This window comes from Microcaecilia unicolor, chromosome 12 (assembly GCF_901765095.1).
Source record: "Microcaecilia unicolor chromosome 12, aMicUni1.1, whole genome shotgun sequence".
Lineage (NCBI taxonomy): Eukaryota > Metazoa > Chordata > Amphibia > Gymnophiona > Siphonopidae > Microcaecilia > Microcaecilia unicolor.
In genome coordinates, this window is record NC_044042.1 from 12,126,377 (window position 1) to 12,252,110 (window position 125,734).

The 125,734-nt window shown below is 46.0% G+C and overlaps 1 protein-coding gene across 1 annotated transcript; it reads right to left on the bottom strand.

Moving 5' to 3' along the window:
* Positions 1-10,087: 10,087 nt before the first annotated feature.
* Positions 10,088-62,566, bottom strand: PPM1J (protein phosphatase, Mg2+/Mn2+ dependent 1J). Its single transcript, XM_030220964.1, has 10 exons — positions 62,183-62,566; positions 41,980-42,133; positions 35,991-36,317; positions 30,762-30,874; positions 28,473-28,557; positions 22,358-22,476; positions 19,771-19,834; positions 15,129-15,236; positions 12,767-12,918; positions 10,088-11,079 (listed from the first exon to the last, which is right to left on the bottom strand). The coding sequence occupies exons 1-10, from the start codon at positions 62,431-62,433 to the stop codon at positions 10,932-10,934; spliced, it is 1,521 nt and encodes a 506-aa protein (XP_030076824.1). The 5' UTR covers positions 62,434-62,566; the 3' UTR covers positions 10,088-10,931.
* Positions 62,567-125,734: the final 63,168 nt, after the last annotated feature.

Below are 125,734 nucleotides of genomic sequence, written 5' to 3' on the forward strand. Positions count from 1 at the left end.
CCCTAGTGCTTAAGTGGTGTTTTTAATGAAAGTAAGGCTGCTTGTATCACCTCCCAAATTAGTACTCGCCAACCACCTGCAATTTAGAGAGAGATAAAAGACGGACCAGCATATGAGAAAGGCAATTCTTTATTATTCTTACCAAGAGAAAGTACATTACAAATGCTAGTTTCTCATGGGGAGCGCAGGGGACCCAAACGTGGTCTAACTCTGCATCTCCCAAAATATTCTTCTGAGGACAGTTTAAATACCTGTTTCAGACAATAGTTCCTTCTCCTGCAAGACTGTCTTTCTCAGGGCTTATCTGATTTCCAAGGTCTGGCAACATCTTACTGTTTACACTAGTCTCCTTTCCCAGGCCTGTTTGTAGGGGTCCCATAAATAAAAAACAACAAAGCAGTGGAATCAAATGCATTTATTGGAACAATACCCGACGTGGCCACGTTTCGCCCTCAGGCTGCGTCAGGGGTATAAACTATCAAAAGTGTATGTAAATATATCATACACACTAGTAGTTCCAAAAATCTAGTTCCATTTATCTGCTACTTCCAACTGAACTGATATGCATTAGCGGCTAAACGTGGCCACGTCGGGTATTGTTCCAATAAATGCATTTGATTCCACTGCTTTGTTGTTTTTTATCTACTGTTTTGTAAGCAGTTGTGTGCCTTTTTGTTTTTTTTGTTTTGGGGTCCCATAAATTCCAGGGACCATAAATCCCAGAGATCATGTAAGCGCTGTTAATGTGATAATTTCCAGAGCTGTACAGACTTTATCAATCTGTAACCTTTTTAACCCTATTCCATAATGCATAACTTGTGCTCATAATTTCTTCAGTGGATCTGATGCACCTCTGGCTGAGCTGTTCACTGGCTGAGGTAGTGGTTTGTATAGTTAGGGGCAGTAATGTTGCCCATCGGAGATAACTATGCAATCTACTGCCTTGCCAGTGCTGCTCGCTCACTGCGGAGGCGCTGGCCCCTCTCCCTGCTTCTGAACATTAAAGACAAAGTATGTGCTAGAAAAATGGAAGGTTGTTCTGCCTCTTTCTTTCAGTGGCCCAGGTCTAGTGCAGTGTTCGGCACCTCTTATGTTCTGATGAGCTCAGATAACTCTGGATAGATTCCCACCGGGTGACCTTGAGCAACTCGTTTAACCTCGTTGGGTACAACGATGGCCAGTTGTGGTATGGAACAGCGCAGAACCATATGCCCCAGTGCCCTGCAAATGGTAATGGATTTGCATTCAGAAAACTCTTCCAGTGTGATAAAAACCGTGGAGGTTGGAAAAGAACGCTGTACATCCTTAGAAACTAAACACATTATTGATGAGGGGAATTCTTGTCTGCACTTTGGGGGATTTCTTGGTGGTGGTGGTGGTGGGGCTATAGAACCACTATAACCCAGCAGCGAGGGCTTTGGAGTGATGCTTCAGAAAGAACAGGCGTCATCTTGGGATGCATCACGCCCCCAAAACGGAGGAAGAAATCATTATCGAAGGAAAAGACATACAGGATGCAGAAGATGAAATGGCTACAGAAAAGATGTTTTTAACTACTAAATAAAATAGAAGCTAAGGGGCCCTTTTACTAAGGTGTGCCGAAAAGTGGACTGCACTGGTGTAGGCGCGTGTTTTGGATGCGCGCAGGTCTATTTTTCAGCGCACCTGGAAAAAAATAAGCCTTTTTTTTTTTGTTGTGGCTGAAAATGGACGTGCGTCAAAATGAAGTCCATTTTCGGCCTGAGACCTTACCGCCACCCATTGACTTATCGGTAAGGTCTCGCCTGCTAACTGGGCGGTAAGCATCAGCACGCGTAAACTGCCGATTACCGCTGGGTAAGCGCCAGGCGGTAGAAAGTAGAAAATGTTTTCTACCGCGTGTCTCGGACGCGCATCAAGAATGGAATTACCGCCGGGGCACGCAGCAGCCGGGTGGCAGTTCCAATTTGACGCGCGTCGGCCGCTCGTAGGTGCCTACGCGCCTTAGTGAAAGGGCCCCTAAACCATGGAATATTCTGCAAACGGTCCTTGATATGCGAAACCCCCAAGGGGAGGGGGCAATTCTGGAAAGTTAGGCGCCAAAATGCTGGACGCCAAGCACAAATTCTACATTGGCATTTGGGTGCCCAGCTTTCATTAAAGAAATGCAGGAGTGAATTGACAATTATGTGTCAGCAGTTAGATGTGTTCACTTATGCCGTGGCAGGTGAAATGTGGCACTTTAGCGTGTAAATAATGCTTTTCTAATGCCTCAAGAAGTAATTCCCCCTATAAATAAGATTTATTAGTTGCCTAAAAACCTGGTGAATGAAGGAGAAAATAGAGGTGGAGCAGACATGAACATTGATGAGAACAATATATCTGCCATTTTGGAACAATCGATAGAAAACTCTACGGAGAGAGCCACTCTTTTGGTAAAATTCGTTTTTGAACAAGATCTCAATACCATTCTAAGACTTCACTTTAGACAGTCAAAAACTCCTTTCGGTGGAAATAGGATTTGGATTTATCCAGATGTTACAAAATCGACCCAAGAAAGGAGAAAAAAATTTTTTGACGGTGAAACAGGAAGTTTTGAAACTTGGGGGGGGACTTTCTTCCTTGCTTATCCATGTAAATGGAGGAGTGGCCTAGTGGTTAGGGTGGTGGACTTTGGTGCTGGGGAACTGAGTTTGATTCCCACTTCAGGCACAGGCAGCTCCTTGTGACTGGGCAAATCACTTAACCCTCCATTGCCCCATGTAAGCCACATTGAGCCTGCCATGAGTGGGAAAGCGCGGGGTACAAATGTAACAAAATAAAATAGATACTATTGGAGATTCTACATGGAATGTTGCTATTCCACTAGCCTGAAACCACTTGAAATCTCCAAAATCACAAAATCCTTGGAAGAATCAAACACGCAAATCACAATACCAAAGATTAGAACTAGGTGTGTGCAAACAATTCACAAGCCAACTGTTAAGTTAAAGTTATTATAGGGAGCCCTCGGAAAATACTACTTTACGGCAATTTCACATTATTTGCCTAGTAGCATAGTCTCTCTTCATCGGGTCATCCCTTAATAAACTATTGGTGAATGCTGTGATTGTTGCAAACACACTGCCGAAAGTGCTCAAAAAATATATATAATGTGTGCATTAAATATAAAAAATGAAAAAACTTTAACTTAACTTGCATGCCACTGCATGTCTCACGTTGTTGGAGTCCACTTAGGCTTCCCCTAAATTACGCCCGACGCCGCGGGTTTCAATGTTTTCATCAGGGACTCGGGTTAACATAGTCCGCCTTAAATCCTTAGGGTGGTGGACTTTGGTCCTGAGGAACTGAGTTCGATTCCCACTTCAGGCACAGGCAGCTCCTTGTGACTCTGGGCAAGTCACTTAACCCTCCATTGCCCCATGTAAGCCGCCTTGAGCCTGCCATGAGTGGGAAAGCGCAGGGTACAAATGTAACAAAAATAAAAAAATGTAAATGTGTGATTCGATATGCTGATGTAAAGTATATATTTTATACACCTGAACAATTAAGAGCATTTTTGGATTTGAAAAAGTTATAATAATGTTGGATTATAAATTTGGTGAGGTAAATCACATGTAGTCTTTCCTAGGTTTGAATTCTACTTAATATCTCCTATTGATTCTGTCTCGTCCCCACAATTATTGTGGTCTAAGAAAGCTGATTATAATTTGCTAAAGGTTAATTTTCTATTATATGTTAATACAAGCTGTGTTTCTGTTTCACAAGTGTATAACTTGTAAAAAAAATTATAAATAACAATAAATAAAGAATTAAAAAAAAAGCTTTTCTATAACAAGGTCACGTAATTGTGGGAGATGCCCATGTGAACACCCCTTCCACTTGTGCGCTATGCAACTTGTGCAATGAGGGGCCAGTTTACCAAGCGGCAGTAGCCGCATCTGCTGTTTTGGCCGCGGACCAGGGCCCTTTTTATTGCAGTGGGTAAAAGGCCAAAAATCGGCATGGCCATGTGGTAAAATTGCATTTACTGTGTGGGGGGGGGGGGTGTACTTACGATAAGGGCTTCTGTGGTAACTGAGTAGCACATGGCACTGCCCGATACCGCCAGGTTAGTGCCGCGCTAATAATTACGGAAAAAATGTCCATAGTGCTGGAAATGGCATGCGCTCAAGGTGGAACTACCACAAGCAGCCGCGTTGAGCCGGCAGTAGTTCTGGGTTGCCGCGTGGCAGCCCTTTATTAAAAATGGCTCCTGAGATTCTAGAAAATTCCTTAGGGCTACATTCTATATATGGCACCTGAAAATTCTGCATGGAAAAAAATTACACCTAGGTGTATTCTGTAAAGTACGCGTAAATTTTATAGAATAGGCTTAAATTTCCGCATGGTATATAGAATAACGCTAAGCTCCTCTCCACGCGGCCATTTATGCCACGTTTTACTTGGCATAAATCCCAACGCCTAAATTAGTCACAGAGCGGGTGTATTCTATAACAATGTGCATAGATTTTAGAAACGCCCACACTCCGCCCATGGCCACGCCCTCTTTCAACTGTGCGATTTAGAATTTATGCGCACCATGTTACAGAATAAGCTTAGCAAGTTGTGTGTGTAAATCTTAATGCCAATTAGTGCTAATTGCTTGTTAACGTCCAATTAACAGTTCTGATTAGCTAGTTAACCAATTAATTACGTGCTTTGTTACAGAATACGCTTCAATTTCCACACGGAAATTAAGGTGGCATATATAGAATCCCGGGGTTAGAGCTCAACTAGCACTTGTGCGTGAATCTGTAACATTTGCACGCTAACCCAGGGATTCTGTATAGCATTACCGAAATCTTGTGCGCAAATCCCGGTCGTATTCTGGATTTGCGTGTGCAATTTAATTAACAAGCCAGTCAGCACCGATAATTGCCACTTAACCAGCAATTATTGATACTAATTGGCATTAACTAGGATTTACACGCACAACTTGCTAGGCGTAATTAGTAAAGTGGTGGACGTAAATTCTTATGCGTGCTGCCAAAAAGGGGGTGTGGAATGGGCAGGTCATGGGAGTTTCTAAAATCTATGCACATTGTTATAGAATACACCCAGTCTCTGCCTAATTTAGGCGTCAGTATTTTCACCAAGTTGTACTTGATGTAACTGCCCGTGACTTAATTTAGCTATGCGTATTCTATAAACCACATGGAAATAAATACATAAGTATTGCCATACTGGGAAAGATCAAAGATCCATAAAGCCCAGCATCCTGTTTCCAACAGTGGCCAATCCAGGTCACAGATACCCGGCAAGATCCCAGAAATGTACAAAACATTGTATATTGCTTATCCCAGAAATAGTGGATTTTCCCCAAGTCCATTTAATAACGGTCTATGGACTTTTCCTTTAGGAAGCCGTCCAAACCTTTTTTAAAACTCCGCTAAGCTAACCACCTTTACCACATTCTCTAGCAACGAATTCCAGAGTTTAATTACATGTTAAGTGAAGAATAATTTTCTCCGATTCGTTTTAAATTTACTACATTGTAGCTTCATCGCATGCCCCCTAGTCCTAGTATTTTTGGAAAGCGTAAACAGACGCTTCACATCTACCCGTTCAACTCCACTCATTATTTTATAGACCTCTATCATATCTCCCCTCAGCCACCTTTTCTCCAAACTGAAGACCCCTAGCCGCTTTAGCCTTTCCTCATAGGTGTATTCTATATTTAGACGTACTTTACAGAATACGCCTAGGTGTAATTTTTTTCTTGGCGCAGGTTTCTTTTTTTTAGGCGTGATTATATAGAATCTAGTCCTAAGTGCTGGTATTCTGTAATCTGAGGTCGCAAAGGGCGTTTACATTTAGACACTCATGTTATAGAATGAGGTGAGCAAATAATTTCTCCTGAGGGAATTGTGCAAAAATTTTGAAAATGCTGCAAAAATTTGTATTCTTTATTTCTAATTAGTATAGAATTCCTCCATCATAAAGGCCTGATGCCCCCAGCTTTCTCCCTGTTCATGCTGGGCCAGCCCACAGTAGTCTCACTTCAGCTGCATTCTATCATTATCACTAAAGCTCCTTCCCCCAGCCTGAGAAAATCAAGACCCTTTTGCACAGCATTTGTCTTGGGACAGGTTTAAGTAGACTCTGCCCCAGTGAAGTTTCCTGTAAGATGCTGATCATCCACAGTGCTTTGAAAAGAACCAGGAGTTGAAAACAGTATCCTACCTAATTAGCCTATTGAGAAAGTCACAGAGAAGGGAAGACATGTGGCATTTTATTTATAGTGTGCGTAGTAAATTTAAAACAAATCGGAGAAATTGTTTCTTCACCCAACGCATAATTAAACTCTGGAATTTGTTGCCGGAGAACGTGGTGAAAACGATTAGCTTAGCAGGGTTTAAAAAGGGGTTAGACGGTTTCCTAAAGGACAAGTCCATAAACCACTACTAAATGGACTTGGGAAAAATCCACAATTCCAGGAATAACATGTATAGAATGTTTGTACGTTTGGGAAGCTCGCCAGGTGCCCTTGGCCTGGATTGGCCGCTGTCGTGGACAGGATGCTGGGCTCAATGGACCCTTGGTCTTTTCCCAGTGTGGCATTACTTACGTACTTATGTGATATAACCTAAATCGCTGTGGAGACATGCATAACAATAGAGTGTATTGGTGCCGTTAAACATTTTTTTTTTCTCATTGTGGCCAAAACTGAATCTGTGGTTGAAATTTGCTGCTTGGTTTTGACTGAAACTGAAGCTGAAACTGGCCCAACCCCTGAATGGTAGGAGCCTTCGCTCCCTCTCTCTTCCTCCGCTGCTGCTTCCCCCCCCCCCCCAAAAAAAAGAAGTTCTCCCAGACTTAGTGTACCGTCCTGGTGGTCTAGTGGCTAGTCGGAACAGGAGCGAGCCCCACTTACTCCTGTTCATGCTGTCTCCACAGTTAAAATGGCTGCCGGGACTTCCAGTGGTAGTTTCGCAAGATTGCCGCTGGAGTTCACGGCAGCCGTTTTGAGATTGAAGTCAACATGGGTAGGAGGGCATTTTCTGTTTGGGAGACGAGGAGGAGCATCATGGGATGTAGCAAAAAAGGTTTTTTTTTCACATGAAAGTTCCCTGACATTTTTGGCCAAAACCAAATTTCAGACTGATTTTGGCATTGAAGCTGAAATTCAGGTGGCCTCTGTCATGATGGTCTAGCCAGAGGGCTTTAGAGGGAGGGTTGCAAAATTGGGGCTAAAGGTTCCCCAAAAATCCTGCTTGGAGCCATTATGCCCGACACCAGGTGCCCTTGGCCTGGATTGGCCGCTGTCGTGGACAGGATGCTGGGCTCGGTGGACCCTTGGTCTTTTCCCAGTGTGGCATTACTTATGTACTTATGTCCTCTACTTGGCTCACTTTTATTACATAGAGCAGTGATTTAACCTATTGTGATGTCATAGTGGCTCATTCCACCAATAAGAGCCAACCTCATTAGTGATGTCACAATGGCTTGATTGTATAGAATGTTTGTACGTTTGGGAAGCTCGCCAGGTGCCCTTGGCCTGGATTGGCTGCTGTCGGGGACAGGATGCTGGGCTCGATGGACCCTTGGTCTTTTCCCAGTGTGGCATTACTTATGTACTTATGTACCTATCCTGTTTATTTCTCACATACGTGTCACGTGTGAAGCATTACGGCAACCTTAAGCTGCATTGAATGCTGTGTTAAGGTTAGGTAACTCCTAAATCTACAAAGTAACATAGAGGTCACCCCCTATGGTTATAGCTAACCCCCAAAACTTAAAATTTGCAGCAGTTTAAAATTTCTGTTAATTTCTCACCCTTTATTTTATTTTGTGAAATTTGGTGTGAGAATATTTCCTGCCTATTTGTACTATGCTCACAATTTTTTTTTGTTACATTTGTAGCCCGCGCTTTCCCACTCATGGCAGGCTCAATGCGGCTTACATGGGGGCAATGGAGGGTTAAGTGACTTGCCCAGAGTCCCACTAGCAACATTCCATGTAGAAGTCGGCCCTTGCAGATCACCAATGTGGCCGTGCAGGCTTCTGCTTCTGTGAGTCTGACGTCCTGCACATGCAGGACGTCAGACTCACAGAAACAGAAGCCTGCGCAGCCTTCTACATGGAATGTTGCTAGTGGAATAGCAACATTCCATGTAGAATCTCCAATAGTATCTATTTTATTTTTTGTTACATTTGTAGCCCGCGCTTTCCCACTCATGGCAGGCTCAATGCGGCTTACATGGGGCAATGGAGGGTTAAGTGACTTGCCCAGAGTCACAAGGAGCTGCCTGTGCCTGAAGTGGGAATCGAACTCAGTTCCTCAGTTCCCCAGGACCAAAGTCCACCACCCTGACCACAAATTTTGCATCATAGCAGCTCGTCATCTCAATAAAAATTTTGTGCGTGGAAAACTTAAACACACAGTTTTATTCACTGCGACTGTAAAATCTTCACAGATGGCCCTTGGCGTACTAACATCCATTATTCTGTGATAGCGAATGATGTTTTGGATTTAGCGCATGAGAAGCCGGTATGCTCAGACCTAGTTCATTTACCTAAGCTGTCAAGGCCCCTTTCAATAGCGGTCTGTTTCTTAAAAACCGGAACATTCTCTAGCTTACAAGCTTGCATTACACTCCTCGAAACTGAATGTGTGCTTTGAGCTCTAGTAAGAAGTGCAAAGGTCCAAGCGGGGGCGTAGCTAGGTGGGGCCACGGTGGCATGGGCCCCACAGATTTAGCCCTGGCCCCCTCTACTTTCAACCCCCCCCGCCGCCGACCCTCCCCTGCAACTTTCGATCCCCCCTCCTGCCGCCACCGCCACTCCCCCGCTGCCGCTAGGTACCTTTGCTGGTGGGGGTCCCCAATCCCCGCCAGTCAAAGTCTTCTTCAGTGGTGGTCTCCAGCGCCTTCGCTGTTTCTTTCAGTCCTGACTCCTGATGTCCTGCATGCATGTCCATACAGGTCAAAAGTGGCTGGGGGGGGGGGGTCGAAAGTGGCGGGGGGTTGGCGGCAGCAGGGGGAGGTGGGCTAAACTGTGTCCCCCCCCACCTTGGGCTCCGGACCACCTCCCGGCGAGGTCTGGCTACGCCCCTGGCAGGGGCGTATCTGCATGGGGCCACAGGGGACCCCCCTACCGCTGTCAACTCTCCCCCGCCTACCGCCGTCACCTACCCCCGCCGAGGTCCGCTTCCTCCGGTCCGGTGCCTTTAAAAGTATTACTTCAGCTGGCGGGGGACCCCCAACCCCCGCCAGCCCAGCCGAGGTCTTGTTTTAAGAAGTTCTTCCATCCTCGTGCTATTGAAAACTGCCTGCCTGCATCCCTTCCAGTTTCGGACTGAGTCTGACGTTGCAGCACGTTGTACGTGCAGGACGTCAATGTGCTGCGACGTCAGACTCAGTCCGAAACTGGAAGGGATGCAGGCAGGCAGTTTTCAATGGAAAAACTTCTTAAAACAAGACCTCGGCTGGGCTGGCAGGGGTTGGGGGTCCCCCGCCAGCTGAAGTAATACTTTTAAAGGCACCGGACCGGAGGAAGCGGACCTCGGCGGGGGTAGGTGACGGCGGTAGGGGGGGGCGGCGGCCAGGGGGGCTATAATGTGCCCCCTCACTCTAGCCCCTGCCCCCCCCTACCGCCGAACCTCAGATACGCCCCTGGCCCCTGGGTCCAAGTTGTGTCTCCTACGTGGCCATGCTCGGATTTGCCTGTCCTTTTAAATAAAGACTGGCAAGAAAATGGTTCCGGTTGGTTTGGGCGGCCTTTTTATATAGCATCTCTCTCCTGGAGCCCGCGGCCTGCTCCTTAAAACCTTACCTCTGTGACATTTGAGGTGGTGCTCTGCCTCCTTATTTTATCCTCTTGGAGGAGGGGGTGGGAAGTGTATGGGGTGGGGGAGGGTTTTGGGTTGATTCTGTTGGGTGGGGTGCAGCTGCGAATGTTCCTTTTCTCATATCGCTGGATTTGTTTACTTTGACTTGTCATCAGTACAAATGGTTGAATCATAAATAAAGGCTGACAGTATAATAGTTGATATAAAAATACTTATTTTCTAGAAATGTACTATAAAGATATTTGTATTTCTTTCTAAAAATTGAACCTAGCTGCAGTCTTCATTTTCAGCATCAACCCTGTCTAAAGCTTCATATGGCATGAACGTAAGTCCACGAGGTCGCCCATGTAGCTGCTGAAGAGTTGTTTGTACCCTCTCTGGAAAAAAAGATCAATTTTGTGACATTCTTTCTCCTTACAACATCTGATAATTAGCCAACTGCACCAGGAACTCAGGGATACCATGGCCCGGAAGCCAGCTGAACGGGTTAGTCTTTGGACCTAGTCGGCCAGTGTAACGGACTGAACTAAAATCCTTTGCATAGCCTTACCTGCTTTCTAAAGAGAACCCTACACAAGTGATATGGACAGGATGATTCCCGTCTGCCATCTTTGATGATACATCATGCGTCACTAGGCATTTTCTAGAACAGGAGTAAACAGCTTGAACGTTGCAAGCTGCATTCACTCAGCAGTGATCAGGTACACAAGTGTTCTTTAACTTGCAAATACATTTATAGAACCATAAAGTTGCCCAAAGGATATTATTGGCCCCATTTTGCAACTTTCATTAGTGCAATACAAAGATTTCTAGTATATACAGCAACTGCACCTTAACACAAGAACAACCCTTAACAGTGCTTTCACTTTGTTAAATAGAGGGACCATTTGCTTTTCACAATTCCTGGTTACATTTGAGTCAGCTCGTAACTGCAAAGCAGTGGTCTATTAGGTGTGGAGTTGAAGAACTTCCAGTGAAGGGGGATGGGTGAGGCATGAGGAGAACTTGCCTGCTTTTCACCGGCTTACAATATCCATTGTTGTACATAGAGCTGTTACCTTCCCCTCTTGGTCAAGAACGCAGTAAGTGAGCAGAGATGGCTTCCTTCTGGAGAATCCTCTCACGTGCCTTTCCTCTGATTGCCAAGAGGGATCACAAAAACACTGATGTCATCCCCTGAGCCCAGTTTGTCGTTGGCCATTCTCCACCCTCTCTCCTTCAGGACACCTCTAGACCTGGAGACCAGCTCTTGGGCTACTTTGGTAAACCTACAGCACCAAAATGACATGACAGAATTTAGCAAGACATGTTTCACCAATGGGTGGTGGAGTCCATACTCTCAGGGGTAAATTCTATAAGTTGCGCCTAAAAATTGGTGCAAAATATTTAACACGCGAAGAGGCATATTTTCAAAGCACTTAGCCTCCCAAAGTTCCATAGAAACCTATGGAACTTAGCCTCCCAAGTGCTTTGAAAATATGCCTCTTAGTGTAATTCAATAAGGAGTATACATCACGTCTAGAATCACGCTTAGGGCATAAAACTGTGTGCAGTTAGGACTTCTATATCAGGCTTAAACGCTGGTGCCTACATTAGGCATGGTTTGGTCATATTCTATATCTACGTGTGTAAATTTAGGAACGCCCCTAGAACACCCCCTAGCCACACCCCCAAATATTTGCATGCATGTCATTATAGAATATGATATGCATGCAAATCCTAATTATTGCTAATTGTAATTGGTTGCTAACACCCAGTGATCGACACTGATTGGCTTATCACTCAAGTTACGTGTGTAAATTGGGTGTGCGTAACTTGCTTTGCCATATATAGACCTTAGTAACATTGGCATAAGAACATAAGAATAGCCATGCTGGGTCAGACCAATGGTCTATCTAGCCCAGTATCCTGCTTCTAACAGTGGCCAATCCAGGTCACAAGTATCTGGCAGAAACCCAATTAGTAGCAACATTCCATGTAGAACCCTAAAGAATATATCGGGGTAGGCTATCCACCTAAGTGGATGAACACAAACTCCCATGAGGTAATGATACAGATAAAAAAAAAAAGTGGGAAGTGGACCAATGACTCCAGGACGCTGAGACAGTGGTGGTATATAAAGGAGAAAACTTTATTGTAGACTCGACACAGTACTGTGTTTCGGCCACAGGCCTGCCTCAGGAGTTTGTCGCTGGCCAAATAGAAGCAGGAGATTCTACAGCTTGTTGACCAATGCATGATAACCGCTCGTCCTATTGAAATACTACGATTAGACGGATTTGAGTGTGTAAGCTGTTGAGGTATTTCAATAGGATGGGCGGTTATGCATCGGTAAACAAGCTGTAGAATCTCCTGTTTCTATTTGGCCAGCGACAAACTCCTGAGGCAGGCCTGTGGCCGAAACACAGTACTGTGTCGAGTCTACAATAAAGTTTGCTCCTTTATATACCACCACAGTCTCAGTGTCCTGGAGTCATTGGTCCACTTCCCACTTTTTTTTATCTGAACCCTAAAGAATAGCAAGATTCTGGAATCCTAAAGAGTAACAAGATTCCATGCAGAATCTCAACGAGTAGCAACATTGCACCTGCAGAAACCCAAATAATGCCATCCATGTCCAGTAGCAAAGCCCTGGCCTTCTCTGTCTCCTCCCCCGAGCCATATTGCCCAATTCAAAATGAAACCCAACTGTGCCAATCGATTAACTGGCTATTGGACTGAGATCCATCAATTGTTTCATTTTGAGGTCATCAAAGGATTTTCAGTTGCTGCTGACCTGGTCAGATTTGATCCAACGAAAGGCTCAGTGTGGTGTTGCCAGTTCAATGAGATATCTGGTTCCCTTAATAATTCCACTTTTGAATGCTTTTCTAGCTGCTGGACATGGCATTGTTATAGGGTGATGCATACTCGCTACACATCAGTTTGCGACATTTTATTTCTTTTTGGACGTACCTGCTTGGGTGATTTGGTTTATAATCCGAGAGGATGGTTCTGACAATGTCCGCTACTTCCTGATCGTTAACCATGTCCCAGAGTCCGTCAGTGCCCATGACCATCACATCGTCAGGCTGGTGTTTGTACTGCATGAGGTCATAAACTCTGACCTGAAGGAGGAAGGAAGTCATAGCTATGCATCTCTCGTGAGAAAACTGGCCAGTCATCAGATAACATCATCCATCATTTCAATGCATCTTAAACAAGCATGGGAAAACCAACCTGAATTAAGACCGAATTCGGACAGTGACAGTGACCAGCTGGATAAATCTAGACCGGTCACTGCCAAATTCAACCAACAACACGTCTCAAAATTCACAACTATGCACTACTGCACCTAGTACTTGAAAACTGAAGCTATTTGGGCACAGTGAAGATCTCCAAATGTTCACACAGAGTATGGGATACCATTTTGTTGTGGTGGTGGTAGGGGAGGGGAGACCAACCCCAACTGCCCAGGTACATTCTATAAATGATTTCAAATTAAACCAGTTTGGAGGAGGGTCACCCAACCAACGCTTTGTCTAAGGGACACTTTGTAAGTCAGGTTTTCAGGATTACCGCAATCAGTATGCACGAGTTTCCATGCAAATTTATCTTGTGCATACTCATTGTGGATATCCTGAAAACCTGCCTGGCTGTGTGTGTCACATTTGTGACCGTTTCCTTGTCTGTGCTCACTTCACCCTTTGGTGGCCAGACCTGGTGGCTGCAATGGACTGTCTGTTTACTGTCACCTGTTCCAGTCTTCAGCCCAGTTCAGTCCAGGTCTTCCAGGCTGCCAGAATTGCTTTCCTTGTTTGTACCTGAACAGCACCCGTAGTTGCCTTGTGATTGCTGCAGCTGATGGGCTTTATTAATCACCTAGAAACTTCTGTGTTTGCCTTTGCATCGTCTAAGGTCCCTGGTAAGTGGGTGTGCTCTGTGCATTCTGCCTAGTCCAGTTTTATTCTGAGTTCTTTCCTGGTTCTTGTTTGTTTGTGTGTAGTTAGCTTTGGTTTTATTGTTTAGTTCCTATTCTTGTTTCTGGGCAGCATTTCCTTGTCTTGTGCCTGTGTTATTTATTAGTGGCTGCTTGGCAGCTTTTAGTCCTGACTCCCTCCTGAGTTTCTGTCTTAGTGGCTGCCTGGCAGCTTGTAGTCTTGACTCTGTTATGTGTTTCCTGCTGGTATCCAGTTCCTGCCCAGTCCGGTAAGTCCTGCCGCCCGCCTGCACCCAGAGGCTCAACTCCTGGGGAAGGGTGGTCAAGTGCAGGTGAAGCCTTGCTCCAGTCCTCTGTTCCAGTCCAAGTGTTCTTGTCCAGTGGGTTCCTGCTTTGCTTATCCCTGTCTGCAGTCCCTGCTTTGTGTGTGTGTTAGCCCAGTGCTGGTTGGGGTGGTTTTGCCTGCCACTGCTGCTCCTTGGCTGCGGCCCAAGGGCTCACAAACCTAGTTGCTGCTTTGTGACCTGACAGTGTGTGTCTCCCAAGGACTGGATTGAGAACCGCTGCTCTGACTGATGGCTTGTGTGCAAATTTTCACTGACTAGACTTGTGAGCAACCGTGTGCAATGGAAATTATTGATTAAAAATCAGAGTCATATCAAGGCAACCCAAATGAAGGAAATTATTACATTAATATCATTTATGTCTTAACACGAATGAAAAACAAACAAGGAAGGCATTTCAGATTTGTGATGGACAGTTTTTGCATTGCTGTTTTTTCAGTCTTCTCCTCCTTTGCTGTCACACCACAGTCACAAACCTTTAGGAGTTACACATTCAGGTGCTATCCATGAATCTCAGGGTGCCATGGAATCTAAAGCAAGCACGCGGCAAGTAACTTCATAAAAGGAAAAGTTTACTGGACTGTAGCCAGAATAATTAACATGGTAAAAGAAATGGTTGACAGTACGACTGATCCAAAAAGAGAGTTTGAGTGCAGAAAACATTTTACCCACCTGTATAGTGCTATTGCCTAATATTTGGTGCCAAGGAGACTGTATGAAGCCTTTAAAAGGGCTTGTGACTTCAGGATCAAGTATGGGAGGATACGTACATAAGTATTGCCACACTGGGACAGACCGAAGGTCCATCAAGCCCAGCATCCTGTTTCCAACAGTGGCCAAGCCAGGTCACAAGTACCTGGCAAGATCCCCAAATAGTACAATACATTTTATGCTGCTTATTCTAAAAATAAGCGGTAGATTTTCCCCAAGTCCATTTTAATAATGGCCTATAGACTTTTCCTTTAGGAAGCAATCAAATCTTCTTTAAACCCCGCTAAGCTAACCGCTTTTACTACATTCTCTGGCAATGAATTCCAGAGTTTAATTTACTTACTTCAGGAAAGCAGGACAGGAAGGGTTTAATGTGGATGGAAGAGTTGTACACCTTGAGGTCGTGATCCCCGAAACCACGAGTAACTCCAATGGTTGCCATAACCCTTGCCTGCCAAAAGGGAAAGAAAAATCTTAGAATCCAATCCCTACAGACTCAGGGCGTACCTTGATAGCACCTCAATGCTATCTGCCATTGATCTTGGCCACATCCAGGAACCTGCTTAATCTACTATGTTAATCATGATCTTTAATGTAATACTACTTGTATCTCTCAATCTGGAAATGGCGATCGCCATGACGGCACAATGTAAGCCACATTGAGCCTGCAAATAGGTGGGAAAATGTGGGATACAAATGCAACAAACAAATAAATAAATAAATAAATAAATAAATAAATAAATAAATAAATAAATAAAGACACAGACTAGGATGTGGTCAAACTGACCAAAGTAGCCAGATTCAAAAGAGGGTTGGACAAGTTCCCATAAAATTTATTAGTATGGTCGTTGAGCCATTGTTCATCCCTGGAAATAAACTATAGTATTATTTATAAATGGTCTTACTTGATGTTTTGGCGTCTTCATTGAGGAGTGCCATATTCTGAGAAGCTTGGTCTCGTCTGGACAGAGTGGCTGTTTGGTCACTTGAGGAAGCATTAAATGAAACATGGCCAGTGTTGGGACCGAAAGAGAACGAGACACAGGAAGATTGTGAAAATTTCCGCGAAGGCTGCGTGACTCTGTGTATGGAGGTGAGGGGTTTTATAACCTGGATGGGAGTTTTTTTTTTTTTTTTGAGCAAGTGCCGATTAAAGGATTTGTGGAGCGGTAACTTCAAATTGAAGACTGGTACATCTGGATTACATATGAACCATTATTTTGTTTTTCATTGCTCCAGGATTGTAGGATGGAGGGGTTTTTCTTGGAGATTTGTTAAGAATTTGGACCGGCCCGTGTGAAGTTTTATACTTGGAACAAGAATATTTGAAAAATCTAAGGGGGGAGCTTACAGCAATTTGATTCATCGTCAGTTACGTTAAGTAAAAATTGCTTGAACATTCTATTATTATAGTTGCTGCAGGTGTTATGATTTTCATCTGATGACCATCCTGTTTCACTTTTCGAATGATGGGGGAATCCTGAGCACTATTTACATATATTTTGAAGAGGTGTTTAGTTTTTTTTATAACTTTAATGGTGGGGATGTTAAGGTAAATTGTTTATCAACAAAAGTAATAAACATTGGAGTGGAGGAGTGGCCTAGTGGTTAGGGTGGTGGACTTTGGTCCTGGGGAACTGAGGAACTGAGTTTGATTCCCACTTCAGGCACAGGCAGCTCCTTGTGACTCTGGGCAAGTCACTTAACCCTCCATTGCCCCATGTAAGCCGCATTGAGCCTGCCATGAGTGGGAAAGCGCAGGGTACAAATGTAACAAAAAAAAAAAACATTGGAAATAAACTATGGGAACTAGATCTACTTTTTGGGAGCTGCAACACCTTTCCATATCTTTCCCCCTTTTTTTTCTTCTACTTCTGATAGTTATGTGTTCTATTGCCTTTTCCTATAAGAACATAAGAGTAGCCATAGTGGGTCAGACCAATGGTCCATCTAGCCCAGTATCCCGTTTTCCAAACAGTGCTCAAGCCAGGTCACAAGTACCTGGCAGAAACCCAAATCGTGGCAACACGCCATACTACAAATCTCAGGGCAAGCAGTTGCTTCCCATGTCTGAAGACTATGGACTTTTCCTCCAGGAATTTGTCCAAACCTTTCTTAAACCCAGACACTCTAACCACCATTACCACTTCCTCCGGCAAAGAGTGCCAGAGCTTAACTATTCGTTGAGTGAAAAAGTATTTCCTCCTATTTGTTTTAAATATATTTCCATGTAACTTCCTCGAGTGTCCCCTAGTCTTCCTAGGTTCATTTTCTACTTTGACCTCTCCTAGTTTATGTTATTGTATTAAGGTAAACCGTCATGATGGCAGTATATCAAGAAATAAACTTGAAACCTGGACTAGCCACTGTTGGAGACAGGAAGCCTGACTCAATGGACCTTAGTCTCACCCGGCATGGCTCCCCTTAAGTCTGTTGGCTACCATACCCAGAGCCTTTTTTTTACTGGCCAACATGATGGGTTCCACCAGTCACCATGGCCGCCTGTGTTCACCAGATCTCCCATCTCACTCTCAGGCGTTTTATGGGAGGTCAGTCTCCTGCTGGCCCTCTCTGCCTCCTCTGCTTATTTTCACTATTAAAAGAACTTTGAGATTTTCTCATTTGGAACTTTTTTAACCACAAATTTCCTCAGGAGAAAAACAATAAGGAAAAGTCAATTGAAGGAAAACTGCAACCAGTCTAGCATCCCACCACTCAGGGACCTAAGTTAGGACAGATAACGGGAGAAGTTGGGTATCTGGACACTAATTAGTACAGAATAAATAAATGATAGGTACCGGAGTCAGAAAGAAGGGAAAAAACAAGGCCAAGTGAAGGTTGGAATATTTTTCTAAAGAAACCGCTTAAAAACACCATAAGAACCAGGAAGAACAGCCAGTGGTATACCAAGGGGGGGGGGGGGCGGTGGGGGCGGTCCGCCTCGGGTGCACGCCGCTGGGGTGTGCTGCGGCACGCGCCTGTGGGCTCCGACTTCGCTAACTTCGCTCGTTCGCTGCAGCTCCCTCTGCCCCGGAACAGGTTGCTTCCTGTTCCGGGGCGGAGGGAGCTGCAGCGAACGAGCGACGTTAGCGAAGTCGGAGCCCACAGGCGTGCGCCGGGCACCCCCTCCCCCCAGCGGTGTGCACCCGGGGGGGGGGTGTCATTTTGCCGGGGGGGTGGGGAAGGTGTAATTTTGCAGGCGGGGGGGGGGGGGGGGGTGGGCGCATCGGCGATCCGCCCCGGGTGCAATCCAAGCTAGGAACGCCACTGCAGCCTCCCTCACTCTTATCCTGTGGAGAACTATTTGGACTTACTTTCAAGTCACTTTACCCTGTCAGAAGCATCTAAAAGCAGTAACAGGTCTGAGGAGCTGACCAGCGCAAGGTTGGCGTGCAGGCTGACTGAGCTCACCAAGGCCCCAACATAACTAATCCTGGACTTTCTGACCCCAGGACATCAGCCACCAGAACTATTTAACTGGGTACAAACAGTGGTCAGATAATGTGCCTGTCATTACTGAAAGTCACAGGAATTCATCAAACCTACTACTTAACATTTCTAGAGCGCTACTAGGGTTACGCAGCGCTGTACAATTTAACATAAAAGGACAGTCCCTGCTCAAAGAGCTTACAATCTAATAGATAAGAGTGAGACAAATATAGGACAATCAAGCCATTGTGACATCACTGATGAGGTTGGCTCTTAGGCATTGGTGGAATGAGGCATTATGACATCACAATCTCAGCTCTGGATACCAGAGACTGAAACTCTTCACACTAAGGGGGGGAAGTGGGCCAAGTATAGGACAGTCGAGCCATTGTGACATCACTGATGAGGTTGGCTCTTAGGCATTGGTGGAATGAGGCATTATGACATCACAATCTCAGCTCTGGTTAAATCACTGCTATATGTAATACTACTACTACTACTTAACATTTCTAGAGCGCTACTAGGGTTACGCAGCGCTGTACAGTTTAACAAAGAAGGACAGTCCCTGCTCAAACGAGCTTACAATCTAATGGACAAAATGTGCAGTCAATCAAATTGGGGCAGTCTAGATTTCCTGAGTAGAGGTGTAGTGGTTAGGTGCCAAAGGCGACATTGAAGAGGTGGGCTTTCAGCAAGGATTTGAAGATGGGCAGGGAGGGGGCCTGGCGTATGGGATCAGGGAGTTTATTCCAAGCATGGGGTGAGGCGAGGCAGAAAGGGCGGAGCCTGGAGTTGGCGGTGGTGGAGAAGGGTACTGAGAGGAGGGATTTGTCTTGAGAGCAGAGGTTACAGGTAGGAACGTAAGGGGAGATGAGGGTAGAGAGGTAAGGAGGGGCTGCAGATTGAATACATTTGTAGGTTAGTAGGAGAAGCTTGAACTCTATGCGGTACCTGATCGGAAGCCAGTGAAGTGACTTGAGGAGAGGGGTGATATGAGCATATCGGTCCAGGCGGAAGATAAGACGTGCAGCAGAGTTCTGAACGGATTGAAGGGGGGATAGATGGCTAAGTGGGAGGCCAGTGAGGAGTAGGTTGCAGTAGTCAAGGCGAGAAGTAATGAGAGAGTGGATGAGAGTTCGGGTGGTGTGCTCAGAGAGGAAAGGGCGAATTTTGCTGATGTTAAACCTACAGAGCTTAGACTCATGCTAAGTACCTATAGCTAGATAAACATTTCGATTTGTACTAACCAGGGGTGTAGCTACGTGGGGCCACGGGGGCCTGGGCACCCGTAGATTTGGCCCTGGACCCCCCTGCCTACGACCCTCTCGACCCCCATACAACGTGCAGGACGTCAGACTCAGAAACAGAACGAAGGAAGAAGAGGACCTTGGCTGGCATGGGTTGGGGTCCCCCGCCAGCAAAGGTAAGCGACGGCGGGAGGGGGGGGGGGTTGAGAGGGTTGTCGGCAGGGGGGGGGGGCTAAAATGTGCCCCCTTCCGCCGAGCTCTGGATCCTCCTTCCGCCGAAGTCTGGCTACGCCCCTGGTACTAACCTACCTTTTTTCCTTCTCCATAGATCAGTGGGAATTTCAGGTCGTCTTCCTGGATGGTTTTATATGCCCTGGTAGAATAGAAAGCACTTGTTACTGCTAGAGAAAGGACCTCGGCTGGCAGAGGTTGGGGTCCCCCGTTACCAAAGGTAGGCAACGGTGGGTTGGCGGCGGGAGTGGGGGTCGAGAGGGTCGTCGGCAGGGGGGTGTAAAGCTGGTGGTGGTGGTGGTGGCGGCGGCGGCGGCGGTGGGTTCGGCAATGGCGGGGGGGGGGGTCGGCACTGCCGGAGGGGGGGCTAAAATGTGCCCCATCGAGCTCTGGCCCCCCCCCTCCCGCCGAAGTCTGGCTATGCCCCTGCTTTGAATTGCATTTGCTATGTTGTCCATTAGAGCACAGCCACTGAAAAACAAAATGGCGTGTGAGCATTTATCGATACCTATTTTGTAGGCAGTAAGGCCTCACACGCTAATCCTGCACTAATCAGTTAGTGCAAGGGTAATGTAGCCGCCCTAACTAATTAGTGCAGAAAAGCCCACTGTCCTTCGCACATAGTTAAGCAGAAGAGTAGAGAATGCAACACGAGCTCCAATGTAGGGAATGCTGAACAAAACTGCACTGGCTTCCTGTTCAGGACCAGATCACTTTTAAAATTTGCGCTCTGGTGCATAAAATCATCTACGGTGAAGCCCCAGCTTATATGGCCACCCTTATCAACTTGCCACCTAGGAATTCTCACAGATCAGCTCGTTCGTACCTAAATCTCCATTACCCAGTATATAGTGGACTCAAGTATAAGACCACCTACGTATCCACCTTCCCCTATATTAGCGCTCATTTGTGGAATGGGCTGCTTAAATTGGTGAAACTTACTCCTGATCACCCGACCTTCAAAAAACACCTCAAGACCTTTCTATTTGGAAAAGCTTACGCTCAAATCCTGCCTAACATCTCTTACTTCTGAACTGTACCTGTCAAAGTGAAATATTGATCACCGCTGCTCTTTCTCCTTTTCCCTTCTTTGCTATTACCCTTTCTCTCTTTAACTTCTGTGAAATTGACAGTTTGTTTGCTGAATTGATGTATGTTTTTACAGACTGTTGTAAGCCACATTGAGCCTGCCAGTGGGTGGGAAATTGTGGGATATAAATGCTATAAATAAAACAACTTTATTGGCACCAAACAAAGACCTGACACAGGGCCGTGTTTCAGCAGGACAAATCCAACTGCCTCAGGGGTCAAGGATTACACTGCTAGTGAGAAAAGAAAATTGACGGTGCCTGTGGTGAAGCTGGCCTGGTATAATTGCGTGTAGTTGGAAAACGCAGGGCCGCCGAAAGGGGGGGGGGGGGGGGACAAAATTCCCTGGGCCCGGCGGCGCCGCCGCAGTACGGCCCCGCCCGCCCTCCGTTGCTCCCTGGCATTGAAATTAGCACCTCACCTTCAAAAGCGCAGCAAGCAGCGGCAGACCACGCCTTTCTTCCGTGTCCCGCCCTTGCCTGATGTAACTTCCATGAGGGCGGGACACGAAAGGAAGGAGTTGTCTGCTGCTGCTTGCTGCACTTTTGAAGGTGAGGCGCTTAAGGTCAGTGCAGAGGGCCCAGTGGTGGAGAGAGGGCCCAGTGACGGGTGGAAGGGGGGGCCCGGTGACTTCGGGTGGGGGGGAGCCCAGGGGTAGCCTTCTCCCGGGCCTGGCATAGTCTCTCGGCGGCCCTGGGAAAACGCTAGTGAAAAGACGCCTTAGCGCCAAAAATGCCACTGCATCGATGTCAGGTTTTGGCGTCAAGGCGTCTTTTTGCTAGCGCTTTCCGATCTGGGTGTTCCAACTGCACGCAATTACAGCAGGATAGCTTCACCATAGACACCAGAAATGTTCTTGTCTCACTAGCAGTGTAATCCTTGACCCCTAAGGCAGACAGGTTTCTCCCGCCGAAACACGGCCCCGTGTCGGGTCTCTGGTTGGTGCCAATAAAGTTGTTTTGTTCAACATTCCCTGCGCTGGAGCTCATGCTGCATTCACTACACTTCGGCCTAACTTTGGCACCATTTATTTGCTGTAGCTCTATGCAGGGGTGTAGCCAGACTTCGGCGGGAGGGGGGTCCAGAGCCCGAGGTGAGGGGGCACATTCTAGCCCTCCTGCCCGCCAGCCATTGTTGACCCCCCTCCCCAATGACCCGCTCGACCCCCCCCCCGCCGCCGCCAACCCGCCTACCTTTGATGGCGGGGGACCCCAACCCCCCACCAGCCGAGGTCCTCCTCAGAAAAGGCTTCCTATTCCTTCTGTTTCTGACGTCCTGCACGTTAGGAATAGGAAGCCTTTTGTGAGGAGGACCTCGGCTGGCAGGGAGTTGGGGTCCCCCGCCAGCAAAGGTAGGTGGGTTGGCGGTGGGAGGAGGGGGGTCGAGTGGGTCGCCGGCAGGGGGTCCAGGGCCCAATCTACAGGGGCCCAGGCCCCCCAGGCCCCACGTAGTTACGCCACTTGCTCTATGTGTCCTGTCCTTGCTGACCCCCCAGGGAAAGTAGTATTTGAGAAAGTGCATTGTGAAACACCTTATTCTTCAGGATCCTGGGAGGTTCACAAGTGTTTAGATTTACCAGCCTGTCATGTTATGGTCTCGGTACAGCATCCTCTTTCCCAGTTCCTTGTGTTGAATCCTCCGGGGAAATTCCAGATGTGTGAAGTCATCGCCGAGCAACTCTGGTTTCAGGAAACCCTAAAGGTAAAAATAAACAAACAAAACCAATATCAATACATTTTTCCCCTAGAAAAAATGGTTCCGTATTCACAGGGCTTTTTTTGAGGGGGTACTTGGGGGTACTGAGTAACGGCACCTTTTCCATTGTCTGCTAAAATTGATCCATGGACCCCAAGTTTTAATGAAAGAGCTCAGGCTCTACACACCGATTCTGCCTTGTCATAGATTCTGTGACTAGTAGCAGGGGGCCTGGCTATTGTGGGGTGGGTCCCTCAGTGATCATCCCACCCCCTGAAGGGTGGCCTAGCATTTGAGTACCGGCACCTTTTTTGCTAGACAAAATGCACTGCGTATTCACAAAGTCAATTTAAAAGGGGGGTGGGGGGTGGCTAACTGTGACTCTGTTTCCACAATAGCTACACTCTCAAAGTGGTCACCTGTAACCAGCCGCAGAGCATATGAAAAAGCAGCAATGCAAATATTACACTAGCACACCTCTTCACTGGAAAGCAGAACCACATTCTCTCCACAAACCCCCAAACTCTATAAATGGCACACAAAAATATTGTAATCCTGTTTTATGATGACACAGAGTTTCAGGGCAAGACTGGCTTCTCAGCAGATCAGGACAGTTCCTAGTGAGCTAAAACAGAAATCACACCGTGACCCTGAACAGACATCTCTGTATGATTCCTATAAGGTGAGAACAACGCACAGCATTTCTGTCCAGTGGCGTAACTACGGGGGGGCCTGGGCCCCCACAAATTTCATCCGGGCCCCTGGTTTGGCTGGTGGGGGTTGGGTACCCCTGTCAGTAAAGGTATTTGTTTTTGCAGGGGGAGCGACGAAGTGGTGAGGCGAAGCAGCAAGGAGGCGAGGGGGAGCGATGAGGAGAGGAGGCGAGGTGGGGGGGGGGGGGGCGAGGCGGTGTGGGAGAGCGAAGAGGCGTGGCGGAACTCAAAATGTGCCCCCAACATCGGGCGCTGGCCCTTACCACTGTGAGGTCTGGCTACGCCCCTGTTTCCCTCATATGTGAGAACTGTCCAAGCTGACAGCGGTTTATTTCTGAATGGGTTTCCCCCCCACCACCACGGCCAATCCTTTTTAATACCTGGATTATGTGACAATCTTCGCTACCATTGGAAAGGCAAGTCTCTTTCTATGGGGAATCCCTAGGGTGCACAAACTTTATTCTTGTATTAAGGCACTCCTCTACTTAGAAACGTTAACAGAGAAATATAGAATATGATGATGGCAGCCATGTGGAGGGGCCTGGGTCTGATTCCCAGCTCCTGCACTCCCCCCCTGGTCAATGGGAATTGAGAATGCCCTGAAGCAAGTCTTAGTCACTGTGCAATGGTGACACCTAGTGGCCATGCTTACAGCCTTTGTTTTCAGGGTTCTAGGAGGAGTCCTGGCACACGGACTGCAGCTGAGGATTCCAGCCGTAGTTTCAACTGAGTGGGAAGCCCAAAGAACCACGAGTGAACTGTAGGGACAACAAAAAGATGCTGGTGACCATGGGGCTTCGACGTTAACTTCAGAAATTTTAGAACAAGGACAGTGCTGGGCAGATTTCTACAGTCTGTGCCCTGAAAACTCAAGAATAAATCAAGACCAGGTATACATATGAAGTATCACATACCATATGTAATGAGTTTATCTTGTTGGGCAGACTGGATGGACAATACAGGTCTTTATCTGCCGTCATCTACTATGTAAGTGTTTATGGAACTATAACCAGCCCAGTTTACTTCCTAGTGCAGTACTGTGGACCCAGGCTGACCTCTGGTTTTCCTTTCACTTCCTCACAGCTGGGAACCCTTCCCCTTCCCCTTCTGTGCTTATCCCAGGCTTTCTTTAATTTTGTTGGTGTTTTTGTCTCCACCAACTCCCCTGGAAGGCCGTTCTCTTCCTCCAACCATGTCCGTCTAGATAGGGCACAGAAAGGCCGGGAGGTCAACCAACCAAGACACTTTTAAATCTTGACAGTTAACAACTAAATTAAAATTAAAAAAAAACAAGTCACTGATTTCTGCTTTAAATTTGGTGGTTGTCGGAAGGACGGCATCGGTGGAGTTGGGAAGAGATTCTGGCAGATTATAGAAAGGACGTTGGCCCCGATATTCAGACTGTGGGCTGCCTCCTGTGGCCCACCCGAATATTCAATGCTGGACTGTTTCCGGTGACCGGCATTGAATATCTGGGATTTTTTTGGGGCGATTTGAAGATAACCGGCTATGTTGATATTCAGACATAACCGGTTATCTTTAAACCAGCCAAAGATATACCCTTATATTGTAGTTAAGCCCCACCCAGCGCATCCCAGGATGCAGTGGGCAGGATGCCGCCATTTTAAGACAGAGCTTGCAGGAGGAGGGAGTGCTAGTCCCTCCTGCTTTAAGGTAGGAGGGGGTTTGGGAGGGGCGGGCCTACCTCTAGACCACCAGGCTAGCCCTCGGGTGGGTGGATGGTCGGGTCTGGCCTGCTAAGGGTCCCACTAATCTAAAACACCTTACTGGGCATACTGGATGTACTCTGCAAGCCTTTATCTGCTGTCAATTACTGTGTTACCATGTTAATATGATTCTCGCAGGGATAACAACCCAGCCCAAAGCTGAAAGGATCAGTCTCTTGTGTTTCTATAGCAGTACGGAAATAATCTATTGCTTAAGAGAGGACTTGATAGTTTATAGGTTATGTGATCCGATATACCACCTATCTCTAGAGAAATCTTTGGCAGTTTACAATGAAAAATATAAATATACATAAAATATATCTATTTTAGACACCTTCAGTACAGAACGGGGAATGTAGACCTAGGTTACAATGTATACACAAAGAGTATAGTGGGGAACATAGAACCACTGATGTTTGATGGAAAACAGGCGAGGGAAAAATCTATATATATAAAAGGCACCACCAACGTTCTAAATTAAGCCTCCAGCCGGAAGTGTGAAGGGGGAGAGATATCCGTTTTCCCCATGAGTGTCTGCCCCCCCCCCTCGCTCTCTCTGTAACACAAACAATGAAGGAAAACACAGCAAAGCACGAAATCAAATCGCTCTTTCTGTAACAGTGAAGGACTCAGAGTGGGGAGGGGAGAGAGGGCAGAAGCCCTCACTATCTCTCTAACACAAACAGCTCAGCAAGAAACTTAACACTGAAGGACTCGACTCTGAGGGGGGAGGGGACACACAGCACAGGGGAAGGGAGAGAGGGCAGAGGGCAGGGACACACACACTCCCACATGCACACAGAAGAAAACCTTGCTAGCCCCCGTTTCATTTGCATCAGAAACGGGGCTTTTTTACTAGTTATCAATAAAATAATTGTAAACACAAGGAATCCATTCTTGATCGTTTTGTGATCTAGGTGTATGTTATCCATTGGATTAGTATCATAATCCACTTCCCTTCTCACTTCTGGCCCTCTTGTGTTGAGTTAAAACATTGTTGACAGACTTATAACATGTTGGGTAGTATTAATTTTGCTGTGTGGATGTTTACCCCTCCCTGTGGCTTGTTTTCCCTCCCTTCTACAGTCTATACATTGTCTGTGCTCTCCCTGAAGCAGTTTTAAATTTGTATTGGCCACTGCCTCAATGTCTTTATATAAACTTTAAGACTTTAATCAAATAAATAAGTAAAAACAAGACAGTCTATTACCAGTGTGATGAGATTTCCTTCATTTGTAGATTAAAGATTATGGCATGCAAAAGATGAATTTGGAAAAGCTGTACCACGTATGATGGATCTCCCAACAGAACAGAACCCTCAACATGTCCTTAAGCATTGGCTAGTGCTGGCTTGGAGGGAAATAATGTCTTCTCTGAAGCCACCAGAGATATCATGGCACTTGGTCGTCCTCAAAGGTCTCTTCTAAGCATTGACTGGGCTCTACTCTGGTTAGTATCTGCAGAACAACAGGCCTCTTTCTGATCATAAATATTTTAGAACAATCCCAACCTTTAGACTTCATCTCAGAACAATCCATCTTGTCCAACGATAGTGTAGTCCCCCACCCCCAATCCCATCCCTTGAATTGTTTGTACCTGAAAACCAGGGACATGAGGAAAACCAGCTGCAATCTGTAACCCAACAATCAGTAGCGTTCCTAGGGGGGCTGACACCCGGGGTGGATCGCCGTTGTGCCCCGCCCCCCGGGTGCAGCGCCCCCCCCCCCCCCGAACAGCGTGACGCCCCCCCCGGCAAAAGAACCCCCAATCCTCCAGCGAAAGAACCCCCCCAGGTGCACGCTGCTGAGGGGGGGTGCCGCGCACCTGCCGGCTCTTCGTTTTCATGCTCCCTCTGCCCCGGAACAGGAAGTAACCTGTTCCGGGGCAAAGGGAGCATGAAAACGAAGAGCAGACAGGCGCGCGGCACCCACCCCCAGCGGCGTGCACCCGGGGCGGACCGCCCCCACCTTGGTACGCCACTGCCAACAATGGTGGCCATGCTGTGGAACAAAATGCCTCCTGAATTGGACTCTTATGGGCCTTTTCATAACTGGGCTTTACCCATCTCAGAATAATGGATATACTGGGGTAGGTGTTGGGTTTTCGTGTAATTTTTATTTGATAGTAATAAGGGGTTAGGTCAAGATAGGTGAAGAATTAGAGAAATTGTAACTAAGAAATGTTAAAAGTTTATTAAGGATGGTGGGACAGGGAAGGTTATTTGTTAACCGCTTCGATTGTTTTCATTAGCATGTAGATGGTATATAAAAACTTGCATAAATAAATACAAAATGCCTGTCAGGTATGTCTATAAAGTTTTCCTCTAATATTAAAAAAAACTAGTGGAAGCCAGCCCGTTTTCTCAACAATGAAACGGACCCTAGAAAGGCTCTCGTAAGCGATTTTTTTTGTCTCTCCCCTCCATGTCCAGCGATTCTTCCCTGCCCTCCCCTCCATGTCCAGCAATTCTCCTCTTTCCTCTTCTCCTATCCTATCCATGTCCATCGATTCTGCTCTGCCCTGCCTTCCCCTCGCTATGCTGCGATTCTCTCTTCCTTTGTACCTCATCATTTTCTGGCTGGCCTGGCTGGCTTCCCTTCTGTTGGTAACATCTTGACGTCAGCTCGCCTCCAGCGTTCCCTTCCCTCTCACTGTTCCGCCCTCTGACGTCATTACGTTTTGACGTGAGGGGAATGGAACGCTGGAGGCTGGCTGACGTCATGAGATGTTACGAACCCTGGCAGCCAGACAGCGATGGAACGTTGGAGGTGCAAATTATTATACAGGATGTCTCTTACTGTGAAATATTGTACAGTTTTTCTGTATAAGAGATCTGCAGAGTTTTCAAAGTACCTGTATAATATCCTATATAATAAAACTCACCCTCAACGTTCTGAAGACACTGACGTCAGTGAAGCCAAGCCACTGACGTCACTTCCTTCAAGACGGGTTCGAAGGGTTCGTGGTGGTGAAGCCACCGAAATCGCCAAGTCTCGGGGCCCCGCCCTCGCGTCAAACGTGATGACGTCGAGGGAGGAGCAATGGCGTCACACACCGAGGGCGGAGCAATGGCGTACGGTGCGTTCAGGAGGTGCGGAGCAATGGCGTCAGAACGACGAAGGGGTCGGCAGGTAGGTAGGTAGGTAGGGAGGGAGGGAGGGAGGGAGAAGGGGGGTGTTGGGGAGGAAAACCTTGCTAGCGCCCGTTTCATTTGCACTTTGAAAACTCTGCAGATCTCTTATACAATAAACCACTTTGGTTGTACCACAGAAAGGCGATATGTCAAATCCATGAGCCCTTTGACCCTTCAACTGGAGAACAGCATAAAGCTCTTTTGATTAGGTAATCTGTATGGACTGCTCGACTTGTGAAGCCGTGGTGTTCAGTAGCCCAGCACTATAATTCATATATAATTCATTGGTCTAGCATGACCCAGGCGACTAAATGCACCATCCAACTGAAAAAGAAGGCGGTGCACGTGATGTTTGCTAGAGTTGACTGATCAGAAGAGATCCAGTAATAAAATAGAATAAAATAAAATAAAATTCGTTCTTACTAAGAACTGAAGCCTCTGCCTCTCTGTTTCTGGAGTAAATTCCCTGGACATTGGAATGATTTCCCCATTGCGAATGATAATAGCCCTGTAATAAGACATGGAACGATGAGGTTAGAAATAAATATGGTCAAAAGAACTCACCTTTTAGCCGTGGCAAAGGGAAAGAGACTTTTGGGGATCTGCTTTGGTCCTTTTTTGGAAAAGCTGCCTCATAATTCCACTCTGAACCTACTAATATGGCTAACTCAATTTCAATTAGAATCCACTAGAATGACTAAAATACAGGAATGGAATTATAAAATTGTTAGAATAATGATACAACATAGAAAATCCACAGTATGAAAATGGTAGAGAACTGTTGGTGAGTATTCAAAATTGCTTATGAATATGCATAAAGGGGAAGGAAAAAGACTGAAAGAGCTCAAAATCTTACCATTTGCACTGTGGCAGTAACCATATGTTCAAATGTTTATCTTTATTCAAATTCAATAGCTTAATCCAAATATCTCTATTATATATAAAACCTAATATCACATGGAGTAGACGACTGGCCTAACGGTTAGTGCAGCAGGCTTTGATCCTGGATCAATTCTCAGTGCAGCTCCTTGTGACCTTGGGCAATTCACTTTCCCCTCCATTGCCCCAAGTACAAAGACTTGGGGCAATGGAGGGGAGATATGATAGAGGTCTATAAAATAATGAATGGAGTTGAATGGGTAGACGTGAAGTGCCTGTTCACGCTTTCCAAAAATACTAGGACTAGGGGGCATGCGATGAAGCTACAATGTAGTCAATTGAAAACGAATTGGAGAAAATGTTTCTTCACTCAACGTGTAATTAAACTCTGGAATTCGTTGCCAGAGAATGTGGTAAAGGTGGTTAGCTTAGCGGAGTTTAAAAAAGGTTTGGACGGCTTCCTAAAGGAAAAGTCCATAGACCGCTATTCAATGGACTTGGAGAAAATCCACTATTTCTGGGATAAGCAGTATAAAATGTTTTGTACATTTTTGGGATCTTGTCGGGTATTTGTGACCTGGATTGGCCACTGTTGAAAACAGGATGCTGGGCTTGATGGACCTTTGGTCTTTCCCAGTATGGCAATACTTATGTACTTAAGATTGTGAGCTCTCTAGGGACAGAGAAAGTACTTGCATGTAATGTGTACAGCACTATGTACATCTAGTAGCATTATAGAAATGATGAGTAATAGTTGTAGTCAACATACTTCCTTTAATTCCACCCTAACCTAAAAACATACTCTTCCACAACTCAAAACCACACTAGGATACTTCTATTGGCTACAGTAAAATGTCTTACTAAATATTCCAGGGAACTTAAGAAACATCATGATATATCTTATAACAAACTCCAATAATTTGTAGTTGTTCATCCTTTGATCCAAAATTCACTGGTAGTAAACAGATCCTACTGATCTTATTGTCCTTATGTTCCAACAATTTTTTTTATTAATGATTCAACAGACCCAGCAACAAAAACAACCGAGTCTGATTTAGATAATATCTCAGCATCACAGTTGAACCCTTTTTTTCTCCCCCCCCTCAACTCGCCCAACCCATATAATTAAATGAAATTTACTACATTGTTATTAACATAGTATGATGTCTGCTCTTACCATGATCCGACAACGTAGACCATGAATCTAACCATATCTAGGAGCCACCTCCAATTCTTTAATAACCCAACTTAATAACATGGAATATAACATCACAAATTGTACCTTGTTATATTATCTAGTTACAGAATCTTACCGGCGGCCTTGTTTCTTATAGCCACCTGCCTCTAATTAAGTCTATCATGTAACTACGTTACCAAGCAAAATATCCATTGATCCCCTAACCCACAACTCCTCCTTCCAAAAATCTTATTGTCCTTAATGTATGGACTTTCTTTTTAATACTTCTTCAATGATCACTCTCCATTACAGTGTTGTGAAGATCAACTTTTCAAATTCAATGAATATAATGCCTGCAGCTCTTTGCTGTCTTAGGGGGTCTTTTACTAAGCAGTGGTAGCGTTTTTAGTTCGCGGTAGAAAGCAGCTGTTGGTAAACACCAAGATGGCCATTATATTCCTCTGGGCATCGTGGCATTTACTGCCAGCTGATTTCTACCGCAACCTAAAACCACTACTGTGGCTTAGTAAAGACCCCCTTAGAGCTTCCTTTCTTACTGCATGTAGATATCTCCTTCCGTTAACCCTATTCTGGGAAAAGATTACACAGTATTTAGACGATGAGCACTACTGGAAGAATCAATAGAGTTGACTTACCTACTGTCACCTGCATTGGCCACGTAGAGTTTTCCCATTACGTAAACCACAACCAGAGCGCAGCAACCTCCCAAAATACTGTATGTCAACCTCTCTCGCTCTATCTGTTCATCCTACAGGTTGCAAAATGCAAAGAACACCCAATCATGAATCTTTTTCGGACAACTGCTTGTTGACGATTTTGACTAGAGGACAGCACTGTCTACTAAACTGGCACATACCCATCTATGTACGAATGTGTAGGTGTACAACATGGGAAGAAACAGATGGGTAACAAGCAGGCAAGAGGTAGATTAGTGCCCTCTGTCTGTGGACTGTGGATTCTCTATGGCAGCCAGTAGAGAATGCGTTTGTTAGTTTGTATTGGGTCCATTCATGCACCATAAAAAAAATTGAGGGGTCCTTTTACAAAGGCGCATTGAAAAATGGCTTGCGGTAGTGTAGGCACTGTTTTGGGTGTGCGCCAATCCATTTTTCAGCGCACCTGTAAAAAAGGCCTCTTTTTTTTTTTGCCAAAAATGGATGTGCAGCAAAATCAAAATTGCCGTGTGTTCATTTTGCGTCTGAGACCTTACCACAAGCCATTGACCTAGCGGTAAAGAATCCAGGCGGTAATGACCTACATGTGTCAAATGCCACTTGGCGCGCGTCCGGTACGCACGTCCAAAAATAAAAAATATTTTTTCAGACAGGCGTATTGGATGCACGCCAAAAATGAAATTACCTCAAGAGCCACATGGTAGTTGGGCGGTAACTCCATTTTGGCATGAGTTGGGCACGCGTAGATGCTTACGCGGCTTAGTATAAAGGGCCCTTACTGCACGCAAAACTTATTTAACAAAGTAAAGAGCTCTTTTACTAAGCTGTACTAAGAAATGGCCTTTCCTGAGCGCCGTGCCCATTTCTAGTGTGACCGTCAAAAAGGGCTATTTTCTATTTGTTTTATTTCTGGTCCTGCGCTAATGTCAGCATTAGTGCGTGGACATTTAAAAAAAAACCTACTGCAGGGGCACTTACCGCTTACTTTTTAGGATGCACTAAAGGCTCCTGCATTATGGACGCACTAACCAGTTAGCAAGGCGATAATGTCAGCACGCTAGCTGATTAGCGCATCCATGCCCATTCTCCACCCCTGACGCACCTCCTCCCCCCAAAATATGAAAAAATACATATTACATGCTTAGAATGTGCAGATGGCAAAATTAACGCAGAATGCTTTAGCACATCCGGCGTTAGGCTGTTTTTGCTGCATAAAGCACCCGATAATGCCTAATGCAACTTAGCAGGTCCTCTAATCAGGGGTGTAGCTACATGGGGGCATGGGCCCCTGTAGATTTGGCCCTGGCCCCCCTGCCTGCCACCAACCTTCCCCTGCCACCGTCAGGTACCTTTGCTGGCGGGGGTCCCCAACCCCCGCCAGCCGAAGTCCTCTTCTCCAGTGCTTGCAGGACATCAGACTCACAGAAACAGAAGCCTGCCCTTCCAGATCAGCAATGCAGCTGCGCTGGAGAAGAGGACTTTGGCTGGTGGGGGCTGGGGACCCCCGCCAGCAAAGGTACCCAGCGGCAGGGGAGGGTTGGTGGCGGCGGGGAGGTCAAAAATGGGGGGGGGGGGGGGTCATCAGCGGTGCCAGGGGGGGCTAAAATGTGCCCCCTCACCTATGGCTCTGGACTCCCCTCCCGCCGAAGTATGGCTATACCCCTGCCTCTAATTATTAATTAATCTGCACTCATTGAAAAGTTCTAATGTCTACCCTTTCTGGAATCCTACTGGGGAAAGGAATTTAATTTTAACCCCTCTGATTTGGCCTGGCCAACCTTTTGGACCAAAACCCTCAGACCTACTAAATCTGCGGCAATAGTAACATAGTAGATGACGGCAGAAAAAGACCTGCATGATCCATCCAGTCTGCCCAAGACAAACTCATATGTGTATACCTTACCTTGAATTTGTACCTGTCCTTTTCAGGGCACAGACCATATAAGTCTGCCCAGCAGTATTTCCCGCCTCCCAACCACCAGTCCTGCCTCCCATCACCGGCTCTGTTACAGACCGTATAAGTCTGCCCTCCCCTATCCTCGCCTCCCAACCACCACCCCCTCTTCCCCCCAACTGCTCCGCCACCCAATTTCAGCTAAGCTTCTGAGGATCCATTCCTTCTGCACAGGATTCCTCTATGCATATCCCACGCATGTTTGAACTCCGTTACCGTTTTCAACTCCACCACCTCCCACGGGAGGGCATTCCAAGCGTCCACCACCCTCTCCGTCCCACTCTGTCAATAACCCAATCCTCTTTTTTAACGTTACATAAGGCTTACTGGACGACTTCTCATCTGGCTAAAATACGTAAAAAGGGCAATGCTGATGTCCTGGTCTTATTCCTCGGAGCAAGGTTCTTTATCCCACGTGATTTTTTTTTACTGCAAGGACGTCAAAGCACACTGGGAACTTATCTGGAACGAAACCCTATTTATTTTCAAATTAGCATCAGACTTAAAAATATCCTATAAAGCTGTTATTTTACATTCATTCAATCCAGAAACGACTCTACCAATAGCGACCAAACCACAGAAGCGGAAAGAACAACAATGTCCCACGAGAAGTCACAGGAGGAGGAAAAGAGTGGGAACAGAATCAGGCTCTTCAAAAAACAGACCAAAGACGTCCATCACAAACTTTTCAACCTCATGCTTGCTGTTGCACTGCAACATATATGCAATTGGAAGGACAAGTCAAATTGAACTTCACGGAATGGTGGAGCCATTTAAGTGTAATTAGAAAATATGAATCTGCTTTGGATCTCAAACAGAACCATACTCAGTCATCACTAAAGACTTGGGCACCCACACAGCTACTTTATTTCATGCTATATACCTAATGGAAGTCTTAATGGTTCTGTTAAATGCTGTTTACATTATTACTTACTAGTAAAAAAGGCCCATTTCTGACACAAATGAAACAGGTGCTAGCAAAGTTATCCTCAGAGTGTGTATGTTTGAGAGAGTGTGTGTGAGAGTGACTCTGTGCGAGAGAGAGAGAGAGTGAATGTGCGAGAGTGTGTGTGTGTGTGTGTGTGTGACAGAGAGAGTGGGACTGGGTGCGAGTGTGTCTGTGAGAGAGAGTGTGTGTGTGAGAATGAGAGTGTCTGCCAGGGCCCCCCCTCCCTCTCAGTTCCAGGGTCCCTTCCCTCCCAGTTCCAGGTTCCCCCCTCCCTCTCTTCGAGTGCCCCCTCTGAGTTTCAGGGGCGGGCCTGTTGGCTACCAGGCTGTAATCTAGGGCTGCAGCTGAACTTGTCTGACCTTTATCCACTTTTACTTTCTGCTGGGTGAGCCTAGATTGAGAACTGACAAATGATGCCTCGTAAAACCTTATGCTAGCGATCCAAGTTTGATGCACTGAGGGGGGGGGGCTTGGGTGATGCGCCGAGGGGTGGGGCTCCTGCTCCTGTTCGCCACGGCCTTGCTGCTGCACGGCCACCCTGCTCTTTCCCATTGCCATCCCCGGCGGCGCCATGATCCATGTCCACATCACATGACCCGCCCCCTCCCAGGTCAGCCCTGCTTCCCAGGGGTGTGGCCACAATGGCAACGGTGACGTCAGCGTGGGCTTCGGAGCCTAGCAGACCAACTCTGAAGAAGTCACGGACACAGGCAGCAAGACGCATAGAATTATAGAAAAAAAAGTTCCAATGTATGTTAATTTTTTAAAACACTTTAAATAAAAATTAGAGAAAAAAAAGTTCCAATGTATGTTAATTAAAAAAAAAAATCTTTATTACAACCATGCAATATAATAAAAAGTACCAAAAAGACAATACAAAGTGGTAATTTGCAGTTTTCACCCCTCCCACCACCATCTTCCCAATCAAAGAATACAAAACAAATGGATTAGACCGCACATGTTGATTCTTCATGGCATTCTGAACCCACAATCATAACAAATCCAAACAGTGTCACCCTCCCCCAAAAAAGTCAAGTACTTCATGTTACAAGTTCAACAGATAACTATGAGTGCAATGTGGCAAACGATCCCACACTGGGGACCAAATTTGTTGAGAAGTTTTCCAAGAGGAAATTTATGAAAAATCTGTAAACAAACCAAAAAAGGTTTGGACTTGCACATCCCTAGCAACTAGCACCTACCATGTAGGAAGTCAATTAAAACCAATCAGTCTGGTGTGTTTCTCGGGCTGTGGCAAGGCATCTTCTGAGAAACAGGTTAACCTCAACACATCACTGCAGAGAAGTCACTATCAGGCTTATTTTCGAAAGAGAAGGGTGCCCATCTTTCGACACAAATCAGGAGATGGGCGTCCTTCTCTCAGGGTCGCCCAAATCGGCATAATTGAAAGCTGATTTTGGACGTGCCCAACTGCTTCCCGTCGCAGGGACGACCAAAGTTCCCTGGGGCGTGTTGGAGGCATAGTGAAAGCAGGACTGAGGCGTGCCTAACAGATGGGCATCCTCGAGTGATAATGGAAAAAAGAAAGGCGTCCCTGACGAGCACTTGGCTGACTTTACTTGGTCCATTTTTTCTTACAACCAAGCCTCAAAAAGGTGCCTGAACTGACCAGATGACCACCGGAGGGAATTGGGGATGACCTCCCCTGACTCCCCCAGTGGTCACTAACCCCCATCCCACCCTCAGAAAAACAACTTTAAAAACTTTTTTTGCCAGCCTGAAATGTCATACTCAGGTCCCTGGAGCAGTATGCAGGTCCCTGGGAGGGAAGGTATGTGTGTGTCAGCGGAGGCATAGCGAATGATCAAATATTTTGACACCCACCAGACAGGACTTAACAAAGATCTGGGTTTTCTAGCCCATTATAAAGCATAAATTGTATTGCTTTGTAAATTGTATTACTCTGTCACCTTCCTGTCTCCCTGACTCTCACCTATCCACCCCCATCCTGTTAGACTGTCACTGAAATGCTTTGATGTTTCACTCATCTACCAACATTTGCTTATTTCCGATCTGACGAAGAAGGGCAACCTTCGAAAACTAATCAAGAAATGTATTAAGTTATGTCCAATAAAAAAGGTATTACAGTATTGTTGGTGAGGAACCAGTGTTATTAACTAATATCAACACTAAACTTATAGAGAATGTAACTGTAAAAGAATAGTCTTATCTTAGAGGGTTAGGGGGAGAAGGAAACATCTGAACAGAGTTGTCTTTCAGGTTGGCCATGTTAACATACCATTTCGTATTCTTGTTGTGAACCTACCATCTCTTTGAATGCATTCTCAACAGCACCCACAATCAGATTTTGGTGAGACACTTCCTTCTCTAGGTGAAATCGTGTTATGGGTTCACTGTGGGGTTTGGCATCTTCTTCTGATGGAGATCCCGAGGCTGGCTCTGCTGCTGATGTCTTTACAGCATTGATAAGGCATATGGGAACAGTGGTGGAAGGATCCTGGAGGATATGGACAATGTCTCTCAACTGGTCACAGATATGTAGATGTAAAAGTTTAGATACCATAATGGCAGCTCCTGGTCCAGCATGCCCATCAAGCAGTCCCCAGTGAAGGAAGGTGATCCCATTTTCCCCCTGAGATAGGAAACATTTTGTTAGGAGACTTTCAGGGTTGGCCAACCTTAGCAAACAAAGACACATACTTTCAACAACCTTACCAAACACACATAGCCCCTGATTCTACATAGTACACCACAAGTAAGGATCTCTTGAAGAAGCTTGTATATAGTCAAATGGAGATCCCAGTTGGGATGGTGCATTAAAAGCTTAGGACTAGATTCTATATATAGCACCTAAAAATTGGCGCCAAAAAATATGCCTAGGTGTATTCTATAAAGTATGCCTAAATTTCCACGTGGTTTATAGAATACGCCGAGTGTCCATCTGAGTGACTAAGTTTAGTCGTTGGTAGTTACGCCAAGTAAAACTTGGTGTAAATGCCGATGCCTAAATTAGGCGTGGACAGGGTGTATTCTGTAACAATGCGCATAGATTTTAGAAATGCCCATTCCATGCCCCCTTTTCAACTATGCAACTTAGAATTTATGAGCATCGCATTACAGAATATGCTTAGCCTGTTGTGTGAATCAATTCTAATTAATGCCAATTAATGTCAATAGCTTAAGTGGCAATTATCGGCACTGGCTGGCTCGTTAACTAATTAAGCTGCATGCGCAAATTGAGAATATGACTGGATTTGAACGTGCAACTTAAGTCGCACTATATAGAATCCAGGGCTAAGTGCTTGCTTATATTTGACATTACCTATGCTGCAAATGATTCATTAAATAAGGGCATATTAAAAATTATATTCACAATTGTAAAAGAATAAAGATTTAAAGGAAGTTTTTTATGACCAATGATTGGAACAGAGTCCAGTGAATCTGACACCAAGTTGTATTAAGGGTGTTATGCTGGAGATTACTGGGGTCTTTTTCGATTAATTTTTTGGATCAGTTGTAGAGACAGAATACAATAGTCTATTGCTTGAGAGTTCCTTCACTCTGTTGATAGTTGCTCTCTGCATATGCGCAGCCAATAATAAATCCAATTTATTACAAATGTATAAGCCTACTAGGGTTAATTTGAGATCTCCCACATATGAAGGTGACCAAATCAGGTGGACTTATCCCATTTAAAATACTTATAGCAATATATAATATTTTAAACTCAATGTCAGCATAAGCCAGTAGCCAATTTAATAAGATCAATAATGGAGTAATCCTATAATATTTAGGGCTCTTTTTTTAAGGTGCGCTAAATGCTAAGAAGTCCATTTTATTTCTATGGGCAGTGTGAGCTAAATCCATTAGCGCACCTTAGGGAAAAGAGCCCTAAATATGATAGGATTACTCCATTATTTAAACAGAATCACCCTTGCTGCTGTATTCTGAATCAACTGCAAGCGAGACAGCAACTTCTTTGTAATTTCTGAGCATAAAATATTACAATAATCCAGATGGCGGGGTGGGGAGGAAGTACGGGCTAATTTCTGTAAAACTTCTAGAGAGAAGTAAGAATGAATTTAATATATATAACATAACTTTAAAAAAAACTTGTAACATGATGAATCTGAGTTTCCCCCACTCAAAACTGAATCTAGCAACACTCCCAAGCTGTAGATATATCCCCAGATATTCAGTGCATAGCTGGCTATTTTAAAAAGCCACATCGGGCCGCCTAAATAGATGCAATGTCCTTGGCCAGTTTAAACTTAACTGGCTATCCTATATAATAATTCTCACCTCCAACGTTCTGACTTGCTGCCTGGGACTGTGGCTCATTCCGAGTTGGTCTGCTAGGCTCCGTAGATCAGGCTGACATCACCGTAGCCATTATGATGTCAACTTCAGAACCCGGGGGAAAAACAAAACCCATGCCTCACAGCTGATTCATGTCCAGAGGAGGGTCGCTGGACATGGGTGGCTGGAGGGGGGGCAGGGGAGAGAGGAGGGTCGCTGGACATGGGTGGCTGGAGGGGGGGTAGGGGAGAGAGGAGGGTCGCTGGACATGGGTGGCTAGAGGAGGGGGCAGGGGGGTTGCTGGACATGGGTGGCTGGAGGGGGGGCAGGGGAGAGAGGAGGGTCACTGGACAAGGGTGGCAGGAGGGGGGCAGGGGAGAGAGGAGGGTCACTGGACATGGGTGGCTACAATGGGCGCAGGGGGAGAGGAGGGTCGCTGGACATGGGTGGCTGCAGGGGGGGCAGGGGGTCACTGGACATGGGTGGCTGAAGGGGGGGCAGGGGAGAGAGGAGGGTCGCTGGACATGGGTGGCTAGAGGGGGGCAGGGGAGAGAGGAGGGTCACTGGACATGGGTGGCTGCAGGGGGGCAGGGGGTCACTGGACATGGGTGGCTAGAGGAGGGGGCAGGGGGTTGCTGGACATGGGTGGCTGGAGGGGGGCAGGGGAGAGAGGAGGGTCACTGGACAAGGGTGGCAGGAGGGGGGCAGGGGAGAGAGGAGAGTCACTGGACATGGGTGGCTACAATGGGCGCAGGGGGAGAGGAGGGTCGCTGGACATGGGTGGCTGAAGGGGGGGCAGGGGAGAGAGGAGGGTCACTGGACATGGGTGGCAGGAGGGGAGCAGGGGAGAGAGGAGGTTCACTGGACATGGGTGGCTGCAGTGGGCGCAGGGGTAGAGGAGGGTTGCTGGACATGGGTGGCTGAAGGGGGGGCAGGGGGAGAGGAGGGTCACTGGACATGGGTGGCAGGAGGGGGGCAGGGGAGAGAGGAGGGTCGCTGGACATGGGTGGCTGCAGTGGGCGCAGGGGTAGAGGAGGGTCGCTGGACATGGGTGGCTGCAGGGGGGGCAGGGGGTCACTGGACATGGGTGGCAAGGGGGGCAGGGGAGAGAGGAGGGTCGCTGGACATGGGTGGCTAGAGGGGGGGCAGGGGAGAGAGGAGGGTCGCTGGACATGGGTGGCTGCAGTGGGCGCAGGGGTAGAGGAGGGTCGCTGGACATGGGTGGCTGCAGGGGGGGCAGGGGGTCACTGGACATGGGTGGCTGAAGGGGGGCAGGGGAGAGAGGAGGGTCGCTGGACATGGGTGGCTAGAGGGGGGGCAGGGGAGAGAGGAGGGTCGCTGGACATGGGTGGCTGCAGTGGGCGCAGGGGTAGAGGAGGGTCGCTGGACATGGGTGGCTGCAGGGGGGGCAGGGGGTCACTGGGGTGGCTGAAGGGGGGCAGGGGAGAGAGGAGGGTCACTGGACATGGGTGGCTAGAGGGGGGGCAGGGGAGAGAGGAGGGTCGCTGGACATGGGTGGCTGCAGGGGGGCAGGGGGTCGCTGGACATGGGTGGCTGCAGGGGAGCCGAGGGAAACCTTGCTAGCGCCTGTTTCATTTTTGCCAGAAACGGGCCTTTTTTACTAGTCTCCTAATATTAACCGGTTAGGTTTAAACCAGTCAGAAATAAACTGGATATTTAGTGCTGGTCACCAGGCTGATTGCCAACTGCAGGGTTCCCTCCTGCAGTCTGAACATCGGCCCCTTGGACTTTTATAAAATAAAGATGAGGTGATTGAGATCTCCACGATAAATATTCCTGTGGATCACTTTTGGGATTGGGTTTTCCATAGTTGAATCTGACCAGTTAATTCAATTGGTTAATAAGTTTGGAAAAGGTTTCTGTGATTAAATACCTTGTCCAATGACGTTGCTTAAGCATTTGCCTTTCGAATCAATTGTCTGGTTAATCTCTCTTTTAAGTTTGATGTTGAACAAGGAGTGTTCCCTCAAGACACTAGGGGCCCTGTTTACTAAGGTGCACTAGCATTTTTAGCGCGTGCTAAAACTTAGAACACACTGTGTAGACGCCCATAAGAATATTATGGGCATCTACACGATTAACGCACGCTAAGAAAATGCGAATGCGCCTCTAGCATGGCTTAGTAAACAAGGCCCTAGAATTGTTATGCTCACTCCATCATTGAAAGATTCTTATAAGTCTCCTGATCTTTGTACAAATATGTTTCTGTGAGTCTGACGTCCTGCACGTACAACTTGCAGGACGTCAGAAACAGAATGAAGCCTTCGGAGGAAGAAGAGGACCTAATCGGCTGGCGGGGATTTGGGTCCCCCGCCAGCAAAGGTAGCCCACGGTGTCGGCGGGGGAGGCTTGGCGGCGGGAGGGGGGGTCATGAGACTCGTCGGCAGGGGGGTTCAGACCCCCCCTGGCCACACGTAGCTACACCACTGATTTAGAGTGCACTAAAAACGCTAGTGTACCTTAGTAAACTGGGCCCTTGGTATGTTACCCTCCTCTGAATCGTGTTGTCTTTTTATGTCCCCTAGGGCCCTGTTTACTAAGCAGCGTTATAGGTGCATTAACATTTTTAACGAATGTTAACCATGTACGTGCCTACAATATCCCTATAGGCGCCTACATGGTTAGAATGAACGCCAAGTGTTGGCATACTAAAAACACTAATGCACCTTAGTAACGCAGTCTTTCCCGATCCTATTTAATTTTACATTATCCAGATTGCAATGGCCTCAAATACAAATCTACCTACGCATCAAGCTTCTCCTTCATAGGAACTCAGCTATGGAATGCATTGCCTAAACTCTTAAAATCAACTCAGAATCATCTAAACTTCAAGAAATTATTGAAAGCCACCCTGTTCAAGAAGGCGTACCATCCAGACATTACTTGGTTTATTTCTTATCTGTTCAGCTAAATTTATGGACCCTAATGTTCTTCCATTATCTTTTATTATCTTTGTTGTCTTAGACGATACGTTTACGATTACTTTTTTTACTATGACATCCTCAGAGTGGAGGAGTGGCCTAGTGGTTAGGGTGGTGGACTTTGGTCCTGGGGAACTGAGTTGGATTCCCACTTCAGGCACAGGCAGCTCCTTGTGACTCTGGGCAAGTCACTTAACCCTCCATTGCCCCATGTAAGCCGCATTGAGCCTGCCATGCGTGGGAAAGCGCAGGGTACAAATGTAACAAAAATAAAAATAGATACTATTGGAGATTCTACATGGAATGTTGCTACTATTGGAGATTCTACATGGAATGTTGCTATTCCACTAGTAACATTCCATGTAGAAGGCTGCGCAGGCTTCTGTTTCTGTGAGTCTGACGTCCTGTACGTACGTGCAGGACGTCAGACTCACAGAAGCAGAAGCCTGCGCGGCCACATTGGTGATCTGCAAGGGCCGACTTCTACATGGAATGTTGCTACTGGAATAGCAACATTCCATGTAGAATCTCAAATAGTAGCAACAGTGGAGGAGTGGCCTAGTGGTTAGGGTGGTGGACTTTGGTCCTGGGGAACTGAGTTGGATTCCCACTTCAGGCACAGGCAGCTCCTTGTGACTCTGGGCAAGTCACTTAACCCTCCATTGCTCCATGTAAGCCGCATTGAGCCTGCCATGAGTGGGAAAGCGCGGGGTACAAATGTAACAAAAACAAAACTGTAGCCTACCCATGTTATTGTGTAAGCCACATTGAGCCTGCAACTAGTGGGAAAATGTGGGGTATAAATGTGTTAAATAAATAAAATAAAAATAAATAAACAGGGTCCTTAGTAATACATGGCCTCCAAAATTGAACACAAACCTCCAGTTGGGGCCTCAACAATGACAGGGACAGGTAACGTGAACTGTGAAAATCGCAAGGTCCACTATTCTTAACATGAAGCTGTATCAAGCAAGAGACAGAGATATCCGAAGAGCTTTAGAAACCAAAACTTCACTTGCCATGGAAAATTAAGTAGCTGCTACTGTCACCCACCTTATTTCCATTCTCACACATGCTGTCTGTTTCCTCGTAGACCCCGGCAGATTCTTTCCACGCTGGGTCACATTTTCCGTTCCTGCGTGCCACAAACACAACCTCACAGCAGGCCTGGTCCTCATTGTGTTGGCTTTTGCCTGCATTGATCACCCTTAAAATGAAACAAAAGACATATTTATTGCTTTGTTTTTTTTTTTTTCTTTTCCGGGTTTTTAAAATTGCATGATGTACCACGTACTGTTAGAATATCCTTCTGAAAATCGCCAATATTAAATCAAATTCCTTGTTGCTTGGAGGATGTTGTATGGAATTTAAATCTTTCACATTACAGCCATAGCTTATAAATCTTAAATCTACAGGGCTGTACATTTAGGGGTAGATATTCAGCCCCCGGTGGTCAGTGGTTTTTAGGCCACTTATAGCTGTGGGCTGAATTATCTCCAGATATTCAATGCTGGGGGCCATGTCACAAGTGTCTGGCAGAATCCCAAGAAGTAGCAAGATTCTGGAATTCCAAAGAGTAGCAAGATTCCGGAATCTCAAAGAGTAGCAAGATTCCGGAATCCCAAAGAGTAGCAAGTTTCCGGAATCTCAAAGAGTAGCAAGATTCCGGAATCCCAAAGGGTAACACGATTCCAGAGTCCCAAAGGGTAACACGATTCCGGAATCCCAAAGAGTAGCAAGTTTCTGGAATCCCAAAAGGATGCGAGATTCCATGCTATTCACCTTAGGGATAAGCAGTGGCTTTCCCCAGGTCTATCTTAATAATGGTTTATGGACTTTTCCTCCAGGAAGTTCTCCAAACCTCTTTTAAACCCAGATACACTAACTGCTTTTATTACATCCTGTCAATGAGTTGCAGAGCTTCATGGTGGTAGCTAATTATGCAGGAGAAGGAACAGTCATCAGCTGCTTCTGTCATCTTTGAATTTATTTAATTTTTTTGGACTAGAGCCTTGTAAACACTACTAAAATGATACACATCTGAGGCAGCCTCCAGAGAAGAGCAAACATAGCTGCAATTTAGGGATATGTAGGTGTTATTACCTGGTCATTAAAACGCTACTGGTGCTGTTACTTATCATGGGCACTGCCTCCTCTGACTCGGAATAATTCTAGGGTCTGGAAACAATGTGATTCTGCCAACCACAGTGACTGTTAGACTGGGATTAGGGATCATGTGTTACACTGGTCAGCGGGTTGCAGATACAGTTGTAATGGAGCTTTTTGGTCTCTCATATGGAGAGGGAAGAATTCTGTTACCTCGTGTCTGGCATGTGTAAGGTCTTCAGCACAGGAACCACAGGGGGATTTGTTTTGTTTTTGTGCCTCAAGGATAACTTGGAGTTTCTTCTGCCTCTGAGCACTGTGTATACTGATCGAGGCTCCTTTAACTACTGAAAATGTAGTTACCCTGCTCCAGCAATTACGTGGCTGACCAGTGCATTGCGTCTGTTCATACCTGCGTACTGCTGGGAGCTCGGCTTGGGCCCTCCTGCAGCTCCCGAATCAGCCTTTTATCAAGATTTTCTGTTTCCTCTCACTCACTCTCAGAAAGGCTCAAGACGGCAGAGCTGTTCCTTTAAGAGGGTTATTATTCTAACCCGGGGTTCTCAACTCAGTCCTCAGGAAACATCCAGCCAGTCGGGTTTTCAGGATACCCACAATGGATATGTAGAAGGTAATGCAATCTCATACATATTTTATTTTTGTTACATTTGTACCCCGCGCTTTCCCACTCATGGCAGGCTCAATACAGCTTACATGGGGCTATGGAGGGTTAAGTGACTTGCCCAGAGTCCACCACCCTAACCACTAGGCCACTCCTCCACTGTTGCTACTATTTGAGATTCTACATGGAATGTTGCTATTCCACTAGCAACATTCCATGTAGAAGCCTGCCCTTGCAGATCACCAATGTGGCCGCGCAGGCTTCTGCGAGTCTGACGTCCTGCACGTACGTGCAGGACGTCAGACTCACAGAAACAGAAGCCTGCGCAGCCTTCTACATGGAATGTTGCTAGTGGAATAGCAACATTCCATGTAGAATCTCCAGTAGTAGCAACATTCCATGTAGAATCTCCAATAGTATCTATTTAATTTTTGTTACATTTGTACCCTGCGCTTTCCCACTCATGGCAGGCTCAATGCGGCTTACAAGGGGCAATGGAGGGTTAAGTGACTTGCCTAGAGTCACAAGGAGCTGCCTGTGCCTGAAGTGGGAATCGAACTGAGTTCCTCAGTTCCCCAGGACCAAAGTCCACCACCCTAACCACTAGGCCACTCCTCCACCATTCATTGTGGATATCCTGAAAACCTGTCTGGCTGGGTGCCAAGTTACCCTGTTCTCTAGACTGGAGATTTTGGGACAGTCCTGGATTACTGACCACCCCATCCTGTGTATTTCGGAACTTGCCGCACGGATTTCAATGGGCAGAACCAGGCACTACAAATCCCTAAGCTTTGGAATGCAAGTTCAAAACCATGACTAGCCAAAAACCATGACTAGCCAAGAAGTCTCCAGCCTGGAATCGGGTAACTTGGCATCTATATGGGTGTATCTCAAGGACGGGGTTAAGATCTTCTGTTGTAACCTCTTCAGCACCTCTTACTGAGTCCACTTGCCCCTGAATGTATTTAACAGGATTTCCTTCAAAGCCTATGCGTTGAGTCACAGAGAACGTATCCCTCTCCAAGAGGCAAGGGGATTTTTTTTTTGGTAGAGGAAGTTCTGGCGCAAGAGTTGTGATATGAGAGACCAGAGTTGAAGGGGGAGGGGTAGACTCGGGAGTAAATCAGGATCAGTTTTTTTTTTTTTTTTTACAGAATGAGTAACGGATGCATGAACAGCCCCTTTCACTCCTTCCTCGAGGGGATCCTCTGTAATGCAGAAACAAGGTTAATGCTGGAGCTTGAATAAGGTTTGTGGTATAGCAGTAGGAAGGAAAAAATGGACAGACAGAATAGACCATGAGGCGTTTATTGACCCTTACATTTTGTTTCCATCTCATTTAACCAGTGCATTTTTTTCTAGCAAAAAAGGTGCCAGTACTCAAATGCCAGGTCACCCTTCAGGGGTGGGGTGATCACTGAGGGACTCACCCCACAATAACCAGGTCCCCTGCAACCAGTCACAGAATCTATGACAAGGCAGAATTGGTGTGTAGAGCCTGAGCTCTTTCATTAAAACTTGGGGACCATGGGTCAATTTTAGCAGACAATGGAAAAGGTGCCAGTACCCCCTCAAAAAAAGCCCTGCTAAAGAGAGACAAGATTCCACACAGAATTTCAAAGAGTAGCAACATTCCATGTAGAACCCCGAAGAATAGCAAGATTCTGGAATCCTAAAGAGTGACAAGATTCTATGCAGAATCTCAGAGAGTAGCAACATTCCATGTAGAACCCCAAAGAATAGCAAGATTCTGGAATCCTAAAGAGCAGTGTGTTTTTTCTAGTGAAAAAGGTGCCGGTACTCAAATGCCAGGCCACCCTTCAGGGGTGGGGTGATCACTGAGGGACCCACCCCATAATAGCCAGGCCCCCTGCAACCAGTCACAGAATCTATGACAAGGCAGAATTGGTGTGTAGAGCCTGAGCTCTTTCATTAAAACTTGGGGACCATGGATCAATTTTAGCAGACAATGGAAAAGGTGCCGGTACTCAGTACCCTAAAAAAAAAGCCTTGCACGTAACCCTAGATTCTGGATCATCGCTGCCTCCCTCCCTCCCTCCCCCCATCTGCTGCTGTTGGCAGCCCTGAGTCCCTGTACAGTAGAGATGATGCAGGGCCTGTATGTAACATGAAAGCCTGCTCTCTGATTCCACATTAGACACAGACTCTTAAATTTCAGACAGGTTAAGCAGCCTAAGTAGCTATTTATCACTGCCAAGATCACAGATGTAGCCCCTCTTCCCCCACCAGTGTGGTTAACATACTGCTCTTCCCTCGGTAATATGTAGCTGTGCAAATGTAAACATTAAAATTATCTGTAAAATCAACATGGGGAAAATAACACTTAGGAGTCTGTTTCCTGTACCTTGAAGAAAATAAGGTAACATTGAAAAAACGTCCACCTTGTTCATTCTGATTATAGAGTTTTATACTATACATTATAGAGATTACTTTACGATTACGTGGTCAACCGTCCAACACTGCCACTCTGGAAGAGAAAAACAAATGTTTGCTTCAGCAAAGATGCATTGCCCTTCCGGAGCTGACAAAAGCTGGTTTGAATATAACCATCCATGATACAAGCTCACTGCTCATTGGCATGTTGGCTTGAGTCTTGGAATGGACGCCAAGGATGTTTCAGTTGAATTCAACACAACACACTTCTCCTTAGTTAATGTCAATGTTGTACTTATTAATCGCTGTTTCCCCTAAAACAAGGTTTCAACACGATGTACAGTTACAGTTGCCCTAAGGTTATACATAATGCAATCATAGCACAGTAGTTAGCTTAATAACAGCGTTCAAAAAAATATGTTTTTTCAACAGTTTACAAAATTTTAAATAATTCTTCTCAACTCCAATAATTAATGGAAGAGAATTCCATGAAGGTTCGGCAATAACAGCAAAGATAGTATTAAGTATCCTAAAAAGATTGTGGGGCTCTTTTACTATGCCAATTTGGAACTACCGTCTGGCTACTGCGTGGCCCGGATGGTAATTTAATTTTTTACACATGCCCACTATGTGTGCCGGAAAATATATTTTATTTTCTGGCACGTGGCGCTAACCAGGCAGCAATCGGCATTGTACACGCGCTGACAATTACTGCCCAGTTAACGTGTGGGAGCTTACTGCTAAGTCAACGGGTGGTGGTAAGGTCTCAGGCCCAAAATGGACACGTGCCAATTTTCATTTTGCCGCACGTCCATTTTTGGCCCAAAAAGAAGACCTTTTTTGCAGGTGCGCCGAAAAATGGACCTGCATGCATCCAATAAGCCATGTACTAAGCCATTTAGATTACTGCAATGGTATCTATGCAGGTTGCAAAGAACAACCAACAAAGAAACTTCAGACCACACAGAATACAGCAGCCAGATTGATATTCGGAAAACCAAAATTTGAAAGTGCCAAACCCATTCGCAAAAAACTGCATTGGCTTCCCACTAAGGATCATATTGCCTTCAAGGTCTGCACTCTTGTCCACAGGATTATTTATGGTGAAGTTCCTGGATACATGTTGGACCTCATAAAATTATCACCTAGAAATAGTACCAGCCTATCCCGAACTTATTTAAATCTGCATTATCCAGACTGCAATGGACTTAGATACAAATCAACTTATGCATCCAGCTTTTCTTACATAAGTACACAACTGTGGAACGCTTTGCCAGTGGCATACCAAGGGGGGGGGGGGGGCGGTGGGGGCGGTCCGCCCCAGGTGCACGCCGCTGGGGGGGGGGGGGTGCCACGTGCCTGTCGGCTCTTCGTTTTCATGCTCCCTTTGCCCCGGAACAGGTTGCTTCCTGTTCCGGGGCAGAGGGAGCATGAAAACGAAGAGCCAGCAGGCACGCGGCAACCCCCACCCCCAGCGGCGTGCACCCGGGGGGGGGGGGGTTCTTTCGCCGGGGAGGCGTCGCGCTGTTCCGGGGGGGCGCTGCAACCGGGGGGCGGGGCGCATCGAGGAATCCTGTGCAGAAGGAATGGATCCTCAGAAGCTTAGCTGAAATTGGGTGGTGGAGCAGTTGGGGGGAAGAGGGTAGGGGAGGGCAGACTTATACGGTCTGTAACAGAGCCGGTGATGGGAGGCGGGACTGGTGGTTGGGAGGCGGGAAATACTGCTGGGCAGACTTATATGGTCTGTGCCCTGAAAAGGACAGGTACAAATTCAAGGTAAGGTATACACATATGAGTTTGTCTTGGGCAGACTGGATGGACCATACAGGTCTTTTTCTGCCGTCATCTACTATGTTACTATGTCAGCCCCCCTAGGAACGCCACTGCGCTTTGCCCAAAACCATGAGATCTATTCATAACCACCTTAACTTCAGGAAACTACCAAAAACCATCTTGTTTAAGAAGGCCTACCCCCCTGACCCAAATTAACTTCCTACTTCCTGCGGCACAGCAAAATATGGACCGTACTAGACTTCTATCACCACCCCCTCTTAATTTCCTTGTTGCTTTATACTGATATCTCTTACATGCTTACTACTGTACTATGTATTTGTATTATTGAACCGGAGCCTGCCTCTACGGTATAGTGTAAGCCACATTGAGCCTGCAACTAAGTGGGAAAATGTGGGATATAAATGTGTTAAATAAATAAATAAAAACATGCATCTGCACCAGCGCAGGCCACTTTTCAGCGCACCTTACAAAAGGACACCTGTGTTTTACCAAAAGACAAAGGGCAGAGAATAAGCTGTTTAAACCATGCAAACAGAGCTCATAAAGCAAACCCAGAAATCTTTATTCTTTGCTAGACTGAGAAATAAAAGTTTTAGGATCTCTGCTAAGACAATTCTGATAATAATGGACTTGTAGGCCAACAGGAGATGCCTGGATGCATCAGATACCTGGCAAAATGTTGTCGGTCTTCTGCTCATTTCTGCAGCTCTGCCACTGCCCTGGAACAGCTGACACCATTCTGCAATAGGAAGTTGTACATATTCAAAGCAGGAAGTCCCACGATTGGGTCAGCAGCAGAGCGGTAATGCGGTGAAGCTAATTTCTTACCGGCATGGAGGGGGGGGGGGGGGGGGGGAGGAGACTGATCTTGTGACACTGTGTAGCAAGACCTCGAGTTTATTTACATTCCAGTTCCTCAAACTCTTTTAGCAAGCATCCAGCTTAAGGGCTGGCACAACCAGCAGGCAGAACTAGGCAGTTGCCTAGGGCCACAGTTCCGGTGGGAAGGGCAGCAAAGAGCAGTTTACCACATTAATTTGTGCTGCTAAGGCATAGTAAGTGCAAAAACGCTAACACACTTCAGTAAAACATTTCCATAGACGTGAAGTTCTGACTTCCATTAGAATATATGGGAATAACATCTCCACAACCACTGGGGCCCTTTTACTGAGCCGCGTAAGCGTCTACGTGCGCCCAACACACGCCAAAATGGACTTATCGCACGGCTACCGCGTAGCTCTTGTGGTAATTCTATTTTTGCCACGCATCCGATATGCACGGCTGAAAAATAATTTTTCTGCCGCACGCCAAGTGGCCTGCAAAAAAAAAAAAGCCTCTTTTTTTTTGCTAAAAATGGACATGCAGCAAAATCAAAGCTGCCGCACATCTATTTTGGGTCGGAGACCTTACCTCCAGCCATAGACTTAGAAGTAAAGAATTTGGGCGGTAATGACCTGCGTGTGTCCGTTGCCAGAAAATTAAAAAATATGTTTCAGACGCACGTAGCGGACGCGTGCCAAAATTGAAATTACCCGCAAGGGCCGCGCAGTAACTGGGCGGCAACTCCAATCTGGCGCACGTAGGCACCTACGCGGTTTAGTAAAAAGGGCCATGAGTCTGGCTACGCCTCTGGACAGAGCCCAAAACATTTGAGAAACACAGGAAGGTCAAGTCATATTAGCAATCAGAACAGGAAAAGTGGTAAAGTATAGGCTGACAGCAGGGGCGTAGCCAGACTTCGACGGGAGGGGGGTCCAGAGCCCGAGGTGAGGGGGCACATTTTAGCCGCTGCCGACTCCCCCCCCCCGCCGCCGCCAACTTTCACCCCCCCCCCGCCGCAGCAACCCTCTCAACCCCCCCTTCCCGCCGTCAACCCTCTCCAGCCGCGTACCTTTGTTGGCGGGGGACCCCAACCCCCGCCAGCCGAAGTTCTCTCCTCGGCCGCGCGGCGTTGGTTGCTGAATGATCTGATCAAGTTTCTGTGCGTGCGTCTGACACACGCATAGAAACTTGATCAGATCATTCAGCAAGCAACGCCCTGCGGCCGAGGAGAGAACTTCAGCTGCCAGGGGGTTGGGGTCCCCCGCCAGCAAAGGTATGCGACGGCAGTGGGGGAGGGTTGGTGGCGGGAAGGGGGGGTCGAGAGGGTTGCGGCAGGGGGGGTTCAGGGCCAAATCTATGGGGGCCCAGGCCCCCGTGGCCCCATAGTAGCTACGCATCTGTGGCTGTTTGAATCTACTGCTTTGCCTTGAATGCAGCCTATTCTTTGCCACCCCAACAAGCTGCCGCCCTGGTCAGCCACCTACTCCGCGTAGTGCTTAAGCCAAGCCCTGTGGGTTTGTACAGTCAGCCCAAAGAAACCAGCCTACAAAATCCAAGCTAGAACCAGCAGACTGCTAGCGAGTGCTTCCCTGCCCTGTGCTAAACACAGTCACTTCCTCCTCCGTGAGAGCTGCAAAACCCAGCTTCAAGAAGCCTTGTTTGAAAGCACTGCTGGCATCCTTTCCTTCAAATTCTATTTTCCCACATAGGCGAAATGTTCTTTGCTTCTGCAATTCAGTGCATCTTTTGTTTTTAATGAAAACATTATGTTTAATAATACACTGGTATCAGTGGAATCACACTCCCCAGGCTACGACACACTAAATACATAAGCTAGTTCTCAAACGCGGGGAGATGACCTTCAACTGACCTGCTTCACACAGTCCCACAGTCTGTACACACATCCTCAGGTGCACACCCTGCTGTGGGTTGTGCTCTGGCTACTGTGGTGTACTCAGCACACTGCTTTCAGTTTTAATTCCCAGGCTTTTTAGTTTCAAGACTTTAAAAAAAACCCAACAACCCAGTCAGAGCAGACGGCAGCAAAACTAATTTCTTTCATTATAAGATCAATCAATGCAGATACTCACATCCTCCTAAATGCAAGTAAGACATAAGACATAAGCATCGCCACACTGGGACAGGCCAAAGGTCCAACTAGCCCAGCACCCTGTCTCCGACAGCGGCCAATCCAGGTCACAATCACCTGACAAGATCCACGGAGCAAAGCATTTTGTACTGCTTGTCCCAGGAATAGTGGATTTTTCCCTACGTCCATTTAATAACATTCTATGGCCTTTTCCTTCAGGAAGCCGTCCAAACCTTTCTTAAACTCTGCTAAGCTAACCGCCTTAACCACATTCTCCAGCAACGAATTCCAGAGTCGAATTACACGCTGAGTAAAGAAACATTTTCTCTTATTTGTTTTAAACTTACTGCACTCCAGCTTCATCGCATGCCCCCCTTGTCCTAGTATTTTTGGAAAGCGTGAACAGACGCTTCACATCTACCCGTTCAACTCCACTCATTATTTTATAGACCTCTATCATATCACCCCTCAGCCGCCTTTTCTCCAAGCTGAAGAGCCATAGCTGCTTTAGCCTTTCCTCATAGGGAAGTCGTCCCATCCCCTTAATCATCTTTGTCGCCCTTCTCTGCACTTTTTCTAATTCCACTATATGTTTTTTGAGGTGCGGCGACCAGAATTGAACACAATACTCTAGGTGCAGTCGCACCATGGACCGATACAGTGGCATTATAATATCTTATGTCTATTCCACTAGGAGAGCATGGCACAATGCAGCATGGCAACCCTCTGTGTTAGGGCCGCCGAGAGACTGAGCCGCTAAGACAGTGGGTGGCGTTTAAAGTCTCAGGCCGAACAAGGACGCGCGCTGGTTTTCATTTTGCCGCACGTCCATTTTCTGGCACATCAAACAAAAAAAATCCCCTTTTTTCCAGGCGCGCTCAGGAAATGGACCAGCTTGCGTCGAAAACACGCGCCTACACCAGGGCAGGACACTTTTGGGCACTCCTTAGTAAAAAGGCACCTCAACGATCTGCTTGGGATCAAAAAACAAAAACAAATACCCACCCACAACATTACAACACATAAATGAGGAAATTTCAACAAAAACACTAGCTCAAAGGCACATGGCCCACGATTTAAACCAGACGCGTAGCCAGGTTGTGACGCCAGGGGTAGCGGAAAGGCGCACGCACGGTGTAGTGCGGTGGACTGCCTGAAAAATAGGTGCCGGGACTGTCTGAAGTCCGTTTGGGGGCGCAGTTACTCCCCTGGTACCCCACCTAGCTACGCCACTGATTTAAACACCAAAAGGTCCTGTCGCTTTTTCTGCATATCTCTTGAAAGATCAGGAAATATATGTATCTTAGATCCCAAAGCAGATCATTCAAATGTTTGAAATATAAACTTACAAGTGCATTCACTCAGCAGCTCTTCAGTACCTCTCCACTCTTACCTCTCCCTAAACTCCTTCCCGGGAATTCCGTTCATCAGGTAAATCTCTCTTATCTGTACCCTTCTCCATACACCTGGAGTAGGCTTCCTGAGTCAGTACATCACTCTCCAGCTCTGGCCGTCTTCAAATCTAGGTTAAAAGCCCACCCTTTTGAGGCTGCTTTTAACTCCTAACTCCTATTCACTTGTTCAGTACCCATGTCTGTTTTATCATTCCCACCTTAAGTAATAATTCCCTTATCCCTTATTTGTCCTGTTTGTCTGTCCTGATTAACCTGTAAGCTCTGTCGAGCAGGGGCTGTCTCTTACAGGTTCAATGAACAGCACTGCATACATCTAGTAGTGCTATAGAAATGATAAGTAGTAGTAGTGTTTGGGAACCGGAATCTTGATAATCTTAGGGATTCCGGAATCTTGCAACTCTTTGGGATTCTGGAATCTTGCTACTCTTTGTCCTTATCCCTTATTTGTCCCGTTTGTCTGTCTTGATTAGATTGCAAGCTCTGTGGAGCAGGGACTGTCTCTTCATGTTCAAGTGTACAGCGCTGCGTACATCTAGTAGTGCTATAGAAATGATAAGTAGTAGTAGTGTTTGGGATTCTGGAATCTTGCTACTCTTTGGGACTCAGCACAGAATGTTGTTACTCTTTGAGATTCCAGAATCTTGCTACTTTTTGGGATTCTGCAATCTTGCTACTCTTTGTCCTTATCCCTTAGTTGTCCTGTTTGTGTGTCCTGATTAGATTGTAAGCTCTATCAAGCAGGGACTGTCTCTTCATGTTAAAGTGTACAGTGCTGCGTACGTCTAGTAGCTCTATAGAAATGCTAAGTAGTAGTAGTAAATGAAGAACCAGTTGCAATCAGGCTCCAATTCAAACATCATCCCCAGGGTTGTCCTTAGTGTCACAACGTCCACTGATGATTCTAGAAAGCCAGTCAGATATAAAGATTGCTGGTCACCCCTACAGAAGCCAGAATTTCAGGCTTCATCTTCCCAGTAATAGTTATATAATATGTTCTCACCAATGGCGGAAGAATTTCCAGTGCTATTCCCAAAACTTCCATAACATATTAACCATATCCACCAGAACAACTACTGGGGCTTAAGAAACCTTAGATTGTTCCTTCTCCACTGGTACTCCATAAATTCTGTTTTATGATGTACAAATTCTTTTTTTTTTTAATGTACATTTTCATAATACATCAAAAACAATTTCAAATTAGGATAAAGGACCAATACAGAAATGATTCCCAAAAAGAAACCAAAACACAGTACGAAACAATTGGCGTTATATAGTCCACAACAGAGGGTGACAAGAATCCCAACACTCCTGAGGAAAAAGGATATAATAAATGGGAAAAAAGTAAAAAATAGCAAATTGAGTGCCAATTACTACTAAAGGGTCAGCATTGCAAAGGTGGCTCATTCTCCACTGATAGCAGAACCTTTACCTTCCAAGAAATCTGGGAAGCGTTATAAAAGATATATAAGTATGATTATTTTGGATAACACATTCGGAGGGATACCTTAATTGAAACTTAGCACCTAAATCAATAACTCATTCACGAAGGTTCAGGAATTGCCTACATCTGGACTGAGTAGACTTGGCCACGTCAAAAAAGATCAAAACTTTCCCCCCAAGAAAGCTTAAATCTTTAGTCTCAAAGTAAAGCTGCAATAACGCTTCCTTATTTTGGTAGAAAACAAAATGTCACTAACAAGTTAGTCCTTATAACAACTTCTTCATGGGACTTCTCTAAAATGCCCCGAGAACTGAAAAACAGCCAAACACAATCCAAAAGGGTTGTGTGGAATGAATGTAAAGAAATGAGGAAAGTGGGAAATACCCTCAGGAACCGAGGCTTCTGCCAAGGTCTAATCAACAAGACACTATTATCAAGTTTCTTTCATGGGGTAAATATTCCCTACTCCACTCATTCAAAAATGCCCATATAAGAGCACAAATATTAAAGATAACTGAGTAACAAAAATTGTTCAAGCTACCTCTCGAGCACTTCTCTAAAATGCCAGTCAAGTCCAGACTATCTGATGAAACATCCATCACAGACGAATCTCTTTCAGGAGTCCATTGCATCTTAGGGACTGGTAGATAATAAACCCTATGCAGTGATGGGAGACCTTCTGAGGAGTATTTAAATACCTCCTGCAGGTATTTATAAAACATTTCTTTACTCATACTACCCCTCTCCTCAAGTCGCTTCACTGGCTCCCTATCCGTTTTCGCATCCTGTTCAAACTTCTTCTACTAACCTATAAATGTACTCACTCTGCTGCTCCCCAGTATCTCTCCACACTCGTCCTTCCCTACACCCTTTCCCGTTCACTCCGTTCCCTGGATAAATCCAACTGCCAACTCCAGACTTCGCTCCTTCTGTCTTGCTGCGCCCTATGCCTGGAATAGACTTCCTGAGCCCCTACGTCTTGCCCCATCCTTGACCATTTTTAAATCTAGATTGAAAGCCCACCTCTTTAACATTGCTTTTGACTTGTATCCACTCGCCTCCACCTACCCTCCTCTCCTCTTTCCTCTACACATTAATTGATTTGTTTGCTTTATTTTTTTTATTTTTTGTCTACTAGATTGTAAGCTCTTTGAGCAGGGACTGTCTTTCTTCTCTGTTTGTGCAGCGCTGCATACACTTTGTAGCGCTATAGAAATGCTAAATAGTAGTAGTAGTAGTCATTAGTTGAGGAAAATATAACAGGCGCAAGTTCATCATTTATCATTTACTAGCAGTTGAGCCCGTAAAAACGGGCTGGTATTGGGGTTTTTCCTTCCTTCCCCCTCCCTCTCTCCCTCCCCGCGAGGTCGCCACCGCTACCGTTTCCCCCCCCCCCCCGGAGTCGCCGCCATTCCTCTACCCGGCCTGGGCCCTCTCTCTCTCCGCTACTAAACTTACACATCCATTCGCCGGAACGCAGCACGCACATCAGCTGAGCTGCCGTCGGCCCTTCCTTCTCTGCCTGTGTCCCGCCCTCCTGTGACGTAACGTCAGCGAGGGCGGGACACAGGCAGGGAAGGAAGGCCGACGGCAGCTCAGCTGATGTGCGTGCTGCGTTCCGGCGAATGGATGTGTAAGTTTAGTAGCGGAGAGAGGGCCCGGGCCGGGGGGGGGGGGGGTAACGGTAGCGGCGACCTCGGGTGGGTGGGTGGTGGGGGGGAGCGGTATCAACTTCGGCGGCGCAGTTTCCCTCTCTGTCCCGCCCTCGTCATCACGTATTGACGCGGGGGCAGGACAGAGAGGGAAGTCTCTACTGCGCATTTGCGAGTGAGTCGGTCACTCGCCGTTTATATGTTTGATTCATTGTATATACCGTTTCTTATTGCAACTGCAAAACAGAACGGTTTACATTAAAAAAATACAACTCATACATACATACAAACAAACAAACAAACAAACATACAAACATACAAATAACTAAGAACTCCAATCATTAACAGAAAAGCACAGCAAGCCAAAAATGACAAAGAGGGACATAACTAGTACGATCTACAGATTAAAAATACAGTTAAACCTAACCTTCTACACCTTCTCTACTATCATAAGTTCTGTTCATTACAGTTCAAGTGCTTTGTATAATTCTCAAAGTTCTCCAAATTTCTCTAAAAGCATCTGATCTGGCAAGAAAACAGCTCAAGACTGTTTAATCTATAAATTTTCCGAAGGTTAAAATGGTGAAACCAATAGATACGTTGAAGAGATGTCTTCAAGAAGTTTTAGAAATTCCTCAAGCAAGTTTGCCACCCTTTAATCAAGTTTATTACGTACCACAAAAAGAATTGGTTCGGCAACAACAAAATGAGTCTTTGGATGTGTCAGCAATTTTGGAAACTTCTGAAACGGAACAAGCTAAACCAGCAACCTCGATAGCCACATTAGCTTTAACGCCAGATAAAGCACGGCTCTTCAGACTGTTCTTCAAAAATAGAGATAAATTATTTCTCGGATTAAAAATGAATTTGCTTCCTGACGTCTCGAAAGAGACTCCAAGAAGGAGAAAACAATTTTTACTCCTAAAACCGGCTGTTCTCCAATTAGGAGGAGTATTTGATTTAGGATTTCCTTGCAAATGCATCATTCGACTTAATTTGACAAAATATGTTTTCTCGGACCCTTCACATTTGACATCATTCATTGCCTCCAGAAGTTCAACAGGAGTTTAATATAATAATTTGCTGTCCTGCTCTAGGTATAATTACTTATAATAAGTTCTTTTTTTTTTCTTCTTGTATACCTCTTGAAATTTGGACTTCTTGGATCCAGCTTATGTGGACTTGAGTGTTAACACTTCACTGTTATATAATTATAATGTATTATAATCTTCTGCTTTTCTTTTCTTTTGGAAGTTTGTAATGCTTTTCTGACTCAAGTGTTTAACCTTGAAATTTGAATGTGATGTAAAATTAAAAATCCTATATAATAAAAACCAACCTCAACGTTCTGAAGCTGACTCCGTGGCTTCAGTGAAGGGTTTGAAGCTTCTGAAGCTCAGGCTCCATCTCTGTAAGCTCCGCCCTCGAGTACTTCCAGGTTCGTCACAAGCAGAAGTGACCAACCATATGAGGTTTCTCGGCTTCAGAATGTTGGAGGTGCATTCTATTAAATAGGATTGGTCAGTTCCTTGAAGCACAGCCAGAGCTCAGTGTCCTGCACAGTAACAGTCAGACACCAGAGAGAGAGAGAGGGGGGGGGGGGGGGGGCTGACACCAGAGAGAGGGAGGGAGGGGGGGGGCCTGACACCAGAGAGGGGGGGGGGGGGGAGGTATCTCTGTCACACACACACACTCTCTCTCACAGTCAATGTCTTTCTCTCTCTCACTCTCACACACTGTCTCTCACACACTCTATTCAAAGCACTTAGCCTTCCAAAGTTCCTTAGAAACCTATGGAACTTTGGAAGGCTAAGTGCTTTGAAAATATGCCTCTATGTCTCACACTGTATCACATTCACTCTCTATGTGTCACAGTCACTCACACACTCTCTTGGTCTTATACACTCAGTCTCACAGAGAGTCTGTGTCTCACACACTCTCTCTCGCACACATTGTATCTGTGTGAAACACACTCTCTCTCTCACACACTGTGAGTCACATATGCACTTGCACACACTCTCATTCTCTCACAGACACACTTGCACCCAGACTCACTCTTTCTCTTTCACACACACACTCGCACATACACTTTCTCAAACATACACACTCCGAGGAAAACCTTGCTAGTGCCCGTTTCATTTGTGTCAGAAATGGGCCTTTTTTACTAGTATAATAATTAAAAAAAAGAGACTGTTTAATCTGTTGCACTTGGCCTGAAAGTTCTTCAATCTGCCCTCCAAGCACATTCACTATTTCCTCGAGTACCTTTTCATCAATAGATGATACAGATAAGGCACATACCTTGTAAACTGAGTCTAAAGCACTCCAGATGAAGTCAAAGGTCACCTCCATCAGTTTTACAAGGGATGGAATAACCAACCTTTTCCCTGGATCATGCATAGCTCCTCCTGGTGCAGTCGGGACATTGGCCCAAGTTCCAGGTTTAATAATTCTTGGGGTAGAGGGTAAAGCCTTCCCCCCAACAGAGGCCGTAGACGGTGGTGGAGTTCCAACCGCTGTCAGCATCTCAGGCATTGCCATATCTCGGAGTGCCGAAGGAAGTGCCGGAGGAACAGCTGGGCCAGCCAGGCTGAGCGAAGCGTCGCTGTCCAATTCAGGGCTCTTCCTCACGCTCTGTTGAGTAAATACACCCGAAATGATACTCTGGTATGTGCAGGATGTCAGACTCACAGAAACAGAACGAAGCCTTGCGCCGGAAGAAGAGGACCTCGGCTGGCGGGGGTTGGGGTCCCCCGCCAGCAAAGGTAGCCTATGGCGATGGTGACTGACCCAGAAAACTCACATCCTTAAAGCAAAACTACGATTGAAGAATCCAATCACAGTTATGCTGCAAGGCAAAGGGGGTTATCAAGGTTGCTTTGGTAACAATAGAAAACCAGAAAGATCAAAACTACCATCAGCCCCTACCCTAGCAGCCTTCGTTGGACCTGGAGTCCCTGATTCAATATAGAAAGCTTTTGTGATAGGTGGCATTGCGTCACTAGAGATTTGCAATGTCTCCTTCAAATATTTCTTCACCATCTCCCTCGGAGAGAGAACAGGGGACTTTTGGCAATTCTAAAATCTCACATTCAATCTAAGATCACGGGTTTCGAAAGCTTCCCGTTTCCGACGAATGTTCGTACTGTCCTTCATCAGAGCTGTTTGAGCAGACTGCAGTTTCTCCATCTGAGACTCCATAATCCTCACCCTCTTTTCTTGTTTCCCAGCAATATCCCCACATTGCTTAATATGAGATTGAGCAGATTCAGGGATCTTCAAAACATTAACCAAACAATTCAGCAAGGAATGTTCCAAATCTCCCAAAGCCTGAAAGACTCAGTAAGTTTCTCAGGTCTCTTCTTCAACCTCATTAAAGGGGTCTTCTAAAAGGGAGCGCTAGCGTTTTTAGCTCGTGCGAAAAATCAGCTGGCGCTAAACGCTCAGACACCCATAATGGGCACTCTCGAACAGCAGCTTGCAGGGGGTGGGGTCTGTCGGATATACTGGATGGTCGGATCAGCGAAGGTTGGATAATCGAGACTCATTTCCATAGGCCAGTGGTCCGCTCAGGTCCACTGATTTACAGTATGAGTCGCCCCTGTGGAAAAACTTCATCGGAGAAAACCGAGTTCCAAAATTAGACTGGGTTTTGGTTTTAGATACTTCACAGGGGCTGTGGTATTATTTAATGCATTTGATATGTAATATCACAGTCACTCAGCAGGTCTGGGAAGAGGAATATCTACAGGGGCTGAGCTAATCCCACCACGGTTTAACTCCTGTAATTTCTAATGCAGAGCCGAACATAGAAACAGAGAACAATGAAGGCTGATAAAGACCATCCAGTCTGCCCATCCATGCTATCTACTGTCCCTTCCGTAGAGATCCCTATCTGCTTCTCTCAAGCTTTCTTGAATTCCACCACCTCCAGTAGGAGGCCGTTCCGCACATCCATCACCCTTTTCATAATGAAGTATTTTCTCAGGCTACTCCTGGATCTGTCCCCTTTCACCTTCATCGTATGCCCCCTCATTCCAGAGTTTCCCTTCAGACGTGCCTTTTGTGCATTTATGCCACAGAGGTATTTCAGTGTCTCTATCATATCTCCCAGGGCTTCTGACTTTCAGTGCACATGAGCAGCAGGTAGAACATAAGAATAAAAGCCTTGCAATACTGGGATAGACCAAAGGTCCATCGCGCTCAGTTTCCAGCAGTGGCCAATCCAGATCACAAGTACCAAGCAAAAGAAAACAGATTTTACGCTGCTTATCCTAGGAAAAAAAGTTGTGGATGTTCCCAAGCCCATCTTAATAATGGCTTATGGACTTTTCTTTTAGGAAATTAGCCAAATGCTTTTTAAACCCTGCTAAGCTAACTGCTTTTACAGCATTCTCTGGCAACGAATTCCAGAGTTTAATTACATGTTAAGTGAAAAATCATATTCCACAATTTGTTCTAAATTTACTACTTAGTATCTTCATTGTGTGTCCCCTAGTCCTAGTATTTTTGAAAAGAGTAAACAAACAATTCACGTCTACCATTTCCACTTCACTCAATATTTTATAGACTTGTATTATATGTCCCCTCAGTCATCTCTTCTCCAAGCTGAAGATCCCTGGGCTCTTTACCTTTCCTCATAGGCTGTGTATGAGTTTGGTTAGCTGCTCGCTCCTGCTCCATAGCTGGCTAGTTGACCCATTCCAGCCCGTATATGCCCTTGAAAAGGAGACATAAAAGGGAGGTGGAGGGAGGAAAAACCTATAGCCAAGTTCTTTGGTTGGGGAAGCAGGACATGATGGACAGATGACAATGTAAAATTACTATTTTCCGGAAGGGAAGGGTGTTGCACTCTCTCTGGAAATAGCAGCTGTATATCAAACTGTTCCCTAGAAATCTAAGGACACCAGAGGTCAGGGTGCCCCAGAGTTGGAGACGTAGGACAGGCTCATATCTTAGGTTTTTATTCTTTGTCATGAGGTGTCCATTTTTCTGTTGTGCCCTACAAAACAGATTCATGCCCAACCTGGTCAATGCATTTGCAAGGGGCCTTATGACATGCCGATCAGTCCCACCGCACACCACCCAACACAGGCCACAACAGACGACAGGAGAGGAAACCCACCAGTGAGGCAACATCTGGGAATATCTGGCTCTCAGTCTCCTTGGAGAACAGGGTGCATCATGGTTTGGATTTGAGCCTCCTGAAGAATTCAAGCATAATATCGAATTTCCCCACTCCATAATGAGAAACTCAGGTGCTCACCTCCCCATCCCAAGAAGATGTATTTAATATTCATAAAAAGGATTCCCAGCTTTGCAAGTTTTTATAGTACAGTAAAGTCCTGATTATCTGACCTAAACAGGACCGACAGTTGTCAGATAAATGAAAAGTCGGATAATACGGAAAACAATGGTAACCCCTCAAACAATGCAGAACAAAGTCTGTAAAAGCAGGTGTCCCGGGCTCACAGCAGTGGTAAAAGTAGGATCCCGAGGTCGGAAAACGGAAAGAGAAGCCGCGTGATGTCACTGGGGGGGGGGGGGGGGGGGTGTCTGTCAGATATGCCAGTCGGATCAGCGCAGGTCAGATAATCGAGACTTTACTGTATGTCCATGAATGGCAATTTTGGTGCCCCCTCCTCCACCCATCCTTCTGATTCAATCCCCTCCTCCCCCCACCTACTACTACTACTATTTAACATTTCTAAAGACTACTAGGGTTATGCAGCGCTGTACAATTTAACATAAAGGACAGTCCCTGCTCAAAGAGCTTACAATCTAAAGACAGTCAGTCCGATAGGGGTAGTAAATTGGAGCAGTCTGGATTTCCTGAGAGGTGAGAGTTAGGTGCCGAAGGCAGCATTGAAGAGGTGGGCTTTGAGCAAAGACTTGAAGATGGGCAGGGAGGGGACTTGGCGTAAGGGCTCAGGAAGGTTGTTCCAGGCATAGGGTGAGGCGAGGCAGAATGAGCGGAGCCTGGAGTTGGCGGTGGTGGAGAAGGGTACCGAGAGGAGGGATTTGTCCTGTGAACGGAGGTTACGGGTAGGGACGTAAGGGGAGATGAGGGTAGAGAGGTAAGGAGGGGCTGCAGATCGAGTGCATTTGTAGGTGAGTAGGAGAAGCTTGAACTGTATTCGGTATCTGATCGGAAGCCAGTGAAGTGACCTGAGGAGAGGGGTGATACGAGTATATCGGTTCTGGCGGAATATAAGACGTGCAGCAGAGTTCTGGACAGATTGAAGGGGGGATAGATGGCTAAGGGGAAAAATCTGGTACAATACTTTGTGTAGCCTGAAGAAAGCCCAGTTTAATCTAGTGAATGATCTGGGCCAGTCAGGGCTGCAGGAGAGGGGGAGTCCTGGGCATCCAGGGGTGCAGGGAAGGCCAGGCATTAATAACAGGCTCATTGTGTAATAGCAGTAGATCAGGCACAAAAGAGTGAATTCCAGGTCTATGGTTTATCCTTTTCATTAAAGCTGATTAGTCCACTTTAATGTTGGATGGCCTGAAATCAGCAAATAAGTGGTTTTGAAGCATACTGAAAAGTGCTTCCCTCCCCCCCCCCCCCAAAAAAAAAACACCTTACAAGTGTTAACGTGACCTTAAAAAACCTGAAATGGGTCGACCAATCCTCAAGGTCTACAAAGGTCAGCCCCCCTGATTCATATCCTGCTTTAGATCTGAAGTGGCTGGTGTACAGGACAGGTGTATAATGCTAAGGAAACAGTCTCAGCGTGGCAGGGAGGGCAACCAGGAAGGAGTCTCTGGGCTCCTGGAAAGGCTCTTTGCATGGGCTACCGGATGGCACGGGCCAACCCAGTCCCTGTTGGTGCAGCAGCTGCACAGGGACCACAGTCACTCACTTCTGCAATGCAGACACAACGGGGAGCGATCGGGGAGGGGGAGGGTGTTACTCACTCGGCATAGCCCGTGTCCCAGGGTAGGCGCTTGCACCCCTGGGGGGTCTGCACGGCTCTGACCGTGTGGTCGGCAGCTTGCTGCTCCTGGTCCGGAATCAGCTGGAGGAAGGCGGGTCTGCAGACAGGGTACCTCGGGGGCAAGGGGGCCGGTTCCGGGGGGAGATCATGGGGTTCCTGCTCCGAGGAGCTGCTGCCGCCGGCCAAGCCGCTCACCACACTGGCCACGGCCGTCCTGAGTCTGCTGATCATCCTCCCTCCCCGGTGGCGCCGGCTGTGCACTGAGGAGTCCGGGAAGCTGCTGCACGACCGAGCACAGCTCCACTCCCGTCACGTGAGCTGAGACCGGACACACTCAGTAGTGCAGTGCCAAAGGAGACACCCCCCCAGCCCTCACACTTCCCTGCAGGAGGTTCCCCCCCCCCTCAACCTTTAAACGTTCACGCAGGAGACACCTACACCTCTCTCCCGTCACACCTATCTCCCCCCCCCCCCCCCCCCCCCCCCCGCCATTACAGTTCTCTGCAGGAGACCCTTCCAGCCATTAAACCTTCCCGCAGGAGGAAACACCTCCTCTCATCACACCTCCCTGCAAGAGAGATCCCCCCCCCCACAAGTCATCACACCCGTCCTGAAAGAGACCTGCCTCACCATCACACCTCGTCTCGATCATACTTTCTTGCAAAATACCATTCTGCTCCTCCCCCACCATACACATGAGACCTTCCCTCACATAATCCCCCCCCCCCATCCAGTCCTTCATCAAACTTCAGAGTCTCCCTTCCTCGCATCGCAGTTTCCTGCAGGAGACAACCGAGGACCAACTTTTCAAAATGATTGTGTGTGCTAAATTCAACACAAATCCCCGGACACAGGGCCAGATGCACTAAACTTAACGAGCCAGCAACCTGGGTTTTAAACTGCTTCTAGCCAGTTTAGCGCGCAAGTAGTAAACCGGGATATGCACGAAAGGGTTCTCCGAGCCATTTTCCTGTCACGGTAACAGCTAATGAAAACGGAATGCAGATGAGCTAATTACTATTATAATGTGAATGCGAAGTGATGCACTACCGTTTCCGACCCCATGCACCGTGGAAAACCTAACGGGAGGTCTGCACCTCTCGGAGCTGCTGTGAGCGGGACCCATGCAGAGGAGGACGCCCATCGCAAAAATGGGAAGAAAAAAAACGTCCAAGTGCTCGTCAGGGACGTCCTTTCAAGCACCTAACACTTGGACGCCCTTCACTCAAAAAAAAAAAAAGGACGTCCCTAACGAACACTTGGACATTTTTCCCCTCGGATTTTGTGATGGGCGTCCTTCTCTTGGACGTGTTTTTCATACATGCCCAAAAACTGCCGGAGAGGATCGGGGTGCGAGGACGTCCAAATCAAAACTATTTGGATGTCCCTTTCGATTATGCCCCTCCAGGTCTCTCTCAGCCAATCACAGCGCGTTTGATGTGTAAGAAGCCGTCTTTTGCATGCGCAGAGCAGCCAGCATAACGTTTGGCTGCTCTGCGCATGCTCAGCTGGCCGACTGGCTTCCCCTCCTTATGAAGGAAATCGCGTGCAAATGAGCTAACAGCGAGCAGCTCATTTGCATGCGATTTCCTTCATGCATGCCCGGTAAGGGAAGGGCTCTTTCCATGGAGTTAGTGCATCGGCTCACAGGATTTTACTCCATACTGGGAGCACCCACAGTCTGGCATCTATGCCTATGCCCCTCCCCCAGCCTCTTATCTCACTTGGAAAAATTCACTGCTTATTTCTAGGATAAGCAGCATAAGAGCTTGTTTTACTCTTTGGGGATCTTGAGGTACTTGGAAACAGGATATTGAGCTTGATGGACCTTCGGTCTGTCCCAGTGTGGTCTAAGGGGATCTCTGGTGGGCGGAGTTCTTGATTATGACTCTTATCACATGGGTTATGTTCTCCTGGTCCATCTCATGTCAAACCTCAGAATGAAAGGAGGAAGCTAAAATAGAAATCTGCTGCCATCTGCTGGCAAGCTGTATCACTGCACAGCCAAAGGGCATCGGTGTGGGTACTCTTAGGGGCTAATGCTCAAAAGTCGTCGCTAATAGCCACCTGTGTTTAGGGCTGCAGCTCAACTTACCGAACAAGGAATAGCAATTGACGTGGAAAGGAAATTGCATTCCAATGAGATGCACAGAAAATCTGCCTGCAGTTTGGGAGGGAAAGCACCCGGCACATGTGCAAAACGGTCTTGCGGTAAGTGTGATATTCTGAGCATGGCCAGAGGAATGGGAGGCAGGTGTGTGTACTCCTAGATGTGGTGGTTCAGTCCATCCACCATCACGCTTATTTTTGAAAGAGAAGGATGCCCATCTTTTGACATAAATCGGGAGATGGGCGTCCTTCTCGCAAGGCCGGCCAAATCGGCATAATTGAAAGCCGATTTTGGCCGTCCTCAACTGCTTTCCGTTGTGGGGATGGCCAAAATTCACGGGGGCTTGTCGGCATGGTAGCGAAGGTGGGACTGGGGCGTGCCTAACACATGGGCGTCCTCGGCCGATAATGGAAAAAAGAAGGGCGTCCCTGACGAGCACTTGGCCGACTTGGTCCAGTTTTTTCTTGCGACCAAGACTCAAAAAGGTGCCTGAACTGACCAGATGACCACCAGAGGGAATCGGGGATGACCTTCCCTTACTCCCCCAGTGGTCACTAACCCCCTCCCACCAGAAAAAACAAGTTTAAAAATACTTTTTTGCCAGCCTCAAATGCCGTACTCAAGTCCATAGCAGCAATATACAGGTCCCTGGAACAGTTGTAGTGGGTGCAGTGTACTTCAGACAGGCGGACCTGGGGGGGGGGAGGTTTGGGGGGCTCAGCACCCAAGGTAAGGGAGCTACGCACCTGGGAGCAATTTGTGAAGTCCACTGCAGTGCCCCCTAGGGTGCCCGGTTGGTGTCCTGGCATGTGAGGGGGACCGGTGCACTACAAATGCTGGATCCTCCCATGACCAAAGGGCTTGGATTTGGCTGTTTTTGAGATAGATGTCTTTGGTTTCCATTATTGGCGAAAGCCACGGTCGCCCATCTCTAAGGTTGGCGATCTCAACATTTAGGTTGACCATCTCTAAGGTTGACCCAAATGTCGAGATTTGGCCGTCCCCAACCGTATTATTGAAACGAAAGATGGATGTCCATCTTGTTCCGATAATGCGGGTTTCTCCGCCCTTTCGCGGCGCCATCCTTATAGATGGGCCGCCCCCATTCGATTATACCCCTCCATGTTACCCATCCAGTTCAGATTTCATGTGGAAGGCCAGCCTTTACCCCATTGAACTATTCCAGAACCAGGGGGGTGGAGAGCTTAACATTAGGTGGCATTGAAACATACAATGAAACATTGATCCAAAAGAATATCAAAGCACACCTGGATGGGTTGGCTACATCTTACCAACTCCAGAGGGAAGCTCTTTTTGGTGGGATGCAAGTTCTAAGGAGAGTGATGGGAGTACATTTGTTTCACATATGTGCCATCACACAAGCCCTTTAAGTGTAATGTACTTCAGTCCCTGCACATTTTTCCAGAGTAGCTTCAACAGTGCAAGACAACCTCCTTGAGGATCATTTTCACAGCTGCTGCGGAACTTCATTACTCGGCGATATGTCTGTTGCCATATAGAAGAAGAAGAAGACGACTGCTTTTATAACCTTTTTGGCTTTATCTTTCAGTCTGCCGTAGGATATAAACCACTTTGCTGTACATGGAAGAGAGGAGGGAGAGAGGAGATATGACAGAGATGTTTAAATACCTCAGTGGCATTAATGAGCCCTTTTCAACTGAAGGAAAACGATGAAATTAAGAGGGTATAAGCTTAGGAGTAATGTAAGAAAATATTATTTCACAGAAAGGGTGGTGGAAGCGTGGAATGGCCTCCTGGTGGAGGTCGTGGAGTCGAGGACTGGGTCAGAATTTAAGAAGGCATGGGATCAGCGCGTGGGATCGCTTAGGAAAAGGAAGAGTTAAGGGTTACAGAGGACGGGCAGACTGGATGGGCTATATGGCCTTTATCTGCCGTCATGTTTCTGTGTTTCTATGTTTCTGTCACCTTCATTGGTTGATTACTGGACTCCTGATGAAGGCCAGTATGCCAAAACATGGCCCATGCCAAGTCCGTACCTCCCAACCACTGTACATCATAAGGTGTTTTACAACAAAAGTTTTTATCATGGAGATTCTTGCCCCACTGTGTTGCTCTGCAGCTTTTTAAAAATACCTTTCCAAGACTTTGATCAGGGTGCATCTTTTGGCCGTATGGACTAGGGAAAATACCCTGTATTCCTAGAGATTCTAGCAAGCTAAGAAGCGTCATTTGCAGAGGACATGGTTGCTACAGGTGTTTGAGCTCTACAGTGGCATTGGACAAGCCATTGTTCCTTAATGCCATTCCTGTATCAGACAGGACCACGTTCAGTTCCAGCCTCACTGGGTTACCATGGCTCCAGGCCATGGAGGACAGATTAAGCCAGTCCGGGTTTATTTCCATTGAAAGCACTGGAAGAAAAACCTGGACCACCTCAATCTGTCCTCCATGACCTGGAGCCATCTGGTAACCCTAGGGAAACCTCCTACCTTCACACAAGACTATCCACGAAAGAAATACAATACGCTAGGAGCGAAGGGTCTGATTATTGGGACATTAGGAGATGAGAGAACCCTGCAGGGTTGATGCTGAATCCTGAGTGCAAAGGAAACCAGGAGAAGAAATCACATGCGTCCAGTAAGCCAACTCATGTGGCTATTCCAGTACAGAACCCAAGAAAGATTGAACAAAGAGATCTAAATTCAATTGTTGCTTTCCTTTGGATGCATGCTTCTTTTACTAAAACTGAAGCATATTGAGTGACATTTTCCAAACCATTTACTGTATTTTACTCCACATTACTGCAATTCATTCTGGGAAAGTTTTGTAACTTTTGGAGTATGGGAAGTAGACACGCTGAAGGCACCCTCTGTTGATGTAATCATAAGGATCAATGACAAACTATTGGCCACTAGAGGGAGACAAAGTCCACAGCAACCAACTAGAGCTAACCTTGAAAAAATGCACCTGAAATTGTTAGGATGCTGTTGTCACTTTGTCTTCAATTTTTGTAATTTTGGTTAAATAACCTGGTTTAGGTTAATCAGCAAATCCCGAAGCTGGGAACTGCACGAGGCTAATTATTATTACTACCGGTATTTTTGAAAACTTCTAAGGCTGTTAGTGGAAATAGCAAAGAGAAGCATGCATGCAGCTGCCTCTAGGGTACATAGCATAGTACTACTGTACTTTTCTAGCAGCTGAAATGCAAGACAGACTATTTCCACCGAGGCCACAGATCACAGCAATATTAATCCTACACTCTAGGAGAAACACAATATTCCATCACTTCATATAAACTATAAGAAATTGAATAAGATTTACAAACATTCTTGCAAAAATTCTGCTTAAAAAGAGCTTTCCTAAATGAAAAATATATCCTAATTTGTTAAATGGTCAAAGTCAATGCATTCCAGACATTTACTCCCTGGTACAAATATGAAGATTTTAAATAGATTTGCACCCCCCTCCGAAGGGACACCACCTTGTAGTGGTGGAGGGGCTTCTGTGTTTCAATGACTCAGAGGGCTATGCTGAAGGGTTACCCATATCAGACAGGCCTCTGAGGAGAAACCAGACAAAGAGTGTCCCAAACTGGGAGAGTGGTAAGATGGTGACCTGAAGTTCATATGCCCAGCGGCCCAGCTGCCCTCTGAAGTTTTGTCTTCTTTATGTAAATTCCCTCTCTGCAATTGCACTTTCCTTAACTGAAAGGAAAGGAACAGCCGGCGGTCAGCCGCTGATGGCCAGCGTTTTGTCCCCTGAGCAGCAAGTGCGGGACCGCTGTGCGTCGAACTGCCCACAGATGAAAGGGTTGGTGAGTCCTTTGATTAGCACCGGCGAAGGAGCGTCGACGCTCTTGGACCTGGAAAAACAACTCCATCGCTCCCGAATTATTCAACCACCATGTCCAAAGGAGTGGAGGAGTGAGTTAGAGGCATAAGCTGAAACGGAGGACGTTTACAGCAGAACCCGAATCGGCGGAACCACTCCTAAACACCTCAAGAGAAATCACCTTAGAGTTTTTGGCTTCCTTGGAGGTTACATTGAATACCATCTGGAAGGCACTTCGGGACCTAACGGCGGAAGTAAATAACTTTGTTTCAGATATAATCTTATTGGAGAGTTACATGGACAATTTGACTGAACCATTTGAGAGTGAAAAATTGATATAACAAATGTAGTTCTACACATGCAAGAAGTGGTTATGATCCTGAAAATGATAATGGACCAGAAACTTTGAATAATAAGGTGGATGTTATTGTGGATGATTAATGTCGAGATTATTGTTTTTCCCAGAGTTCCAGGTATGACTCCTAAAGTTTTCCTCAGAAATATTTCCTTAATTATTACTTCAAAAGGAGTGAAGCCTGTGAAAACTGGGATTGCTTTAATCAGTGGGATTTGAATTAGAGATTTAAGTATATGTATTGTTAAATAATTTTTGGTTTTTAAAAGAGAGAGAATGTAAGTAGATCTATTATTTCTAACTAAAACCTGGACAATAAGTATGTTCTCAATGAAATGAATTGACTATACGCCGTATTTGGTCTTGAGGAAGCCAACCAGATGATCAATGTGGAATAATGAATTAGATGAGTAATATCTGGGGATAATCAGGTTAATACCATGTTTTCTTTTTACAGTTTAATTGATCTCCTTGTCTTATCTCACTCTCCCTATTTTTCTTCACTTTGTGGTCTAAGAAAGAGAAAGACTGTATATAATCCATATATCTAGTTGGGATTGTTTTCTTCTTATATTGTATTAATGTACAGTCATCTCTGTATTACTGTTTGCAAGTGACCCTTGTAAAATGAAAAATTATAAATAAATGATTAAAAAAAATAGATTTGCACCATACATTCTTTGCAGATGGATAATCTAATTTCCAACACCCTTCTTTACGCACTGTGCAAAATGCAGATGGAAAATCCAGACAATGAACTAAACCACTGGAATTCTCGCCATAAAGAGATTTAAAAATCAAACAAGCCAATTTAAACTTTATCCCTAAAGTAATAGGTAACCAATATAAATCTTGCAACAGTGGTATAGCCCCCTCGAACCTTCCCAATCCAAAAATCAATCTTGCCACCGTATTCTGCAAAAACTGTAACCTATTAGTCAATTTACACGAAATACCTCCATATAAAGAATTACAGTAATGTAAATAAGGAGTTAACTGTGAGGAGATACTGCTTTTAATTGTCTTAATCTGAATTTTTTTTAACCAAGGCGTTTACATGTAGTTCAAATGATCATTTTGAGTCTAAAATGACCCCCAATATCTTGGAATGGTCTTCAGTTAATAATTTCTCACCCGACTCAAGGTCTAGATGTCTCTTAGGCAGCTGATCATATGCTCCAAACCACACAATCTTCGTTTTTAATTTTTTAAATTTCAAATAATTGTTCTTCACCCAACCATCCATTTTAACAATCACAGGGTCTTTTTACTAAGGTGCGCTGAAAAATGGCGTGGGTTTTGGGTGCACGCCAATCCGTTTTTCAGCGCGCCTGAAGAAAAGGCCTTTTTGAAATTTTTGCAGAAAATGGACGTGTGGCAAAATCAAAATTACCGCGCATCCATTTGGGGTCTGCGACCTTACCGCCAGCCATTGACCTAGTGGCAAAGTCTCACGCGGTAACCGGGCGGTAATGACCTACACGCACCAAATGCCACTTGGCGCGTGTCCGATACGCGTGTCTGAAAATTTTTTCAGATGCGCGTATCGGACACACGGCAACAATGAAATTACCACAAGAGCCACGCAGTAGCCATGTGGTAACTCCATTTCGGCATGCATTGGGCCTGCGTAGATGCTTACGCAGCTTAGTGTAATGGAAGTGAATTTTAAAGATTGTTTTTCAACTCTGTCTTTGACCGAAAGTAACTTTTCTTGTAAATACAAAAATAAGTAGGAATGCAGAAGATAAGACACAGCTCTAGCTAATTTGGCATGTGAAGGGGAGGATGGCATTTGTTTTCGGAAATCCAGCTTGGCCACCTGGGCTTGGGAAAGCATGTGACCACGTTCCCACAGACCTAAGCAGAGAAGCATTCTGTAATTTCCTTACCTCTAGGCATGGGCTCGGAGCCTAATAAAAAGGAAGGGCTTGTCACAGCAGAGTGGGAGCTCATCTGTGAGTAACGTACGGACTGCGCAGAGGATTTGTTCCTGGTCTAAAGCTCCTGGCTCTTGTTGTGAACTGGGCCCCCCCCAGCTGATGATAAGAGCCTGGATGATGGAGACCAGTGATGTTGTATGTTTAGTGTAATTATTGCTTCTTTTCTTGGTCTAAGAACTCTTGGCATTGCTTAGATGTAGAGACCAGTGATGTAATGATTGTTTTTACAGCTAATCGTGTGTATATATCCTAATCATTGTAGAATTTAGCTCCTCTAATAAAGGTTTTCATTTACTTATTACAAATCCAAAAGAATCCACAGTAGTCTGTGTCAGCGAGACAGGCTGTAAATCCATAGCAGTTCACTTAGTAAAAGGGGCCCCACATCTTTTATCAGTTCTAAGGTGTCGTCAAATTTTTCAAATGCTGTACATAATAAGAAATGAATATGTCTGAATATGAAAAGACCAATGCTCCTACTTTTGACAAAACTCCTCCCATCTTCCTCAAATCCATGTTAAACAAAGTTGGTGAGATAGGGGAGCCTTGCGGGACCTCGCAAACTGCCTGCCACTTCGATGCAATAGTATTTCCCGTCTTAACCCTATATTGTTTGCAAAAAAAAAAAACCAACTCAAGACTAATCCATCAATTCCCAGTTCCTCCAATCTACTCAATAACAGCCCGTGATCTAGTGCATCGAAGGCCGCTGGGATATCAAACTATAACAGAATCATTTGTTTCCCTTTGCTCAAAGATAGTTTTAGTTCTGTTGTCATCTATAATAATAGGGTTTCTGTACTATAAAATGATCTAAGGCCATGTTGTGAAACATGTAAGATATCAAACTGCAGTAGAAAACCAATAATTTGTATACCCACTACAAATTCTAGTAATTTTGCAAGCCAAGAAATGCCTGCAACTGGTCTATAATTCTCTTCTTTAGAAAGGTCAGCTCCCATTGTCTTTAGAATTGGTGTTGACAAAATTTGCATCAGATCAGAAGGATAGATCCTATTACCTAAAACAGAGTTTACGAATCCCTTCAACCGGATAACTATATTCAGAGCTACATAAGAACATAAGAGTAGTCATAGAGGCATATTTTCAAAGCACTTTGGGAGGCTAAGTTCCATAGGTTTCTATGGAACTTTGGGAGGCTAAGTGCTTTGAAAATGAGCTTGATAGTGGGTCAGACCAATGGCCCATCTAGCCCAGCATCCTGTTTTCCAAACAGTGGCCAAGCCAGGTCATAAGTACCTGGCAGAAACCCAAATCGTGGTAACATTCCATGTAGAATCTCAAATAGCAGCGACATTCCATGTAGAACCCCAAAGAGTAGCAAGATTTCATATAGAATCTCAAATAGCAGCAACATTCCATGTAGAACCCCAAAGAGTAGCAACAATCCACTCATAAGAACATAAGAGTAGCCATACTGGGTCAGACCAATGGCCCATCTAGCCCAGTATCCTGTTTTCCGAACAGTGGCCAAGCCAAGTCACAAGTACCTGGCAGAAACCCAAATCGTGGCAACACCCCATACTACAAATCCCAGGGCAAGCAGTTGCTTCCCATGTCTGTCTCAATAGCAGACTATGGACTTTTCCTCCAGGAATTTGTCCAAACCTTTTTTTAAACCCAGATAAGCTAACTGCTGTTACCACATCATCTGGCAAAGAGTTCCAGAGTTTAACTATTCGTTGAGTGAAAAAATATTTCCTCCTACATCCTTTAATAGGTATGAAGGGCGGATATGTAAAAAACGTGTTTTCTTTGATAACCTCTTCAAATACACAGCTAAAGTATTTACTGATACTGTTAAAAACTGGCACCAATATAGATCTCTCTATATAGGTACAACCTCCTTCTCTTCTGTCTTTTTAAGCAATGGCTGTGGACTCAGCTTATCTATCAAAAGACCCTGCTTTATGTTCTCAATTTTAGTCGCAAAAAGTTAGGCACTGCATTTGCATTAGGCTGTATATCTGGTGGACTTACCCCAAAGGTTTATGAGATTGAATGGTAAAGATGGGATTAGAACTCATATTTCCATATATATTATCTATAACTTTAGGACTCTATGCCAGAGATTTCCCTTTCCAGGTGTGGGAGCCACTTGTCACAATTTGGGAACCAGGCCACTTTCTATATGCAGGATTTGAACTTTTATTAAAATGGGGTTTAACCCCTAAAGGAATACATTGGAGTCAGTCACAGCATACTTAAACACAGTTTAAGCTTAGCCAACTCAGTTAGCCCCACAATACTCTGATAGGGTACATGCAATCTTAATTCTACAACACAGCTTAGTCTTAGGAAACCTGATTAGCCCTGCAGTAATCTATAGTACTACCAAGTAAGCTTTTTCTCTACTCCTTTTGTAGAACAGGGAGAATCACTGAGAGGACTGGAAACAAATCTCCAAGTCTTATCCTCTTCTCCCAAGGACACACTTCTATAGGAGAAATCCACATGCTCCTACATTCTTCCTCCAATAATGCCTTTGTGCAACAATACTCCCCAGCACAGGGAGGATTCCTCCCTCTGGCCTAGGCTAGGCTTCTCAAGGACCTACCCCCTAAGGTTGGCCCTCTGTTTCTCAGCCTTATTAGGCTATCCATCCTTGGTTGGGAGGTTTCCAAGGGTACTTGCTTGTTTCCCCTTCCTACTTCCCTAGCACTTTTTTCCCTGAGACTTGGGAAGTTAATGCTAGGGTTTAAAATCTTCAGATTAATGCAGCAGGTTAGCTGCTGGACCAAATGGCTTTCTCCAGGTTTTCCTCAAGCCTGGCTCTGCTGATCTCATGGGACTTGTAATTTTCCCTTTCCAAAAGTCCAACCTACCATTCCCAGGTTGTTTAGCAAAGCTGGGGGATTAATACCATGGCACTGGACTCTCCTTCTCCACCATGACAAGGTCAGGGCAGTGTCTTGTAAGTATGTGTATGTCTATAACAGTGGTTCCCAAGCCTGTCCTGGGGGAACCCCAGTGAGACAGATTTTCAGGATATCCACAATGGATATTCATGAGTTAGATTTGCATGCAATGGAGCCAGTTCCCCCAGGCCAGGTTTGGGAACCACTGGTCTATAAGGTGCCACCTGTCTGCAAAATTTCCTCTATTCAGTTGCTTTTCTCTCCCCTCTCACCAGGTGTCAACATACTTCAACTTCCTACTGAGAGCCGATGCAGAAAGCTACCACGAGCCTCACTGTGTGGTGATCACCAGATCAGGAGTTGAGTGTGAATGGAAGACAAAGTTGCAAAGTATATCGAAATGGCCGCTAATGGCCATTAAGCATTTTTTTTTTGTTTTGTTGTTACATTTGTACCCCACGCTTTCTCACTCATGGCAGGCTCAATGCGGCTTACATGGGGCAATGGAGGGTTAAGTGACTTGCCCAGAGTCACAAGGAGCTGCCTGCGCCTGAAGTGGGAATCAAACTCAGTTCCTCAGGACCAAAGTCCACCACCCTAACCACTAGGCCACTCCTCCACTGTTGCTACTATTTGAGATTCTACATGGAATGTTGCTATTCCACTAGCAACATTCCATGTAGAAGTCGGCCCTTGCAGATCACCAATGTGGCCGCGCAGGCTTCTGCTTCTGTGAGTCTGACGTCCTGCACGTACGTGCAGGACGTCAGACTCACAGAAACAGAAGCCTGCACAGCCTTCTACATGGAATGTTGCTAGTGGAATAGCAACATTCCATGTAGAATCTCCAACAGTAGCAACATTCCATGTAGAATCTCCAATAGTATCTATTTTATTTTTGTTACATTTGTACCCTGCGCTTTCCCACTCATGGCAGGCTCAATGCAGCTTACATGGGGCAATGGAGGGTTAAGTGACTTGCCCAGAGTCACAAGGAGCTGCCTGTGCCTGAAGTGGGAATCCAACTCAGTTCCTCAGGACCAAAGTCCACCACCCTAACCACTAGGCCACTCCTTCACTGTTGCTACTATTTGAGATTCTACATGGAATGTTGCTAGTGGAATAGCAACATTCCATGTAGAATCTCCAATAGTAGCAACATTCCATGTAGAATCTCCAATAGTATCTATTTTATTTTTGTTACATTTGTACCCTGCGCTTTCCCACTCATGGCAGGCTCAATGCGGCTTACTTGGGGCAATGGAGGGTTAAGTGACTTGCCCAAGGTTAAGTGACTTGCCCAGAGTCACAAGGAGCTGCCTGTGCCTGAAGTGGGAATCGAACTCAGTTCCTCAGGACCAAAGTCCACCACCCTAGCCACTAGGCCACTCCTCCACTCCATTCCATTCCAATGCACAAAGAAAGGAGACTGCACTGGAGTTTAGGATTGGATGGCGGTTGGTCTGAATCAGGTACTTACGCAGAGCTACCAAGTGACCCAGTTCAAGGCTGAAGATTTTTTTTAACAATCCAGATTTTGAACTTACATCCCAAAGCAGTGTGGGATTTGTTGTGCCTGATCTTATCCGTTGAAATCAGGGCTGAAGTCCCATAATGCACCAGGATGATGGGGCGGTGTCAGAAATCCAGGACTGTCCCAAAATCTCCAGTCTGGAACTGGGTAACTTGGCATCTCTGAGTTATGTATTTCAACTCCACTCACCCCCTCCGATGACAGCCACGCGCAAGGTTTTCATACATAGAGTTGTTCATGGTATTTTCATGTTTTTTTTTAAGAAGGAGATACTGAGGACAGGAGAGTCAGGTACCAAATGCCAGGAAAGTTCAAATGTTATGCAGTTAGCATAAATTAGCATAGATGATAAGCAAGATTCTTGGATGTGAATTATTTAACACTGAAACTTGAAAAATACATATTTTATAAGGTTTTTTTTTTTTTTAAATAGGCTGATGCAAGCATTCTGAGGACCCAAATGAACAATTACCCTGGATTATAGCAGTAGAAAAAAAATTCTTTGCGGTGTGAGTTTCCTTAAAATATGCTATGAAGATGCTGTTTCATGTGACCTGATACCATTTCATCCCTCCTAATGCTTCACGGTTGTTAATTGTGACAGATTTGCATTTATAGCTTAACTGTCTCCCTTTCGAAAATACTACTGGCCATGCTGTACACAGCATGCTAATTATTCTATCTGGGGAAGGGGTGGGGGGGCTGGTAAAGATTTATTTGACACCCGGACTTTGTAGTCTAGAATGTTCTTTTACCTGGTGGTGGCTAAATAAAAAGTCGGAAGATCTTGAATCTGTGAAGAAAATTATAGCAAAAATGACATCTGATTTTTTTTTTTTTAGCGTTAATTTTCAACAGCTTTACCTACGTCATCGAGGGGCCCTTTTACCAAGGCGCATCGAAAATGGCCTGCGCTGGTGTAGGAGCTTGTTTCGGACGCGCTCAGGTCCATTTTTCAGCGCGCCTGCAAAAAAAGGCCTTTTTTTGTGTGTCCGAATATGGATGTGTGGCAAAATTAAAACCAGTGCTTGTCCATTTTCGGCATGAGACCTTACCACCACCCACTGACTTAGCGGTAAGGTCTCACATATTAACCGGGCGGTAATCATCGGCTCGCGTACACTGCTGATGACTGTTGGGTAAGTGCCCTGCGGTAGAAAATTTCTACCGCGTGTTTAGGATGTGTTTCAAAAATGGAATTATCGCCCGGGGCTTGCAGGTGCTGGGTGGTAGTTCCATTTTGACACGCATTGTACGCGCATAGGCGCCTACGCGGCTTAGTAAAAAGGGACCCTAAAAGAGCCTTTCAGGCTTATTTTCGAAAGAGAAGGGTGCCCATCTTCCGACACAAATCGGGAGATGGGCGTCCTTCTCTCAGGGTTGCCCAAATCGGCATAATCGAAAGCCGATTTTGGGAGCCCTCAACTGCTTTCCGTTGCGGGGATGACCAACGTTCATGGGGGCGTGTCGGCAGCGTAGTGAAGGCGAGACTGGGGCGTGTGTAACACATAGGTGTCCTCGGCCGATAATGGAAAAAAGAAGGGCGTCCCTGACGAGCACTTGGCTGACTTTACCTGGTCCATTTTTTTCTTGTGACCAAGCCTCAAAAAGGTGCCCGAACTGACCAGATGACCACCGGAGAGAATCGGGGATGACCTCCCCTTACTCCCCCAGTGGTCACCAACCCCCTCCCACCCTAAAAAAAAACTTAAATTTTTTTTTTGCCAGCCTCAAATGTTATACCCAGCTCCATGACAGCAGTATGCAGGTCCCTGGAGCAGTTTTAGTGGGTGCAGTGCACTTCAGGCAGGCGGACCCAGGCCCATTCCCCTCCTACCTATTACACTTGTGGTGGTAAACGTGAGCCCTTCAAAACCCACCAGAAACCCACTGTACATACATGTAGGTGCCCCCTTTCACCCCTAAGGGCTATGGTAGTGGTGTACAGTTGTGGGGAGTGGGTGTTTGGGGGGCTCAGCACCCAAGGTAAGGGAGCTATGCACCTGGGAGCAATTTGTGAAGTCCACTGCAGTGCCCCCTAGGGTGCCCGGTTGGTGTCCTGTCATATGAGGGGGACCAGTGCACTACGAATGCTGGCTCCTCCCATGACCAAGTGGCTTCGATTTGGTCGTTTTTGAGATGGGAATCCTCAGTTTCCATTATCGCCGAAAATCGGGGATGACCATCTCTAAGGACGACCATCTCTAAGGTCGACCTAAATGTGGAGATTTGGGCGTCCCCGACCGTATTTTCGAAATGAAAGATGGCCGCCCATCTTGTTTCGATAATACGGGTTTCCCCGCCCCTTCGCTGGGACGTCCTGTGAGGATGGCACCAGGAAAACTTGGGCGCCCCATTCGATTATGCCCCTCGGCACGATTCCCAAACCTGTCCAGGGGGAACCCCAGCCAGTCAGGTTTTCAGGATATTCATAAGATTGATTTGCATACACTGTCTCCTTGTATGCAAATCTCTCTCACGCTTATACATTACGGATATCAGATTCTTTACGGTTGTACATTGGAACTATTGATTATAACATTTTCTAAATCATTGTTTGGCTGCTCATCTAGATTACGTAGTTAGTTAACACCGCGTCCTGCATTTTTAAAGATTTAATAAAATTGTTAGCACTATATTTTCAACTATGTATTTTCATTTAAAGGACTGTGGAATTCTTTTCCATCATTAATTAGATCCGAAAGGCAATATTTGACTTTTTGATAAAAAGTGAAAACTTCTGTTTCTTCATAACATTATTGATGAGTATTGATTGTGTAATCTTTAGCTTGTATTGGACACTGCGTTGAACCCTGAAAGGGGAGTTGAGCAGTTTATAAAAAGTGTTTTGATATCGGTATTGATATTGAAAACCTGACTGGCTGGGGTTCCCCCAGGACGGGTTTGGGAACCCCCTCATCTCACCATCAAACCTTATTCCTGTTTTTATTCTAATGTTTTTTTTTTAAGGCAGGAAGTTATCGGTGGCTTCAATTTTTCCTCCAGCAGGCTCATCTGTTTGATCATGGGTGGGGGTGGGGAAGATGTGGTTCCGTCTTAAGTGCAGAGATGCAATGTGGTAAAAGCGGACTGGATCTGACTGTCAGGTGGGAAGTACACAGCCCTCCATGGACCCTGCTGTCTATCCTGCTGAATTTGGGATTAAATGGAGAAAGAGGTGATTTTGTTTCAATGATTTTTATTGACAACAATTGTAAATAAACTTTACATACAAAATCTTATGCCACAACTCAGTGTCGTCACAACAATTTGGTATTTCCCCCCAACTCCCCCCTCCCTCTAGTTCCCCCTCCCCTTCCCCTACCAACCCACCCAGTACAGCTGGTTAAAGTTACTAGGAAGCAGGAATTAAGTTTTGAGAATTTGTCTCTTCGCTGTGGGCTGCAGTGTGTTCCAAAATCTGCTCCAAGTCTGCCCCAGACCCCTCCCTGCCACAGAGTCTAACTCTTTAATCCCACTTCGTTCCATCTTCAACAAATCTATCATAAGTGTTCTCCACCGTGTCACAAGCGGGCCCTGCTGCTCTCTCCAACAAAGTAGAATCACCTTCTTCTCGATCAGAATTGACCTCTGTAGAAACCGTCGGTATCCGGGCAGCTCTGGTTTAGCATAGCTATACACGCCAAATAGCATCTGTGGCTGTAAGGTCAACCTCCGTTTCCAGTATGTCCAGACCGCTTCAAGTACTTGTGACCAAAAGTCAGATGATTTTGAATTTGCCACGCGTCATGCTTCTTTGTCTGACGCGGCTTCAGGGAACTGCGTTTAAACCAAGAATGATGGCAGTGACCTTCCCCACTTCATTTTGCATCGCTGGGTATTTTTTTTAGAGGAGCTGCTGGTTGGTCGATTGCTTCCTTCTTTTTGTTTTCAAATGTCTTACTTTCTTGTAAGGCTGACAGCTTCAGAGTGAACTTTTGACGGAGAGCGATATACCCTGACACTGTCACACAGATGAGCCAGTGCCATCGGGGCTGTCATGCCTAATGGGCTGAGACATTTGCTGCTATTGTCCATTGCTTGTCCTGTATTTAATGATTACACTGGGAAAGTCTCATATCAGCAGGCCTCAGCTCACCTCATCTGCAGATAGAGTTAAAGAGGGCATGCACAATTAATCACTTGAGCTCTGGCACAGAAGCTGGAGACGTGATATAAATACCCTGCTCTGGACCTGGCACGGAAAGATAACTTGCACCCTTTTAAGCAGAAAAACATAAATACATTCATCACAGTGCCACTCCATTCTGCAGTCAAAACGTGTGCGGGCATTGAAGTTCATCCTGCCAGGGGAAGGACATCATTGTTTGTTCACTGCACCGAAGCTACATCTGTTCTGCCCTCAGAGTTAGAATGGGTCAAGGGACAGAACCGCATTACCTTTCAATGAAATTACCATAAGAATGGGTTCCTGTTTCCACAACGTGATGTTTGTAGGCAGGGTCGGCGTTAGGGTGGGCAAACAGGGCAATTGCCCTGGGCCCCCATGTCACTGGGGGCCCTAAACCTGCCTAAAGTTGAAAGAGGGACAATCTGCAAGCAAGCTTTGGGGTCCCCTCCCTAGCATCTGCCCTGGGCCCCATCGTATCTAGCAATGGCCCTGTTTCTAGGTCTTGCCTGACACCCAAAATGCAACGAGGCAACTTATCACACTTTGCTCTTCTGCGGTCAACTATGTGGTATGTGTTTACATGATTTTATGCAGGGCTTTTTTGAGGGGGTACTTGGGGGTACTGAGCACCGTCACCTTTGCTAAAATTGACTCATGGACCCCAAGTTTTAATGAAAGAGCTCAGGCTCTCTACACACCAATTTTGCCTTGTCATAGATTCTGTGACTGGTTGCAGGGGGCCTGGCTATTGTGGGGTGGGCCCCTCACTGATCACCCCACCCCTGAAGGGTGGCCAGGCATTTGAGTACTGGCACCTTTTTCGCTAGAAAAAACACACTGCTCTTTAGGATTAAAGAATCTTGCTATTCTTCAGGGTTCTACCTGGAATGTTGCTACTCTTTGAGATCCTGCATAGAATCTTGTCACTCTTTAGGATTCCAGAATCTTGCTATTCTTCGGAGTTCTACATGGAATGTTGCTACTATCTGAGATTCTGCATGGAATCTTGTCACTCGTTAGGATTCCAGAATCTTGCTATTCTTCTGGGTTCTACCTGGAATGTTACTACTCTTTGAAATTCTGCATGGAATCTTGTCACTCTTTAGCAGGGCTTTTTTGAGGGGGTACTTGGGGGTACTGAGTACCATCACCTTTCCCATTGTCTGCTAAAATTGACCCATGGACCCTAAGTTTTAATGAGAGAGCTCAGGCTCAACACACCAATTCTGCCTTGTCATAGATTCTGTCACTGGTTGCAGGGGGCCTGGCTATTGTGGGGTGGGTCCCTCAGTGATCACCCCATCATCCCTGAAGGGTGGTCTGGCATTTGAGTACCGGCACCTTTTTTGCTAGAAAAAAAATGCACTGATGTATGTACTTTTGTAAGCTGCCTTGGATAAAAGTGGATTAAAAATAATAAATTCAATCCAATTCAAGCTAAATATAAAGCGATTCACGCAGTGTGCTGGGGATTTGCAGGAGGTGGCCAGACACTTAAAAAAAAAAAAAATTACAGAGCAGATACTTAGCAGATTTTTCCCAACTTGTTCCCTTGTCCAGTAGCGCTATAGAAGTGATAAGTAGTAGTAGTAGTATTTTTTTGTAGAAACTTGATCGATTAAGTGACCCCTGAAGGTGGTTTACATAGATAATAAGAATAGCAAAAATAAAAATGGGTAACAAAACAGTTAATAATTTAAAATACAAGCCTAATAGTCAGAGTGGACTAGACAGAGCAGTCCAGGACCTGAACACTGTCTTCTGGAAAAGGTTTTGTGGAAAGGCTGAATAGTATTAAAGAGAACATTCGTATCACAGTAAAAGCAGGACCTGTCCCACCTTGCCATGCCGAGGGCACTTTTTATCTGGTAATTTGGCTGCGAATTGCTTTTCTCATTCTAGTGCTGGGTTAGCAGGAGGCGGTGAAGACTGTGCAGTAACACAGGTAGGGCTGCTGGCACTTGTGCGGATCAACTCAATACACCCAACAGTTACAATAAACCAGCCAAACCAGGGGCGTAGCCAGACAACAGATTCCGGGTGAGCCTAGGCACCAAGTGTTGTCCCCTTCACCCACCACCAAAAAAAAAATCTCAGCTGGCGGGAAAACGCTTCTTTCCACCTTAGCTGTCTGCAGCAGGCATGCGCTGAAAACTGAGCATGTGCAGGGGCTGGTATCCTGGAGAATATTGTTTTCATTAACATCAGGGGGAAGTCTTCAGCTGGTGGAGCTTGGGATCCCCACCTGCTACTGCTAATACGTGTGCTGCTGTTGGGTGGGCCTGAGCCCTAATTAGGTGGGCCCCGGCCCACCCAGGCCCACCTGTGGCTACGCCACTGAGCCAAACTCAGGATTGCAGGAATGATAGGCCGCAACTATGGGGCAGGTAGGAGCAATGAGAGGGTGGAATGAGTCACTGGCTTGTGGCTGCCACCATGTTACATGCGGCTCGTGATCCGCCATTTCGGTTGGGAAGGAACACAGCACCTGTATATCGTATTTTCTAAAGGACATGAGTTATCCCTCTTCTCCCCTTCTAGGGCATTCTCACAAACGGTGGAACCAGGGCTGTGGAGTTGATACCCACTGTTTGGTAAAGGAGCCCATTAATATTTTAAGTTGAGTTGCAGTGAACGGCGCTGAGGGAGGTGGGCAAGCAGTGACGTAGCTAGGAGGGGCGCTAGGGGAGCAAGCACTCCCCCAAATAGACTATTTTTTAAGCCGGTCCGTCGCATTTACGCTATGCGCGTATGTGCCTATGTAGCACGTTCACGCGCATCTCCGCACCTCCCCCCCCGGCATCACAACCTCGCTACTCTTCTGTAGGCAAGCTGCAGAGAGGACGCTGTGCCCACCCCTTTTGCCCATAGGCCCAACAAAATTTGAGATCTGGCTTAGCCGAGAATGGATCCTCAGGAGCTTAGCCGAGATTGGGTGGCAGAGCCGGTGGTGGGAGGCGGGGCTGGTGGTTGGGAGGCGGGGATAGTGCTGGGCAGACTTATACAGTTTGTGCCAGAGCCAGTGGTGGGAGGTGGGGCTGGTGGTTGGGAGGCGGGGATAGTGCTGGGCAGACTTATACGGTCTGTGCCCTGATGAGGACAGGTCCAAATCAAGGTAAGGTATACACAAAAAGTAGCACATATGAGTTTATCTTGTTGGGCAGACTGGATGGACCGTGCAGGTCTTTTTCTGCCGTCATCTACTATGTTACTATGTATATACCCACTGCTGCTTCTTCTCCACCTGCAGCATCTGGCCATAGTGAGGCTTTGCACATGATCACTTTCCCAAGCAGAGAGTGGGGGAAAATCAGCCTGGTGTAATTTAGTGTAATATAAGTGGGGAGTAGATAAAGAAAATCTTTCAATATCTCCATCTTCTGAGAAAATAAAAAAAGAACTACAAAATTAGAACAGAAAAAAAGGAGGATCCTAATGAAGTTAAACCCCAGTTAAATTATATGTAATTTTCTGCTAATGCAGTTGCTTTAAGATCAGAAGATAATTCTTTTACAATAATTCCTTAGTACAGGGTACACTCGTGCCAGAGTTTGCCTCCCACAGTGCAGACTGCCTACAATTAATTTAACAAGCACTTAGTTCCTGCTTAAGGGCTCCTGGTTTGGTAAATTGCTATGTTAAAATGCTTGGGCTGCAAATCTTGTTTACTGCCAGTAATAAACCCCCCTTCCCCTGTCCCTCTCTCCCCTCAGCTCCTGAACAACAGGAAATGCGGCTTGACGTTGCTGGAACTTTTTGTTTTCTAATGCTTTATTTTCAAGGTGTCATTTTTCTGTGTCTACAAAATATTAGGTGGTTATTGCATCCATGCAAATTGCTAATCTGATTGTCAGCAGCAGGGCTAAGCTTCAAATGGCTTTAGTGAGGTTTAGTGTGGCAGGAGGCCAAAATAATTACTGAGTGGTTCAGCTATAGTCAGGCTGCCTGCCAGTGGGTATGAATTCACTGTGATCTGTTCCAAGGGGGAACTCATGCTGGTTGGTGCAGCCATGACTTCCCCCGGGGCTTCCAGACTTGCTTGTAGCACTATTGACCTCTGACCTTCAGTTTTAAAGGCAGCTTTTAACTAGTAGTACGTTGCTGAGGGGTCCTTTAACTAAACATAAGAACAGCCATACTGGGTGAGACCACAATGGTCCATCTAGCCTAATATCCTGTTTCCAACAGTGGTCAATCCAGGTCACAAGTACCTGACAGAAACCCAAAGAGTAGCAACATTCCGGAACCCCAAAGAGCATCAAGATTCCAGAATCCCAAAGAGTAGCAACATTCCGGAACCCCAAAGAGCAGCAACATGCCGGAATCTCAAAGAGTAGTAACAGCTAGGGGAAAGATTCCATGATACCAATTCCCGGGGCAAGCAGTGGCTTCCCCTTTTCCTCCAGGAACTTGTCCAAACCTTTTTAAAACCCAGGTATGTTAACTGTGTATCTTCAGAGAGAAGCTGGGGTTTGATCGCATGTTCAGCAGCTACTGGGGGTGTGCCTTGATAAAGTCATTAGGACAAAATATGTTGGCGGACACATTCTCCTGTGCTTGAAAGCGACATTACACGCCGGGGCACTGAACTGACTTCAAGTACACCTAACTGTGACCCTTCTAGACCCCTGAGGCAGGCGTTGTTTAGCGCCGAAACACGGCCCGTGTCGGGTCCGGTCATCAATAAAGAACTTTATTTGTCCCAGTCTTGAAGACCCAGTGTTGCTTTTTTTGTTTGTATACTTTCTGTGTCTATTTGTGTTTTACTTCCATGGCCAGTAACCAGGTCTTGCGATCCACTATAATAAACAAATCTTGTACCTTGCTTATTCATATGACTCATACCCCATGAACCACAATCCCTGTATCTTGGGTGTCCACCAGCTGCGACAACCCTAGCCACCCCCCACTCCACTTTTCCCATTGGTACAAACAAACACAGGCCCAAACCAAACAATACAAAGGGAGGATGGGTTGGTAAACCACCTCCGAGGAGCAGGAAAGCCCTGATCCTCGGAGGGGGTTGCTTAAATATCCTTACCCCAAAGCAAGGTTGCTTAGCCAATGGGGTTGAAGGGGGCCAGCAGGAAAAAGGCGCTTAGATTTAAACAGGCCAATCCACTGACACCCCCTGCCGAGACCCGACTTTCTTCTGGATCCCTTGCAGGAAGACTGTGCCCCTGGCCAAAGTAAGGAGCCCTTCAAGACAGGCTCTCGGACTTGTCTCTCCAGTACAATATGATTATCTAAATGTATTCCCTACAGAAGATACTTGTAAGGTGATGTTTTCCATAGGAACCAACCTTAACAGAACACCAATCATAGGGGGAAAGGGTGTCTAACTCACAATAATTCTGTTTTATTAAGAATTAAAGCTCAATAATTTTCTCCCATCCACCTCTGCATAACAGTCAGCATACTTTGCACCATCTCAGCTGGGTGAGACTGTGGCTCCATTGGCAATAAAATCTGAATGCCATCTGCGTAGATCAACAATTGAAGGTGCAGGATTACAACAGATAAGTCGACAGCAACAAATATATGTTAAACAACAGGGAAGGATAAGGCAGATCCCTGTGGGACGTCATGCTTCAAAGGTTTCCAAGAAGATTCATCACCACTAGCAACAACCTTAAATGTCCTGTTGTGAAGAAAAGACTGAAATCAATGAAGGACGGTGTCCTGCTACCCATAGTTCTATCAACCGAGCAAGGAAAAAACATGATCAGCCAAATCGTGCAGCTGGAACATCTGGCATTAGTAGAATGTATACCTTTTACTATTACTAATGGAGCTTGTTTCCTTTTCTGAATGTTACTGTAGGTCTGTAGACCACTTCGTTCTGCTCTGACAGCAAGACTGGCTTAGTGTGAGACTGTCGGTGGAATGCTTTTGTGTTTCACTTTATATTCTTTTTTTTTTTTAATTTATTATTTATTCATTTATAATTTTACACAAGCATAAATCTTGTTACATGTAACCCAGGATACAAAAGAAATCAAATATGTTATATTCAAAATATATACTCTTCATAGATATGCTCTCTAGTTCATAAAATCATTCACGGAAATGCCCCAGCCTACGTGACAGATCTTGTAGACCTGCCGCCGCCCAGAAACTCTAAAAGGTCATCTCGAACATTCCTTAATCCGCACTTCCCCAGTTGTAAAGGCCTAAAATACAAACTAACGCGTGCGTCAAATTTCTCCTACCTGAGTACACAGTTGTGGAACACACTACCGCGCAGCTTAAAAGCTACTTACAAACAAGCTAACTTTCGGAAATCCCTGAAGACTCACCTATTCAACAAGGCATACCAACAAGATCAACAACTAGAAATGTAACACAAAGCAACCTTGCCTATCATCAACAATGCCCCTGCTCACTCGAATCTCGATCTAGACCTATTAACAATATGTTTTTCTACTTATTCTCATTTGCTTAATCTTCGATGATACTACTTTCCATTTAACACTAGCAGTTATTTCCTATTTTACTATCTACTAACATCGTAAGCCACATTGAGCCTGCAAAGAGGTGGGAAAATGTGGGATACAAATGCAATAAATAAATAAAATAAATAAAATCATAAGTAACAAAAACATATTCTTTTGTCCCTTCCTTAGACCACAATAGGAGGGGGGAGTGGAAACGAAATGATCAGGGAAATCAGTAAAAAAGAAAAAGAAAAAAGAAAGGCTATTTACCCTTCCACCGATAAATTTATGATGCCTTCTGATATTATGTTTAAATCGTTTTTATTGGCATAAAAATCAGTAACATAAGTGTAACACTTCACCATGAACAGAAGTCATATACAATAGACAACATCCAGCCTTTTTTTGTCATCAATGAGTTTTCTCTTTCATCCCCATTCCCCTCAGCCCCCCCCACCCCGGATCCTCTCATTTGCATGAAATTGTTCATAGATATATTTCAAACATCTGGATTTCTACATTTATCTAAATACAAGTTCGACACACACAATATCCCATAGCCGGAACATATTATCCATCCTTCCCTATCCCTCCCCCCCCCATAACCTGCCGCCTCGTTACCCTGTTTTTAGAAATTCAACAAAAGGCTTCTCTGAGTCTGACGTCCTGCACGTACAACGTGCAGGACGTCAGCATGCAACTGTTGAAGGAAGAAGACTTTTCTGAGTCTGACTGCAGCGGAACGGTCGGAGAGGACGTCGGCTGGCGGGGATTGGGGTCCCCCGCCAGCAAAACCGAAGGTAGGTGGCGGCGGGGGGAGGGTTTGCAGTGGGAGGGGGTCGGCAGAGACGGGGGGGGCGGCAATGATGCCGGGGGGGGGGGGGGCTATAATGTGCCCCCTCCCCTCGAGCTCTGGACCCCCTCCCACGGAAGTCTGGCTACGCCCCTGCTTTTACTAAGGTGTGCTAATGGAATTTGAACCTTGGTGTCCCTAATTCTGAGCCCACTGATCTAACCCTTAGGCTACTCGTCCACTCTGATCATGCCAGTTAAATATTCAAACCACACAGGAAACAGTGAAAATGACTCAAATAAATGTCTTGACAATGCTAAGTGTCTAAAAGTTCAATGTACAACTTTATAGACGCGACACGGCTGTGTTTCAGCCAACTGGCCTGCCTCAGGAGTCTCTGCAATCTGAATTTAAAGCACATAGAAAACTCACAATGTAAAAGGTAAAACTAATATGCAGCAATAAAATAAAAAAAAAAACCATTCATATTGTTAGCTGAAAAAATGCAAAAATGACACAATGAAAAAAAATAAAACTAATGTACAACAATAAAATTAACAGTAAGACATACATTTATATTGTAAACTGAAGAGACGCTAAAATTTTTTCATGGAGAGAGTAGTGGATGCTTGGAATGCCCTCCCGCGGGAGGTGGTAGAAATGAAAACGGTAACGGAATTCAAACATGCGTGGGATAAGCATAAAGGAATCCTGTTCAGAAGGAATGGATCCTAAGGAGCTTAGCCGAGATTGGGTGGCAGAGCCGGTGTCTGGAGGCGGGGATGGTGCTGGGCAGACTTATACGGTCTGTGCCAGAACCGGTGGTGGGAGGCGGGACTGGTGGTTGGGAGGTGGGGATGGTGCTGGGCAGACTTATACGGTCTGTGCCAGAACCGGTGGTGGGAGGCGGGGCTGGTGGTTGGGAGGCGGGGATAGTGCTGGGCAGACTTACACGATCTGTGCCCTGAAAAGGACAGGTACAAATCAAGGTAAGGTATACACAAAAAGTAGCTCATATGAGTTTATCTTGTTGGGCAGACTGGATAGACTTTTTCTGCCGTCATCTACTATGTTACTATGTAAAAAGAACCAATCATGAAAACAGTGAGCTGTGGTTGTCTTTCTTGGGCAGAATAAAAGACTCTAAATTTCTACATTTTTAAATAATTAAGCATAAAAGAATAATTTATATATTTGATTCTAACAGATAATGGTCAATATATCTCAAACCTTCATATTCAGAAACACGCATGGGGTCAATGCACACTGCTAAATGTACAAGTGTTATCTGGTTTTAACGTAGTGCCTGCTAATGGATACATTTTGGCAGTGCGTTTTTTCTAGCAAAAAAGGTGCCAGTACTCAAATGCTAGGCCACCCTTCAGGGGTGGGGTGATCACTGAGGGACCCACCCCACAATAGCCAGGCCCCCTGCAATCAGCCACAGAATCTATGACAAGGCAGAATTGGTGTGTAGAGCCTGAGCTCTTTCATTAAAACTTGGGGTCCATGGGTCAATTTTAGCAGACAATGGAAAAGGTGCCGGTACTCAGTACCCCCAAGTACCCCCTCAAAAAAAGCCCTGCATTTTGGACAAACAACTTCATGAATGTCCAAAATTTATAACTTAAAGACATTTAACCACTCTTCGGCTGAAAGTATCTGTTTAGTGATCAGACTAGGGTTACCATATGTCCGGATTTACCCGGACATGTCCTCTTTTTGAGGGCATGTCCGGGCAACCGAGCGGGTTTTGCCAATCTGCCCTTTAGGACGGCCCGCCTAGCTGCCTGTCCGTTTGTCCAGAAATCCGGACAAACGGGCAGATTGCTAGCCTCCCCTCCCCTTACCAGTGGCGTAGCCACAGGTGGGCTTGGGTGGGCCAGGGCCCACCCATTTATGGCTCAGGCCCACCCAACAGTAGCACATGTTTAGTGGTAACTGGTGGGAATCCCAAGCTCCGCCAGCTGAAGATTTTCCCCTGATAGTAACAAAAACGCTACTCTCCACGACACCTGTGCATGCTCAGTTTTCAGTGCATGCCTGCTGCCAAGGTGGAAAGAAACGTTTTCCCACTCGCTGATATAATTTTTTGGGGGGCGGGGAGGGGGGAGAACACTTGGTGCCCACCCAATTCTTGCCTAGGTCCATCCAAAATCTGTTGTCTGGCTACGCCCCTGCCCCTTACTTACTAGTGCCCTGCTGGTCTAGTGACTTCTTCCGCCTTTGGGGCAGGAAAGAGCCCCCTCTTTCCTGCCCGGAGCGCTGCCCTGCATGCATCCTTCCTCTTGCTGATCCTCGGCGTCAATTCAAAATGGCCGCCGAGAGTTGAAGTGACCTCTCTCTTTCCTGCCCCGAAGAGGTCACTAGACCACCAGGGCAGTAGTAAGGTAAGGGGAGGGGGGTGACGGGGAGGGGGGGCGACGGGGTATGTGACAGGGGGGAGGGGAAATGTGATAGGGGGCGGAGCGAGGGTGTGAAAGGGGGCGGGGCGGTGTATGTGGTGGGGGCGGGGCACGTGTCTTCCTTTTTGGGGGACAAAATATGGTAACCCTAGGTCAGACTGAGAAGTGGTTAGAAATATTTACGTGAAGGAAGGAATGTTGTGAGAAGTATTTGAAGAAGCCCAACTAAGAAGGTTTTGGAGGTGCTCAAGCCCTGGATAATCTGAGTTTCTCATGGGGCCTTGAGCACCTGTAGAACTAAGAGAACATCCAGTCTGTGTATTTTCTATTTTACACAACATCCTCTTTTTACAGCACTGCTGAAGGCTCTGAGAGAGCAGCTGGATCCTTTTAACAGTTTGTTTTACCATTAGTGGGCCATGAATTCCACTAACAATTAAATGAAATATTCAACAGATCAAAGTGGCTGAGTGTGCCCTTATAATTTATAAGCAAGAAATAAAATGTCGATGTCATACTCTGGTCATGGAGCAGAGGAGAACGGGGACAAGGGAACAGGGAGGGAGGGACGTGATGTCCTTGGTACTCAGAACAGCTGGAAGATGCAGATGCTCAAACGATGAGTGACTCTGCCAGCCAGGTTCTCTGAGCTCTTGGCTTAGCATCTCTTTGCCATTCTGGCTTTGTGATGATCCCGGCTAGGTTTTCCAGGATGCGGGTCATCTGAGAGTGAACCTTAAAGTTTTTATTTTCCTCTGTTGGTTGCCTGCTGAATGCAGTTACAGAGGGTGTCAGTGTGTGTGGTGGTGAGGGCTTAAATATCATATGTTTCGATTGAAGGATTTCTGGACTTGGGGGGGAGGGGGAGGAGAAGCCAAATTCAGGATCTGATTAAGCTAGAAAAATGAAGGCGATGAAGGAAACTCCTGGATGCCCTGACCTCGAGTTGCCAAGTTACCCAGTCCCAGGCTGGAGATTTTGGGACAGCCCTGCCTGGATTCCTGACCACCCTTTCCTGGTGCATTTTGGGACTTGCAGCACTGATTTCAATGGGTGCAATCAGAAACTACAAATCCCACACTACTTTGGGATGTAAGTTCAAAAGCAGGACTGGCCAAAAAGTCTCCAGCCTGGAAAGTGATGCATGTGGTAAAGAGGAACTCGAATTATAGTTACGTCACACAAGGTTCCACGTTAGGAGTCGCAGACCAAGAAAGGGATCTAGGTGTCGTTGTTGATGATACGCTGAAACCTTCTGCTCAGTATGCTGCTGCGGCTAAGAAAGCAAATATAATGTTAGGTATTATTAGGAAAGGAATGGAGAACAAAAATGAGGATGTTATAATGCCTTTGTATCGCTCCATGGTGTGATCACACCTCGAATATTGTGTTCAATTCTGGTCGCCGCATCTCAAAAAAGATATAGTGGAATTAGAAAAGGTGAAGAGAAGGGCGACGAAAATGATAAAGGGGACGGGACAACTTCCCTATGAGGAAAGGCTAAAGCGGCTGGGGCTCTTCAGCTTGGAGAAAAGGCGGCTGAGGGGAGATATGATAGAGGTCTACAAAATAATGAGTGGAGTTGAACGGGTAGATGTGAAGCGTCTGTTTACGCTTTCCAAAAATACTAGGACTAGGGGGCATGCGATGAAGCTACAATGTAGTAAATTTAAAACGAATCGGAGAAACTTTTTCTTCACTCAACGTGTAATTAAACTCTGGAATTCGTTGCCAGAGAATGTGGTAAAGGCGGTTAGCTTAGCGGAGTTTAAAAAAAGGTTTGGACGGCTTCCTAAAGGAAAAGTCCATAGACCATTATTACATGGACTTGGAGAAAATCCACTATTTCTGGGATAAGCAGTATAAAATGTTTTTGTACTTTTTGGGATCTTGCCAGGTATTTGTGACCTGAATTGGCCACTGTTGGAAACAGGATGCTGGTTAGGGTGCTGGTTAGGGTGGTGGACTTTGGTCCTGGGGAACTGAGGATTCCCACTTCAGGCACAGGCAGCTCCTTGTGACTCTGGGCAAGTCACTTAACCCTTCATTGCCCCATGTAAGCCGCATTGAGCCTGCCATGAGTGGGAAAGCGCAGGGTACAAATGTAACAAAAATAAAATAGATACTATTGGAGATTCTACATGGAATGTTGCTACTATTGGAGATTCTACATGGAATGTTGCTATTCCACTAGCAACATTCCATGTAGAAGGCTGCGCAGGCTTCTGTTTCTGTGAGTCTGACGTCCTGCATGTACGTGCAGGACGTCAGACTCACAGAAGCAGAAGCCTGCGCGGCCACATTGGTGATCTGCAAGGACCGACTTCTACATGGAATGTTGCTAGAGGAATAGCAACATTCCATGTAGAATCTCAAATAGGGAAAGAGAAATGGGACTTGATATACCACCTTTCTGTGGTTTTTGCAACTACATTCAAAGCGGTTTACATACATTCAGGTACTTATTTTTGTACCAGGGGCAATGGAGAGTTAAGTGACTCGCCCAGAGTCACAAGGAGCTGCAGTGGGAATCGAACCCAGTTCCCCAGAATCAGAGTCCACTGCATTAACCAATAGGCTACTCCTCCACTCCATAATATAATAACTCCATAATATAATAGGAAATTAAATCAAACATTCCGTTCATGTAAGAGACATAAATCATTCAACTTCAATTAAAATCAAACAACATAACCCCCTAAAAAAATCCCATAAAAACATATTCTAATAATTTCTCGCTGCAGGGAAAGTGATTGAATAATACCCTGTTTCCCCGAAAGTAAGACATCCCCCAAAAATAAGACCTAGTAGAGGTTTTCCTGAATTGGTAGATATAAGGCCTCCCCCGAAAGTAAGACCTAGCAAATTTTTGTTTGAAAGCAGGGCTGCCGAGAGCCGGACAAGGCAGCCCCCCCACCCGAGGTCGCCGGGCCCCCCCTCCACCCACCCTCCGTCGCTCCCGGAACTAACCTTAAACGCCTCCTTCACCTTCGCAGCAAGCAGCAGCAGGGCAGACCTCTCCTTCCTTCTGTGCCCCACCCTCGCGGACATTACGTCAGGCGAGGGCGGGACATGGATGGAAGAAGTGGCCTGCCCTGCTGCTGCTTGCTGCGAAGGTGAAAGGAGGCGTTTAAGGTTAGTTCCGGGAGCGACGGAGGGCGGGCGGGCCAACCCCGATCCAACCCTGATGCCCCAATCTATCCACCCTATCAGATTAACTGTTCACTCGTCCTCTAGATTGTTCACTTGTCTTTAGATTGTTCTCTTGTCTTTTAGATTGTAAGCTCTTTGAGCAGGGACTGTCCTTCTATGTTTAAATTGTACAGCGCTGCGTAACCCTAGTAGCGCTTTAGAAATGTTCGTTAGTAGTAGTAGTAGTTTCCCCAAAATATAAGACAGCCCCTGAAAATAAGACCTAGTGCATTTTGGGGGGCAAAAATTAATATAAGACAGTGTCTTATTTTCGGGGAAACACGGTAGGTGAGATCCCTGGTATCCAAATGGCAATCGAGAAAAAGTAGGGTTTTTTTAAAGCAGTGCGAAAAAGAGCATATGATCTTTCTAATCGAATTGGTTTGGGTAACGAATTCCACAGAGCTGTAAGAAAAAGATAAAAATCAGAAGCATGTGTAGATTGCCAAGGAGAACTAGAAGGGGGTGGTAAGACCGATCTATTGTCAGGAAGTTTCCTCCAAGCATCAAAGCCCATGAGCTCTCCTGTACAACATCAGTGCCAGGTGTTACCCAGTTAATAAGCCTTCAAGCAGAAGAGAAGACATTTTCTAACAGTAGAGCAGCGGCTGAAACATGTGGCTTTAGAAACATAACCGCGTCACTGGGGTATGCTGGAAGTATTTTAGTTATAAAAGTGCCATCTTCTGTTTAACATAATTGCTTAATTAAGCACTTACTGTAATGTCTATTCCTAGGCTGCTGAACTTATTAGACAAAATTAGCCTACTAACATATACCTTGCTAAACCATATAACATACCAGGCTCGCCGCAGCTGTTTTGAATAGATTTTCTACCACGTGACGCTAACCGGGTGGTAATCAGCAGTGTATGTGTGCTGATGATTACCGCTCGGTTAATGCGCGAGACCTTACCGCTATGTTGATGGGTGGCAGTAAGATCTCAGGCCCAAAATGGACGCGCGCGGACTTTAATTTGCCTTTTTTGCAGGCGCGCTGAAAAATGGACCTGCACACTTCCAATACTACTACTACTTATCATTTCTATAGCGCTACAAGGCATGTGCAGCGCTGTACATCATACACAAAAGACAGTCCCTGCTCAAAGAGCTTACAATCTAGATAAGACAGGTAAACAGACAGAACAATTAAGGGTAAGGGAATAAAGAGGTGAGGATAAAAGGACAGGGCAAGTGAGTTAGGAGTGAAAAGCAATGGTAAAGAGGTGGGCTTTGAGTTTGGACTTGAAAACGGCTAAAGATGGGGCTAGACGTACAGGCCCAGGAAGTCTATTCCAGGCGTGAGGCGCAGCGAGATAAAAGGAACGGAGTCTTGAATTAGCAGTAGAGGAGAAAGGGACAGATAAGAAAGATTTATCTACAGAACGGAGTACGCGAGGGGGGACGTAGGGAGAGACAAGAGTGGAGAGGTACTGGGGAGCGGCAGAGTGAATGCACTTATAGGTCAATAGGAGAAGTTTGAATTGAATACGGAAACGGATAGGGAGCCAGTGAAGTGACTTAAGGAGAGGGCTAATGTGGGCATAGCGACTTTGGTGGAAAGTGAGTCGCGCAGCAGAGTTTTGGATTGATTGAAGAGGAGAGAGATGGCTAAGAGGGAGGCCAGTGAGAAGTAGGTTACAATAATCAAGACAAGAGGTGATAAGAGTGTGGATAAGGGTTCTGGTAGAGTGCTCAGTGATGAAGGGACGGATTTTGCTAATGTTGTACAGAAAGAAACAACAGGTTTTGGCGATCTGTTGAATGTGAGCAGAAAAGGAGAGAGAGGAGTCAAAGATGACCCCAAGGTTCCGAGCAGATGAGACAGGGAGAATGAGAGTGCCATCCACCGAAATAGAGAAATACACGCGTCTACACCAGTACAGGCCATTTTTTTTAGCGCCTCTTAGTAAAAGGGCCCCTTAGATTCCTAATGGAGAAGAGGGAGAATATGAGGAAGGATGTTTATTTTTCCCTGGGGAATTGGCTTTATGGAAACCTCAAATAGCTGAGGGGCAACAGTCACATGACATTTTTCTCCCGCCAGCAGAGGTCACCGTGGACAAAAGGGTGCTCAACCAGTCCTCAGGACATACCCAGCCATTCAGGATTTCAGGATACCCACAATGAATATGCAGGAGATAAATTTGCATGCGCAACCTCAATTGTATGCAAACGTATCTCATGCATATTCATTGCAGGTATCCTGAAATCCTGACTGGCTGGATGTGTCCTGAGGACTGAGTTGAGAACCACTGCCATGGACCAATGCAATGCTGGGGAGCAAGCTGGATATGTAGACTTGCTGACACGATGGACCAACTACAGTGCTGTAGAACACTTGACCTTCATGCCCCAATCCTGTTCCATTTTGAAGGTAAGACCTGGGAATGCTGCAGAAGAAGCATTCATAGCCCATGGGAGACTAATGTCGCTGCCCTACCTTAAACATAAGAGTAATTTTTGTGCCCCAAATCCAAGGTAGCCTATTGGCTGGCCAGGTGAAAGAACTAAGAGCTTCTCCTGATGAGGGATCTCCTCCTGTCATGGCTCGAGGTAGGTGAGCCCTTGGGCTGCAGTCGGATTTATGTGCCTACCCAACCCGAAGGCTAGGCAGACCCCGACTGGTTGCAGGCAAGTTACACCCCGATAAAAACCAGACCAGAAAGTGGCTCTTAAAAGATCCCTTGGGGGCTGACTTGACAGAATCTAGCTGTTAAAGGATTGCTGAGTCAGGGCAGACAGTGGCTCTTAAAAGAGCCCATTAGGGCTGGTCCAATAGATCCAAGACCAGGGAGTAGCTGGAACAAGGCTAAAGGCACAGACTAGGTGACCCATTGCAAAAGCACTGGTAGGGAGTCGGGAACTTCCTTACATATCACAAGACAGGAAGTGATGACATCAGTCAACGCCCTCTTCAGGGCTGGTCTTAGGCAGGGGCGACAGGAGTGGTCGCACAGGGCCTTGCGCCTCCAGGGGCCCCACGGCGCTTCCTGTCGCTCCCTGCCATATTGTCGCTCAGCTGCTTTCTTTCCAGTCACCTTATGTTTAAAAAGTTGTAGTAGCGGCAGCGAAAAAGCAGGCTCGCCTCTAGCCTTTAAGCCTTCCCCTTCTCTCTCAGTGTGCACTGATACAATTTCCTGTTTCTGTGAAGGCGGCACAGTGAATGCTGAGAAAGAAGGGAAGGCTTAAAGGCTAGAGGCGAGTCTGCTTTTTCGCTACTGCTGCGACTTTTTAAACGTAGGGCGGCTGGAAGGAAAGCAGCTGAGGAAAACTGAGGGCACAGTTGGGGCTGGGGTTGGGAGTTCAGAAACTCGGGGTCTGAAAAGGGGGGTAAGTTAAGTTGGGGGCTGGGGCGGGCGAGTCACTGGACGTGGAGTGGAGAGCAGAGGAGAATCGCTGGACATGGAGGGGATAGGATGGGAGGGCAGGGGACAGAGGAGAATCACTGGATGTGGATGAGAGGGGAGGACAGGGGGCAAAGGAGAATCTCTGGGCATGGATGGGTGGGGAGGGCAGGGAAGAGAGGAGAGTTGCTGGACATGGATGGATGGTGGGGAGGGCAGGAGAAATTCTGGACATGGATGGAGGTGAGGGAAGACAGGAAGGAGATGCACATGGATGGAGGGGAGAGAGGAGAAATGCTGAACATGGATGGGAGGGGAGGGCAGGGGACAGAGGAAAATCACTGGATGTGGATGAGAGGGGAGGACAGGGGGCAAAGGAGAATCACTGGACATAGATGGGAGGGGAGGGCAGAGGAGAATTGCTGGACATGGATAGGTAGGGAGGGCAGGGGAGAGAGGAGAGTTGCTATGGATGGATGGAGGGGAGGGCAGGAGAAATGCTGGACATGGATGGAAGTGAGGGAAGACAGGAAGGAGATGCACATGGATGGAGGGGAGAAGAGACATTCTGGACATGGATGGAGGAGAGGGGAGAGTTGAAATGCTGGATATGGATGGAGGGGAGGGAAGAGAGAGGACGTGAGATGAAGTGAGATGAACATGGAGGAGAGGAGAGAGAGGAGAAATGCTGGACATGGATGGAGGAGAGGGAAGAGAGAGGAAGGAGATGCATACTGACGGAGATGATGGAAAGGGAAAAGAGGAGAAAACCTGCACATGGCTGGAGAAAATAGGCAAAAGCTAGATCCACTCTATACCTCCTCCAGTCAAGTCCACGGAGGACCCAGCTTTTACCTATGGATGTAGGACAAGAAATGAAGAAGAAAGGAGGAAAGTAAAGAAATAAATGGAAAGGAAACCTTGGAAGTGGAGTTAAGGGAGCAGATAGAGAGCAGCAGAATCAGAGACTGGCAGCTTCAGAACGTTGGAGGTGCGTTTTATTAGATAGGATGATTACTGTTTACATGCGCCATGGCTGGTAAACGGGTGTGGCTAAATGTGCCAACATTGGCCAGATCAGCACACTATTAGCAGCCAAGTTCATACAAAGTTAATTATGTTCAGTGGGAAATAAATCTGTTGGCTCAGGCTGCTTGCTATCTGAATATTCCATCACTGTTTCATCATTGCTACCAAGTATTACATATTAAGGGGATTCGTTTTAATTCATTTATCTAGTCCTTACATGCACATGGTTTTGCCTTTTAAACCCAAAGGTTTCCTAGGATAGCACTTTTCATGTTTGAATTAGTTTTTGTATACAAGTTTTGCTTGATTTGTCTTTATTTGAAACAAAAGAAAATGTTTAAAACATATCTTGTCAACCAGGGGCGGGGCTGGTGGGACCCCAGCGAACTGGTCTGCACAGGGCCCCGCAGTTGCTAAGACCGGCCCTGGCCCTCTTACAAGGCTATAAAAGAAATACAGTATTCAGGGTAAATCAGACTCTTTCAGCATGGAATGCTGGTGGGGGTCATGGAAAAGAGGTAAGGGGCGTGACACGCCAACTGCTGTAAATTGTGAATGTTAGCATAGAATGTTTTCTCCTTGGAAAAGAGACATGCCGACACGACTGACGGATGCTTCTGGATCAAATAAACTCTCCTGATGGCAGTGCTGAAGCTGTATTCAAGGTAAACTGGTCTTGACTGACCTTGAAACCTGTGTCTTTAGTCAGGTGGGAAATTGTCCCCTATTCAGTAAACCACCTTGAATTTGTGGGTCACTGTGGCATATTTAACTAGTGTAACTCTATGAGAATATTTACACTATAAAGACACAGCAACCAATATGACAACCCTTCTAGCTCAAAGGAGAGCGCCAGTTAAATACGCCACATTGACCCTCAAGGAAGGATGGAGCTAAGATACTGTGTTACTGTCTGTTTGTGCCGTTAACACACATTATTACTAATGAGGTCTCAATGCATAAAACAAGACCTGTGGTAAAATTAACATGCATTAATGGTATAAATAGCACGTTGGTAAGTAAAGCTGATAGTTTAATTCAACCTTCTCCATGCAACAGCTGAAGAACTGATTTGAAAACCACATTATAATGTGCAAATTTGACATGAAACACAGAAAAACTTGTTACTTCAACTCCCTTTAGTAAAAGTTCCAACTGGTTGACATTGAATCAATCAATTTATAATTAACGTAGTGCCATAAAGCTTAGCAGATGGACCTCTGTATTTCAAGCATATATAACCCTAATGGATTTCATATCAGCCACTTGTACATCTAACTCAAACATACTAGTCATTGGGGACATAAACCTTCATTTAGAAGACTCAAACTCAACTGGTGTCCAAGATTGTAAGGAATTCTTCCAACTATGGGATTTCAATTGGCCACATCCGAATGCCACCCACAGAAAAGGCCACACACTTGACCGGCTAACCCATAAATTCGCATCAGACCAAATCATTAAAGTCATTGACCACAAATGGACGGAAATTCCATGGTCTGATCACTTCAAATAAAATCTGACCCTACATTGGCTGAAGAATGGGAATCTCAAAGCTGATAAAAAAATCTTACCAAACCAGAGGTAAAGTGGACTCAACTGCATTTTGGCAATCAATTTACGACAACAATTGGTCTATTCCATCTGATTCCATCAACTATCTTGCAGATTGGGAATCGAGATGTATCACTGTTCTAAATGAATTAGCTCTTTTACGAAAAAAAAAACCCATTCACAAACCAAACAGGACCCCACGTTTCAATGAAAACGTGAAACAATTAAAATCTAGAACCAGACAACTCGAACGAGCCTGGAGAAAAAACAAATATGATCAAAATCTAAACGCTTGGAAAGAATCACATAGAAAATACAAATGTGAAATCAAAAAAGTCCAGACAGCCACAAAACTCCAAAAGAACTTTGTGCTTCTATCTAGAGGGAGCTTGGGAAATTTTCAAATTACCCAGTTGCACAGATAAATGGTTTTTGGAAATTGTATATCTTTCTATTTTATCTATGTGGATATTTTTTTCTCTGGTTTCTCCTGCCAAGCATTTTTTTTAAATGTCTGTGTGCATGTATTCAAAACGTGAGGCTGCAAATTCTATGCTAATCATGGGAATTGTGCAAGCTTTTCACCTCTCTCCCTGGTTATCACTCCCACAGAGGAGGGAAAGAGAAGGAAGGAGTGTGTGTGTGTTAGAGGTGGGGGGGGGGGGGGGTAGTGAGCCTTAGCCTTTTGCTTGTAAATACCTAAACAGATGGGGGTCCTCAAGCCCACCAGCGGAAGAGATCCTCCTCTGGCGGCCAGAAATTCTCCTGTGCTCGCAGTCGGCGATACTTTCTGGCTGCTAGAGGAGGATCCACTGGTAGGGCTTAGGGACCTCTGTCAGCCATAGCAACAACGTCACAATTTGGATAGATGCACAATTTGGATAGATGAGCCCAAAGGGGGGGCAAGGCCCCCTGCCCCTCCATTGTGACACCATTGCTATGTGTTTCTACAAATACTCATGTAAGCAGCAAAAATCACTTCTTCCTTGCAGGCATGGCTACCTAGACCAGCTCAATTGTGTTTGTGAGGGAAAAGTCTCAACTTTACGGCAACAACTTTAAGCTGTTGTGTTGCACCTACAAAAAGTCATCACAGACTAAAAAACCCTCGTATAATATATTTTTTTAGAATAATTTTTAGGATTATTAATACAAAAAAGCTAATGTATTGATGAGTCAAATAGACTGAAAAAATATATATCATCAGTAAATGTGTCAAATCTCAATGACTCAAATGCACTTATCTTGCAACTTTACACCCCAGCTTGCCAGATGATTCCAACGGCCCCGTTTCGTTCATCTTCGTCAGGGAACCATGCAGCAAAGTGTTTCAAAATCGCTAGAGCAAAGGCAAAAAATATATAAAAAGTATGTTAAATATAATACTTTGTGCACCCGAATCCTTTACACAAACCTCTTGAAATCACGTCCATACACTGACGAAGATGAACGAAACGGGACCGTTGGAATCATCTGGCAAGCTGGGGTGTAAACTTGCAAGATAAGTGCATTTGAGTCATTGAGATTTGACACATTTACTGATGATATATATATTTTTCAGTCTATTTGACTCATCAATACATTAACTTTTTTGTATTAATAATCCTAAAAATTATTCTAAAAAAAAAATATATATTATACAAGGGTTTTTAGTCTATGATGACTTTTTGTACGTGCAACACAACAGCTTAAAGTTGTTGCCGTAAAGTTGAGACTTTTTCCTCGCAAACACAATTAAACTGTTCAGTGTGGGTATTTTGAGAGTATCAATTTTTATGAACAGTACCGATATTTGGTTGGATTGCTTTTATTTATTTATTTATTGCATTTGTATCCCACATTTTCCCACCTTTTTGCGGGCTCAGTGTGGCTTACAATAGGATATGAATAATAGAAATACATTTGTTACAACTTGGTTATGGATTACATTGTGGAGAGTTGTGCGAGACATTCGAATATCAGTTAGGAATATGACAATGGGACATCAACATAGAAACATTGGAAGGAGACAATGGGAAGCTAAAGGGCAGTGTTAGACAAAGACATATGGTGTACATAGTTCCGTGAGTAAGTGTATGATTGACTGGATTGCGGGATGAGGGATCAGAAGTGGGTGTATATTGCATTGATGAACAGTGAGTATGGACTCTATGTGTTTTGGCTCTTTCCGTAAGTTTATTCAAACAGGTGAGTCTTCAGTAGTTTACGGAAGGAGGCTTGTTCGTTAATCACTCTTAGGTTGCGTGGTAGTGTATTCCAAGCCTGCGTGCTCATGTGGGAAAAGGTTGACGCGTGAAGCGTCTTGTATTTCAGGCCCTTGCAAGTGGGGAAGTGGAGGTTGAGGTGTGTTCGGGATGATCTTTTAGCATTTCTGGGTGGTAGGTCTATTAAATCAGACATGTACGCTGGGGCTTCGCCGTAAATGATCTTATGGACTAGTGTGCAAACTTTAAAAGTAACGCGTTCCTTAAGTGGAAGCCAATGTAATTTCTCCCGTAGTGGTTTTGCCTTTTCATATTTTGGTTTTCCGAAGATGAGCCTGGCTGCTGTGTTTTGGGCTGTTTGAAGTTTCCTCAGTATTTGCTCTTTGCAGCCCGCGTATAGTGAGTTGCAGTAATCCAGGTGGCTGAGGGATTGCACTAGGTTGCGGAAGACCAGCTCTCCAACACACGTAAGTGTTCATGCCTAAATTAATCATGCATTCATATATTAGCATATTTTATAATCTATGCACATACATGCAAACTCCGCCCATGTTCCAGCAAAACTCCACCCCTGTGCATGCACTTATTTTATAAGAGGCTATTTCTATGCATTTGTGGCCACATTCACATGAAAATGACTTTGTCAAATGACTTCCAAAATGTCTACATATCTATTTACGACCTGCATACGGCCCCCCCCCCAGGGAATTCTGTCAGTTTTCCAGGTCAAACGCTGCCCTAGGTGCAGCCTCTGGGTGTCTCTGTTAAGCTGTGTCTGTGTTCTGAACTCACCGTGCTGCTGAAAGGTTGGTCAGGGTAAAGGAAGGGCTGAATCTAGAGGTTTCAGGGATGCCTGGAAATCCCTTTGTGTATTTTCTACTTTTTACATTAAAATGTCTCTTTGATCTTCCTTGGTAGCACTTTCTCTTTATAATTTCTATGGAAAGTGGGTAGCTGGAGATGGTAAACAGATAAAGCTGGGAAGGTCAATCTTTGGGGACAGAAAGCAAATACATTTAATAATAGAGCATTTATTTCTTTCCTTACAGCTGGGCTGGATGGCTCAGGGGGTGCCACAGAAAGAAATCCTAATAAATTCAGAATGTGCTTTTGCAATACACAATACTGTCATGCCACTCTATGGTATGATTAATGTCTCCGTGCTGCCGTTCCTGGAAAGCACACCTGTCATTTGCAGGTAGCAGTTGTCCTTGGATGAAACGTAGAGCTCTCAGTCTGCTGTCAGCTGCCCCGCAGAGTGCAACAGTAGAAACGGGCCCTGTGTAAGAGATCCTGTGTTTGATTCTGAGATACTTCCCTGAGCCTGGAGTTTCTGATTCTTTTTGTTGCCAGCCAGTTATGGGGGGGGGGGGGGGGGGGGGGGGGGTCTAGCTGCAAAGTGTCAGACTCTTTGTAAAAGAGGTGTTGACAGGGCAACCCAAGCTGACATCACCAGGGGATCAGCAAAGTTCTGGCAACTGTTAAATCCAGATGATTACAGCTGGAGACATGGGTTTAATGCTGATCCTTGGGCTGCCTGGGGCTGAGGATACAGCAGGAGTTAGGGAGGGAGAAAATAGCAATTCCCGATTAAAGCTGCACATGAACCAGCTACTGGGAAAGGGGATGGGATTTGATATACTACCTTTCTGTGGTTATAATCAAAACAGTTTACATATTGTATACAGGTACTTAATTTGTACCTGGGGCAATGGAGGGTTAAGTGACTTGCTCAGAGTCACAAGGAGCTGCACAGAAAATTGAAACCCAGTTCCCCAGGATCAGCGCCCACTGCACTAACCAGAGTCCACTGCACTAACCACTAGGCTACTCCTCCACTAGCAACATTCCACGTAGAATCTCAAATAGTAGCAACAGAATCTCAATAGTAGCAACATTCCATCTAGAATCTCAAATAGGGAAAGGGAACTGGGACTTCATACACTGCCTTTCTGTGGTTACAATCAAAACAGTTTATATTCTATATACAGGTACTTATTTTGTACCTGGCAACAATGGAGGGTTAAGTGACTTGCCCAGAGTCACAAGGAGCTGTAGTAGGAATCAAACCCAGTTCCCAGGATCAAAGTTTGCTGCATTAACCACTAGGCTACTCCTTCACTCTGTGACAAAGCTGCATGTCAAGGACAGTCACTGCAATATCTGTGCAGAGATTGATATCAATGGGGGCGACTTTATAAAGTGGCTTCTAGAGGTAGGCGTCACTTATGTGCATCAAAGACACCATTTATTTGACATTTATCTATGTGCCTTAGACTTTTTTTCTATAAAGTAGCACTTAAGTGCTGACCTTACACTAGAATTCTATAATGGAATGTTGGTGCCAATTGAATTGGCACTAAGCACATGGCATTGGGGTGTCAGGAGGGGCACTAGATGTGGTGTACTTGGATTTTAGCAAAGCCTTTGGCGCTAACCCCGTGGCAATCAGGCAATGTGTGGCAGCGTAGCCAGACCTCGGCGGGTCCAGAGCCCAAGGTGGGGGGGGGGCACATCTTAGCCTGCCTCCCCCAGCTGCTGACCCCCCCACCACTGCAGACGACAACCCCTCCGCTGCTGCCGCAGCAAGGTACCTTTGCTGGCGGGAGTCTCCAATCCCCGCCAGCCTTAGTCTTCTTCAGCACCGGTCTCTGGCACATTGGCTCACTTTGATGATTTGTGCTGTGAGTCCTGTGTTAGAGGTCTATAAGATAATGAGTGGAACGGAACGGGTCGATGTGGAGCGTCTGTTTACGCTTTCCAAAAATACTAGGACAAGGGGGCATGCGATGAAGCTGGTAAATTTAAAACGATTCGGAGGAAAATTTTTCTTCACTCAACGCGTACTTAAACTCTGGAATTCGCTGCCGGAAAGGTGGTTAAGGCGGTTATCTTAGCGGACTTCAAAAAAGGGTTGGACGGCTTCCTGGAGGAAAAAGCCATAGAATGTTATTGAATGGACGAGGGAATAATACAGTATTTCTAGGATGGGCAGGACAAATTGCTTGTTCTTTTGGCCGCTGTCGGTGACAGGGTGCTGGGCTCGATGGACCCTTGCTCTGTCCCAGCATGGCGATGCTTAAGTACTCATGTTCTTAAGAATCCAAGGGAACAGTACAGTATAGGGGGTGAAGTACTTCTGTGTACAAAAGAAGAGCGGGATTTAGGGGCGATTGTCTGACCTTAAGGTGGCCAAACAGGTAGAAAAGGTGATGGTCAAAGCCAGACGGGTGCTCGGTTACATACGGAGAGGGATGACTTGCAGGAAAGAGGTGATAGTGCCCTTCTATAAGTCTCTGGTGAGGCCTCATTTAGAGTACCGTGTGCAATTCTGGAGACCGCACCTAGAGAAAGATAAAAACAGGATGGAGTCCATCCAGAGGGTGGCTACAAAACTGGTAAGCGGTCTCAGTCGTAAAGCACATAGGGACAGGCTTACGAACCTCAACATGTATATCTCTTCAACAAGGCATATCACAACAATCAATAATTATAATTGTAACACATCACCACGCTACCTTACATTTTGACTGGTTCTTTTTATGCCTGTTTGCTTAATTCTATTATGTCATCCTACTCTCTATGTAACACCAAATATATCTTTTACTCTGGAATGGCGAATGCCATAACGGAACATTGTAAGCCACATTGAGGCTGCAACTAGGTGGGAAAATGTGGGATACAAATGCAATAAATAAATCCATACATACGCTGGGAGAGAGGGGCTACGACAGGCGTTTAAATACCTCAGTGACGTTAATGTACAGGAGGTGAGCCTTTTTCAAATCAAGGAAAACTCCGGAATGAGAGGGCATAGGATGAAGTTAAGAGGAAATAGGCTTAGGAGGAATCTTAGAAAATACTCTTTCACGGAAAGGGTGGTGGATGCCTGGAATGACTTCCTGGTGGAGCAGGCCGTGGAGACAAGGACTGTGACAGAACTGAAGAAAGCGTGGGTTACTGAGGATGGGCAGACTAGATGGGCCATTTGGCCCTTATCTGCCATCGCATTTCTGTCTCTATTTATAGAATTGGCTTAAAAATGCGTTAAAACATTTCCCCAGGATAGTTAAAGCTTTAGAAAACCATCTCCTTTATCTCCCATTGTAAGCTCTATGACGCAAGGACTTGTTATCCATCACCTTGGGGTTTAGGGTGCTACATAATGACAAAATAATTCCTTATGCAACACAGAGTTACACTTCTTCAGAGTTGCCAAGTGAAGTAACATAGTAACATAGTAGATGACGGCAGAAAAAGACCTGCACGGTCCAAAGTGTATGAGGAAGGGTTCCGTTCTGGAATCTGCAGCACTGATGGCAAAATGGTAAAAAAAAAAAAAGCAGGGACTACAAATCCCACAATGCACTGGGCTATCATCCTGGTTTCCTTAGATTATATATGTCCATGCTGGCAAGGAATTATTTAATTGGAATTTTCTAGTACATAACTGAGGAGTCATTTTACAAATATGTGCTACTTTTAGCGTGTGATTTTTTTTTTCTTTCCGTGTGCTCAGGTCACCTCTTGGCACATCTGCTAAAAAGCTGTATTTCTATTTACAGGAATAATGGCCAGGCACTAAGTCCAAAATTAGCGCCTGGCCATGTCCCGCATGAGCCCTTATCGCCTCCTGTTTACTTGGCGGTAAAGGCTCATGCGCTAACCCCCTGGTCATCAGGCAGCGTGTGACAGTGTGGCCATCAGCGGCATAGCCAGACCTCGGCGGGTCCAGAGCCCAAGGTGGGGGGGACGACACATCTTAGCCTGCCTCCCCCAGCCGTCGACCCTCCCACCACTTTCAACCCCCCCACCGCTGCCGACGACAACCCCCCGCTGCTGCTGCAGCAAGGTACCTTTGCTGACGGGGGTCCCCAACCCCCGCCAGCCTAGTCTTCTTCAGCGCCAGTCTCCGGTGCGTTTGCTCACTTTGCTGACGCACCGGAGACCGGCGCTGAAGAAGACTAAGGCTGGCGGGGGTTGGGGACCCCCGCTAGCAAAGGTACCTTGCTGTGGGGGAGGGTCGACGGGGGGGTGGGTCTAAAATGGAGGGGGCAAGGACTAAATCAATGGGGGCCCATGTCTCCATGGCCCCACCTAGCTATGCCCCTGGTGGCCATGGTACCAATTACCACCGGAACATCCCCCATGGATGAAAATACTGCGCGTGGCAACTTCGGAACTACCCGCTGTGCTCCTGGAGGTAAGGCCGATTTGGCACATGCTACCCATGCGGTGGTCCCACCCTGCCTTTGTAAAGGGGCCCCTTAATCAGTCAAGGCTAGGCAAAAGGCTTTTGATACCCTGATTCTAAGCCACCACAGTACATTGTGGAGTGGAATCAACTAAGGCAGCTGATTCTGTGATGAGTTTTAGGTAGAGCCTGAAATCTTGCTTATTTCACCTGACATAATTCTCTAATGCAGCTGCTGTGAATTTTGGCTACTGAGGAGATGATAGAAAAATATTGTTCTAACGAATGCAGTTTTTATTATCGATTAGGGTTAGAATGTAACATTTCGAAGCCGGTTTGATTCAGTGAGAAATGTTGCGTACGAATTTTTTTTTCAATAAATGAAATAGCACTTGAGAAGAGAGAAAAGACGAGGCTTAAATATTGCAGCCCAAAATAAATAAGCAAAATCAGCTCTGTGTTTTTTCTGCGATTCCTTGTCAAAACAATAGTGTTGCAGTTCCATTGTGAGAACGGTAGGGGTCAGTGTGGCCCCTTCCAGTGTTTTGCCCGGCTCCCAGAGGAGGCTGCTGGCTTGAAGGCTACCAGTGAAGCCATAAAGGCAGCCTGGTTGTTTCAATGCAGTTCCAAAGACCCAAGCCAGAGAAGGACGAAAAACATCAGACTGCTTCTCTCTCTGAATTAGCAACCTGGGGCTTCCTTCCCCACAACTTACTCAAGGAACATAAAAAATCATAGGAAGGCTAGAAAACGTTCAAGATACCCAGGAACCGACGCCCCATCCCCCCCATCCATCAGGCGAAGGCACAAGTTTTGGGACTCGGCATTGGGCAGCTAATTGGAGTTGGAGGAAAACAGGTCACTTTGACACCTGGATATGTATGGCGGGAGACAACAAACTTTTGTGCTAAATAAAAAAAAAAAAAAAAAGCCCTTGTTGCAAGCCTTAAAGGAAATAGTTTCCAATATTGTTTTGGTGCATGGTTTCTGCTGTGATGGAAATTTAAGAAGTATACTGATGGATGCCCGTTTCATGGACAAATGCCAGGTATGTTTTTTTTTTTTCCCCTTTGTGCTGTGCAGTTGACTCGGTTCTGGAGCAATCTGTAATTCTTTTGTGTGGGTGTGTCGCTTAACTGTGGTCGTTTTAAAATGAAGATTGTATTTTGTGAAACGATGTGGTCGTTAAGGCCAGGACTGGACGCTAAAGGGGGGCTCAAGGATCGGAATCGTTTGCCTCTTTGCATGAGTTCTAGTGTGTATCTTTGCAAGCTGTAGGACTGAAGTTTGGAAGGAAAATACTACGGCTGCTTGGAATATATTTTGGTTCTATTCTGTTTGCGATTGAATTAGTGCTTAATTAATTCCTCGTTCAGACGCTGAAGTTGTATCAGCCCTCAATCTGCAGTATAAAGTTCAGTGCATGGTCTTACAGATTTTTACCTCTGACTTCCCAGACTGCAGTAACTCAAACTCCCAAAGCTGTTTCACAAACCAGAGCTGCCAAGTTACCCATTCCAGGAGGGAGACTTTTTGGCCAGTCCTAGTTTTAAAATTGCATCCCAGAGCAGTGTGGTATTTGTAGTCCATGATTCTTTCCGTTGAAGTCAATGCTGGCAGGCCCCATAATGACACAGGTTGGCAGAAATCCAGGACTGGTCAAAAAGTCTCCCTCCTGGAATGGGTAGCTTGACAGCTCTGTCAAAACACATACAGTTTTCCTCGGATGAGATGCACAAGTTGATGGGTACAATCTGCTTGTGAGATCTCTGAAAAAAGTGTCACAAGGGGGAGGTATCAGCCCCTCATCAACTACTACTTTGGGGCCAGATGCACTAACTTAACGGGCCAGCAACGTGGTTTTTAACCAGTTCTAGCCATCTAGTGAGCAAGTAGGAAAACTGGGACATGCACAAAATGGTTCTCCGAGCCATTTTTCCTGTCACGGTAGCAGCTAAGCAGAATGCAAATGAGCTAATTAGTATTATAATGCGCATGCAAGGCAGATGCACAGCCTTCGACCCCATGCACCGTGGAAAACCTAACTGGAGGTCTGCACCTCTAGTTGGGGCTGCTGTGAGCGGGACCCATGGAGGACCGCCCACCGCAAAAATTGGAAGAAAAAAAAAGTTCAAGTCCTTTCAAGTGCCTAACACCTGGACGTCCTTCACTAAAAAAAAAAAAGGACGTCCCTGACGAGCACTTAGACGTTTTTCCCTTCAGATTTTGTGATGGGCGTCCTTCTCTTGGACGTGTTTTTTTTTTAAGTGCCTGAAATGACCACGTCGGAGAGAATCGGGGATCGGGACGTGCGAGGACGTCCAAATCAAAACTATTTGGATGTCCCTTTCGATTATGCCCCTCCAGGGCTCTCTCAGCCAATCGCAATGCGTTTAGCTATCTGTGATTGGCTGAGAGAGACCTGGAGGGGCATAATCGAAAGGGACATCCAAATAGTTTTGATTTGGACGTCCTCGCACTCCCGATCCCCGATTCTCTCCGACGTGGTCATTTCGGGCACGTAAAAAAACACATCCAAGAGTAGGACGCCCATCACAAAATCTGAAGGAAAAAAATGTCCAAGGGCTCAGTCAGGGACGTCCTTTTTTTTTTTGAGTGAAGGACGTGTATGAAGCCGTCTTTGGCATGCGCAGAGCAGCCAGCATAACTTGGCTGCTCTGCGCATGCTCAGCTGGCCGACTGGCTTCCCCTCCTTTGGATGGAAATCGTGTGCAAATGAGCTAACAGCGAGCAGCTCATTTGCATGCGATTTCCTTCATGCATGCTGTTTTCCCTTACCGATTTGCTAAGGGATCGGTAAGGGAAGGGCTCTTTCCGTGGAGTTAGTGCATAGAGTAATTGGTTCAGAATTCATTGTGGAGTGTGAAACATTTGCTTAGTGCATGGCTCGGTTTTGGAAGGAGGTAGATGGGATTTGGGGTATGGCTTCCCTGTTGCAGGTTCTTCAAAGGAAAGTGTCTTCAGGTGTCTCCAATTCAGACTACTCCATCCCAGTGCATTATGGGATTTATAGCACTGATTTAAATGGGCAGGATCAGGCACTACAAATCCCACACTGCTTTGGGATGTACTTTCAAAACAGAACTGTCCTGAAATCTCCAGCCTGGAACTGGGCTCTGTGCCACTCTAGAAATGAACTTGGGGAGACTAAATGGACCTCCGGGTCGATCCTGCTGTTTCTGTTTCCATGGTCAAGTGTTAACTCGGTTTCAAGACTGTAAGCTTTTCATAAGGGAGGAGGGGAATCAGGCTGACGTAGACTCAGCGTCCTCTTCTCAATTTTTTGGGGGTGTGTGTGCTGTTGTCTCTAAAATCACTGTCTTCCCCCATGATTTGTACACATGGAACAGGAGCTGGTGGAATATGCCTCACTTACTGACCCCTGTCCCAGATCTAGACAGTTCCTTCCTGTGATAGTATTTATTCTGTCTGGATAGCTATAGATTTATCCAGTCCCTAATTGAATGAGGAAATGTGTTTATGTCTCGATTAAGACTGCATAAAAAGAACAGAAGGTGGGGGATATAATTCCCTCCTCCACTTAATCCCAGTACACTACAGCGTTGGAATAGTTAAAAAAAAAAATAACCTCAAAACATTGCCTTGACTGCAGAGCAAGACAGAGGTTTAAACTTTATAGGAATATTTATTCCACAGTATAGCACAGCACACACCATTGCAATTCTGTTGGGAGATGAGTCCTGAAGAATGTTTAAGACAGCAGTATCATCTGTGCTCTGATATTTCAGATGGCTGGCCTGCAGTGCTTACCTTCTCTGCCTGTTAAATCAATTACTCCCAACTGATTAGGTTCCACATCTGGCCAGGGGCGTAGCTAGGTAGGGCCATGGGGGCATGGGCCCCCACAGATTTAGCCCTGGCCCCCTCTATTTTCGACCCCCCCCCGCCACCTGGTACCTTTGCTGGTGGGGGTCCCCAATCCCTGCCAACTGAAATATTCTTTAGCGCCGGTCCCCGGCGCCTTCACTGATCTGTTTCTGTGAGTCCTGACTTCCCGCTTTAAAAATTGGCGGATAGACAGTCATATTGCACGATATAACCAGCTAGCCGCTAACTGGGGATATTCAACGGGGTATAGCTGGTTATCCCACGCTATCAGTGGATAGTTAGTTAAGCGCCATTTAACCGGTCAGCAGCCGTTCTGGCAGGTTAAATAGCACAGAATATCAGGGGCTCCACCATATGCCTGGAATAGACTTCCTGAGCCGGTCCGTCAAGCTCCATCTCTGGCCGTCTTCAAATCTAAGCTAAAAGCCCACCTTTTTGATGCTGCTTTTAACTCCTAACCCTTATTCTCTTGTTCAGAACCCTTATTTTATCATCCTCACTTTAATATTCCCTTATCTCTTATTTGTCCTGTTTGTCTGTCTTGATTGGATTGTAAGCTCTGTGGAGCAGGGACTGTCTTTTCATGTTCAAGTGTACAGCACTGCGTACGTCTAGTAGCGCTATAGAAATGATAAGTAGTAGTAGTTAAACTTTCTATTCATATGTGGATAGAGATGAACTGGAGCAGTAGGGGGCTGGCGGGGTTTCCCAGGCTTTATCAACAGAGAACCACTGCTGTCACCTTCCACCAGGGTCTCCTGCTGTGGTTGTTGAGGCTGAAGTGTTCTAATGCGGGGTCACCCCACCTCCTGACACAGTCATAGAAGAGCCATAAAGACTTGCCCAGTCTCTTGATAGTGGCCACAGGGACTGAAGAAAGCTGGGTCTAGGACCTCCCCACCTTTCATTTTGATCATGGTGAGTGAAGACGACAATTGGCAGGATGGGGTCAGATCTTCGGCACCCATTAAATTGGGGTAGAACACCGCAAGAGTGAGGATGAGTGTAAGAGAAGAGAATGAGGGCTGATGGAAGGGAGCAAGTGAGGGGCAGAGATGAGAATGTATGGAAGTGGGGGGGGGGGGGGGGGGGGGGGGGGAGGAGAGGGGGGGAGGGGGGGGGGGGGAGGAGGAGGAGGGCTGCACTGGAGTGTGGTGAGAGGTGGAGGAGGGGAGAGAGCGGCTTGGTGGAAGTGGGGAAGGGGTTGTGCATTTTCTAAGGATGAAGTACACTGGCCATGTGCTTCTGTCACTTGAATTTTATCCCTGTGTAGTGAGTGGAAGATATTTAGTTTTATTTCCATGTCCTACTGGTCAGTCAGAATGAGTTACATATAAGTAAAAAGATGATAATACAGGTCATTTCAAAACAGGGGCGTAGCTAGACCTCACGGTGGGAGGGGGCCAGAGCCTGAGGTTGGGGACACATTTTGAGTGTGCCTCTCCTTCCTCCCACCGCCACGCCTCGCCTCCTCACAAACGAATATTTTGCCGGCGGGGGGTCCCCAACCCCCACCAGCCAAAGCCTTCTTCAGCGCGGTCTCTGTCACTGGCTCGTGTTCGCTGCCTGCTCTTCTTTCTTCTTGCTCCTCCTGTGCAGGCTGACGCTGAGCGTTAGCGTGCACAGGAAGAGCAAGAAGAAAGGAGAGTAGGGAGCAGGCAGCGAACATGGCTGCGCCGGAGACCGCGCTGAAGAAGGCTTCGGCTGGCGAGGGTTGGGGACCCCCGCCAGCCAAACCAGGGGCTCGGATGAAATTTGTGGGGGCCAAGGCCCCCGTGGCCCCCCCGTAGCTACGTCCCTGTTTCAAAATCTTGGGGGGCAGAGCTGGAAGTTCCCTGGGGCCCTTAATACACTTGCATGAATACCTCTTCAGGCTTTTCAGGCCCCAACAATAGCACTTACATGTTTCAACATTTGTATGCATAAGTACAAAGGCAGCAACAGAATCCGAAGTATAATCCCTGTCTCTGGTAACATAAAATGTTAATTACTGCAAAAACCAGGACTGCTGCTACTTATACCAAACTATACTTCAGTGACACAAATATTATGGGCATTCATAAACATATATATATATATATATATATATATATATATTAGTAAAAAAGGCCCGTTTCAGAAAGCAATGAAATGGGCGCTAGTAAGGTTTTGAGCGATCAGCGCGATCGCTGGTATGCGAGCCCTGCTCCCCCCCCATGTGCTGCAGCCTGCGCGCCTACCTGCACCATGATGGGCAGTCGCAACAAGTCCTTGGCGATGCTGTGCCCGCATTTGTTGCAGGAACCTCGGCCGCTCTTGGCGTACTCGGCCCGGTAGAGCTTCTCGCCTGCCTGACAGTCCTCCATGGTAACGGCTGCAGAAGACAGTGGAGCAGGAGAGGAGGATGTAGACCGTTGCCCCTTCGCTGGCGCAGAGCCGCCTTCACCGCTGCAGGCCCAGCAACGGGTTGGCAAGGCGATGCCATTCGTTCAGTGTCAGCGCTCCGCCCTCGACGACGTCACGTTGTGATGCAAGGGCGGGGCAGACACTAAATCAGCTATCTATGCCACCTCAAGTTTCCAGCTGAGGCTTCATTAGAACGTTGGAGGTGCAGAGAGAGAGAGAGAAAGAACCCTCAGATATTACCCACTCTTTTAAGCAGACCATAGTACTGCTAACTGGTGGTATATAGCATTTCTTTCATCGGGTTACTCATTCAAGGTTTTTTTATATTAAAAAAAAAAAACCCCAAGTGCTATCTTCCACGATACTTTTTAGTGATTCACCCTGCACCTAAAGTTATAGATAAAGCAAGAATGGCAAAGTAGTTCAATTGACAAATCACTTATCTTGCAAGAATGGCAAAGTAATTCAATTCCCAAATCACTTATCTTTCTTAGAAATGCCTCGCTGAAAATAAGTGTAAACGCTGTAAATATTCAACCGCCTTCCTCTGAAACCGCCCGACTCCGCGGGATTCAACTGCTTTCTTCAGGACTAGGGTTAAGGCCGTTCTCACTTGCTCTTGATTTCTGTGAGACCCCTCTTACAGGTGGTGTGTAGCTTATATGGGCTATGAATGAGTAACCTGATGAAAGAAGTGCTATATCACCAGTTAGCAGTACTATGGTCTGCTTAAAAGAGTGGGTAATATCAGAGGGTACTCTCTCTCTCTCTATAAAAAAACATATATGTTTATGAATGGCCATAATATTTGTGACTGAAGTATTGTTTGGTATAAGTAGCAGCAGTCCTGGTTTTTGCAGCCACTGTCACCCTATCAAAACACTCCTTACCATGTCTGTTCACTCCCAGTCACTGAACAGGCAACATGAATTTGCAAATGGAGGACAAGGAAAATGCACCACTTTGCCACTATATAAGCTGCACTTTTCAACCTGATTTTTATTTATTTATCTTTTATAAATAGCTTTTATTGAGAAATACAACCGATCACAACAATAAATAGTCCAGTTGCACAACATCAGCTACAAACATAGCGTATCATATCTCAATAGTGATCTTCCCATTGGTAAGCTATACATGTTTCGTTTAATCCCTTCCCCTAACCAACTTCCCCTCCCATATCTACAGTCTTTATGTGAGAAGGAGGGAGGAGTCCGGACAAGAAGACCATTTCACATAAGTGTCCCAAACTTTGTGATATGATAATAAATGTCCAGTTCGCATGGCTGTCAACTTAGACATCAGGTGGATAGGATCCAATTTCCGCACTACCACAGAAGGACCTGGTAATGTGCTCTGCTTCCAGGTCGTGGCCAACACCAACTTGCTAGCCACAAAGACAAAAGTAATCAATTGATGAATGTGTGGTTTTACTCCTATCGGTTTAACATGTAGGAGACAGTTTTCCATCTTCATAGGGTACGAAAGCTTGGTGAGGCTATGAACCAACCGCAAGATGTTAGACCAATACTTCTGGGCACTGGGACAAGCCCACCAGATGTGGTACATATCACTCTCTAGACCGCACTGACGTCAGCATAAAGCTGACATCGAGGGAAACATTTTATGCAATCGCTGAGGGGTATAATACCAATTATGTAAGGTCTTGTACCCATTTTCCATTAAAGCACCAGAAATGGAGACCTTAAGCAGTAATTTAAAGATCTTCTCCCATTGTGAGAATTCATAGGTCACTCCCATAGCTCGCTCCCACTTCATCAGATAGTACATGACCGGTCCACTATGTGAGAGAAGAGCTTTATACAGTCTGGAAAGCCCCCCCCCCCTTCCTCCCCCACTCACCATCGCCCTTTCTAGATTCGTTTCATTTAAACTCAAATCCCCTCTAGCCTTTCTAAAGATAAAGTCTCACACTTGGAGATATTGGAAGGATTGAGAGATGGGGATCCCATATTCCTCATGTATATCCTTAGAAAGTGGAACATGAGACATGATATGCTGTAATGTGGTTTGTTAATGCCACAGTTTACGAGAGGTTCTTTGGGTGGAGTCTGCTTGTTGGATTGAGAGATTACGATACCACTCTGGTTCATGTGTTTTGGTGTTGTGTTTGACAATGGGGGTAGTTAAACTGTTATATAAGATAATATGATGTGGGGGGCGGGAGAAGGGAGGCTCACTTCCTTTGCTGGATGTCCCTTCTCTACATAGGGAGGAGCCTTGAAATCAAGCGGGGGTTAGGGGAGGGAGGGAGGGAGTTGAAAGAGAGGGAAGGGGGTAGTATGAAAGGTAATGAGAGGCTCTGGTGGATGTGGGGGGATGGGGCGGGGTTCAGGGGGAGGACCACTTGTGGGACCGATTATTACACAGTTAACCTTTACTGAGTGATATAAATATGGTGCTCCTGAATGTCAGGGGGTTAAATGTTCCTATGAAACGTCAGCTCTTATTATGAGAGTTGATCTGATTAAAGGTTGATATTGCCCTGATACAGGAGACACATTTGAAACCAGTGCATGAAACACTGTGTAAACATTGTAAATATCCGATATAATATTTTGCTTCCAATCATGATGGTACAAGGACTAAGGGGGTGGTGGTGATGTTTGCTGATTCCCGACCATGGCAGGTTGAGAAAGTAATTTGATATAATGGGGGCCGTTATATACTTATAGCATTTGTTTTAGGAGCCCAGAGATATACGCTACTAAATGTCTACTGCCCAATATGGAGCATGGGGCCTTCTTAAGCAATTAGACCAAGAATTGCTAAAACATAAGGTGGGATCCTTACTCATGGGAGGAGATTTTAATTTAACGATAGACCCAAGATGATAACTCCACTAGGGCAATGCAGCAAGATCGTGAAATGTTCCATGCATTTCTTAAGCGATGACATGTGATAAGATCTCTGGCGTCAAATCAATCCTACCCGACGGAGTATACTTACTTTTCATTTTCACGAATAGACCTGTGGCTGGGGGAGGTGGGATATTCTCATAGGCTCCTAGATGTTAAGATTGAGACACGTACGTGGTCGGATCACAGCCCGTGTTGTTACAACTCGGTATGACGGGTCCTCCAAAAACCCCTCCAAATGGAGATTAGACGATTCTTTTCTTTCTATCATATGTCTCACGTATTTCAGATTGAAAAGCAAATTAAAGATACATTCAATTTAATGACAATGGGGAGGTATCGCCAGAATTTTGGGGGATGGGCTGAAGCGGTAATTAGGGGTCATCTTATCGCGCTGCGTGCACATGTTCAAAGAACGCGGAAGATTCCCTACGTCAAAGATTATTAGAGGTAGACATTTAAGTCGGCAGCCAGCCCAGCAGTCGGCTCAGCTGATAAATCAAGCTCATAAACTTTGTCAAGAATTGTATGAATTACAATTAGAAGATCTATCAGAGCAACTTCAGCGGGTCCGCAAGACTCACTATGAATTCGGCAATAAAGCTAGCAAACTTATGGCCCATAAACTTAGGCAGCAAACTACACGCAATCACATTGTTAGTCTGAAAGATGAAAATGGGATGTTGACTTTAGACCACCTTCATATGCAGCGGCTCTTTCAACAGTTCTATGAGAAGCTTTATCACCAGATATTGCCCCTTCAGAGACAGATATATCGATCTTCCTAGAACACATCCATTTGCCTAGGCTTACCACAGGGGCACAGCAGCAGCTCTTTATGCCCATTGAATTGGATGAGATTCTCTAGGCAATTCAAACCCTGTCTCCCGTGAAGACGCCGGGACCAGATGGGTGCCTCCAACAGTATTTGATGCCCAGCTCGCGCAGTCTCGCAGTGACCAACTTCAGGTCTGCTCTCCTCTTCAAAGTAACTGTGGCTAGGTCTTGAAACACTGCAATCTGATAGGAATCCCACTTGAAGTTATCAATGTTCCTGCTCGCTTGTAGCACTCACTCTTGGAGCTTGAAGTCTTGGAAACAAGCAGTTATATCTTTGGGTAAATTATTTCTCGCCATACCCAGAGCTCTGTGCGATCTCTCCAAATGAACTTCCTTTGGTTCAACAGTCGACCCGGCCTCTGTTAGTAAGGGACTCACTATTTTCTGCATCACATCCTCACAGTCTATATAAACTTGCGATTCTGGCAGTCCTCTAAAGTGGAGATTACACCTCCGGCTTCTATTTTCTAAATCCGCTAGTTTATCTGTGAGCTGTTGGATTCCTGTGTGCATCTCCCCCATCTGTTGATCAAGGACATATCCCTCTCTCATGCTCTTCCACTCGACCTTCCAGCTCTTCCAGGTGGTTACAGAGGTCCCGTATTTCGCTGCGCAAGTCCGCCCCCAATGCAGCTAAGTCTATGCGGACCGCTCTAAGGTCCGTCCGCATCTCCATTAGCCAGTCTCTTAGTTCAGGAAATTTCACAGGCTCAGGGTCTTCTCGCTCATGGTCTGATATGAATAAATCTTGGGACTCGGGCCTCTCAGTGCAGCGTGCTGGAACTAACGCCGCTGGTTCCATACAGGCCACGTGTTTTGCAGCCGAGCTGCCAGAAAAAGCGATTTGAGCGAGGCTCGCAGGCGTACTGTATTTTGTTTGCTTCCGTTAGGCTTTAAGAGTCTCGTGCACCCGACTCACACTTTAAGCTGTACCTCTATCTGAGGTAACGCCAAAAAGCTTTGCGCGGGGAAGCGGGAGCTCTCGCTTCAAGCGACCATTTTGCCCGGTGACGTCACTTCCTCCCCCTGATTTATTAAAAAAATTTTTTTTTTCAAAGTATGAATTAAGACGTCCTACAGGCGTGATTAAACTCAAAAGAAAAGATGAACTAACCTAAACTACTGTGTAATGGGAGTCTTAAAATATTCTGTGATGATTAGCACCTCTGTTGGCCTTGGCACATCTTGTGCAACCGCCTCCATGCCTGACTGTACCAGATGATTAATGTTTGGCAGACCAAGCCTCTACTCAGGGGAACAGTGAGAAACTGGCATGAAATAAAAATCTCAATGAAAAAGGAAAGGACTGTTGTAACAATGCAGATTTTCCACTAAAAAAAGGTTAGGCGATGAAGCTTAAGCACTTACCCTAGAGGAAATGGGCTGGGGTCAGGGCCGGTCAAACCCGGTAAGCGGAGCAAGCACCGCAGGGGGGCACCTGCCTTCAAGGGCGGTGCTGCGCCGCCATACCGCACCGCCCTCGGGGCTTTAAATATTTAATTTACCTCCATCCCAGCAGCTGCGTCATTTGAAAGCCCTGCCCCGTCTCTAGCCTTCCCTCCCTTCGTGAGTTCATTCTGCAGAGTCCCGCCTTCTGACATCCTTTCCTCGAGGGCGGGACTCTGAGGGAACAAACTCATGAAGGGAGGGAAGGCTAGAGACGGGCAGGGCTTTGAAATGACGCGGCCGCTGGGACGGAGGTAAATTAAAAAAAGACAAACCAAGCAGGGTGGGAAGAAGAAAAAGGGGGATGTTGGGGGGAGAAGAGGGCAGGCAGGTGGCCATAAATGGGAGGGGGATGGGGGCAAAGGAGAATCACTGGACAGGGGCAGGGAGGGAGAAGAGAGAGAGGAGATGCGGGGGGGGGGGGGGGCGCCAACTCATAGTCTGTGGGGGGGGCGCCAGAGACCCTAGGACCGGCCCTGGCTGGGATGATGGGAGACATTCAAATACTTCAAAGGTATAAAAGAAGTAAACATTTCTAATGGAGAAGTAGATCAAGAGGTCAAGCTATCAGACTCAAAGGGGGAAATCTCCAGGACTAACATTAGAAAACATTTCTTTTCAGAGAGGGTGATTGATGGATAAAGGCAACAACTTCTCGGTGAAGGCAAAACCAGTAAAGGAATTCAAAAAGGCTTAAGATAAGCAGAGCGATGAAGAAAAACCATAATTCAGCTGGGAGTGAACCTGGGGCACACTTTACCGTACTTAATTGCCAATAGAATCTGTTTCTAAGAATAGATTGATTTTTCTTCTAAGTACTTTTGTGGGACTCCCCCCCCCCCCCCATTTTTGGGTTATTTTGTTGATGAATGTGGGCCTGTACTGGCCCTCTTCTGCATGCTAGAGCAGTGACTGGGCTCACGACTGCACCCCTACTGGTTTTGCTGTTGGTAGGCAGTTCTTTCATTCCCAACATCTATCATTAGGTGACCCTGAGCCAGGGGTTCTAGATGTGAAATTGAATGGCAACAGGTACTAAACCATAATGGCTGCCACAGGGTACCTGGAGGGGAATCCCGCCATCCCCATCCCCGTGCAGCTCTCTAAACAGGAGACGAAAATGACAGCTGCAGCAGGGAGCCCCTGACGCCAGGTCCCTCCCCTCCCACACTACACATGGGGGTAAATTCTCAAAAGGTCAAAGGTCACTGAAATTTCGATGCTGGGATGATGCATGCTAATCACAAATTCTAGAATGGCTGTTGTGCGTGCAACTGCTGTTTATAGAATACTAGTGCACGTCTGCATTTACACACCTAATTTCACACACAAGCACTTTAGCTCAATGGGCGTAAATGCTTGTACCTAACTGTACGCATTCAGGCATGTAAATGATCTATAACCTGCATGCGTAACAGCCTGACACATTTCTGACCCACCCCTTCCCCTCCTAAGTGCACCCTTGAAGGCAGGTACGCACCAAATTGTACCAATTATAGCATTGTATTGGTCCATCCAGTCTGCCCAGTAAGATAAAATCAATGAGGCTGATATTCAAGCAATTTAAACTGCTTAAATAGCTTCCTGCCCTCCAACTGGGGATGTTCAGAGGAACTGTCCAGTTAAGTGGTGCTGAATATTCCCTGAGACTGCCCAATCAAAAAGTGGGCAGGTCAAGAACAGGTCAGAGCTGTCCTAGGTGCTGGCTTTGAATATCAGGCTGGCACCCTCAACTTTTTTTCCTTAAAAAAAAAAAAAAAAAGCCCTCAAGTCCCCTCCCATCCCTCTAATGTCCCCTCTTTCCTTTTCCCTCCCTCTCCCTCAGCCTGCATCAAGACCCCCCCCACTCCACCCAACTGTGAAGGTGGTCCAGTGAGGTATTTGGGGGCAGGAGCACAGCACCCTCACTCCTGCCCCTTGTGGCACCTCTAAAGTGGCTGCTGCGACCTCTCATGGGAGCTCGCAGTACTACGCAAAGTATAGATCGTAGTACTTTGTGTAGTACCATGAGCTGCCATGAGAGGTCATGGCAGACATTTTACAGAGGCGCCATAAGGGGCAGGAGCGAGGAGGCTGTTCTCCTGCCCTTCACAATCTCGCTGGACCACCAGGGATGTAGGTAAGCCCGGGAGCTTACCTTCATGGTTAGGGGGAGTTGGGGTGGGGGAAAGAGCTCTTCCTGCTCTACAACTCCAGGATCAACTTGGTGGAACAAAAGGGTGAGAACGGGCAAGGAGTGAGGGCTAGAGGACGGTCGGTGACTGAGCCCCAGAGATCGGAGTTTGGATCTGGGCATCTGGGCTGCCTTCCTCCTGGATCTCTAGGGGGATCTTCACAATACGAAACAAACAAACCCCCCAGGGGATCCTCAGATTGGTTACAAAATTTCCAAACCAGAAATGAAAGGGACAAGAGCAAATTTGTCAGTGGCGCGAAAGCGTCCCGCTGCTGTTTATTAAGCGATTCTTGTGTCTTTGCAAGTGATCCGGTGCACAGTATGGTCTGCTTGATTTCTGTACAAATCCCTGACCATCCTTCATTGTTAGGGTGCACAGAAATGAGAGAGACCCCGGAGCACTGCTCTCATGCTGCCCAACAAGAGATGCAGAGATGCCAAGGGTGGCTCACTGCAAAGAGTGAGATTGAAGCCAATCCAGAGGTGGGTGGTTCAAATCCCACTGCTCCTTGTGATCTTGGGCAGGTCACTTAACCCTCCATTGCCTCAGGTACAAACTTAGATTGTGAGCCCTCCTGGGACAGAGAAATATCCAGTGTACCCAAATGTAATTCACCTCTAGCTACTACTGAAAAAGTTGTGAGCAAAATCCAAATAAATTATTTGAGATTCTGTTGCTACTATCTGAGATTCTACATGGAATGTTGCTACTATCTGAGATTCTACATGGAATTGCTACTATTTGATTCTGTTGCTACTATTTGAGATTCTACTTGGAATGTTTCTATTGTGGAGGAGTGGGCTAGTGGTTAGAGCACCAGTCTTGCAATCCAGAGGTGGCCGGTTTAAATCCCACTGCTGCTCCTTGTGATCTTGGGCAAGTCACTTAACCCTCCATTGCCTCAGGTACAAAGTTAGATTGTGAGCCCTCCTGGGACAGAGAAATATCCAGAGTACCTAAATGTAACTCACCTTGAGCTACTACTGAAAGGTGTGAGCAAAATGTAAAATAATAATTGGAGTGGGGGGGGGGGGGGGGGAAGATGGGGCTCTGGCACTTAAAAACCCCACACAATTTGCAGGTCCTAATATTCAGCCATGGCTGCACTCGCATAAGCTCCAGGTGGCCAGACTGCCCAAAATGATCCCCAACATTCAGTGCTGTTGCCCAGAGATGGCCTTGCACTGAATATCCGGGGATAATTTAGCCAGTGACGATTAGCATTTAAAAAAACCGCTGGCCGCTGCCGGCTGAATATCGTGGGGAATAACACCAATTATTGAATTAAGTTGTGCACAACTGACCTTTATGCTATAACTCGTATGCACAAATTTGCATCCTAGTCAGAAATTTGAGTGCACAAATGAATAGAATTAGGCAATGGTGGACTTATTCTATGCCAAAAGGCCATTTATGAGCTGTTTTGACTAAGGTGATACCTTCCCTGTTCCTGCATTTCATGCCAGCACCTTGCCACTGTGCTCTGCATTTTAATACACACCTCTTGGAGGAGAGCGGGAAAACGTAGACACAGTAAGTAGACGATACTATGGGGAGAGGGCTTTGGAACTGTAAATTTCAGTCGGCAGAACTGAGGTCTGACTGCAGTCAACACATTTCCAAGTCTGTCTGTGCACTGTGTGGGGGCTGAGGGACTCTAATTATGAGACTGACAGCTAAGAGAAGGGAAATGCGATCTCCAAGCAGACGTGGGAAGCATGACCCGGCATCCCATTTAACAACTGATAGCGCGGTGTTAACATCGCTGTGCCCAGGTGTCTCCTCAGGTCCTCAGTCAGGACGTCTTGCTGCGTGAAAAGCAGATGGTTGGACCAGCAAGCTTTGATGTGAAGGCAGTGAGTGTTCCGAGGTCGCAGGAACTGCAGCTTTTGCAAACTGTGGTAGTGTAAAGATAATGCCATCTGACATCCCTCTCTTGGAAAACGATGGCATTTAATAATTGATTTTGTGTCTGAAGTTTTTTTTTTTAAGTAAATCATTTTTTGCTGAACATCCTATATGATCCACAAGGAGCCAATATTTAAATGATTTAGGCTCTTAATTTTGAGAAATGTTTATTATATAATTTATTGTACTGCTTAGCTAAAAAAAAAAATGATTAGATCACAAAAACATGATAAAGTAATGGAGATACTTCAGAAAAGAACTCCAACATGAGCTAGATAGGAAAGAATCCAACGCTCCTAAATTGACCATTTGAACATTTTACTAGGGCTCTGAGGGCCTAAATTTATGCTCAGAATTTCACTAAATGCTTCAATTTAGGAATATAAAAGTGGGTGGAACAGGAGCAGGTTAGGGTGGGGAAACAAATTAAGAACTTAGCCCTGATTTTAGCACTCTGCTCATAAAGCTAAGGAAATTGATGGCAGGTATAAATCTATAAGTAACTTTTTGCTCTGCTCTGCCCATGAAGGGGTCCTTTTTTCAAAGGCATAGTAGGGCTACCGTGCAGGGGCATAGCCAGATCTCACAGTGGGAGGGGGCCAGAGACCGAGGTTGGGGACAAATTTTGAGTGCCGCTTCGCCTCCTTGCCCCCCCCCCACCGCCTCACCTAATAAACAAATACCTTTGCTGACGGGGGTCCCCAACCCCCGGCAGCTGAAGCCTTCTTCAGCGCGGTCTCCGGCGCAGCCACATTCGTTGACTGCTCCCTGCTCTTCTTTTCTTGATCCTCCTGTGCATGCTGACGCTCAGCGGAGGATCAAGAAGAAGAAGAGCAGGGGGCAGGTAGCGAACATGGCTGCGCCGGAGACCGCTGAGCATCAGTGTGCACAAGAGGAGCAAGAAGAAAGAAGTGCAGGGGACAGGCAGTGAATGCAGCTGCGCCAGAAACCGCGCTGAAGAAGGCTTTGGCTGGTGGGGTTTGGGTACCCCCACCAGCCAAACCAGGGGCCTGGATGAAATTTGCGGGGGCCCAGGCTCCCGTTCCCCCCATAGCTACGCCCCTGCTACCATGTGTGTAGCACGTTGCACAAAAACAGCACTGCCACGGGCATGCCCAGGTGCCCTGTGGTAATTCTGCTTTTGCTGTGCGCCGTTTGCCACGCTAGAAAATGAAAAAAAAAAAAACCTGCATCGAGCAGGCAGTAGTCTTGGAAGAGCAAGTGATAAGTCCGTGTGGGCTTAACGTTGCTCTGTAAAAGGGATCTCTGTTGTATTCATGTTTTATATTTGGCCATTTTTACAGTTCTGCTGTTAACAAAATGGTAAGTTTTTATGTTAAACTGTACCTGCTGTACACCGCTTTGGGTGAATCTCATCATAAAGGCAGTTAATGCTTATCACAAAATGCAGTAACATTTTTTTGAGGTAATTTGCCTGTCAGCAGCTGCTAATTACTACTACTTAACATTTTTCTAGAGCACTACTAGAGTTACGCAGCGCTGTACAGTTTAACAAAGAAGGACAGTCCCTGCTCAAAAGAGCTTACAATCTAAAGGACAAAATGTCAAGTTGGGGCAGTCTAGATTTCCAGAATAGAGGTATGGTGATTAGGTGCTGAAGGCGACATTGAAGAGGTGGGCTTTGAGCAAGGATTTGAAGATGGGCAGGGAGGGGGCTTGGCGTATTGGCTGAGGGAGTTTATTCCAAGCATAGGGTGAGGCGAGGCAGAAAGGGTGGAGCCTGGAGTTGGCGGTGGTGGAGAAGGGTACTGAAAGGAGGGATTTGTCTTGAGAGCGGAGGTTATGGGTAGGAGCGTAGGGGGAGATGAGGGTAGAGAGGTAGGGAGGGGCTGCAGATCGACACATGCTATTTATTTGTTTTGTAATTTTTTCGGGAGAGAGCATAGTGTGGAATGGGTGTGGAAGGGTTATCTTGGTAGCACATTCACATTAGCACATGAGACCTGCCAAAATATTAACACAGGAGACGGGAAGGCAGTAGAACTAGAGGACATGAAATTGAGGATGAAGGGGGGGGGGCAGACTCAGGAGTAATGTCGGGAAGTATTTTTCACGGAAAGGGTGGTGGATACGTGGAATGCCCTCCCGCGGGTGGTGGTAGAGATGAAAATGGTAATAGAATTCAAACATGCGTGGGATAAACACAAAGGAATCACATTTAGAAGGAATGGATCCATGGAATTGTATTGGAGATTGGGTGGCCACACAGGTAATTGGGAAGCAAAGCCAGTGCTGGGCAGACTTCTACGGTCTATGCCCTGATCGTGACTGAATAGATATGGATGGGCTGGACTGTAAATTTTAAGGGGCTTCAATGTTAGCTTCAGACCATTTACTACAAGAACAGTGCTGGGCAGACTTCTGTGGTCTGTGCCCTGAAAATGGCAAGAACAAATCAAACTTGGGTATACATATAAAGTATCACATATCATGTTTATCTTTTTGGGCAGACTGGATGGACCGCTCAGGTCTTTATCTGCTGTCATTTACTATGTTACTCTTTTTGGGGTTCTACATGGAATGTTGCTACTAATTGGGATTCCGGAATCTTGTAACTCTTTAGGATTCCAGAATCTTCAGAACTTTTAGTACAAGAAGAGTGCTGGGCAGACTTCTACGGTCTGTGCCCTGAGAATGGCAAGGACAAATCAAACTCTGGTATAAAGTATCACATACCATGTAAAATGAGTTTATCTTGTTGGGCAGACTGGATGGACTGTACAGGTCTTTATCTGCCGTCACGTCATTCATTTACTACGAGTGCCACCTAACTGCCTCTTATTTAGAAGGGACGGAATGCTCTCACATTTATATTTTTGCAGGTCTCATGCACTAATGGAAAAAGTAATGCAGAACCTGAAAAAAAAAAAGCCCCATTTTAGAGATTCGGTAGAAATGAGCTTAGTGTGCGCAAAAGTCTTGTATTAAAAAGCACTAAGCCCATTTTTTTTTAGTGCATCTTAGTAAATGAGCCCTGTAATTTAGAAGGTCAGCTTTTTTGAATATTGGGCTCTAGATCGTGTTCTTGCTGTTGCAATTTTCAGTTTTCCTATTGCCACATTCATAGGAGTTTCTGTACCATTTTTGCTACATGGCATTTTTACACTGGCATTAACTTGCTCAAAATTGTCTGCCTTTGGCAGGACTGAATGAAGCTTGGCAAGTTCAGCACCATGGAGAGGGAAGAAACAGGGTTTTGATGGGCAGTGCAGGGGCAGCCAAGTCTTTGCTGGATCGGGGCTTAGCTGCTGTAGTGTTGTGTAGCAGACATTGGCAGAGCTGTTTGCCACGTACTGAACATCTGCTGCCTCGTAGTCTTCCTTCGTTATAAGATTAGCAGCCACGTGCCCATTGTCTTCAGTTGTTCTAGCTTTCCTCAAAGGAGCCATTTAAATCGGGACTGTGCCCAGGCCAAATTGCAGAAATTGCTACAGCCCTCCTGCTTTCCATGGGTGACAAAGTTCCATTTTGGCCCCTTCATCTGTGACAACACAGTTAATGCAGTTCAGTCTCTCCTGGCGTGAAAAGTCAATCCAACAGTATCTGAAGAAATGCAACCACCAGGCTTCTCGTCCTTGAGTTTAATATTTTGGTAAATGATATTTTAATGAACAGCTTTCTTTTGTGATCTGAGTAAGCTGATTATCATATTCTACCATCCCATTGATTTTTATTTGATGAAAATCTAATGAAGCTCTCCAACATTCCTTGATGTGCTATACATAGTCTGCCTCTTTCCAGCTGATGAGAGCTTTTTATCAGTACAGTTCTCACCCATGATAATGAAGCTGAGCTCCGATTCACCGGAGAGATAAAATAGAAGAAGGAAGAGGTGACACCACTTGTTCATGGGTCTTACACCCACAAAACTCTTGGGTCAATATTCAGCTGATGGCAGTCAGCGTTTCTTTAAATACGTTCTGCTCCGGCTAATCTAGACCTACAAATTTTTAGGGGTCCTCTTAACAAGCTGCGGGAAAGGGCCCTGTTACAGCAGTGGGGCCATTTTATTTATTTATTTATTTGTTACATTGTATCCCACATTTTCCCACCTATTTGCAGGCTCAATGCAGCTTACATAGTACTGTAGAGGCATTCGCCAAGTCCGGTAGAGAAACAATACAAGGTGATGATGTGGTTGAGTAAGGTTCATATGTTTCAGGCACAATAGGGATCGAAGAGAGGAAGGGTTATGTAGTGCTCCCATGCTTCAGGGTCCTTTTTACCGCAGTGGGTAAAAAGCTCCCAGACAAATATGGCCACGCGGTAAGAGAACTCTTGCCGCTTGGCCATGTGGTGGGGAGCCCTTACCGCCACACATTGAGGTGGCGATAAGGGCTGTCATGATAACATGGCAATAACCGGGCAGTACATGGTGATGCCCAATTACTGCTGAGTTAGCGCCGTGCTAGACAAAAAAAATTTCCAGGGAGCACAGGAAGGCGCACGCTCAACCCGGAAGTATTGCCAGTAGTCGCGTTGCCCTGGCGGGTAGTTCAGTTTTAGCATGCGGTAAACCTGTGTTGGGCTTACCGCCGCTTTGTAAAAGGGCCTCTTAGTGTTTGGGTTCTAGCCAGGTGCCAGTGCTACATATCTGGGTCTTTCCTGGTGCTTGGAAATGATGCTGGTATGACTGATATTCAGAGCTCTACCCACATACAGCAGAACGTTGTTATAACGGACTTCTGGAGACTGTCAAAAATAGTCCCTTATCCGAGGTCCGTTATAGCCAAACTGGGCTACAAAGAACTTTTTTTCCACTCAAAGAAAACTCACACCCGATTTCTGTTTCAACCTATGTTTATCAACAACAAAATGTAAACTACAGTATATGCAAATGCACGTTATTTTGCTTGTTAAGTGCTGTTAAAAATGCCGATTGGCTTGTTAAGCCAATTAAGTTACATGCGTTTTTATGGAATGCACTTAGATTTCAGCACGGAATGCTAGGCGTGCTATATAGAATCTGGCAGCCAAAGTGTATGTGCTAAGCGCAGATTCTATAATGGCAATTACATGCATAATTACATCTACATTCTATACCACCATATCACTTTGTATTCATTCATACCATGTATTTGTT

What these genes read in the sequence shown, in the direction of transcription:
- PPM1J (XM_030220964.1), bottom strand. Translation starts at nt 62,433, where the DNA reads ATGATCAGCAGACTCAGGACGGCCGTGGCCAGTGTGGTGAGCGGCTTG. An exon ending in TCTATGGAGAAGGAAAAAAG is followed by an intron (nt 15,237 to 19,770) that starts GTAGGTTAGTAC and finishes CCCTTTTGGCAG; the next exon opens with GCAAGGGTTATGGCAACCAT. An exon ending in TCCTGTCCTGCTTTCCTGAA is followed by an intron (nt 12,919 to 15,128) that starts GTAAGTAAATTA and finishes TTCCTCCTTCAG; the next exon opens with GTCAGAGTTTATGACCTCAT.